Source organism: Rhipicephalus microplus, chromosome 4, assembly GCF_043290135.1.
Source record: "Rhipicephalus microplus isolate Deutch F79 chromosome 4, USDA_Rmic, whole genome shotgun sequence".
Lineage (NCBI taxonomy): Eukaryota > Metazoa > Arthropoda > Arachnida > Ixodida > Ixodidae > Rhipicephalus > Rhipicephalus microplus.
This window is the reverse complement of record NC_134703.1, coordinates 79,971,045-80,096,759: the sequence shown is the minus strand read 5'-3', so window position 1 is coordinate 80,096,759 and position 125,715 is coordinate 79,971,045. Positions and strand designations below refer to the sequence as shown.

Below are 125,715 nucleotides of genomic sequence, written 5' to 3'. Positions count from 1 at the left end.
ATGAGTTGCGATTCGTCCCTTGAGGTAATCAGCAATGGAATGTCATCGGCGAAGCGCATGTTACTAAGCTACTCTCCCTTGCCTTTTATACCAAACTCTTCCCATTCTAAGCCTCTGAAAACCTTCTGTAAGCACGCGGTAAATTGCATTAGGGAGATCGTATCCCCTTGTCTTACACCCCTTTTTATTTATATTCTTGCGGTTTATTTATGGAGAACTATGGTGGCAGTTGATCCACTGTAAATTTTTTCCAGAATGTTTATATATGCCTCGTCGACGCCCTGATGCCGCAGTGTCTGCTTGACTGCTGATATCTCTACTGAATCAACTGTCTTCTCGTAATCTACGAAAGCTAAGCATAGTAGCTGGGTGTATTCTGGACAATTCTCTATCACCTGATCGATAGTATGAGTGTGGTCGAGTGTTGAATAACCCGTACAAAATCCTGTTACGTCGCGCGAGGTCAATTGCCTGTTGGCTGATGCTAGCAGTTAGGGATAAATGTTAATGGAGAGTACCTTAGTAACCTGCGCTTCGCCGATGACATTGCATTGCTGAGTAACTCAGGGGACGAATTGCAACTCATGATTATGGAATTAGACAAGGAGAGCAGAAAGGTGGGTCTCAAAATGAATCTGCAGAAAACGAAAGTAATGTACAACAACCTCGGAATAGAGCAGCTCTTCGAGATAGGTAATAGTGCACTTCAAGTTGTAAAAGACTATGTCTACTTAGGGCAGGTAATAACCGCAGAGCCGAACCACGAGATTGAAGTAACTAGAAGAATAAGAATAGGGTGGGGCACATTTGGCAAGCAATCTCAAATTATGACAGGTAGACTGCCACTATCCCACAAGAGAAAGGTATATAACAGCTGTATCTTGCCGGTACTTAGCTACGGAGCAGAAACCTGGAGACTTACAAAGAGGGTTCAGCTTAAATTGAGGACGACGCAGCGAGAATTGGAAAGAAAAATGGTAGGTGTAACCTTAAGAGACAAGAAGAGAGCAGAGTGGATTAGGGAACAAACGGGGGTTAAGGATATCATAGCTGAAATCAAAAAGAAGAAATGGACATGGGCCGGGCATGTAGCGCGTAGACAGGATCACTGCTGGTCATTAAGGGTAACAAACTGGATTCCCAGAGAAGGGAAGCGGGTTAGGTGGAGACAGAAGGTTAGGTGGGCAGATGAGATTAACCCCCGAATGCAGAGATGTTACTTGGCTCGCGACTTCAACTTAACTTGAGCAAGTCGGCGCGAAGCAAGCAGCGGACTTCAAAACGCCCAAGTCAGCCTTCGCGTTTCATAGATGCTCAGACTGTCTTGCTTGTCAAGTCAAGAACGAGCTTGAAAGCAGAAACACGCTGCTTGCCTGCTAACGAGGGTATTAATGAAATTGTTCGCGTAAGGCATGCATTACACCAAAAAAAGACCATACGTTTTAAAATAACTATAAAAACGAAGGGCCTCAAGCATATTCTTGCCATTTTACGGCTAACGAGCGGCACGTGGTGCCTGCCAACACAGCGATGCGCAGTGTTGCTTCTGTAAAGCGTTCGTTGTCCGCTGGTTTTAGTGGCCACCCAAATGCGGTGCGTTTCTTCATGGTTGCTTGTTTGGAGGCGAAACAAGCATCGCGTTGGGTTCTTTCGTCGTTTTTTTTTTCCTCAATCGAACGCCATGGCATGTATTTGTGCTGACCTGGCTCACGAGGTGACGCGATTTTCACGGTATTTGCCTTTCTGTTCGCCTGTGTGCATGCCTATAATGGGCTAGGTCGAAGTTATGAAAAAAAAAAAACAAGTTCTGGGAACAATTGTGATTCGTATCTTTTTGTTGAGCTTGGTAAACAAGAGAAAAAGCGGGGGTCAGGACATTGCACTCAGCAAAATTCTGTCTCGCGGGGTGCAGCAATGTATCGCTGCATCATGGTGACGCGGATAAAAAAACCCGTGATAGGGGCACCTCTTTTTTTATGTGTGTGTAATTTTACGTAGCGTTGTGCTACAAGCGATGCCTTTCTGAGCGAGAAACAGCGCCCTAGACGGGACGAAAGGATAAACAGGGCACACGGACACAGCACGGTCAATTTTTTTTTTTTTACCGAAAGAGACGGAAAATGTCGTCGTGTTATAGAAAAACAGAAATAGCCTTTGCGGTTACGGACCACTTCGGGGTTGTCGACACCGGGGCTAATAATACGCACGTGTGTGTAGTCGACACAACCTGTAACGCAAAGGAACTCATCCACTTCATAACAGTCCGCCGGTTGCGGAAAGCGCACCAGCATCGCGTTACAGGTGCTTTGCGATGAGTAGCGTAACTTTTCCGACTGCACGGCACACTGTCGACTACGGAATGCGAACGAAATTTCCGGTGACTGGTTGGAATGTGCCAGCGCTGTAAAACCTGAGAGCCATCAGTAGCTGTAACACTGGATTCACTGGCTGTCTTCGGTTGTCCCCACTTTCACGGAGCGGCAACATAACGAGCAGCTGCCCCTCGGCGTTCTTCATGAGTCTGTACCTAGCGTGGAATTGCTGCTCGTCGTACAACTCCATCGGATTTCCTTGGTCACGTAAAGCGGTTCCAAGAATCTTCGGCAGGCAGTGCACCTCAAAAAAATGCTACGCTTATGGCGAGGCAAGCAAACTCAAAAGCGGCCACCTTTCACGCGACGTCCATTCGAGAGGTGGCCATGTTGGAATAACGCGCGAAGTCGCTTTCAAGCTAGCCCCGCAGCTGACTTGAAACTTGTCCCGACTTCGACCGAGCCAAGTCGCCTTCAAGTCATCCGCAAGTTCGAGAACGATTTATGGCGACCGGCAAGACTGTCTTGAGTCAAGAACGAGTCAAGTACGAGTCAAGTAACATCTCTGCATTCGGGGGTAAGAAGTTTGCGGGTATAAATTGGCAGTAGCAAGCACAGGACCGGGTTAACTGGCGGAACATGGGAGAGGCCTTTGTCCTGCAGTGGACGTAGTCAGGCTGATGATGATGATGATGACGACGACGACGATGATGATGATGATGATGATGATGATGCTAGCAGGGGAAGAGAGATAGATTCTCAATTTCGCATGTGTATATATACACTCACGAACACGAACGCACGCACGTACACGAGGTATGGGTAAACATCCCTCACCCCACCCCGAAAAAAAATCTGGCTACCTTACCTCTCTTTGGCTGCACGTCTCTCTATGTGTACGTCCTGCTGTGCCAGCCGGAAGGAATAGCACCTGTGTAGCTGTTCTCAGTAGCCAAAGCTCAGTCCGACATCGCCAGTGCGGGTCAGTGGTTATATTAAATGCGAAGCGTTTCTTAGCGAACTTCAGCGACTTTGAGCGTATCTATCTATCTATCTATCTATCTATCTATCTATCTATCTATCTATCTATCTATCTATCTATCTATCTATCTATCTATCTATCTATCTATCTATCTATCTATCTATCTATCTATCTATCTATCTATCTATCTATCTATCTATCTATCTATCTATCTATCTATCTATCTATCTATCTATCTATCTATCTATCTATCTATCTATCTATCTATCTATCTATGTATCTATCTATCTATCTATACGCATGAGATGCGTGTCATGCAACAACATGACTACATGGTACGCTCATTATGCGTTCGCGGCCGTTTCGCCAGCTCCACATATACTAAATTTGGCGTAACGTGACGTGAATAGATGACGAAGGTAAATGGCACATCCAAACATGACAATCATGACACGGAACTCATGTACGGTATAATTTACGTCCACCTCATAACGTTGAGGTGATTTGAAATCGGCATGTCAGCCTTCCTCTTTAGTGCTTCGCATATCATCCAGTCCCACTGTACGTTGGATCTGCCAATTTTTTTGAAAGTAAGCTGATTCAATTAATATGAACTTTGAAACCGTCATTTAACAAAATGATGACTGGGCTCAAATGAAGACGTTATATTATGAGGTTCTTCAAATCGAGAACTTGGCAACATTCAAGTTTTCGGTCCATCGAAATGTAAAACTGCAACCCAGCGACAACGAAAAGGTAATTCTACGTTGTATCGGCCGCTAATGCACGTCTGCGCGTGAGAAAACTCCCCTTGGGCGGCCGGAATATCGGTGGCTTCGTGTCCGGTCTACAGAGCCCAAGTAGACTGTCACATGCTGTTATTAAAGGCTGCGGATACGCAAATGAGAAGAGTACGAATGCATTGATGGCGCGAGCAGGCGGAGCAAAGAGGTTGCGAGATAGATGTGTCGTAAGTTACCCTTGGGGAAAATGGAGGGATCGTGTACGTTAACTTCATTGTGAAGAGGCAACCACTGCTATCTGTCACATAAATCAATGACAAAACGAAACAACCCGCAATGGTGTTGCTGTGGGATTACTTACCGGGACACTTAAACCACCACCACTGGCACCAACTGCACGGTATGCGTAAGAGCGCTACCCTCCGATAAGGCCTCGGCTCCGTGCATAGCCGCATCGCACGGTCTCATCTAAAGGTAAAGCTGGTGTCGTGACAAAAGCGCCTAGGTGTTATGACGCGATACCATCTCAAGTTCGAAGAAAAACTATCCTCTATGCTGGCGTGCTTGCACAGCCAAGTGGTTGCGGCGCTCGCCTTTGCATGGATCTACGTCCGCCGCTATGGTATAGCGGTTGTGCATTGGGCTCGGCTACTGACTTGACGGTCACGGTTTCTACCCTGGCGGTCGCAATCCCATGGAGGTGATATGCTACAGGCTCGTGTACTGGGCTGTGCCGGCACAGATTATAAAGAGCGCTAGATGTAGACCACCAAAATTTCCGGAATACTCTACTTCGGCGTCCCTCATAATCATATCAAGGTTTTGGAACGTGAAACCTTTACAATCATTACTTTAATTAGCGGGTTAATTTATTTCGTCAATAATTGATTGATTGATTGATTGTTTGATTGATTGATTGTTTGATTGATTGATTGATATGTGGGGTTTAACGTCCCAAAACCACCATATGATTATGAGAGACGCCGTAGTGGAGGGTTCCGGAAATTTCGACCACCTGGGGTTCTTCAACGTGCACCCAAATCTGAGCACACGGGCCTACAACATTTCTGCTTCATTGGAAATGCAGCCGCCGCAGCCGGAATTCAATTCTGCCATCTGCGGGTCAGCAGCCGAGTACTTTAGCCACTAGACCACCACGGCGGGGCTTCGCAAATAATTGAATATCTATTTCTTTCTCTGTCTTCTTTCTTCACCTCCGTTCTCGTTTTCTCACCCATAACAATCATTTCAGCATCCCACGCCGGACAGATCAGCACACGTGTTCTGAGAGCAAAGCAGAAGAGAACGAAGATGAAGTAGAGGACAAAAAGAGTGCGTACCGGCTGATGATTATGATAATTTTATATTTACAACACACATCAAACCTCGAGCATAACAGCTCTGCTGTAAAAATTGAAGGCCAGAGTCAAGGCGCAAAAAAATGCCCCTTTAGGGGCATTGAATTGCTAATTCACGACCATAGAAACAAAAGTTCAGGCTCTAAGTCCACGTGGCGGATGCTCGCTTGCAAAATGCTTTTCAACCACGTGCATGTCCATCTTCTGCTGAGTAATATCGGTGTTTACGTTTTCAGGTTTCGGTTGGCAATCCTTAGCCAAAGAACCACACCCCTTCGGATTTCTTTCTCTTTTTTTTTCCTGGCCAAGTTTAAAGATACTCCGTTTCGGCCTGTCGTTAACAAGGCGCTCGTGCTCGTTGTGCAACAACGGTTCACGAGCTCGAAATTTCGGGACAACGCCTCTGCTTCGTGCATAGCTTCCAACTGCGCACTTCGCCGCACAAGTTGCGCGTGCATTTGCGCATGCGCGTGCTGTTGCGCCGACACGCGCGTACTTTTCGTTCCCAGTTTTCAATGTCACGGACAAAGTGCTGTTTACAACCGCCGCAAATACACCCTCTGCAGAGACGGCGCAACACGAAAGCGGCGGGGCGTGGTTCCAGGCAGCCAGTGACGATCCTCTGAACACCGCTCGGCGACCGACGAAATTACCCACTCGGGTACACGAACAGCCGAGTATTGACGGTGGCGACTGAGAAATCCTCAAACAGGAAGCAATGTGTTCGTCTTCAACACACTTATAGAGTTTTGCCGTTAGACGTCGCCGGCAAGGTCATCGCAACACTACACGAGACCACGTGATATTCCGTGATCGCAACGACGATCGAAAATAATATGTTGGAAATAAAAGCGTACATAAATGGACGCAATAAAAGAGGAATATTCAGTTCGAAACGCCGCCTACTACCTTAAAGGTGCTTCCCATTCCAGAGTATACACGGATAATATGTGCATCTACCTTCTTTTCCGCCACGGCGCGGCTTTTGAGTTGGTAGTCGGAATTCGTATTGTCTGTTTCAGTTCTGTTGTATCCGCGTCTGCAACTCTTGGCAGTTGTAAATCCCCACAAGCTGGCGCAGCTTTCGTTGTCTTGTTATGATGTACATATTTGATTCGCGAATTCGTTGTTGGATGTTGCCAGAAATATGTTTATGGTCCAACATAACAAAGAAAAACTCGTAAAAGTCTTTGAAGATAACTATCAATGCAAGGTAAGTTCTTAAATTGAACACAACAAAATTTTCGCGCGCAGTACGAAGTAAACAGCGAGGAAAACGAGAGGCTACGAAAGCGTCTGGACAGCTTGAAATACTGTTTTTTTTTTTTTATGCAGCCGGTTGCACTAATTGTTCATTGTAAAATGTGTTCCTCAGGTTAGAACCCGTGTGCAAACGCAACACGGAGTCATTGAGTAGATAATTACTGGACCAACGTCATTAGGAAAAGCGAGAAAAAAAGCCACCACAAAAGGAACAATCTTTTGAACAAAGGGCAATTTTGAGATTGAAGCACTTCTGGTTCCGTTCTCTCGCCATGTCTGAAACATTTTTAATCAGTCAGTGCCAAGAAATGCACCTCGTCTAGCAATCTCTGATTTTAGTCAACAAGAGCTCGAAAATCAATTCGATCTGTTAAAAGATTTCCTATGTTCGTGACAAATCCTGCACACAGGACTTGTTTCTTTTTCTGGTGATGATGAGGCGCGTAAATTATGGCATATCATCAATATGTACCTATCAATTCAAGGTAAAGCTCATAATAACGAGCACACGACGACTTTCTTTTTATTGCGAATGCCATATAAAAAGCGTATGAGGAGAACAAAGATATTTTATACAAATACAACGACAGTGCACTTGAAACCTATCAGTGCGTTCTCGTGAGCGCTAAATACTTAAAAAAAAGTACTTGAAATAAAACAAGGAGCTTAGTTGTCTGATAACGTAGACCTCGTGGAGGTCAAGCATAGATATACATTTTGGTCATTGCAAGGTACGGCGCGAAGCCGAAATGCCTTTAGGACGACCACCAATGTTGCCATTCTGCATGCATTGCTTCCCTACGTGCACAACAGAGGGACGTGTTCAATATCTACAACAAGCTTCAATGGCTGCCTTGTAGTATCAATTAGTAGTTTAGGAAAACAGGATGTTTCCCAGCTAAAAAGGAACTGAAACACAGAGTAGAAAGTCCCACTGTCCCTTTCTGTTGCCTTCTCATTTCCGTATTTTTTGCGACATACGGAGACCCAAGCCACTTTCAGTTTTTTTTTAATCCAAGCCACACCTGTGAAGAAGGCACAGGAACAGAAAGGCTTACGCATTGAAGCTACTTTCAAGGCCCGACACTAAAGCTCTCCACTTATTAGGTGGGTTAGGTTATAGTATACTGACCCTTGTAAACACACCATTAAAAAATATGCACAGTGTAAGATACAAGAGAATGTTAGAAATACGTGCACAATGACCTAGAGTTCAATACTGTTAATAAACCTTGCTACTTACATCAAGCACAATTTCGCAGGATTCACGGTTATAGACAAATAGCTACAATCAGATTCTACAGCATACATAGTACGGTTAAAACACGGCGCACTTGTTCGTACATTCACTTTTGGTGTTCTCCAACAGGTTGAAAGGCACGTAAAAACGGCGCAGAATTTGACTGACAGTGATACACAAAACATTCTTCCTCACAGAAGGTTAGCCAACGCAGTTCCTTGCAATCGTAGGGTTTATACAAAAGCTACTTATATAAACACACATCACACACGCGGAAGCATGAAGTAAGGCGCAACCATTCTACACTCCTCAAGCACACAATAAAGGACGACAGTTTTGTGTGAAGTACGTGGTTAAAGAGTTAGTCCTTCGTAGTTCAGACATGTATAGCGTGAAAGTGGCACAACCATCGTGGCACTCAAAATTCACGGTCGAGGAAGTTGCTTCAACAACAAATTACCAAAGTAATATTTTTGCTTGGTTGCAGACGGTTGCCCGTCCACAGGGCGTTGAAATTGCCAACACCTACTTGTGCCCCCGAACTGGGGTTGTCCCGACTTACGAGTCTGGGATTCTCCACCCCATCCAATTAAAAATCCCTCTCGAGAATACGTACACCCTAAAATGCTGGTTAGTTTATTGCAACCTTCACGTCATCAAATTTCTAATTCAGTGCCCTGGAAAAATGAACCACGCCTGAACTGAGGTCGTTCACTTATTGGGCAACACTTTTTTTCGCGTGCCCTTCGCTGCAGATAGTATACAACACTGTTTGGGCAAGACACGTTATTAGGATATCGCGTCAAAAATCACAACGCCTGCACGGTAAACTATCACGGTCACTTTCTTTATTAATCACACAAACATAGTTGTCCCCCTCTTATAACTGTGAACTGTCAATTTCACCGCACCAGTCTGTATGCAAAGAAACAAGCAAGGGAAGAATTGTAGAACCTGAGTAGACGTCATGCTCGTCGAACTTGAATGAGTGAAATGATATATGTCCGCCTTAAACGCTACATACAATGAACGCCACACGGAGCACTTTCACATTTGTTCGAGTATACAATCCTCTCTCATTCCCACTTACACTCTTTCTCGGTTGTCCCCGATGCGATGAGAATGAATGAACCGTGACTGGCAGTCACGCAAAATACATAACACACGGCGAGAGGCCTTGCTGTGAGCCTTTTGGTTTGGTTTGGAGACACATGGACAGTCAAATAAACGTGGCAGAATGCATCAGTGTGAAAAGCATGGGCTGGCACAAGCACGTCCAAACACTCGAAAGCTTCTTTTTTCTTTCACATTGTCGTCTAATTTTACTTGGGTCTGCGTTACCAATGGCCCAACTGTGCCTACTTTTGTAAGGACACCGAAGCTTGGTACATGCATCCACGTCGGTCTCCTCAATAAGAGAGTACAGGGAGGCTCAACGCAACGACCTGAACCAAGGTCATGCGAGTCAGTAAACACACCCAGTTTAAAACATGACTGTCTAGAATAGACTGCACACAAGTCCACTATGAAGATTATTCTCTCTGACATAGATGGTGCCTATATATAATGAAGATGATAAGTCCCCCTTGGAACACAAAGAATCAAGGTGGCGCTTCTGGACTTGTCCTTCCATGCCTCAGTGGGATTAGATGCGTCTGCCCGCTCGAATAATGACGACCAAGTCCACTCAGAGTCTCTATGAGCAAGTCTTCTTCACTCCTTTTGCTTGAGCCTGAGTCTTAAAAGGATGAAGGCGACCGTACGAAAAACGATCTCGAAGGCGAATAGGGACAGCACGAGCACGTGGAACTTCTTGTCGGCCGTGCCGGTGAACTGGAGGAACTCTTTGGGGTCTTCGTAGAGACAGATGAAGTCGTCGCAGCTCAGTGGCGGCCTGTCGAAGCCGTAGACCGAGAGCAGCATGCCGTGGTAGGCGTAGTACATGGGCGACAAGTACGTCAGCCATCGTATGTACGGTGACACGAGATGCGACTGCACGAAGAAGCCGCTAAAGAAGAAGAACGGCGATACCACCGGTAGCGCGACGAACACCGCCGTCTGCAATGATAACGTTGAAAAGAAAGCATTCGTGAAAAAAGTGGCGCTTTGTTATTTGAGGAATGTCTACCTGACCAATGCAACTAAGGGGTTCCATAAAGCTCAGTTTATATGAATCTTGTGAAGGTGTATCGAGTTTGGTCGGGTCGCTTCAAGTTGGCATATGAGATATGAAACCCGTACATAAATTTACGTAAACGCCTGTGTATCGGGCGAGAAAACGTCGATGTGAGTTCTGTCAAACGACTTGCAAGTGGTGTATCCAATCACCAGCTTTGCTTGGCAACAATCATTTAAAAGCCTTCGTGTCGTATTACCATGCGCAACCCCGGCTCCTCCCTCTCGCGTCAAGGTGATGCGAAAAATACGAACAAAGCGGGGACTCACGATAACCATTTAGATGTGAGGCCCTCGGGTTACGTATTGTTGCAGAGAAAACAAGACAAAAAGGCAGGAGTCGATGAGTGCTCCAGAACCACAGCAGCAAAAACCTTTTTCTTCTCTCCCAAACGAGTACGTGCCCCAGTGGTTGGTTAAGGGATGATATATATCAATGTAATAAACACTGAACGCTTGGACTAATGACGTAATGGTGTAGCCAGATGACAGGAGAAGGGGTTCAGAGCATTATTTAGAGTGTACATTAATTAAATACACTAATATCGAGAATATTTATAAAATCACAATAGCGTAGACTGATTGTGTGCTGACCTTACTGGTAAAAGTAACGTTCGATTATTAAAACTACTTCGTCTAGCATTCGTTGTGTTATTGATTACAAGAAACATTATAATTTTAGAAAGTGATGCCGCCATCAGCAAATATTTATGTATGTTATGCTGTCCTATGTCACACAAAAAAGTGCGTAGATATACAACGCCCAAACCTGGATTTATGGTGCCAGGAGAAAGAGTATATTTGTCACAGCAAAGTAAACGCAACCTGACGTTTCCACTTGCTCCACAGCCCCTTCCGACACTGTGGTATGCGCTCTCGGCTGGGTCCGAAATGACTTATTGTAGTTGGGCGCAGCGAAAGAACAACTGGACAAAACCTCAAGCTCTAGTTGTTTCAGACTATGCGTTTCGTCTGCATATGTCATCTTAATTTGCATTGCTTTCTTACATAAGTACTGGCACGATAGAAAACATACTTCCGGTGCATATATTCCGTTAAAAATACTTGTCCGTCACCGACATACTTACAAGTTAGCAACAGAAACGAGTAACAAGTCATCATTTCATAAAGCTGTAAACGGGCGCTACTGGCACCACAGCATACCGATTTCTGGTCTGTTCTCGTAAAGCATTTCTCTGTAAGATAAAGTACCAGCTGTACAAGAACTTGCAGCGTATGTCGGACTTTTATTCCATCCTACCTGAAGTTTTGTGACCGCCGAAACGATGAGCCCCAGAGCCTGGATGGAGGAGCAAAGCTGAATGTTGAACAGGGCGAGGCTTGCTATTCTCCACATGTCGAGTGGTTGGGATGTGGGGTAGTAGATCAGCGCTATGAGCATAATCACAGGAATGACCTGCAAGAAAAGTGAAGCCGTTCGATGCTGTCGCCTCTTCCCATTCAAGATTCGCGCAATATTTCTTAAACGCCACTTCTTTATTACCAGATCGACTGATTTTAAAGAGGTCTAAGAGATCGTTTTTCCATCCTGTGACGTCAGTGCACCTAGCACTTACATTATTTGCGGAAGCCTGTGCACAAGATATGGAAGTGGCCGCTAGTGAATAATATTTAGCTGGCTAGCTGTTTTTTTTTATATGACCATCAGCGTAGGCATTAAGTGGCCGTCCGGATAGGTATGAAAAGAGTACTGACACAAAACGTTGAAGGCGAGATAACCTGCGGAATACATTTGAGTGCAGACACATACGCATAATTTACAAAATATCAACGAATAATAACCGGCTGAATAGATTTGAGTGCACACACACACACGCATCATTTACGAAATATTGACAAATAATGTAGCTTAGAGCATATTTAAAATCAATCTCGAAGTGCGTGTCGTAGCGCTGCAAGCGAAACGCACTTCTGGTGTACCTGTAAACGATCAACCGCTACCTGCGTCACGAGTTTTGTGTTAGCTGCCACGATGGTTGCGAGCGCTCTCTCCTAGCAGACCTGAGGTCCCTAGATCCCCTAGGAAAAATCTAGACAGCGCAAGCAGACCTTTTCGACGGAAATAAAAGGGGCAAGCTTAGCGGGAGTACGAAGGTCGGTGTCTTTGCCTCAGCAGTGCATTTTTGGCGGGTCGCGTATATTTATAACACCTTGGAGGAAACCTTCATTACAAAGGGCTGTCAGCGCGGTGCTCACGTGCAACGTTTTTGAACTTGAGGTGTCTCAGATAATTTTCAAACGTACAATTATTCTTTATTACTCATTTCAATGGAAATGAAATGCGCCTTATCGTCCTGATAACACCAAAATAAGACAAGAACATTGAAGAGACAAAGAGACCCTTACCAAAAATGGAAGCTCGACAATGTAGCGAGCCAAATAGAAGAGCTTGACGCTGTACCACCGATTTCTGTGCTCCCTCTGAAGTACCGAGATTTCGATGGGGACTGCGGGAGAAACAATGACCCACGATACAAATCAAATGAAACTACAGAGACTTATTCGCATGCCACAGCAGTAAACAAAACAAAGCACAGAGAAGGCAGTCAGTCGAAAGTTCACGCCATGCTGCAACTGCAGCGAGTTCACAAAGCCCATGACTAAGCCAGCTTGAATATGATGAAACCAAATCGTCATGCTAATGAGGTCTGCGCGGAGCACCGTGACTGGGTCCGATAAAGAACGTTTTACTTATTCGCAGTAGCATGGACTCCTCTTTTGAGAAACATATATTTTTCTTTAGTCTGAGAAGAGCACATATGAGCAAAAGCACTCACAGACGATCACCGTGGGCAGGATGGACTGGAACATGACGATGCAGCACATGCCGAAGAACATGTTCGCGTTGTTGATGACCGTAGACGCCTTTCTGCCGATGTCGTAGTAGAGCATGATCATCATGATGGCGAACGCAAGGTACGCGGCGAACCTCAAAGGAGTGGCCACCTGCAGGAAGTTTTGTGATGTCCCCTATTAAGAGAACTTCTCAAGGACTGACTCGCACTACGAGTCACCGCCATACACCATTTCTTAGCTCTACAGATGAAAAAACAAAAAAAAAACTAGGCATGTTCGATTAGTGAATTTTATGTTCGAAGTCAATTTGAAGCGAATAGTGATTTTGGCCGAATAATTTCGAATCGAATTCGAATAGAATATGTGATGTATAAAAATGGGCATATTTATTATGACTTAAATAACCTGCATTATGTTTTTTTTTTACAAAACCTCTATGCAATAGCTTTCTTCATTTTTTCATTCAAAGGAAGTCAAAAAAACTTAGAGAAGTAGCAAGATTTAATTTTCAGTAGGATGCAAGTGATAACCTGTAAAATACGTAACATTATTCATTACAGCTACAGTGTAAAGCCGGAGAAACAAGCTTTCAATCTTAACATATGATCAATCGATTTGAGGACAATATGTTCATTTAAGAGTCCCCACAACAGTTTTTCAAGTAGCCATAAAATGGATTCACTAAAGAAGCTTATTGCCTTATAAATTAACCGCCACCAAATTTTTTAGAACCTTTCCAGTATGAGCGGAGTCGCAAAGAATTGCCACATGCTGCAATTGCATTCTCTCTTCTCGTCCCGACGAAAGCGCTTGAAGCGAAGCCGGGAGCAATGGCATAGGGAAAGAAAATGTGTCATGTGCGTGTCGGGACCTTAAGCGCTGTTCCTCTTTTTTTTTTTCTTTGAATAAGCGGCTTTTCACTGCGACCACGCATGTACGCGTGGACATGTCGTGGCTACCCGCAGCGGCCCCAGTAACGAACGAGCACCCCATGCTCAGTACAGCCAATGGCTGGTACAATGACTGTGATAAACGATTTTTGACATTGTGGCGTCATTTGCCGAGAGAAGACGGCAATTTTATCTGACTTTGAGAATTGATTGTGAATTCCAAGTCACATGCTGCGCTATTAGTATTTAGCTCACGTGTTCTCGGTAGCCTCGACTACCGATCGGCAGCGTTTGCTGACGGCAGCGTTTGTTGCTCAAAAAGTGTTGCAGGGCCCCTTTAAATTGAAAGTGCGGCTTCGCGGCAAAGCAAAATTTCTTTGAACAAACGTTTTCATGGTTTAGCATTACTATACTGCAGTGAAACCACCTTTACAAGCAGTTACATGCGGTTTAGTATACATCTAATCGTTCATGTCGAATATTTCGAAATATTCGATAATTCAAACTCGAATCGAAGCGAATTCGAATACTCTACTATTCGTTCGAAGATTAGAAGCATTGTATTATTCGCACAAGCGTGAAAAAAAAACACACGCAGACTGCGACAGAAGGAATACAGATCTCGTACCTATGGTGAGAAATCACTAGTGCACCAAAACTTACATTCTTCCACTCAATTTCTGTAGATACCAGCAGCAAATGCGCAGAAAAAATTCAATTTGCGCTTTCAAGGTGACATAAACCCTCACGAAAAAGAAAATGGGACATGAAATTGTCCTATTTGGAAATCATATCTTTTTTAGGGCGGTGGAGCTACAAGAAAACCACACCAGCGCGGAACGCACGTTGCAAGCGCGCCGGAGAATGATAAGCGTGTATTTAAACAAAATATAGAGAAATAGTCGCACTAAATAAAGCGGCGACTCGACCATGGCAAGTTCCTGCGAATACACCAGATGCCTCGATTTTCGATCGATATAACGCGATACAGTGAGATGTAAGGAATGTCTACCATCGGCTTATCGGCTTTCACGAAGAAACGCATAGGGTAGGTCTCGTGAATAATGCACACCGAACACGCATAGAAGATAAGATAGAGCTAAAATAGTTGGCCAGTTTTCATTCTAAAAGACAGGGTGTGCCAACAGGCACACAACAAAAAAATGAGGACACCCCCCTCTCTCACCCCTCTCCCCGCACATAAAGGCGAAGTGGGTAGACGCTTCAGTCGGCAAATGATACAGCAAATAAGAAAATAGAGTAAGTGAGGAGAGGGGAAAGGAGGAAGAGAAACGTTATCGCATGGGCGACATTACTTTTGTAATGTTCAGGAATATCTGGATACATTGATGTACAGAGCGCGCCAGCTTTGCGCAAATACAAAGACGACGTAACCGTTTTCGCTGACCTTGTTTCTGGAAACGGAGAGCCAACAACGCCGGAGTAGGATTCCGAATTGGTGAAAGCTGGAAGTAGTGAAGGTGTAGAGTTTGTTGACCTCTGCCATGTGCTGAAAAGCGGTAAAATACCAGAAATTAGTGGTCATTCGTACTCACCGCTCTTTCAATCCTCACTGGTCAACACAGTGAAGTTTCACAACGCGTGGCCCGATTTATTCTTGTTACTAGCTACACTACACCACTCTATACGCCACCGTCAATTACTTTTGGCGCAAATTTCTTGGACACAAGGAAGAGGCAGGCACGGATGAGCGTAATCCCGTGCGTCCATCCAGGTCTCTTTCGTGCTACGTCCAAAAAACTGGCGCACGAGGTAGTTGATCATGCAGTACCAACCACTTCGAACACACACCATGCTATTGCATACGTCATACACGAACTGACATGCGTAAGATATTTCTTGTTAGTAAGGTTAATTTAGGTCACTTTAACCCACTTTAAGTATGTCTGATGTGAAATGCATAAAAAAAGTCGTAGCTTTGCCGCAAAGGCGAAGCAATGAACGCGATTGCCACAAATTGGAAAGTAACGCGTAGAATGTAGAATGGCAAGCAGATCGAAACGTGCCTCACGTTTCTCACGCACAAAGGATGCACGAAACGCACTAACAGACACTGATTAACGCGAATAAGCGTCTCAGTTGTTACTCCACTGTGTCTTAAAGGCACGCCCTCTTCGCAAACGGAGGTTGTGCAACGATTGCAGTGACCTTTGTGCGCCCGGTAACTACAACAGAATCGTTCCGATGATAATCGAAGGCTAGCCAAGACGTACAATTCACACCATTGCAAGATAAGGGCTTGTGATCGAGCGTACACTCCTTTATCCTCTACGCGGGCCAAAGTACGCGTGAGAGATGAAAGCCGCCGCGCGCTCACTGCGCCATCTTGCTGATAATGCTGAAAGCACGATAGTTCCCCTCCGAGATACCCGCTAACAGCGGTAAGTGGTAGATATGAATAGCTTGCCATATTGAAGTTGATGGAAATACCTCTCGGTGGCTCAGTGGTTAACGTCTCGCACGTTTGATTCCGTGCGCCGGGGTCTTTTTTCTAGATTTTTCTTCTTTCTTGCGTTTTCATATAGATACGTATACATATACGGGGCATGACATCGACGCCCACGTCGACGCCGGTGGCGAAATCCAGCCGAGAGTGTCCATATAATTGCTATCACAATAATATGCATTACATAAATTTTGTTATGCTGCGATGCACCAAGGGTACCATAATGGAAGAAAGGAAAGAATATACACAAACTTTTTCGGGGGGGGGGGGGCGCACCCCTTCGATTGGTCATTTTTCGCTCTTTATGCCATGGCAAAAAAAAAATATGTCTGGAAGGGGGAGGCTGAATGTCTTTCTCATAAAGCTGAATTATCTCTCACCCTCTGCCCCACGAAGAAATAGAAGCCTCCTTTAAGACGCTCGCATCTAGAATAGCAATATTCTGAAGTTAAAGGTAACTTTCTCAGTTCGAATACTAATTTTTTATGTAACGTACCGAATAGTGACAATAGTTGAGATATTAAACCTGGCAGGTATATACAAGAAATCGCTTACCCTTTCAGACATGATCTTGCCACCATATATTGTTCGCCGCGTGCGGTCTCCCGACTCCTTCTCTTCAGGAATTGGCTCCTCAAACTCCTTGGAGAGCTCCTCTGTGTAGTCTCCGTAGTCGCCAGCGGCTACTTCAGCAACTGTTGGGGTAAAAAAAAACCGCAATGATTGTGAAACGTTGGAGCAGCGAAACGGCGTCACCTGGCAGCCAGCGGCTCCATTATGGTGCCATCTGTCACGATAAGTGCGGCTGTGTCAATCATGCTCACTATGCACCTATACGTACACTTGATTTAAATCGCCAATGGTGTGTCTATATATGAAATCTTTACTAAACGTCCGCAAGCATTGGAACTTCTTTAGAACGCGGCTCTTCATCACCCGTTCTTGTGCTGAGGGGCGTCGCTGTCGGGGACGTAACTGAAGAAGTAACCGATAGACATGAAAAAAAAACAGAATTACAAAAAGAAATGCTCGGGATAGAATGGGATTTCAATATGGGCACTCTGCGGGGCAGTTGAGTGTTCTACCGCATAGCCATGCTGTCGCTTGATATATATACTCATACAAAGGTGTCATGTCGGGTGAAGAATCGCGTTAACCGATAGTATAGCGTGGCATAAGAGTAAAGTGGCTACCAGTCATCACACACTGCTAATCGCACAATGAGTGTGTGGTGTAATGCTTCCTACCCTCTGCAATGTGCTCAGTCAAAGTTCTCCATCCGCATGCACCATAAGCAAAGTCCACATACGACATTACAGATATGCAGCAAGTACCTCGCATATCCGCGGATAACGGACGTAAATATGAATGTCAATGTAGGTATGCAACTAAATGCTATCGACTATATATTTATACCTCATGTTTCAAACGGGGACGCGTGAAGGAATGTGTTGTCTTAGTTGAAAGTCCATCACTTACCGTAATCTGCAGGGTTGTGATACTGAGGGCAATTCAGGCTATGCCGTGACAGGAACTGAACCAGATCGTCCACCGGGCCATTGTATATACAGCGTCCCTTTGATACCATGTAAAGCTGTAAAGGGAAACCATGAAGCTTTCAGATATTTAAAAATTCACTCGTTCGTTTATACGCCAACAGAGTTCCAAGGCTACTCCTGAATACGAAGGTTAGTAGATACGGGAGTTTAGCAAAGCATATGTTCGCCGCTGAATGAGCGTTTATACTCCGTCTATGATTACCAGCTACCCTTTCGCGTTCTTTGCATTGCGCATGACACACCCGCATTTCCGCCTCATCCTTCCATACTCGCAGTTTTCCTTTCGGCCCTTTGCAATCCCATACACACGCACATACCACGGACGGCGACCAAGCTCAGTGAGAATTCCAATACAAATTTTGAACTTTTCTGAGAGTTTTCCGGCGAGTATTCTGCGAGTCATAGAAAATTTCATAGTCCTACTGGTAAATTACCTGGCAAAGAATACAAAATCCACTTTCAGGTACTAGAAAGGAACTGTTTATCCTTGGAGAATGTTCTCTTTTAAGCAATTTTCTTGAAGGGACACTTAAGAGCAAAGCAATTTTTGGCGTATAAGTAAAGAACAAATTTATGGTCCCAAAAACGCCATTCTTACCACTACAGAATGGTTCCTAAGTGAGAAAATACGTGAAAAGAAAATATTGGGAAAGACGCCATCTTGATATTCCCGCACCAAACACCGAGTTGTCATTGATTTCGAAGACGTTCATTGGGTTCTATAGTAGCTTCCAATCGATGAAGATGAAATAAATTGTTATCTGTGGCCGCCAAAACCATGGAATACAAAATTTCAGAAAATTTCACAAAACCAACGTCACCAAAGTACAAAAAGTACACTTTTTTCTCACGTCACACGTGGAGTTTTCGGCGTAAAACTTTAAAATAAGACAATTTAGTTTTTCTCCGCTACTAATAAACTTATGGTAGTAAAGCTAATGGCATTAGAGTGCTCTGAGTGCAGTTTGTCAGTCTATAAACCAAGTCATTGTTTCTCTCTAGTGTCCCTTCAAGAGTCAGGGAAACGATAAGGGCCGGTATATTGGTAAACTGCAAGAGGGTCTTGCAGACGGTCACTAGCACAATAGTCCAAGCTCTTGCAATGGCGTCTGGTGGCGAGGCCGGTACAGATTCTACGAAAATCTGGAGTAAAAGGTTTAGGAAAGAGACAATACATAACGACTGACGACAGGAGAAAAAATCTGTTGTTTGATCATGAACCTTTACCAACACACCCAACTGGCAGTCATCCTAAAAAATCTCCACCACTCACCAAATCAAAGTGGGAGAAAATCTTGGCGCTTGGCGTGTGTATCGAGCAGATCACGGTGTGTCCACGTTCCGCCATCTCCTTGAGGATCTGGACGCACAGAAGACTAGATACGTTGTCCAGACCACTGCGTACGGAAAGCGCACGTGTTACAGCATTTCACATCGGCCCGCTAGACAAGTAACGCGTTGACGTTCAGGTGGTCAGCTGATATTCATCTGTCAAACTGTTCATTACAGGTGCCCAATCAAGCAGCTTTAGCAATGATGGCAGCTCCTGATGCTATTGAGCCTGATGTGTCTGGTCTAGGGGAAAATGTGAAAAAGAAGTCAGGGATGCTAACCAGGCATTATAGCATCCAGCTTTTTATACTCTACGCTGTGGCTGGATGGTGGTGGTGGTTGTGGTGTTGCAAAAGGCAAGGTTCGCCGGGCCATGGCCGGCAATTCTTCCACCCGAGCATCTCCTGAATTATAGCGGTCCATCATCAAATGTAACACAGACCACTGTCTCGCAGGAAAGCCAGGGGATGAAAGCGTGACGAAGTACGATGAACAGATATTAATGCTGTCAATGTTCTCTTTGCACTTTTCGCGTTTGTACTGGTAAAATAAATATGCGGTTCATATCGCTACACTGATATCGGGCTTTATTTATTTTCATTTGCTAATGGCTCTGTTTGAGTTTGCCGCTGACTTCATGTCGAGAGTGTCGGGCCTGGTGAATTTTTCACGTAACATCATTGCTATAAATGCTGCGAGTGTGCCGGAATCAATTGTGACGAAATGAACGATTCTGTCTCTATTCCGTTCTGGTTTCTCCGTAATGCGGCAATTTCGTTACCTTGGTCACGCAGACTAAGGCTTCCGTAGACCACGGATCATGGCCAGTGGCACGACGGATAGAAAAAGGGAAAGGCTTCGGCAGCGCGATCACAAGAGAAGATGAGTAATAAGTGCGTTGTTTATCGGAAGAACTGGCAAACAGAGACATGAGAGTGTGTATAAGCGCATGCATGTGGAATTCATTACCTGGTCGGTTCGTCCAGGAAAACCACGGGCGGGTTGTTCACGAGCTCTTGGGCAATGGCCAGCCGCCGGCGCTGGCCGCCAGAAAGATCGCTCGTCTTCGTCTTGCGGCATTCGTACAGTCCCCATCCTTGGATCGAGTGGTTAACCTATAGGAAGCGAATTGCGGGGGTCAGGGCGACGGGAACGAACGGCTGCACGATATCTGAACAAGACAGGGGTGTCACAACATGGCGAGTGTTGGCACACTCAATTACGAGTTCATTAAATCACGGTAACGCGATATCGTCAAGAAGCCCGTTTCGGAGATATTCTCAGTGTCGGCGTCGGCGTAGCTGGTTGTTAGCGAAGAATCACGGGTTGTGCATGGCAGAAAAATCGAGAAATATGCAAATAAAATAAATTCACGGAAATCTTCGATTGCGATTAGCATCGCACCCTGTCCGTCTGCATGGCAGACATGTGTTTTACCATGGAGCCACGCCACTCCTTGAGACTGCTTCGGTTAAAAAAAAACAGTATATCATTGCGTACAATCGCGTCAAATGTGAAATGCGAAACGAATTAGTGTTTGTGTGCCCCATCGTTACACAGCACTTATGCATAATTATGCATCATTTATAGCAAAAGCATCAGCAAAATGAGCAGTCGCATGTTCACGTGTTGCCTTACGGACGTGCAGTAAGCCCTTCACTGGTTTCGAAAATATTCGCACACTTGTTGAGTGGGCACTTAACACTTGCAGTAGACGTTCTTGGATAGATTCCCATAGCCAATGCTATACGTGCACACACATTCATTTCCTTGCGGCACGGCTCATTCATGCACCGAAAACCGAAGCCAGGCTAATGATTTAGAAGGCGATGCGCAAAGAGCCCGTATACGCGATCACATTTCTACTCTTGAAGGCGAAGCTCAAGCATCCTCCAAATATTTCATGCTGCATATAGCACATTCACTTCTTTTGCGGGCGCCGCAGAGGCTCTGTAAGTGAGTGACGCAAGCTTGTTTGTGAATTGAAGTGGACAAGACGGGTAAGTTTGAGTGGACAAGAGTGTGATCGTAACAAAACGCAATACAAATGCATGCACTTCTTCCTCGCCACCAACAAGTTTAACGAACTATTTCATACATTTCGGACACCTGGCGTCAGTTATACTAACCACAATGTGGTGAAACAATGTGACCATCGGTTCTTGCTGAAACTATCATCTACGAGCACTTCCGCTGTTCCATTCTGATGCGTTTGTTTTGCGAACGATAGTAGTTTCTTCGCGTTGGCCACCTTCTGAACAATTGCCCCTGTATAAGATAGCGACGAAAAAGAAGCGCACGGCGATGCAGCCAGCCCTTCCGGAGCATGACTGGTGCTTGCGGTATATGGCGCGACAGATGCTGGATTAGCACGTGACACAATGTTAGGGTGAGGGCCAACCATGGCCAATCCACTGCTCTCTCACTTTACCAAAAAGCGACATTGGGAGCTATACAGCTTTGACAACCATTTGTAAACTTGCATCGTATATTCTCGGCAGTGAAGAAGCACTGGTGCATTGCGCGGAGGTATAAAATATGGTTTCAACAGTCCCGCACTATGTCGGAAACCATCCCAGTAACATCATTAAAGGCAGTGCAAACAACAAGGTCCATGAAGAAGAGCATATTCACACAGCGCCAACTATAAACCCAGATTTATTGATGGACATACAGACATATATCTACTGATGCAATGAAGCACGCGGTTTCACACAATGTGGAATACAGAGATCTAGTGATTGGCAATGAAGAAATCTTACTCGATAGGATGAAACACTATTGACGGCCTCGCGACACAAGCTTTCACGAAATCTGTCGATGAAAAAAAAAAAATCTCTCTCTCCGTTTTTTCATGAGCACCAGATTTGATGAAGCAACTGTCGCGAAAATTGATGCGTCTAATGCGCCACGTTGCATAATCTCCATTCCTTGCGGCATACGCAACACGCACTCGGGTGCACGGTCATCGCGATGTTTACTCGGCGAATATGAGAAGCGGAAGTTATAGCACCGAGGAACGGCGTTTTCCTTGACAGGCATAATTCGCCGCTGTCTCGCTGATTGTTACCTCGTTGCGTGTTTTCATTTCTTTCTTGTTTCGTCTTTTTGTGTTTCCTGAACACTTCATTGTCAGCCGACATTACCTCACGTGCATGCATGCATGACAACTTGCATAAAATGCAAGTGGTCACGCATTCAACATCGAGTGATGCACTGTTTTTGTAACCACGCTTTATTTTTCTCGTGCTGTTACTATTTGCGCACCACGTCCCAGAGCGAGAAGCTCCAATCGCCCAAAGCTAGAGAAAGCGTGAACTATTTGTCAGTGCCAAATGTACCGCGCTTCCAAAACCACGACTGCACTTGCACGCGACTACCCGCCCTGTGCTCTTTCGACACATCGACTTGTTCAGCGAATGACGACCGTCCGGCCGTTCGAAAGTTAGGAGGAAGGTCGTGCCACGCACGTGTGCCGTAATGGTTGCCTTTAGACTTTCCAGACGTTCGCTGATGGTATGCCCTGGGGCCCGCTGTTTTTCTCCAGAAGGTATACAGATCTAAATCAGCAGAGTGTCAACACGTCCTAAAGCCATAACTGCAGAAATGACAGTAATCATGCGTTATAATTACCCACCCATCTGTAATGACTACAATTGCAAAAAATATGTAGAAAGAAATCGTGGCTGACTCAGTTCGCACGGGTGTTCTTGCTTCAACCCTAAGACTTTTTTTTTGTTTTCTTAAGGCCCGCAATATATTTCTGTGATCTGGCAACACAGCACTGAAATGAAATTAATTTGTTCGGCAACGAACCGCAGCCTAAACACTCAATTCAGTGGCGCGTTTTCTTTTTTTCTTTAGACCGTGCAGCATGCGCGCGCACTAAAGTGGGACCGACTAGTCACGAAATTCCAGTCTGCACGTGACACTGATGTACAAGTCCGAGCCAAACTGCTAAATTTAAAGGCCAAGCTACTAAGGCACGCATGAAATGTGATATTACTATTGACTGTATGAGAGACACGGTATATTTACCATGCGAGCTTTCTTTTTTAGTTAGAGAGCACTTTAGGGGCTGTCGCATGTTGTGGTCGCTTGGCGTATAGCGCAGGCAACCACGTATAGCCGCGTATAGACCATTTCACGGACGGGCTTGAGTGGCACCAGGTTGGGCTCTTAATCTTTCTGTTTGGCATCTTTAACAACTAAACGAGCAGTGTTACGATAAACACATACGCGTACAAACGGTTTGGTTGGTGTTACGAAGTTTCATTTAGTAATTGATTCACGTCGCTGTATACAAAAACGAAAAAAAAAATCAGCTCAACTGCCAAACATGGCGGAGCCCAAATCTCTTAGGCTAAATAGTCTATAAAAATAGAAAAAAAGGGAGGAAGTAAGCGAGAAAAAGAAAGAGAGAAAGAAAGAGAAAAAAAATGAAAGAGAAATAGAAATGAATAAAAATAAAGGGGGAAAAGAGTAAAAACTGAAAATTCAAAAAACGAAAGAGAGGGAGAAAGAAAGAGATAGCGGAAGAAAAAGTGGAAGCACGCCACCAAGCACCGTACATTTTTCAGGCTTGGCTTCCCTAGCGCGAAGGTGCCTTTTTTTCTGTACACAGATAGTTATTACACGTGTAAAAACTCTCCTGCGCAGGTTTCACCGGGTTGTTTTGGACGTTTCCTATCATTTAAAAACTTTCAGATAAGCTTCGAGCATAACACGAACATTAAAGCTTATTATTGAACTAATGCGGCCACCAGCGATAACGCTGGTGTACCTTCGATGCCACACGTATAAATGCCGACCCTCCTTAACGCAGATTAGATTATCGACGACCGACGTCCGTGCTTGTATTTTTCGCTGCACTTCCCAAGTGTTTATTTGTTTAAAGGTTATTCCTTTACTCACAGCAGGTCCGCGCCCTTCAAAAGACCAGCGGCAGCGGCACGTCATTCGCGAACGAAACTCAATGGATCGCTATACACTGTGGCTAATCTACAATTGGTTCCGGCGCATACTCGGCCAATGGGCACAACAATCTCGTTCTTGTCGACTCAAAAAAAAAAAAACAATACAGCACAAGTGAGTGGCGCTTGAGTATTAGTGAGGGCACTTATAGAAAAGTGCCTAAGTCAGAGGCAGATGCACAGTGCACTTTTATAAACGCATTTCATATCACTGGCCCACCGAATTGTGGGTGTATCAGGAAACATTGCTGGTGCAAGGCAGTACTTTATCAACCAGAGTAGAAAAATCCCGCAATCTCCACGAAGTTAATGATGGTGAGTGGGGCGAAGCTGCAATGCTTATTGGTGAAACCGCAAAACATTCGCCCACACATCATATAAAGACTCGACACGTTGTTACAGGGGTGAATGTATCTACACTTATATACACGATGTTTATTAGTTACATATCCTTGCAATTATGTGCACCTATATATACACACGCGATGTAATAATTTACATGATAAAATGATACGCAAGGTTCACATTACAGGTTACAAAGCTGTGGGAGGCGTTTTACATCGAGGATTACAATTCTGTAGTCGATGAAGTACGCGGCGAGAGAATGTTGAATGGGAGGTTGTAGTTGAAAGTAGGAGAAGGCAATGTCGATGCAGGTGCCTCTGATGGTGGTGGGGCGCTTGTGATCGTTCGAGCTGCACGATAGACCGAACCAGGACATCATGCATGTGCGAAACTAGCCAGCAGTCCTGAACCGCCATGATGCCCACGTTGAAGTTTCCGTCGAGCGCGAATGGACCGCGCTTGAATTTGGTTCTACCGATGCATTGCAGCCTTCTACAAGCTGTTCACGCCACTGCTTTCTCTTCCAATGTTTTCATGATGAGTAGCTGCGTGAAGATGTCTACTCACTTAGCTTCCAGCGATGAGAAAAGAACCGCGAAAAGCGCTTGCCTCGAGAGCTCGTGGCCATGGCGCGACGAGAAACTTGCACCGAGCAAGAGAAGCTTCACCCCTGAAATTCCAAACCGTCAGTGGTCTAACGCAAATCCAAGCCACTACGTTTTTGCAGCAAAGCAAGATCATGCTCTGCAGTTAGTGTTCCCTTTAACAGTGAACGCGTTCATCAGCGAAATTCGGTAGCAGGGATCATACGTACAATGTACGGATTGGTACGGTGCCATGGTATACTAATGTTAATTTTGTCTGCATAGTATGAAATTTTTTTTCCGTCTTATATATCAGGTGCAAACGTTTTGGAAGTTAGCGAAACTTCTTGCAATCGGTGCGTTTACCGCAAGGAATAGTTGAATGACTTTACCAACCACAAGTCTGATTTTCCTTTTCGTTTTTAGGCAGAGTAATACGGAAAGAAGCTTTGATTGATTGATTGATTGATTGATTGATTGATTGATTGATTGATTGATATATAGGGTTTAACGTCCCAAAACCACCATATGATAGTGAGAGACGCCGTAGTGGAGAGCTCCGGAAATTTTGACCACCTGGGGTTTTTTAACGTGGACCCAAATATGAGCACACGGGCCTACAACATTTCCGCCTCCATCGGAAATGCAGCCGCCGCCGCCGGGATTCAAACCCGCGACCGGCGGGTCAGCAGCCGAGTACCTTAGCCACTAGACCACCGCGACGGGGCACTAAGGAAGCTTAGTGCCTTAGAAGTAAACTAAGCCTGTTATTTTTATAGTTGTAAAAAGTGTGTTGGTAAAAGTGTCTTAATTTTCCCACCATGGGCTCCGCGATTAGTTCCAGCCACGCGCAGCCAGCGCCAATAGCGGAGGAGGTCACGTTTGCGACGACGAAATCCAAGCGCCAGTCGCGCGGACTTATACACTTCGCTTGCCGAACTGCTTGCACATCTTGTACAGTGATGTGTGAGACAGAGTATAAGTCGTCACTCTCACCTTCTCCATCTTGCTCACTTTGTCCAGCAAGGGCATGCGCAGTTCGACGCTCATGGTGAGCGCCTCTTGAACGGTGAGCGTCGGAGAGAGCCGGTCCTGCTGCATCACGTAGCAGCTTTGTTTGGTGAACAGCCGTGGGGACCGCACGTAGCCGTTGATCTGCACTTCTCCTTCGTAGCCCGTGTCGCTGCGGGATGAAAAAAAAAAAGCATGTAGGTAAGCATTCGCGCAGTGAACTCGTCCCATCCGGATTACTAAAAGTAGACTAAGCGAAACCTGAACGCAAAGTCGCGAAGCTATGCGTCCAGAGCGGATCGGGCAGAGCGGATCGGGCAGCCGACGTTGGTTGGACTGACTAACCGTGTATTCTACAAATCGCAGGAACAAAACTACAAGCATCGGATTGCCTGGCTCGTCATTCTGTGGCAACGCAAAATCATCAAGTGGACTACGCGCAGGCGCACCTGTGCCTCTGTTCCTGCAAGTGCCGACTGCTTCGGATCACGAGGCGTCGACAGTGACACTGCAGACCGTTGGGCACGCCTCCATCGACTATATGAAGAGGCAACCCCGGATAGACATCATTCATGGCGGATCGGGCAGCCGACGTTGGTTGGACTGACTAACCGTGTATTCTACACATCGCAGGTAGGAATCTGATCATTTGTGTAACTTAGCATAAATCCTATCCACTCACGGCTACCGATCCGCCCTGAACTTGCATTTGTTTTATGGCCCTGTCATTTTGTTGTTGCTATTTGTGAACAAAGTGTGAGCCGAAAAAAGAAAAATGGATGCCCTGACGGATTTTGCCAATGCCTTGGGTGAAAAACCACCAAGTACTGTAAAGGAAATAGGGAAGGCAATGCAGGAGATGAACACGAAGCTTGTTAACGTTCTCTCTGCTATCAAAACAGACGTGAACACTACTGATTCATTGTACAATGCTATCAAGGCAGAATTGATATCCATCAGGGCATCTGTAAGCTTCGCTAGTTACAGCTTTGACGAACTAAAGACTGAAATAAAGTCTCTGCGTAAGGAACTGAATGAGGCGAGAAATCGAAGCATTGAGTGTCAGAAAGAAAACATGGAAATTAAAAAAGAATTAAGAGATAAAAGAAAACAGTTGATAGATCTACAGCAATACTCGAGACGGAACAACATTGAATTGAAAGGCATTCCCTATGTTGAGAAGGAAAACCTAATGGAGATTGTCGAAAACATTGGCGACTGTTTGCGTGTTGAGGTCAGCGCCAAAGATATTGATGTTGTTCACAGAGTACCGACGAAGGCAAACAATGTTTCAAATATTGTCGTTAAGTTCTTGTCTCGCTTCAAACGTGATCTAATAGTAAAGTCGGCAAGAAAGAACAGGCTTAACACGTCAACTCTTGGTTTCAGTACAAATCAACCTGTGTTCGTTAACGAACATCTGTGTCTTGAAAATAAGGTTCTATTAGGTAAGGCTATACAGAGAAAAAAAAAATAAGAACCGGAGATTCGTCTGGGTTTCCGAAGGAAAAATCCTTGCTAGGAAGTCTGAGAACTCGAAGGTAGTTCACGTTACATGCGAGGATGATCTCGCGAAACTAGTGTAGCTGCTCTTCTTGATCACTTGCCACAAGAATTTTCAGAGAAATGGCTGTCACGATAGCTCAAGTAGATCAGCTCATAGATAAGACACACACTAACATATTCCACTGCAATATCCGCAGTATAAGGAAAAACCTAAATTTGCTTCTTGCTTTCTTATCTAAACATACAAACCACTTTGATGTGCTAGCAACTACAGAAACATGGTTAAAAAAAGGAGAGAATGTCAACATTCTCGGATACGAAACCATATCACATCAGCGAGATTCATGTTCACGTGGTGGTGGAGTGGCGCTTTTTGTAAAAAAAGGCTGCGCGTATACAGTTATATCCTTTCTGAACCACAGCTCTACCGATATAGAAGCACTTTTTATCAGACTCCAGTGTTTTGGCATAATTGGCGTGGTTTACCGTCCACCAAATTCCAATGCAGCGTATTTCCTCGATAGAATGGAAGAAATTATTTTCTGTCGTTCAACCAAGTACCAGAACCGAGCAGTCATTGTTGGGGATATGAACATAGACACCACAAACACTAGTTACACTCATTACACACAATTGATTAGTTCATTCAATTTTCGTAATCTCATACATACCCCTACGAGAGTAACCAGCACATCGGTAACAACGATTGATCACATCTTAACTAACGTATCATCGAAAGTGAATGCTGGTGTTTATAATGAACCGATAGCAGATCACCTTTCTACCTTTGTTTCCATAAGGAAAACTCCAAACAAGAATGCTCAATTTTTCAGCAATGCAAGCAAAATAAATTACAACTTATTACGGAATCACATTCTCTTCATCGAATTTGAAACATTGTATGACGATGATGCCAACATTGAATTAGAGAACATAACAAAAGCCCTTCGCCATGCCATTGAACGCAGTCGTTCACACGTGTCCTCACGCTCATATAACACTCCGCTAACTCCTTGGATGACAACAGAGATCCTTGCATTGCTGAAAAAGAAAGAGTTCTGGTACCACAAGTGGAGACAGCACAAGGAAAATAAATATTATTTAGGTCAATTCAAACTTTTAAGAAACCAATTCGTGAATCTAATGAGGCAACAAAAAAAGGTCTATTATTCTCGACTCATTTTTCAAGCACAAGGCGATTCAAAGAAAACATTGCAAATTGTAAAAAAAGTTGTCGGTAAAGAACCTACACAGCGTGTACCACCTGATGTAGTCGATGCGCGTATACTTGATAAATTTAATCTATTCTTTACTGAAATCGGCTCTACCTTAGCCGCGAAATTCCCTAGTAGAGAAGTGAAATGTTTTTCAACCTCCTTAACAAATACGTTTGCTCTTCACTACATCAGTGAGAATAAAATTCATGACACTGTTGCCAATATAAGCACGAACAAAGTCAGTGGAATAGATGGTATTACTGCTCGTTTAGTGAAAGATAACATTGATATTTTGAGTTCCATCTTGTGCCACGTATTTAACCACTGCTTGCGTACGTTGACATACCCTTCTTGTTTAAAAAACGCCAAAGTTTTGCCGGTTTATAAAGAAGGCAATCGCTCTGATCCTTCAAGATATCGGCCCATATCTGTGTTAAGCATTATAAACACCATATTTGAAAAGATTCTGGGAAAACAAATGCGCCTATTCTTAGAAAAATATAATGTTTTTTGCCCGGAGCAGCATGGATTTAGATCACACCATTCCACATCAACAGCTGTGTTATCATTATCACGGAAGATTAACAAAGCACTGCACAACAACCTTCTTGTGGCAGTTGTCTTCATTGATTTAAAAAAAGGCATTCGATACCGTCGACCATAATATTTTGCTTATGAAATAAAACACTATGGATTCCGCGGCAAAGTTTTTAGCCTCCTTTCTAACTACAATGATGGACGTCATCAAATGGTCAACATGCAAGATCTTACGTCGTCATTATTAAACATAAAGACAGGGGTACCTCAGGGGTCCGTCCTGGGGCCTCTATTATTCTCACTATACGTAAATGATCTGCCATGCATACTCAAATCGGCCGAGTTGCTAATGTACGCTGATGACACAGCTTTAATAGTTACCGCCGATAACATAGCCGATCTAGAATGTAGAGCTAATAAAGAACTAGAAAATATTTTTAAGTGGTTTACAGTGAACAAATTAACACTCAATGCAAAGAAAACCAAATACACCATTTTTCACTCCCGTTACCGAAATCTAAAGTGTGAGGCATTTCGACTTACAATGAACAACTGCCAACTTGAGCATGTAAATGAATTTAAATATCTTGGTGTAGTGTTTGACAGCCAATTACACTAGAAAAAACAAATTAACTCTGTTTGTACTAAGCTAGCATCTGGCTGCAATATGCTAGTGGCTGCTAGAAATTATTTTAGCAGAAATATTCTCAGAGTCCTTTATTTTTCGTTTGTTCATAGTCATCTATCATACTGCTTAGACTCATGGGGATGGATCTTTAAAACTTACCTTGATTCTATCCGGATATTACAAAAGCGGGCACTTAGAATTATAGATTATGCGGCATATAATGAACCCAGTGAGTCTTTGTTTCACAAATTGGATATTCTACCTTTTGATTACATACGGCAGCATAAAACCACAGTCACCATCAACAATGTTATTGCACACAGTGTACCTTTCGATGTATCTATCTTTTCTTCCTCGCCCCACGTCACTAGATGCATGACATTGCGGAATTTCAATCTTCCACCCATTAAAAACGTGTATGGTGAACGCTTACTACAGTTCGTAGGAGCTAAAGTGTGGAATAACATACCACTTCAGATTAAAGATTCTAGGGTTTTCTCGAGCGCACTCAAAAAATATTTGCTACATGTAGATCAATAGTAATGACCATGTACTAAGCCTTACACATAGTTTGATGTTTTGTCTATACTTGATTATTTTATTATTTATGAACAAAGAGCAACAATGTGTATCTTCTTGTATTTTTGTTCGTTTGTTGAATAATCAACGTTTTTTGATGATTTGATTTTTTTCTTATACACAAATTGTATTCTGCTTGTACACTTTCTCTCGTTAGACCCCTTACTAGCCTATGGCTATGGGTCTAATCAGTGTTGTGCATTTCTTGAAATGTGGTCATAACAACCTCAATAAAATGTAAAAATGTAAAAAAAAGACACCGATTTAGTTGCATCCTTTCAGAAGTTGCACTTTTGTACCCATGTCCCCATTTCTAATGCTGAAGCAAGCAAAACTAGGTTGTCGACAATCGTTTAATTCACTCACGTGAAGAAGCTTTACTATACAGCGAAACAAAAACTTATCGTCAGGGAATACGCGTCTCGTAGTGCGCTCGCATGAAGCGTAGGTTCGGCCTTATAAAGTTATTTCTCGCTTGTACGAAAACACGGGAGCCGTGTTAGTTTCTTTGCCTTCTTATCACTAGATTCCTGATATGCGAGCTCCAAGTCTTTAGCATAACGCAGCGCTTACAGACCCTAACTGATGTTACGACCCCACGGAACGCCTATTCCCTAAACTAGGCGGATCAGCTAGTGCTGGTTTGGCTAAGCTACCTGTCCTTCTTTGTCCCCCTCTTCTCCTTCGTAGTGCTGATTTTTTTGGCGTCAAATATTTCGAAGCGAGTGCAAATCTGCCGCAATAGTCAGTAGAAGCATATTTTTGATAATTATCAACATCATCGCGCTGCCAATTCACCAAGGTTTGCAAATTAGAATTTTCACTTACGAGCCACAAGCGATAGCTTATCAAATTAATACCGGCAATCTGCATCGTTCATCCAAAAAGATACGATTGTCTATCATACACGCACGTGTACACGTGTACGCATACATGCATAGTGTACGACTGTGACGGTTCTGTTCAGAGCAGGCTGCGAGATCATTTCAGTCGTACCACAAGCAGTGGTCTTCTATTTTAGCCAGCACAATCAAGATTGAGGTTATAAAGTCCGAGAATAAGATTTGGAGCCAAATGGTCGACTTACTAGAATCCACTGAGTAGGTTGAGCAAAGTAGTCTTGCCGGCACCAGACGGACCCATGATGGCTGTTAGTGTTCCAGGCCGTGCAGCACCGCTCATGTTGTCCACGAGAGTCTTCGTGCCTGCATCACGGGTGTGAGTATAGGTGCGCGTTAGTTTGTGAGAAACAACTCTACAAATCATGTTTAAACAAACGCTGAGCGAATTCTAACGGCCTGCAGCTGCTCCGATGGTTCCTCCCATGACCCCGCCATACATGATATCGTTTACGAAGCGAGGCGGTGGCAGCTAGAAATTTTCGTTCGACTTAATTCTACATAGACTGTTTGCAACTGCAGAAGTGCGTTTTGCAGGTTAAGAACATGTGAATAAAAAAAATCATCGGGAAACAAGAAATCGTGCAAAAAAAACCGACGGGACAGGCTGGTGCCTCCTTTGTAAGCTTGTAACATCGACGTGAAGTTTCGCTTCTCTATAACCTTTGGCTGGGAGTTGCTTTCACAAAAGCATATACATCGTTGACCAGAATGACAGGCAATGCGGCACGCGATGTTTGCGGCACCAACGAAAATATCGAACGCCTGCTGTGCCACTGTCCTCGATTTGCCTCAGAGAGACAAGTACCTGCTAACGCATTGCGGCGACTGGATGATCGGCCTATTTCTGTGCAGGTGCTGTCACAGCCCCATCCACATTTCTCGACAGCCCACAAGGCAGTGAAAGCCCTCTTGTGTTTCTTGAGGAAGACAAGTTTGTGTGAACGCCTCTGACTGGAGATGGAGTTCTACACGCTGCAGTGAATTTACTGTCCGTCTCTCCCCTAACTCTTTTCCCTCTGCTCCCTCTTTCAGATTTTTCTTGTCCCTTTATTTAATTCCCCAGTGTAGGGTAGCCAACCAAACGTCTTTCTGGTTAACCTCCCTGCCTTCTCTCTTTGTCTGCTTCCTTCCTCCTTCCTTGTAACGTGGACAAATCCTCGCCCGCAAAATGATCAACCAGTAGGCGCATCTTGTTACCGACGCGTAGCACAGAATGGCACCGTAAGAAGCACTCCATGCCCTCGGCGAGGCAACTGTACCTCTTCTCTAACGAAACATTACCAGAAATAGTGCGCACTGTTGACAGAGCCTCGGCACCGCAAGACGCGGTGCTAAACAGTGTTTCCTGCTGTTTATTTTTTAAGTCCATTTTCACCATGCGCCGACTAGTCCAGCGCAGAGGCTACGAAGGACATACCGCGTAAGGACGTTTGCTGTCGGGTTACTTGGCACATGACAAAAAACAGTTTTAGGTGCGAAAAACATGACCATATCTACAAGGAAGATGCACACAAGACCGCAGGTGATTTCTCTGTTCAACTTTTGGCAGTAAGTTTGCCCTCAATTCCCGTTCAGATACGTAGTGTGTCCGTGAGAATTTTTTTCTGGTCAAGCACGCACCCACCAAAGCTTGATTCCAGCTTTCCCGCTGCGTATTTATGAACAATTAAAGGCGGCATTATTATCAGCACTCTGACTACGCCTACTGCAGGACAAAGACCTCCCACATGTTCCACCAATAAACCCGGTCTTGTACTTTATGCTGCCACGTTAAACCCACAAAACGTCTTAATCTCATCTGCCCACCTGATTTTCCGTCTCCTTCTCAAGCGTTTACCTTGTCTTGAAATCTACTGAGTTACCCTAAATGCCGAGCGGTTATCCTGCCTACCTGCTACGTGCGCGGCCCATGTGCATTCCTTCTTTTTTATTTGAACTATGACACTTGCAAGTAATTTCAATTTGTTTCCTGACCCACTCTGCTTTCTTTGTGCCTGTTAAGGTCACACTCATAATTTTAATTTCCGTGCGCTGCTCGCTGCATCGTCCTCAATTTAAGTTAAACAATCTTTGTAAGCCTCTAAGTTTTTGGAGGCGTTTATGGAACAGGCTGAGGGGGACGACAAAAAGGACAGGAAAGAAGCATGTCAACTGTGGAGGAGAAAAAAAACTTTATTAAAAAGCGCAACGAGGTCGTTCGGTTCAGCGTGTCAGTGGTGCGAAGGGTGGTGGCAGCAGGAAGCGACAACGGCGACAAATTTGATCGTGCAATGACAAGTCCTGCCTGATCAACAACCAAGCATGAAATGTCATTGTGTTCAAATCGCACATCGTAGAGTAGGCTAGCTACCACCATCGTAGCGTATCTAACCTTCTTTGACTGACTTCACGTATTGAGATTGCCTCTGCCATTGTGCGTTCACCTCCATGTAATTCTTCTCTTCAAGACCACAGCCATCGCTTTATCGTAAATATACAGCAGCTTTCAAGCCCACATCTTTTTTGTGTGGTGTGTCTATAATTCGGGTCAACAAAAACCACAATAAATTATGTGAGATTTTAGCTCGATATACTGCCGAGAAAATTGCCGATATACTGCCGTACATAAAAATAAAGTGGAACATGTCTTCATTCGGTTTTGTGAAGTTTCGACAAGTGTGATCCAAGGGTAAGAAACTGTGTATTGCAGCCGTTTAACAACTACCTGTGGATTATTCTTCATACTATCGAAAGGGGGTGAGTAATGTGAAAATAAAAACGCGTCTCTACTGTTTCTTTTATCTTGTCTGAACTTTCTTTCTGCGTCATAGTCGAAGCCATGCAACCCCCCCCCCCCCCCCTTGTTTTTTATGTAGGAATCGGATGTTGGACTCGGATGAGAACATTTGACGTATCAAGATAAAAGGATTTATTTGTTTCAGCAGAAAACCAAAATAAGGAAAGATCGCGCGAGCTGGGAACCTTTGCTTTTACGTGTCGTTCCCGCAGAGTCTAACAATATTAGCTGGGGTTTCACGTCCCAAAACCACCATATCATTACGAGAGACGCCGTATAGAGGAGGGGTCCTGTAGTTTTCACCATCTGGTGTTCTTTAACGTGTACTGAGATGACACAGTACATGGAATCGAAACCGCGACCTTCCGATCAGCAGCCGAGTACCCTAGCAACTGTCGCCCCAAGGTTTACTCTCGCGGAGATAACTACTGGTACCTACCGATTCTTATTCGTTTATAGATGCCCGCTAAGCAACTGTAATGCGGGGATATTATTCTCCCCGAGTTTTGAGCCTTTATTCATTTTCACTTCCTCACAATGGTCTGCATCAGATCATGCATAATAAACAAGCAAATATTTCCAACAAGTCGTCTTTGTGGACAAATGACTTCTAATTTAGCCCGTAGGACGCGTATAGAAGGACGAGGACTTTTCAGACCCGTCTATGACGCAATAACCATCTAATGCGCTGCAGCGGGACTGGTTTCATCAGATGTTGCTTCTTTCTCTCTCTCTCTCTATCTCTCTCTCTTTCTACAAAGTAATGGCACCGGCACGTTAAGGACAAATGTGGTGTGTTGCGATGCAGACTTTTTTCCAAGATCCGTACCTTCTTCAAAAGGAGCGGAGGTTCAACGTGGACACTCAGAAATAAACAGCTATACCCCTCGTTCCGCTACAACATATTCTAAAGCAAAAAAAAAAAGTGAATATGCATTGCCGGTATTGCTCTCCTAAGTACCCAGTTGTCATTTTTTTTCTTTTGTCACGCGGAGACACAATGTTTCATTTTTACGAAGCGAAGGACAGAGCGCGAAGGACACGATGAACAGAGGACACCGATACACCATTGATGATTCGTTTAACGACCATGTTTGTGGCGTTTGTTCTTAATATTTCTATCGTTCCACACCACCCCTCTTGCTCATTTTTTTTCTTTCTACGGCCTCATCGTTTCTCTTATATCCGCGTCTATCGTCGGGCGAGGCACCTTCTTTCTCGTCATTGCCTGTCGTTTTCAGAGTCATCAAGGGCCTACCATGCACGTGATTCGCCTGGGTGCAAGTGTACCCGGCTCACTTTGCTTGACTACGCAAATATGGGCGGACACGGACTTCCCTATATTCTTTGTAGATTTTATTGCTCTGCTCGAACGTATCTAATATAGTATGCTTGGAATTGCCAAGAAACCACCAACGCAAACAGAGGTGTTGGTACATTCTCCTATCGTTATCGGCTGCATGCGAGGTGGTTGTGTCTCCAGCGAAACAACCTTCGACGTATAGGAGGCAACCAGGTGTCACAATCACCGTAAAATCTTTCTTTCCCATAGCTTTTAAGGCCACAAAAAGTTTGTTTCAACACTTTTCTTGTAGAGGAAGTCGTATTTTATGCTCTTGCGGTAACACAAGATTTTTTTGTATTGAATTTCATTTATGACGGCTTTTAGTCTTTAATTCAGTACTCCGACAGCTCTTACGTCTGATAGAAGTGAATTCATTTTAGGATGAAGCTGACAAGCAAGGAAAGCTCGAGAAACACCTCCTATATAGAGCTGAGTATAAGACCACCGTGGAATTAATATTTGCCAAAAGCCATCCTCTGATATGTGCCGTACCAACTGCCCATAAACTTGTTGCTTGCTTTAAATACTTCGCGGTAGTTTTTTATGCTCATTTTGTATACATTACACACGGACTCCTCCTGATTTCACGTGTGAACGCTCGGAGGGCTTGCCATCGTCGCAGTTCATTATAAAGCATTTGCTTTTCTTTCTTCGCCAAAACTTTTGCACACATCTGGGAATAGTGGGAATTTGCCATATTTTCAAGCAATGTGCAAGTACGTAGAACGTCTCTGTGTTACACCGCATCTTTCATTAGCTAAATGGGAAAAATTAATAGACCGACACCGCTTATGAATGCAAGTGGCCTGTGCGTGCGTACGTAGGTAATAGGCATCTGCCATAACACAGTGATGACTTGTGAGAAGAGTTGTCTTAGGGCGTGGTTCACTCAACGTCCGCAAGGGCCTTGCCTCGAAGGTCGTGAAGCATGTGGGCGAGGCGGCTTTTTTCATGATGTCATTAGGGCGTCTTCAGTAACCGACGTTACGTCAACAAAGCTCACGAAAACACTTAAGCGAGTGAAGGGAAGGCACATCAAAGGAAGCGTCAGACAAAGTTGGGTTTGAAGTACGAGCATTATTATATCTTTAGGACGGCATGTGTTCACTCATTGTAACTGTAGCGACAAAGGCTAGTTAGCGGAACAGAGTTTGCCGAAGAAGATGTACAGGCTTTCCTATGCATGGAAACTCAGCCAAATCACGTTGTATATCATCGTAATAAACAGCTGCTCATTCAGCATTGTGTCTTGTCAGGCACAGCGTCACTGCATTACAAAACAGGCCGAAATTCCTAGAATCTTCTCGCCAGCGTCGGAAAACTAAAACGCAAATGATTAAATGCTTATCTGCGCACCTGTGGCACAGCTGTGCGATACACAATATAACGTATGTGTTCCTTGAGATTTTCTCGTACTCTAACGTATTCTGTGTGTTTTTTTATGGACAGATTGGTACTAGTGCTGCTGGTGTCACCACCTACAAGGCAGATGATGATCTGCGCGTGTCACATAGAGTATCAGCATCAACATCAGCCTCATTCAGGCGCTTAGTGTCTAAGCTTCTACAATAACAGACACAACAAAAACTGAAAGTGTACGTTTGACATATAAAGAAACATGGCTCGGCGGTAAACTTCAAGTGCACAGATAATTTCCTAATATAGTAAACGAAAGCATCTAATTAGCTCATAATTATGAGGTGTTTCCTCAAAGCTGAACAGTTGTGTTCGTTGAATGCTCATCGACGCTCGTAAGGGCTAGTGGGTCAGTGCGGAAACCCGAAGTTCGATATATCGTCTCTAACTGGCGCCATTTGCCGCGCAGTAACAGATTCAGAACACGTTAGTTCAGCCTCTGGCTTCTCACCTTTAGAAAGCATACGTCATCTTGGCCAACAAAAACCAATAGCTACACTGTAGCATACATCTAACACGAAATATGTAGAAAGCACTATTACGCAAGTAAGATATATCAGGCAAAATGGCGAAAGAGCACGAACGACAGTATAAGTGCCCTCGTATGTGTGCCGTCGTACTTAAACCAATCATAAGTTACGTAAGCCACTATAATGAATGAATGAACAACTTTATTTATCCCTTGTTAAAGGGAAGGGGGCAACAGGAAAGGGTGTGGTGGGGATGAACTACTTGAAGTAGTCCTCCTCTACCCTCTCAGCCCACTCCAGGATGGCCTCCTGGATAGCGGGCCTCGAGCTGCGCAAGGCAGCCTCCCACTGCTCCTCACTAGAAATTAGGCGTTTCAGGAATGGGGGAAGAGGGTGCTTAGGGCAGCGCCACATGATGTGGTTCAAGTCTGCTGTGGAGGAGGCACAAAATTTACATGAGGGGGAAGGATAACAGGATGGATGAATGCGGTGTAGGAGGTAAGGCGAAAGAAAGGTGCGAGTCTGCAGCTGTCGCCACAGAATTTCGCACCTGCGTGAAGATTTGCGCGTGAGTGGCGGGAAGGTTAATCGCTCTAAACGGTAGTGTGTGCAAATATCGTGGAATGAAATAAGGCGATCCCGCGCTGTAAATGGCGCCTCATTCGTAGCGAATTGCGACACATCGGATGCGTGTGCCCGGACTGTGAATCCTCGGGCACTCGCATGAGCCGCCTCGTTTCCGGCAAGGCCCGCATGCGCGGGAGTCCAGATTAGTGCTACAAGTCGATCAAGGGGATGATGCAAAAGTAGGGAAAGGGCTGGCTTAGAAACCCTGCCCGCTCCGAAATTATATATAGCTGTTTTGGAGTCACTGATTATAACGGATGAACTAGGTATTGTCAGGGCCAGGGCTATGGCCGCCTCTTCCGCTTCCTCCGAAGAAGAAGCAAGAACGGAGGCGGCCGCAGCGACCTGGCCGTGAGAGTTGATTACCGATATTGCATAATGATGCCTGTTTCCGTAATCGGCGGCGTCAACATAGAGCACATCATTGGAGGAGGAGAATTGTTTTTTGAGGGCCCTCGCGCGCTGCATCCTGCGCTGTTTCTGGTGCTCAGGGTGCATGTTTTTTGGAAGTGGTGGAATGTATAGGTTCTCGTGTATGTGGTGTGGAATGGTGTACTTGACCTTAGTGATGGATGCCGGAGTGACAGAAAGGGTTTGTAGAATGTGTCGGCCTGTCACGGTGTTAGAAAGTCTGTTATACTGAGATGCAATATGGGCTTCTCCTAGTTCAGCAAGGGTGTTGAAGGTGCCAGTACGCATAAGCCTTTCAGTGGAGGTCCGTATAGGCACCCCTAAAGCGAACTTATACGCTTTGCGTAAAAGGATGTCTATCTGGTCGGATTCTGATTTAAGAAAGTGTAGGTAAGGCGTTGTAAAAGTTATTTTACTGATAACGAAGGCTTGGACCAAGCGGAGGAGTTCGGCCTCCTTTAGTCCGCCATGTTTATTACTGACCCGACCCAAAAGTCGCAAGGTATGATCAACGGTGGTGTGAAGTGTCTTTAGTGTGTATGTGTTGAGCCGATTGCTTTGAATGTGTAAACCGAGCACGCGGATCCTATCCACTCGAGTAACTGGTACGTCATCTAGAATTACCTGTATATTGGATATGTGTTTTTCGCCCCCTCTGTGAGATGGTAGGAGAAGTAGCTGAGATTTCTGTGGGGAACATGAAAGATTCATAGACCCTGTAAGTGCCACAACCGTATTTGCCGCAGCTTGCAGGGTGTCTTGAATCTCTCCATCGGAGCCGCCAGTCATCCAAAGAGTGATGTCGTCGGCGTAGAGTGAAAACTTGAGGTCAGGGATAGATCTCAATGCTTGCGCCAACGGCATCATAGAGACATTAAAAAGAAACGGTGACAGCACAGACCCTTGGGGCGTGCCGTAACTTCCCAAAGCGTAAGACTGAGATTGATCTGCGCCTATGTGTATGGTTGCGGTACGGTTGGCTAAAAAAGTAGCTATATAGTTATATGTCTTTGCGCCAACCCCTATGAGATTAAGCTCGCGGAGGATGGCGGAATGAGCAACGTTGTTGAAAGCTCCATGGATGTCCAGACTCAAGATTGCTTGCGTATCTAGGCTGCTGTTGGGTGTAATGATATCATGCTTCAGTCGAAGCATGACATCTTGACATGACAGAGATTTTCGAAAACCCACCATTTCTGGTGGATAAACATTGTTGTCTTCCATGTATTTATTCAGACGGTTGAGTATAACGTGTTCAAGCGTTTTACCAAGACAAGAAGTTAGTGAAATAGGCCTGAGATTGGAAGTGTTCACTGGTTTGTTTTGCTTTGGAATGAAAATTACCCTGGCATCCTTCCAGGAACTTGGAAGGGTGCCAGTGTCAAAGCAGTGATTGAAATAATCTGTGATTGCCGTGACGGAGTTGTCGTCCAGATTGCGAAGTACTTTGTTGTTAATGTGGTCTGGGCCTGGTGCTGACGTTGTGCGCAGAGTGGCCATAGCATGCCGAACCTCTGCTTCCGTGATAGCGGCGCTCAATAACTCGTTGGGCTTTCCAGTGTACTTTGGTGTGTTATACTTCTGAGCAGGAGGCAGATGTTTATCGCGGAGGTCGTCGAAGAGTCCGTTTAGATCGTTTTTGTGAGCATATACAAGTTTCTTTATGCTCTGGTTTTGATGTGTGCGTGATGTGGTAGGGTCTAAGAGGTGGCGCAGTAGTTGCCATGTGCGTTTGCTGTCAAGGTTTCCTTGCATGCTGTCACACACCTGGCCCCATTGCTGGCAGGCCAGTTGTGTGGCGTACTCCTGGATCTGCAGGTCAAGCTTGGCTATTCGGAGTTTTAGCTTTCGGTTGTGCCGTCCTTTTTTCCATCTCTTCAAGAGAGACTGTTTGGCTTCCCACATATGTAAAAGCTTGGCATCAACCGTGGTGAGGGGGGTTTCGGGGGGCAAAGTTGTAGTATGCACCCCAGCATCTGAGTGAAGTTGCTTCACCCATTCTGAGATGTCTTGGATGTTTCTGGGAGCTGATATCTGGCGGGCCTCTCGAAATTTGTCCCAATTGGTGTGACTGATTGGCTTAGGTGCGAAGGGTTTGTGCTTGAAATGTACTGTAGTAGTAATGATGTAGTGATCACTACCGAGATTAACTTGCAAGTTGCTCCATGTAACGTGCTGAATTCTGCGTGTAAGGGTAAGATCGGGAGAGGTATCTCTCGATACGCTGTTTCCTAGCCTGGTTGGTGCATCGACGTCATTATGTAGCGTGAGTCTGTGGTCTTGTATGTGTATCCACAGGGCTCTGCCCTTAGGAGTAGAAACAGTGTGACCCCACAACGGGTTGGGTGCATTGAAATCACCAAGAATTAAAAGGGGATGGTCTTTGGCAGCGGAAATGGCTTGAGTAAAAAGGGAGTCAAAGCGGTGATGTTTGTCTCGAGGGCGGCTGTAGACATTCAGAAGGTAAAGAGCAGATGTGTTATTCTTATGAGGAATAATCTCCAAAAAATCATGCTCTATATCGACGCCGTCGAAGTGGGAGTGATTTGCAGTGAGGTGTTTTTGAGTAAGAATTGCCGTATCAGGCCGGGACAGCTTTTTAGTTTGGTGGACATTATAACCTGGGAAGCTGACTGGCCCGTGAGTTTCTTGGAGGGCAATGACTTCGGGTAGATTAGAACGGGAGGCAAGGAACTGTTGCAGATGTGCTTTCTTTTTTCGGAACCCCCTACAGTTCCATTGCCAAACCTGAAGCTCGGAGCGAGTCGGGTTATTGGCCATTGTTAAGCGAAGCTGGTGCTGAGGTGGAAAGTGGTGCTATGCTAGGATTATTGGCACTAACTTCAGCTATCCAACTTGTAGTTTGTTGGATATGAGCTTGCACAAGGTCCATAAATTTGGCGAGTGCTTCATGTTTGGCTGCGTAATCTGCACTGAGTTTTTCAACTGCGGTGAGTATATTATGAAATTTAGTTTCTAATGCGGTTATTCTGTCATTATAATTTAAAACTGTCTCCTCCAGGGATTCTTCTGATCGTGGAGTGCTCGGAGTTTTACGTTTGCTGGGGGGAGGGAGAAGTGGTTCGCGTTGAGCACAGGGGCTAGTGTCCATGGGCAAATGTGCAGAGGGTTCAGGTGGGGCTGATGAATGGCACATGGAAGAGGCGGAATGAGAGGGAGGGGCTTGGGTGGTTGATGCGGAAGGAGGACGAGAATCAATTTGAGTGGTAGTAGCGGATAAGTGAAAAGACTCGAGTTGTAATTTAAGCCTCTGAATTTCAGCTTTTAGGGTTGCATTTTCTTTAAAGAGGGTGGAGTCGTTGTTACTGGTGTGATTTGAGGAGCAGCTAGAAGAGGCTGACTTAGCCCAGCCTACCTGGTGTGAGTTGACCGAAGAGTTGTTGAGAGCAGGGCTTGGTGATAGGCCTGGCCAGGCGTCGTCTTGCGTCGTTGAATCGGAGCGACGACCGCGATCTTTACTTTTGCTGGCACTGGAGCGTCGCCCGCGTTCCTTGCTTTTGCTTCGACTTTTCCGCCCGCGTTCCTTGCTTTTGCTTCGACTTTTCCGCTGGCTTGAACCGTGAGTTTGTTCGCGACTAGGAGATCGGTGGATGGGTGGGTCTTGCTTTTCCATGGACCGTGTAGGGCGCGGCTTAAATCGTTGTCTACACAGCGATGAACCTGTTTCATGGTTTCCATTGCACACAACACAAACATGGTCACACTCGTGGTCCATAGGTGCATCTTTTAGTCCACATTTGGGACAAAGTGTGTCACTGGTGTTGGTGCAGACGTCTTGGCGATGACCAATCTGACGGCACCGTGTGCAGGCTTCAACCTTTTGCCTGAAGGGACGACATCGAAGTGCACAGCCGTCGTAGTGGACGTAGTAAGGAACGATTTTGCCTTGGAATATGATTAGAATGGTTTCAGTGCTGCCCAGGCGTCGTGCACCTCCGATAGTCAGCTTTGGGTTGCATCGGCGGAGGGTCGAGATGATTTCGTCTTCCGAGTAATCGGAAGGCAGGAGAACGGTTCCTCTGCAGGTATCGACGGGATCAGCGACATGGGTGGCGACTTCATGAGGGGTGCCGTTGAAGTTCAAGAGCCGTATGCCATGGTAGAGGTCGGCACGATCCAGGTCTGGTGTGCTAATCAGAACGGTATGGTTGATGGAGTTGACGCGTATTTGGTCAGAACTGGTGCGGTCAGAGATTGGGAGACCCGCCGCCTTGAGGATTATTTGTCTGAGGACGCATGGATGTATCACAGCACAGTTTAAACCTCCACGGACTCTTAATATGATTTTGTAATCACTGCGCGGCAGTGGTGGGGGCTTCGGTGCTGCTCTTGATTGGCGCTCCTGAGCCACTGCATGGCTTGGTGGTGACGAAGGATGCTGGCGTTGTCTTGAGAGGCTCTCGTGGATCGCGCGCCAGGAACGCGCACCATCGACGCCGGCTGCGTCGCGCCCTGTTCCAGCGCTCATGCTAGGGAGAGGTAGGCCTAGCAGCGATACTGCTAGCCGACAGCCCTAAAAGGGCTGCGGCTTGCGTAAAAAACGTCTTAGTATTGAAAAAGTATCACAGGAAGCGTCGGTAACACTCACATATAGGTCCAGTCAAGTATTCGGGGCGTTTGGAGTGATCAGTTAGCCACAAGAGGAAAATTTGCAGGAGCCAAAGTCACATGCGACCGCTCACCTCCGCGCAAGCCACTATAAAAATCTCGGTGCATATTAAGAAAGCTCACATAAAAAGGTACATCGTGAACGACAAGCACCTTCGGCTGAGAAGCAATAATCCTGATTATCGAATATCTGATGCATGCAATGTCACAGCCTTAAGCAATGGCGAAATGGTCTGCAAGTCTCGGCGGTCTCCCCTTGAGAAGCTAAGTGAACGTGCTTCGTGTAAGCAGCTGCCTCAAATAATTGTGAACTAAGAATGAGACATCGCATCGAGGAAAACGCGGTCAGATAGGCTTGGAAGGAGGAAAAGTCATAACTGAACCTCTAGCCACTTTTGAAGAGTACCTTTGCCACCTTTATTTTGAAAGATTGTTGTTGAATCGGAGAAAGTCGGCTACGGCAGTGCGCACTATGCACTGCGAAGCCGTGTGTGCATCTTAGAGGTTGCAATATGACGATGCTCTTTTTCACGCGAGACGGAAATAAAGGCGAGCCTTCGAATAAACGCTTTTCCTATAGGCATAATTTGTCACAACGTAAATCAAGGTATCGCGTAGCGGCCACTCGAACTTCTCAACCAGTCCTGCTGCTAAGACGAGAAGAATAAATGACCCGTCATTGTTTTCTAAACAACTTCAGCCTGCTACCGGCACGTGCGTGGAGGTGAGACGCGGCTGTTACGTTGGCAAGCGTAATGAATGTCGGAGAGAGCGAACCCGTCGAGCTAATTGTCGTTCGGTGTACGGAAAGAAGGAACCGCCCCGGGCTTCTTGCTGCACAGACAAGGACAGCCGAGCTATGAATCTCCACAGGCTGGCTGTATGGACAAGGGGACCTGTTCCAAATCGGGCAGACAACTGAAGCGTCACGAAGGAGCGCTACGGCGACTCCACGATGGATAATTGAAAGGCACGCGTTGGGGGTCACTGGTTACGTAGACATGCTACGACTGTGATTTTGTTTTTCTATACCGGAAAGAATATCATGTAGGTGTCGAGACACGTGCAAGGTCGTCGCACAAAACGATAGGACAACACGGCACTCCACGTGCTGTAGGAACCGTTCACCGTGCAAGGAAAAATAAGCAGACAGCGGAAAGTCTAACTAGGCTTCCGTCGTTTACTGCTTAAAAAGTGAGACATGAATTACCAACATACCCAAGCATACGCTCTTTAAAGTTCTTAGAAGGTTTCAAGCATACAATGTATTTTCCTAAATACAAGAATAGGCACTTTCAAGCTGTACAGCTGAAGGTACTACTGACTACTCTTTAAAAGTAGAGAAAGAGAGAGAGAGAGAGAAAATGAAAATTTGCGCCGAAGGTAGCTTAGGGGAGGCACCTGAGTCCAGGATGGCTCGAATTCTGGCAGAGCCGTAGGCCTCGTTAACCATGCCTTAGTTGATCTTTGCAGTTGGAGCTGGCCTCATCGTCAAAGCTCGTTGGTGTGGTATAGACTAATCTCGTGTTCGTAAACAGTGGTAGGTACCGTCGCATGCTGAGCGCTCGTAGCGACATCGCGGAGCGTTGACTCCGCCCATTCCTAAAGCTCTCCACTGCCCTCTATATGATCAAGCGACAACTGACACAGCAGCCGCAAAGCTTCTCCCGAGCACAGCACATAGGCAAGCCTATACAATACTTACTAGAGTTCCCATTATCTATATCGTAGAAAACTTAATGATTATGGAGACTTGTGATTTCGTCTCATGATAGTGGTTTTTGAATCGATATCGTTGACTGACATCACCGACACTAAGGTCACTCTTCGCATATAATGAGCGACCTAAGGCTTCTAAGAAAAACGCCTTATATGGCGGCTATATATATATATATATATATATATATATATATATATATATATATATATATATATATATATATATATATATATATATATATATATATATATATATATATATATATATATATATATATATATATAAGACTTCGAGAATAGTGCAGTATAGGAAACAAAACAATAAAATATTTATTTAATCTTAACAGTTTCGGCTGGTGGACCAGCCTTCTTCGGAGGATGTAAGTGAAATGGGACCATTTCACTTACATCATCCGAAGAAGGCTGGTCCACCAGCCGAAACTGTTAGGATTAAATAAATATTTTATTGTTTTGTTTCCTATACTGCGCTATTCTCGAAGTTTATAACTTTTATTACGGTAGCCGGAAGAGACTCTGATCATCTATTTCATATATATATATATATATATATATATATATATATATATATATATATATATATATATATATATATATATATATATATATATATATATATATATATATATATATATATATATATTCAAGAAGCTTTTTCGATAAGCCAAACGTACTTGGGAAGAGAAGTGACACAGCTAAGCGGTTTCAACTGATTTACCAGTCGGAAGCATTGAAAAATAAAATTAAGACAACTCCCTATGCGCTACGTACAAATAAACTGTCGTGCTGTCCTAGAAAAGCAATGGGAAGGAGTGGATCGCCGTTTCTTTACAGCGAAGGCAGTTACGAGACGACAAGGAATCGATTTTGGTGGCGTAGTTGTGCACACCACCACCTATGCCTGCCACCGGTATCGCGCAAAATGAGAAAAATTCAAATGAGAAAGAAATATTAAGGATCGGATGAAATTGGAATCCGGAACTTCTGCGCGACAGTCGAACATTTTACAATAAAGGCACGCCGGCAACTAAAACTTCTTCACAAAAACGGCCCTATAGACATAAGACTCTGCCCAGGCTGCATTGCGAAAAACGCCACCATCAGCGTTCCCATCGCAGCGCCGGCCATAAATGGGTAGTGAAAAGAGAGCCATCCACAAGTGAACGTGCATAGGCCCTTCTCTTTCGTTGGTATTGAAGCGCAATTTCATGAAAATCAAGAACCTGGCAAGCCTCTTCCTTCAATACAAGCTTGATTCAGAAAAGTATATCGGAAGCTCTTCAAAACGAACTGCGGGTACAATGCAAAACATGTTTGTTATTTGGTTGTTTTGCAAGCGAGTTGTGCATGACATTGGGTTAGACGCAAGCACTCCAACGAGCGTTCTGTGAGGCCTAAATGCGTTAAAACTGAGCATACACATGATGTCAAAGCGTTAAAGTTCATACACAAGCAATCTAACAATCAGTGGTAAGAAGCTCGCTTTTATCCGGCATAAATGGCCCTGGCGATTTTCGCCTTTGCAGTTGCAATCTCCGTCGATCTCTCGTTTCCTGTGCGTTAAACTGTTTCATTACGCATGCTGGAATACTCTGTTGACGATTGTCTTCCGTATGTATACCCTGCAAATGGGGATACATGCGTGTCCACTTTCTCGGTACACAACGAAAGGCAAAACCGAGGCCTCCGAGATATCTCCGGCAATCGCAGAGACCAACGGCAAGAAAAACCTGATTGTGGTCACGATCATTTTGCGATTTACCTGTATGACGTACGTGTTCGCATTTCCTGGTTAAAGACGGGACTTAGAGCCTTCAAACGCCTACGTGCGTAATGCTGCGTAGTAGCGACAATTTCGGATTATCGGCGATCGTGACGTGTGCGATGTTTATCGCTCGCGTCACCTGTCTGTATACTGTTGCACGGCGCGCACCGAGGTCAGAGACTCCTATTAAGCTTCATAATCAAAGCTACCACGGTTCTCCGTCAAGGCTACTGAAAAAAAAATAACAGGAGGCCAACAACATCACACTTTCTCATGCGACCGGCGGTGGAGAACGCGAGTAATTCGCTTATCCAACACGTTCGCAATGGCTCGCATCCAGCACTCACGCCGTTCTGCATGCTTCGCGAAATCTGCGGAAATCAGTGACACCAATTTACGTCCGTGGCAATCCACAACGCAACATAAGCGCCGCGTTGGGCCTTTTTTGCGTAGATCGCGGAGCAGCTGCGTCTGCTCTTGTTTTCGCCATCGTTCTTGCAAGCGAACCAGCAAGCCTTCCATGGCAATTCGGTGACGCGTCCGACTAGCGGAAAGAAATTCGCAGCTCTTTTTTCTAAATGTTCAATGCGCAAATACACCTAACATTTGGCTCAATTGGCGCTTAGTGCGCTATAGTTGCACCTGGTAGAGCAGCGAACTGTGCAAGAGAGTCGGGCTTTGCACTACTCAAAACGGCGTCGACACGTGGCGCTGCGTGTCCGCAAAACACCGGAGTATGACGCCTATACAAACATTATTTCGGGAAGGGAATCATGTCAAGATATATCATATAATGTGGTAGCAGAGTACAATAACAAGCAGGCGTCACACAATGCACATTGTGTGACACATAACTTGTTTGATTCTTCGATTGATTGATTGATATGTGGGGTTCAACGTCCCAAAACCATCACATGATTATGAGAGACGCCGTAGTGGAGGGCTTCGAAAATTTCGACCACTTGGGGTTCTTTAACGTGCACCCAAATTTGAGCACACGAGCCAACAACATTTCCGCCTCCATCGGGAATGCAGCGGCCGCCGCCGGAATTCGATCCCGCGACCTGCGGGTCAGCAGCCGAGTACCTTTGCCTCTAGACCACTACGGCGGGGTGTTTGATTCTTCTAAGGCACTACATAAGGCGCCGCCCTAATTATTCATCGTTTTATCAGACACGAAACCAAAACAGCCCACGCAATGTCTTGCACATGTGTATAGCCGGTGCACCTCGCTTCTCCGAAGAATTAATCGCACATAGTAGTTGCTTTTCTACTTCAAAAACATGATTGATGGTGTAGAGAGTACCTTGCTAGTGTATGTATTACTTGCCACACGAAAAATTACAACTGGCTCTGGAAAGGCCACTCTTCCAGCTTTCGATGTGACAGTGCTGCGCGTTCCGCGGCTGGCCTGGCGTTTTCAAATTGGGACGCGAGGGAGTGCATCGTGACAGTGACTGAGCGGATGCTTAAGATTACAAGTATTAATTATACTCCGGAGAGACGTTTCTTTTTGGAACAAGCGCCGGCATTAAAACACGCTCTTTAATTTCTGTGCTGAACCCGACGTCGTTGATCTTTCGAGGCATCCGGAGACAGCTCTAATGTGTATATCTATTGAGTGGATGACAAAAAAAAAAAGAACAAAACGCCTTGAAGGTAAAGCGTCTCGGTAGGTGTCGTGTGCTCCGAAAGTGTACGACTTAATGTGCTCGACGCATGACGAAATTCAAAAGAGATAAGACGTGAGCGAGTGAGTGAGAGAGTGAGTGAGGAGTGAAGACTTGATTTGGTGATCTGGCGCGGGCGACAATCCTAGCCCAGCGAGGGGAGGGTCATCGTGATAAGACGTGGGATCCACGGGAAAGCATCTATATACGCCAGCTTACATTAATGCTATGCTTTTTTTTTCTTTCTTCGTTGTTGTTGTTCTGGTGAGTTCTTTCTGACAAACACTAAACCATTCTATATCTCAGGAAAAAGAAGAAAGGCCGCTGGTTTGAGAAAGCATCGTGAGTGGGCCACGTGCGCAAAAAGTTTAAGATGGCGAAATCCGAACTGGCACCCCCATGGGCATGGCAGGGTGCGCAATAAACTTGAGGTAACCTATTCGCAATATTTATGCTCCGCCTTCACATTGAGAAACAGGAAACGAAGGATTGACTATCGCAATTAGCGACTGGACGTTTCAAGGAGATAACGTAAGATGAGCCAGGCACAATTAGGCACGTTCTACGAGGAAGCTCTAAAAGATTACCAGCAACTTGTGCATTCATATCTAAAATATTGCGCCCACTACGATGCTCAGGTTTCCTCAAGTGTACCTTTATGTCATGCCTCGAGGCAACAATCCTGTGTCAGACCTTTTAAACACAACAATATTGCCGCTTTGAAATTATTTCTTTTTTTTCTCCAGTTTTCCTTTAGCGATAACACCGCAGAACGTACGCGACACCTCAACGGAAAACCTGAGTGAACTGTACAAACAATAAAATCATTGAATTGTGCGAGAGTAAAGGAGCCTCAAGCAATTATTTTTTTTTCGCAACACAGAGTGTCAGTCGTCGTAGTGTATAGTGCGAATACACAAATGAAAATAATGATAAACTGCGGGGTTTTACGTCTCAAAACCGTGATATGATTCTGGGGGACGTCGTAGTAGAGGGCTCCTGAAATTTCGACCATCCTGTGTTCTTTAACGTGCACTGACGCATCACAGTGCACGGAACTCTGCCACTTCGCGTCCACCAAAATGCGGCTGCCGTGGTGGGGATCGAACCAGCGACCTTCGGGTGCGCACCGCCACACCCCGGTCTGATCCATTATGACGGGCCATTTGAAAAGAGACACGGAGACATACAACACAGCAAGCCCGCAGCCAGGAGGAGGGATGAAGACTTGGGCCTTTTCTTCGTCCAAAGTTCAATGAAAGGGGTTTTTGTTTTGCTTTTTATTTCGAAAACAATGAAAATAGGTATCTTATTTTCAATAGCCAAGAAACATACGCATGTGACTGGCGCCCCTTCGGGGGCCACAGGGCTTTACGCCCACCGGCTCCGAGTTTCTCGCGCACGAGGCCACCAAATTCCGCATTGTAAAAGATTCGCTTCAAGCTAATACAGAGCCGACAGAGACGCATTACATTGATAGACACTATTCGCATAGCGTACGCAAGCGGCTAGCGGGAGTGAGAGTGCTTATACAGGCTCCTAACGCAATCGCGCGCAAGCAATGTGCACACAAAATTGCAGCGCTCTCCTTGCCAGTGCTACAGGCATTTGGAACAATACTAGGTCACTCTCCTTGGTACCTTATGCGGTGGCTTTCTCGCGTGGTCTCGACGGGCTAAGGGCAAAAAAAAAAGGGGGGGGGGCGGGAATAGTGACGAGCGACAGCATCATGGTAGTTGCTTTAGCTGGTGTCATAAATCTTGAGCGTTTTAGCATTCCGCTCGTCTCGTCCATTGGCTAGTGTTAGCCAATATAAGTTATCGCAGTTTGTTTCATCGCCACCAAGTGGCGCGGAGATATGAGTAATGCAGTATGTAAGTACACAAGGGTCCACGGTAAGGACAAATACTTGCACCCAGGGCATGTTCTGATCTGGTTCTCTTGCAAAAACATGGTGACTTAGATTAGCATGACAGTAGTGCTAGTTAGTAGTCGCACGTCCTTTCGACCCAACAGTTCCGTGCACGGAAATTGTTTCCACATTCATTTGCAATTAGGTGGCCAGTGGTATTAGCCGTGCTCATCCGAGTGCTCCTTTAACAGTGTAGCATACTGTACTACATTCGCGGATAGGTGGCGCCAGCGACAGCCCGATCGAAGAGTAAAGTAAGGCCTTATCGATTCATCCGTCAGTTTGGGCAATGCTTTCGACGCTTAAACGCCATCTGCTTTTCAGCCGTCGCGTGCGGTGGGCTCATGCCGCGGAAGACAACGTGAACCATTACAGTACGAAGCACCCTGAATGTCGCGAAATCACATTCTTGCGTGCACTGAGCGAACGCTGTCGAATAGCCTAAGCTGTTTCACGGTCACGTGGGTTAATTTCACCGGAAGGTCCTCACTACGTAAACTTGCGGTAAACGAAAAAAAAATTAAAAAGTTGGCCGATTTCACGTAGAGTGGGGATCGATGATATGCGAACCACGAATGAGGAAGGTTGATATGTCGCTTTAATGTCAGCACAACGATACCGGGCGGACGTAAATTATGCCATACACGACTTCCATGTCATGATTATCATGTTTGCGCCTGACATTTGTGTTCGTCGTTCATTCAGGTAACGTGATAGCAAATTAGGCATATGTGAAGCTAGCGAAACAGCTGCAAGCACGCTATGGGCGTGGCATGTAGTTATGTTTCACATGACACGCACGTTTGCACCTGGAATTTGTGTTCGTCGTCCATTCAGGTCACGTAATATCATACTTGGTATATATAAAGCTAGCGAAACGGCCATGAGAGCGCTATGAGCGTAGCATGTAGTCATGTTTTACGTGACAAGCATATATCGCAATTATCATGTTTAGACGTGCCTTTTATCTTCGTCGTAAATTCACGTCACGTAATACCAAATTTGGTATATGTGAAGCTAGCGAAACGGTCGCGAGCGCATCACGAGAGTGGTATATCTTCATGTTCTTACATTACACGCATGTCATAATTATCATGTTGGCACCAGTCACATACGTTTGTCATCCATTCGTGATCCTTTGTCATATATGTGAAGCTAGCGAAACGGCCGCGAGCCTACCAACAGACAGACAGACAGACAGACAGACAGACAGACAGACAGACAGACAGACAGACAGACAGACAGACAGACAGACAGACAGACAGACAGACAGACAGACAGACAGACAGATAGATAGATAGATAGATAGACAGATAGATAGATAGATAGATAGATAGATAGATAGATAGATAGATAGATAGATAGATAGATAGATAGATAGATAGATAGATAGATAGATAGATAGATAGATAGATAGATAGATAGATAGATAGATAGATAGATAGATAGACAGATAGATAGATAGATAGATAGATAGATAGATAGATAGATAGATAGATAGATAGATAGATAGATAGATAGATAGACAGACAGATAGATAGATAGATAGATAGATAGATAGATAGATAGATAGATAGATAGATAGATAGATAGATAGATAGATAGATAGATAGATAGATAGATAGATAGATAGATAGATAGATAGATAGATAGATAGATAGATAGATAGATACGGTCAAAGTAGCCGAAGTTTGCCAAGAAATGCTTCGCATTAAAAAAAAGAGAAAGAAGACCTGTCTATTTATTGGGCCTCAGCAAAACGAGAGGAGCATTGGAAAAGATGCATTGAGTGCGCTATATAAAGTGTACAGACGTCATCGCCTGTAGTTTTTTTTTTTTAAGAGAAAGAAAGCAGTACACTAATACCTGCGCAAACGATAAGCTATACGTCTTACTGGCTATGGTAGACTGCAACACTCTACCAGTGATGTTTCTTTTTTATTTTATTTTTCTGCAACGTTCCATAAAACCTACGAGAGAATTAATGACGCGAAACGAGCGTGCGCTTCTCGACAGAAGAGAGTTGCCAGACGAAGACGGAAAGCCGATACTCCGTCAGAGGCGCGCAAGAAACGGTTTCGAGGAGCGTGCCAAGTCGAGTGCACCTGCACCGGAAGAAAATGGGCCGCGAATATCGACACCGGCCCCTGCATCCTTGACGTCCAAATGACGATAATGCGACGACGAGGCGGGCGCTCTATGAATATGTATGATTACGGAAAAAAACAACTGCAAAGAGTCGCCGGGCATGCTCTTATACACAAAAAAAAAACGAAAAAAAAAAGATGAAAAAGGAGAGAAAGCTTGACTGGAAAGACAAGCAAGATCAGACGGACGATGAGCGATACTTTATAGCGCTATCGAACGCCTCGACGAAAATCTTCGAAAGGGTCAGTCACGAACGCTGTACAGCCGAGAGTTGTGCTAACAAAACGACTCCCGAACTAAAAGCTCGGTGTCTTTTCTTTTGTTCTTGTGTTTTTTTCCTTATACATAATGCGCCCGGGATAAGCGAGGAGACATTTTGACAGCGCTGTCACGCCTACCTTCGGGGCTGTCGAGCTGTATACTTCGCCATAGTTTCCCTGTTTCCGAATGACGTCTGACCATTGCGCAAGTACGAATGCCCGACATAAGGCATCGATCCCGACATACGCGCTTCCTTGAAGCCCTTGAAGCTACACCGCGCACTATTGGAAAACTGAAGCATTATAAGTAAGCGCAACGCTATTTGGCAACTGAGCTAGTGTTCAAGTTGTATACTATTTGGCAAAACAGCTGTACAACTTTCACCCTCCACTTGCGTTTTACCGTGCACGCTCTGTACGATCATACGAGAACTGCGGCACGTGGCCCACGGTGACGGTATACGTTGGCAACAAGAGGTGGACCTTCCTCGGACTCACTCACGAAATATAGTTTACGCCTACGGCCCACTCGGTCTCAGACTGACGTTTCTAAACCGCGCTCATTTGGACTCCCCGAAATATTACTCACCTGAACTCACCAAGACTCAGACTCATGAGTTTGAGTGAGTCGACTCATCAGTGAGTCTATTGACCTGTGAACGTGACTCATACGGTGATGCCACACGGTGATGCCGACACATGGTATATTTGCATCAAGTGCCACGGATTAAAATTGAGTTCATGTTACCGAATTTCTGTCCCCTATAATTCAGCCTCATATAGACGTACCACTACATCTATATGGTTACATTACCAAATCCTCATACACAATAATTCAGCCCTATATAGACGTGCCGGTATAGGCCTGTGCTTGTTTGTCGGCTAGACTTCATCGATACCGGTAGTTTGGTCGACAGATTTTCCCAGACGACGAAATACCTGATAGAGGATAATGCGGGAAGAAGTTTGCTTTCTCAAGTGAGCGGTTACAGAATCGTCAAACATGCGAAGACGGCACCCAGTGGTGCACCGCGTTAGCGATTAGCAAAAATATGTCTATAGACTAGGCAATGTCTCAGCTCTGTGCGCGTGTCTACAGCTGATGAGACTGAGTCTGGCCGTGCATCGACTTCTCAATGGCACGCAGAAGACTGTCCATACTTTTTCTTATTCAGCTGTTTCCTTTTCGTCCGACAGTTCGTTATGTTCATTTCTCATTACAGCAGGCATTCACAGCTGTTTCACACTTACAACGCGGCACGCGAAAGCGCTTCAGTAGTGTCTCCGTTTTTATTCTCGTCCATTACACGTGGCTCGCCTTCCGTAACTTGTTTATGCAGGCAAGCGCGCTAGTCCAGACAAATGAAGGCGCAGAAGGGTGCTTCGTGAATAGCAGCTTAATTTTTTGTAAGCCAGGCGCGTGCTTGAAGGTGCACCTAATTTGTACTCGTGGAATTGCGCGAGTGCTAGCCAGCAGTTGACACCAAGCGAAAAATGACACTGTATCGGTGTTGGCAAGCTCAAACTACCGTCTTTACGAAAAACAAGAAGAAACTTACTGCTGTGCATTTACACTGCCAAACAGGCTGTTATGAAAGGGGAACTTCGGAGTATCGTAAATACGGTATATTGAGACACCTGGCAGGGCTTCAGCGCGAAGGAAGGTAAAGCACGCATCTGCACGCCTTAACCTCCTTTTTTTTTCGTAGTGTATCAGGTGTCATTAAACACGTGTGCTAGGCTTTCGGGGAAAGGTGGATAATAATAGCATCAATGTCTAGAGTTTAACGTCCCAAAGCCACGATATGATTAGGACAAACGCCGTCATGGAGGGCTCCGGAAATTTCAACCAGCTGGTGTTCTTTAGCCTGCACTGACATGAGCGACAATACACAGTACGCGGGCCTCTACCATTTTCCCTGCATCTAAATGCGACCACCGCCGCTAGGATCGAACCAGCGACCTTCCGGTTCGCAGCCTAGCACCGTATCTACTACGCCACTACGGCGGACAAGAGAAGACGGACACTTAAAGAAATATAAACGTTTTGAACACAGGGCGCCACCGCAACAAACATGTTGCGAGTGCTCCTGTATTTTTGAAGGCCAATAATAATAATAATAATAATAATAATAATAATAATAATAATAATAATAATAATAATAATAATAATAATAATAATAATAATAATAATAATAATAATAATAATTGCTAGCGTTTAACGTACAACAAGTACAATCTTATTGTGATAGACGCCGTATAGTGGAGGGCTCTGGAAAAATTTCGGCCACTTGGGGTTATTTAAGGTGCTCCTAAATCTAAGTAGACGGGCCTCGGGCGTTTTCGCATCATCTTCAAGGCTATGTTGCTGCTGGGAAAAACACAAGACGGCTTTTTAAAACGCTTGCTTTCGCGACACTCTGAGTTCAAATATTTTTTCATCTCTTGGTGCACAATTTTCAACGGAACGGTTTGAAACGAAAAAAAAAAATGCAGACCACTGGGAATCGATTATACGCGAAGCACAAATGAGGAGGGTTGACATGTCGTGCACTTCAAAATCAGTGCAACGTTACGAGGCGGACGGACGTAGCACACAGTAAACACAAGTAGAAAAGTTTCCACTTGCGTGGATAGTGTTCCACGTCATAAGACCTAGCGATAAACACGATGAGTTTCCGATTACAAACCACAAGCGCAAGTGCCGCTTTTAGCCTTGCTGGGGGGTGCACGGCGATGCATCTTTTCCAGTGTTAATTACGCTTGTTTTTTTTTTTTCGCGTTACGGGCAATGCCCACATGTTGCAACACTGTTTCTCTTTAACAATTTCTCGTTCTGTTTTTTTATCAGCTACCTTATACCACGCACCATACATCTGAGGTTGTAACTAACCAGATAAAATGGTTATTAAGTAATGCGCGGTATATGGAAAGAACGGAATCGTCCCAAGGCGTTATACCTCTAGTGTCCGCAAAACTTCGAAGATTTCCCTTCTCTTGCATTTATCCATGTTTACCAGGAAAGAGGCCTACGTAGACATCGGGAACGGTACGTGACGGCAGCAGATGCGCTCTAACCGCGCCCACGCATGCGCAGACTCCTATTGTACACGCTTTACCCGTATATGAAGAATCCTCGGTCGTTTTGTGGGTGTGTTGGCAATCGTAATCCAGGAAAGCACACTCGATTTTTTTTTTTATTTCTCGTTCTGATGCTGCGCGAGGGTTACTGACCTTATGGAGCGTGGCGCGCATTATTTATGCGGGGGTTTTACATTTCGCACGTGGGAACAACAGTCAAGCTGCTTTACCTCGGCACCCCACTCTAGTTTAGTAAAACGCACTCCGAGTTGTGTAACACCTAGGCTAATCACCTCTCAAGATCGTGTATTGCTCATTCCGAGGTACTTGGTGGGTAAATATTCGAAAAGAAATAAAGAAAGAAAGAAAGAAAGAAAGAAAGAAAGAAAGAAAGAAAGAAAGAAAGAAAGAAAGAAAGAAAGAAAGAAAGAAAGAAAGAAAGAAAGAAAGAATCGCGCGTCGGTACGTTGATTGGGTGTTGCTTTAAGAAAGGCGACGTTTTTTTTTTTTATGAAAATAGATTAGGGCAATGGTCCAAAGCCACGAGACATGGTTTTGACAATAATCCAGATGTAGAACTGTTCTGGCAAAAAAGCCCCGTGCATTTTCTTGTAAGTCAAAATAGTGATCTTACTATTTTCGCATTGCACTGAAGGCGCCTGTGTCAGTGAGCGGAGGCCATATTAAATAATGGGACAAGCTACACCTTTCCAGTTCAAGAATGCGGTTAGAACATTGGTTCTAACTTCAGAGCTTGATGCCTGTTAAATTTACATTAAGCGTACCTACGTCTAAAGCCTCTCATATGAAACAGCTTAAAAACGTTGCGCATAGATAACAAATCGTGCCATTTTTTTCGCGTAGGTCGTTGATCTGGCAAACGCCACAGTTTCTACCATTTCGCACAAGTATGTTTCTTCTAAAAAATTCGCAAGCAAAACTTATATGATCGGTAAATCTTAAGTTTTGCTCAATGATCCTGTCATTAGATTCATTTCTATCAATATACACGTTTGAATTAAAAAATTTTCAGAATTGAAGATTCTAAAGAATGCCAAGAAGCGTCTCTCGTAATCATATGGTGGTTTTGGGACGTTAAACCCCAGAAGTCAATCAATCAAGAATGCCAAGAAAAGTGTCCAAAGAATGTCAATCAACCCCAACCCCTGCTCAAATCTGACATCTCATTTGCTGGCTCGGTAACAACGAGTGGCAGACGCGACAAGATACAAGAAAATTGAGATGGTGCAAACAACGGGAATTTCCCCTGTCCTCACATTAAAAACATGTTACGTCGTTTCAGTTTCAGTTTATTTCAGTTTCAGTTTCAGTTTATTTCAGTTATTAGTACAGAAAAAAGAACAGTATACAAAATATATATACAGGAGGAGCCAAGTAAAGAGCTAAATCTACATCTTCCTTACCGTCTGACACGCATGCTTATCCTGTGTCACAGCGACAGTAAACAAGAACTATCAAGCTGTTCGCAGATATCTTCCTCAACTCCATATTAAACTGCTCTCAACACAACAAATACGGGAAGGTCTGTGCCGTGATGCCAAAACACACACAAATTTGAGGTGCGAGCAATACTTCCGGCAAGAATCCTTCTTCAAAGACGGTGCGAAAATTTACGATTAACAGAAAAAGCGCAACGCCCTCCTGACAGCTGTGATAGCCTGAAATGAGTATACCATCACAAGCACACCAGGCATGACTGAGGCTGCTGGCAGATCGTAGCCGCACAAGACGCTGAATGTGCACATCTTGCGCACACACGGAAATAATGCCTGATTGGTGCGTGAAAAAGGTACAATTTAGAGGTTCATTTACTTGTTCCACTCTTAATTTAAGTACTAAGAGTATGTCTGCGCATGCTTTTCAATTTTCTATTAATTAAATGTGTCGTATCAAAGTTTGTCTAGGCGTACGTGATGAAAGGATGGATGGAATAACTTTATTTGTAGACCCGAGAAACGTAATACCTCAGTTCATAATATAGGTGGTAGTTTGCCTACCATTGAAATGGGTGTACCAGGGTCCTGCGTAGGGACCGCATAATGTAAGGCAACAAGAACATAAATTCAGCAGCTGCATGGACGCACGAGCTTTTTTCGTTTTAAATGCGAAGCATTTCTTAGCGAACTTCGGCGACTTTGAGCGTATCTGTCTATCTATCTAGCCGCCTACGACTTTTAGCTCTCCTGGCCGTTTCGAAATCAGATTTGGGTGCACGTTAAAGAACTTCCAGTGGTCGAAATTTCCGGAGCCCTCCACTACGGCGTCTCTCATAATCAAATCGTGGTTTTGGGACGTTAAACCCCACATATCAATCAATCAATCAATGGCCGTTTCGAAAATTGTATCGATACCAAACTTGGTATGGAATAACATGACTGCATGAAGAACATATTTGACTAGTCATAACATGAAAATCATGGCATGTATATCATGAATGTCATGATTTACATTTCGTGGTCCTGCAGCTCTTGCGGTGGTTTAATTCACATGGCATGCTTCAAAAGTGGTATGGTATGGCATGATTGCATGGCATACACAAGCAACAGACAATAACATGAAAATCATCACATGCGTGACATGACTACATGCCACGCTCATGATGCACTCGCGGCCATTTCACTAGCGTTACATATACCAAATTCGGTATTACGGAACGTGAATAGATAACGAAGGTGTGTGAATGGTGCAAACATGATAAACATGTGATGCCTGTCATGTAACAACATGACTTCATGCTATACGCTCATGATGCGCTCGCGGCCATTTCGCTAGCTTCACATGTACGAAACTCGGTATTACGTGACGTCAATGGATGACGAAGGTATGTGACTGGTGCAAACGTGATAATCATACGATGCGTGTCATGTCAGAACATGACTACATGCCACAGTCAAGGCGCCAATACATTTCGACGTGATGCGGTGCGCGTGCTCACCGGCGTTCATTTCGTCGTGTCACGCCGGCGTTGCTACGCCAGGTGCGGGTCCTGCCATATACTCGAAGGCGCGCGCCGCGCTGCGTTGCTTTGACGCATGCGCGTTTCAGCGCGTCCGGCGTCCCTCCGTCACGGAAAGAGGGAGACGCAGTGTAGTCTGGGTAACGCATCGACACGAAGTGCAGCATGTCGCATTTCGCGCCGGTTGCCGCCGGGTCGCGCCGACAGACGCTGTTCGCACCGATCGCGCCTGGCGTCAGACTATAGAGTGCTCTCATTTTGCTAACGTAGCGTCGCTGTGCCCAGCGTGCTCGCGCGTCAATGCTACATTGTAGTATAATGGGTCCTTCTTGATGCACCCGCGGCCGTTTTGCTAGCTCCACATATACAAAATTTGGTGTTACGTGACGTCAATGGATGACGAAATATATGACTGGTGCAAACATGATAATCCTGACATGCGTGTCATGTAAGAACATAACACCATACCACGCTCATAGCGTGCTTGCGGTCGTTTCGCTAGCTTTACATTTACTAATTTTGGTATCACGTGACGTGAATAGAGGACAAAGGCAAACGACAGAACCAAACATGATAATCATGACACGGAAGTCATGTACGGCATCATTTACCTCCACTTCGTAACGTTGTGCTGATTTTAAAATTACATATCAACTTTTATCTTTCGTGCTTCGCATATCATCGATTTCCACTGTACGTGGGATCTGCCAATTGTTTAACTTGTACACGTATTCGAATGCCATGTATTTCGAGATCGCGAATACTAGCGCGGTCCACCTATAGGCGCATACATAATGGGGAAGCTATGAACACACGCACCAGCAACAACTATATCTCACTTTGTATCAGGGGCGACGATTTTTAAGACCTGATCCTGTATTCGGAATCAGTTGTGATCACGGAATAGAACTGTTGCTATACTCGAAACGTATGTGAGGCACACAAGAAAAAGTTTTGCAATATACTTTAAGGTAGACATAGACTGTACTTATAAGATAAGAGATTGCTGTTCCCGCTAAAATTAACCTATCGAGAAGAAGATGGATCAGTTGACCTCTGCTATAATGTGCCTAGATGTTGAGACTTCTCGGGCAAACCTGTAAAACAAAGGCACGCGTCAGGCACTATATGTGCCAACAAATTTCCCTTACTGAAATGGTGAACTATCCTTCCTAAGTTGGCCTGGTGACAGTTCCGTTTAGCTAATGCCTGATCCTCATTGGACGGCTATATGCTCTCCCACAGTAGAGTGCCGAGTACTCGAAATTGTTACCCACTTTTTCTTAACGCAGATTACCCCATGGCTGTCGCCATGTACTGCTGGTCTGAACTTTGTATAGGGACAGCTCATTGCTCCCCCATAGATGAGTACGAAGTATTCAAAACAGTAAACACTTTTTTCTAAACACTTTCAAGACATATCCTCAACTCTAGCAACTTTCTAAATGTTCCTTGAATTACCTATGGAGACTAGAAGGCGAAATAAATTTACGTTTCTATGTACCCGTTATGGCAGTCAATTTACATTATGCGAGGAAACCCTCGGGTAACCTACGGTTACGCACCGATACGATACTCAGAACTTCGTCCACTCGATACCATTCACTTCGTGCAGATCTGTGGATTTTTCGCCTTCGGCGAACCAAGGAAGTTTACGCCAAACATGTGCCACTAAATAGATAGGCGTTGTTCAAGCCCTATAATGTGCCCGATCGTTGCTTTCAACGAATACAGCAAGCGAGTTCTTGGTATATATATTTTCTGTTATCATAACACGCTTGTAACTGCTGTGTACCATGCACTGACGTCAGTGATTTGCACACAGACTACGACATGAACACAAGCAATGAGCGTGAAAACAGCGGACGTGATACGCACGCATCACACGTTCGTGCATGCCTTTCGTACACAGCACAATGACGAATAATGCGGTTATCTTGGCCCGCTACGTTTTCACAACTGCTATTCTCCATAATCCGTTCAGCTCTTGAACGAAAGAAAACACGAGCTTAATTCTTGCTGCGGTTGAGCCCAACCATGTCAAGCTGCTTCTTACTACTTATACATCATAAGCTTACAAATATTCTAAATGGAGGAGTTGAAATTTGGTATCGTGGGTGCATTAGCGCCTGTGTCATGTGTCTCCCTCTTATGCCCTCACTCAAGCAGCGCAATCTTCTTCGGCTTTCAATGCCATGCATTCGTTCAACCGCTATCCCTTCCGTCTCCATTCTCACGTAACGTCCGACGCTATAGCTTTGGGGGCAAGAGACGAAGGGACAAAAAAGTGAAAGCTGGTGGTTCGTCAACCTTGAAATGGCTTAAGATGTTGCAAGGCGGCCTGATCAGCGACTGAAACATTGGTCGAGTCCAGCCGCGCCTCGATTCAATGAGCGCAGAGGGAAGGAAGTTTTGAGTCACGCGAAGGGCACGGAGAGACACCGGCGCGGTGATTTGGCACGTAGAATTTTCGTGCGGATGCGTATTTTTCAGAAGGGGTGGTGCTTCTAACTTCGTTTTTTCACCGTACGGGCAGGAAAATCCGATCCCTTGGCGCACGTGTCATCATGGTACCCTATATCTCGTTACACCGTGACTTGGTCCATTGGTATGTCTCGACAGTTCACTCAGAATGACAAGAAACGTCCCTTGAATTTCATTCAGATATCACGTTGATTTCGTTATACTCATGAAAAAATGTCACACTTCCTTCTTTGGGATTACACTCACGTACTAGCATTTAACCCCCGACGCACGCGTTAGCGTGTGTGTGCGTTTGTTTGCGTGTCTGTGCTAGTGTTCGCGCTATTTTGGGAGAGTCCGGTCTGAAAATGTCCTGCAAAGTAGTGTATTCATTCATGATTACAAGCGACCTGTAACGATATCTTTTCTGCTTCTATATACGGCTGTACACAACTCAATCGCTGAATCACTGAACGTCCCCATTTCAATGCGCGAATGAAAGAACTGTCAAAAGTGTTAAATGGACCTGACGATCGCCAAGTGTCGGAGGAGGAGGAGGAGGAGGAAGAAACTTTATTCAGAAAAAAAAAATTTGAAATGCAGGCAGTTTGGTCGGGCCCTCAGTCCAGGGCTCCGCTGGCACGAGCGGCTCGCTGGACCTGGTCAAGCAAAGCTATTTGGCTCTGCTTGTCCTCGTCCGCAAGCCATGCCTCCCACTGCCTGTGAAGCATGTGTGGTTGCTTCGTGATGTGTGGGCTGTCGATGTGTGTGGGCCTCTGGGTGCACTCCCATGTTATGTGGCTGAGTGTTGGTACTTGTGAACACCACGGACAGGTGTCTTTATATCTTGCGGGATATATTCTACTTAGATGGTACAAATTGGGAAAGCTATTGGTTTGTATTCGTCTCCAATCCCTGCTTTGCTGGCTATCCAAGTCCTTATGTGGAAGCCCATATTCCTTTCGTTGTTTCCTTTGTTGGAGGAGGATGTCACGCGAATTGGAAAGAGGTTCAACGTCGTGGCCTGCCGTCGCTCGGTTGGTGATGCCTCGAGCTATACGGTCTGCCACGACGTTCCCCTCCAAACCTTCGTGAGCAGGACACCATACAATGTGATGGTCTCCTGTTATGGGTTTATTCAAAAATTTATACGCTATTTTAGGTAGCGTTCCTCGGAGAAACATTCGGCATGCCGCCTGTGAATCGGAGAGCACAACCACTGATTCTCCCCTGATTTCTGCGTTGGATATGGCTATGGCTATTGCTGCCGCCTCTGCCACTCGTGTGAAACAAGTTTTAACCGACGCCATTGTGGTGTGATTTTGTGCTACAATTGCCACTACATGTGACCCTCTGCTCGCTTTACTTACGTCTGTAAAGACGGCTTCTGAGCTATTCTGAAATGCTTTGCGTAAGGAGTCTGCTCTCGCTTTCCTCCTTCCTGCGTGATACGTCGGATGCATATTTCTGGGAATAGGCGCTACAGTTAAATGTGTGCGTTTTTCCGCATCTATTAGCACCGTTTCCTCGTCACAATATAACGGTCGCAATGTATATCCCATCTTTTCCAGAATTCTTCTCCCATGATAGCTTGAATTGAGCCTTTCCTTTTGAGATAAAAGCACCGCATTCGCATACTCCTCAAAGGTATTGTATATGCCCAATTTCTCTACCCTCTCGGTTTTGGCATTTTCCGGAATCCCCAATGCTGCTTTGAATGCTTTCCTTATTATTGTGTTTATTTGCTTTGTCTCCTGGTTTGTCATTGTCTGGTACGGTAGCGCGTACGTAACTCGGCTGATCACAAATGCATGAACGAGTGCAATGGTTTCTTTCTCCTCTAGTCCCATTTCGCTATTTGCTATCCGCCTGATCATCCGGGCCACATTCGCCGTGGTTCCCCGTAGCCTTTGTAGTGTGTGTGACGTTCCCGAATTTCCTTGTATCCACATGCCAAGCACGCGTATTACATCTGCCTCCCTGATTTGTCTCCCATCCAGCAGTACTGCTACCGGTATTAAGTCCTTTTTCTTTGCGTATCTTGCCCCAATTCTAACCATTTCAGTTTTTTCCGGCGAGCATTGCATTCCTGCAGCTGTCACGAAAGCTTGTATTTTATCTACTGCCTCCTGGAGGGCGTTTTCTTTGTCCGCATAAGAGCCACCCTTTGTCCATAAGGTGACATCGTCTGCGTAAAGAGCTGCTCCTAGACCTTTTATATTTTCCAGCTCACATGCGAGCTTTCTCAGGCCGACATTAAATAGTATCGGGGATAGCATGGCTCCCTGGGGGGTGCCTCTATTTGGGTAGTCGAAGGTTTCAGATGTAACCGAGCCTAAAGAAATGGTAGCTTTCCTGCTTGTCAGAAATGACCGGACATACTCATATATTCGTTGGCCGCAGTTAATCGATTCGAGGCCTTCCATTATCACCTTGTGTGATATTGTATCGAATGCTTTCTTGATATCTAGTGCTAGTACGAATTCGTCGCTTGAACCTCTGTTTGGGTTCATGACGTCATTTTGCAACAGCAGGAAAACATCCTGGGCCGATACATGTGGTCGGAAACCGAACATATTCACCGGTAGCAGACCCTCTCTCTCTACATAGTCTGTCAATCTAGTCAATATTGTTTTTTCAAAAAGCTTACCCAAGCATGAGGTAAGGGAGATTGGTCGGAGGTTCTTAATATCTCTTGGTTTCCCTGGTTTTGGTATTAACATGATGTTTGAGTCCTTCCATTCTACTGGAAGGTTTCCTCCATCTACCCATACCTTTTCATTAAAGAAATCCGTGATTCGTCGAAGGGCCGCATCACTCAAATTTCTAAGCATAGAGTTTGTTATTTTGTCTCGTCCTGGGGCGGTATTCTTTTTGAAAGACTGGGCCGCCGCATAAACCTCTTCAAATGTTATGGGAGCGTCTAACCCTGGTTGTTCTTTTCCTGCATATTTGCCATGTACCACTTCACATGCGTCTTGTCCGACATATAATTTCTTGACTTCGTAGATAAGTGCGTCATCGTTACCTTTAAATTCATTCTCCAGAATTCTTAAAGCCCTGTTCGTCATTGTTTTTGTTGCCCCTGGATCGATCATACTCCTCAGGATGTGACAGGTCTTTTTGGTTCCTAACGTCCCTCTAAGTGAGTTACTAAATTGCCTCCAGTTACTGTTATTTAGTTGACGTGCGTAGTCATTCGCTTCCTGTGACAACTGAGCTATCCTTATCTTCAATTTGCGATTAAGCTTTTGCTTCCGCCATCGCTTTGTGAGGCTTCTCCGCGCGTCCCACAAATGTAGCAGGTGCTTGTCGACTGCTGGGATTTCCACGCTTGTTTCTATTTCCTTTGTCACTTTCCTGTGTGCCTCCTTTATCTGCGTCACCCAGTTACCTAGATCTATTATTTCCCCTTGGTCTCCTACGTTCTCCCTAAATTTGTTCCAATCAGATATTGTCGCTTTCCCCATTCTTCTTGTCGTGGCGGCATTAATAGTTATTCCGAGAATGTAGTGGTCGCTTCCCAAGTTTTCTCCGAGGTGCGCCCATGAGACGTTTCCTTCAGAATTTGTAAACGTTAAGTCCGGTGACGTGTCTTTTGTTAAGCTATTCCCGACCCGTGTCGGTAGGTCTGGTTGTGTAAGTTGGCAGAGATCATACCGTTCAACAAGGTCTACAAGGAGTTTGCCCTTAGGGCTGTCCTGCTTATATCCCCAATTTCTGTGTGGCGCATTAAAATCCCCCATGATAACTAACATGTCTTTCTCTTTCAATAAACCCATCGCATGTGCTATAATGTTCTCAAAGTCGGCTCGTCTCTCCTTAGGTGGGCTATATATATTGACCCCCACTGTTTTTGGTCCTCCACGTTTTTTGGGCCACACTGTTATTATCTGGTGTTGCACTGCCTCATTGCTCACGTAGCTGACACTCAATGCGATATCTTTTTTGGTAAATGTCGCCACTTGTGGGTACTTTGGGTTAACATGTCTTATGTACCCTCTCAGATTTATCTGAAATTTGCCTACTTCCTGAAGGCAGATTATATCAGGAGGGATTGGAGATGCTCCAATAAATTGTTTGAAATTTTCAAGTTTTGTTCTCAATGAGCAGCAGTTCCACTGCCATATTTCCGTTTGCTCGGTCTTTTTATTGTTACGGTGTCTAGCCATGATTGGTATTCTCGGAATCTGTTATTCCACTTTCTTTAGGTTGTCTGGTGGGGGCACCCGGGCTCTGACAAGATCTCTTGCGAGGATTCTGCGCCTGACTCAAGTCGCTTATGGTGCGTTCCATCTGGCCTAGTTTGGCAAAAACAAGTTGAATTTGTTGAACTAGGAACGCTATCGGCGGTGTTTGTGGTGGTTGCGTTGCCACGGGCTGCGCAACGGGCTGCGAGACAACAGGTGTGCTCGCCGGGCTTTGTGTGTTGCTCGACTGGTTTAGTAGTGACTCCAGGCGCGCCATTCGAGACTTAACCTCCTGTAGTTCTGTTCTAAGTTGTCTGTTTTCAGCTACTACCCGCTTGTATTCTGGGTGTTCTGTGATCGTTGGTGTAACGGGTTTATGTTTGGTAGTGGGAGATACGGCTTGCGCATAGCTTACCGCGTCCGCCTGTGGGTTGCTATGTGCAGGACACGCCCCCGGTGGCTTGCTTCTCGGAAGGGCTTGCGCGTTCGGATTGTCCTGGGAGATTGCTCTCGGCGTCGAAGTCGACTTTGGATGCCGCTGTCCTGGTTGTCCTGTCTCCACGGCACGGTTTTTCGACGGCGTGCGGGTTCTGGAACGGCTCTTTCGGGTCCCGCCTCGTCCGTACTCCCATTCTGATTCCTCTTCCTCCGACTGAAACCAGCGAGGGGCTGGCTTGTGTGGTTTTTTGGGTGGTTTCGCTGCTTGCTTGCGAATAGGCTTGAGGCGTTTCAGACAACTGCGGTCTCCAGTGATATGGTTTCCCGTGCAAATTGCGCATGTCGGAGTGCAATTATGGTTTACTTCGGGGTTGCGCATTCCACAGGTATGGCACACGGGTGAGTCTGGCTGCGGACACACGTCGGTGCGGTGGCCAACCGCCCCACACGCCCGGCAGAATTGGACGGTGTTACGAAAAGGAATACACTCCTTCTCACCTCCTCTGTAGTAAACATATCTTGGTAGAATGTCCCCGAAGAAAGTCAAGACGGCACTCTGAGAGTCTCCCAACATCCGAGCGTCGACCAGCGTCACGCTCTGGGTGCGAAAACGGATGCTCGCTTTGATGGTCTCAGACGGGGTGTGCGGCTCTATACCGTGAATAACACCTTTTTTGGTTCCTTCACCTGCCGTAACGTAGACGTTGACCGGGTGTGGTCTTCCGTTGATATTCAAAGACGTGACGCCTCTCATCGCCATCGCGACGGTCGTGTCTGGAGTCGACGCTAGCGCAATGTTGGACCCCGGTCGGATGCGGAGAATAAACTGATCCCACCTGACTTTTCCTTGGCAAGCCTCCACTATAGCGTCGGAGATCGCTTGGGTGGTCACATTCTTCAGAGGCAGTCCCTGGTGAGGTCGGAAGACTACTTTCAGATCGTCCTTGGGTAGTGCTGGGGGCCTCCGTCTTGTAGGTCGACCCCGGCGCTTTGGCTGGTTGTCCGTCGTAGGTCTGCTGCCTGCGGAGAAGTCCCCTCCTTGTTGAAATTTCCGCTCCTTCGCCTGTTTCTTCTTCGCTCTGAGCGATTGGGATATTTGCCATCCCTCCTCTGTGCGGTCGGTCTCCGTTGGGGCGGAAAAATCTGCGGCGGCGTGCGTGGACGCCGCGTTGCAGTTCCCAGGCAGTGCTGCTTCATCCCGGTTTTGCGCGGCAAAGTCCATGACTTCTTCACCCAAACCTGGTTCGGATTGTCGTACGGACGCTGTTTGCGACTCCCCAGTCGAGTCCATAGCCGTCAGTAACCGCGGCAACGCCGTGGTTGTCGTCTTCGGGCGAGCGTCTCCCGGCGTCGCGCCGCCGCTCCTCTACTGGACGCTAGAGGTAGCGAAGGCTCCACATGGGCGAACGAAGAAGTGGCCGTAAAAACAAGAAAAATGGTCCAATTTCAGTGAAACTGGAGTCCACCGATACCGGAGCATCTCCCCTACATGCCTGTGGCAATTTCTGGACGATTCAAGGGTTGAACCATACAGAAAAGACAAGAACATACGGAGCTCGATGTGCACGCGTCTGCACTCATCGGCATCCCAGCAGCGTCTCCCGTCGGAGGAGAGAGCCTCAGAACACTGGCCGAGAATGTCCTCAGCAGAGAACGCTGTGAAAGCTATTAGTTTATTCTCTCTTTTTTTTCGGATAACTGGTCTTAGAGACAAACTCTTAAGCAGCGTCTTTTATGGTTTTCCACCCCCATCCCCCCACTTCACCATATTTTTCGTAAAATTTTTTTCTGACATCTTTTATTCGCATCATCCCCTTCTCTAAAAAGGGCAGCGATCCGGCTAGCCTTGCCGTTCTTCTGTTTTTCTTTTTTTCCCGTCATACTCAGGTTTACTTCAATCATTGCTGTGCGGATTCTTGTCAATTGTTTTCATTTCTCTTCTCCATATCAACAGCCACGTTTTCATTCTTTTTTATGGATTACGCAGGTGCAGTGCCTAATCACCTGGCAAATGGCAAACCAGATTCCTTTTTTTTTCATGAGTGTGTTGCAGGTGCGTGTGAAATCCAGTACAACTGATAACACTGTAGCTTAAAAAATGCTTGCGGCTGCTTTAGGTTGTCACGAGTGATTCCAGGCAAAGGTGGCTCATCAATCGCCTCTACTCACCCTTTCCCTCCTTAACCGTAAAGCGTAGGTTCTTCCATTCTATTTTGATGTTCTCGAAGTTCCGGCTCCCGCTTGCCCTGCTGTCGATGGAGCTTGCTATTGACCGCTGGTCGTCCACTGTTACTGCGTAAAAATCGAAGAGAAGGAAAAAAAAAAAAACAAAGCAACTTTAGCTACCTTTACTCTGCAAGACCAAAACATCTATCCCGCATTGTTTCTCAAACTATTTGTCACCTTAAGACAACCTTAGTGACCGAGAACATAATTGTGTTGATAGGAAACTAAAACCTACACGCTTCAAATACTTTTCAAAACATGGACGAGATTTCGCTATGAAACGCATTCTTCTGTAGTGCTTTTTGCACCAATCAATGGGTTCATTGTCCGAAATATAGATCTGAAGACCATATGTGCAAGTTTTTTACACGCAATGATATTTTCCATTCTGACATTACGTGGAGCCAATGCTGTGAAGTCAAATAGTGTTTTAAGTGTTAAAGCATAACAATCATATTGCGCCCAACATTCATGAAACCAATAGATAATATTTCACTAGGAATTCACCAGGAAACAGTATAAACTCACATGAAAACGCTACCATCCGATATTGGTGTTTCATGTGGCCTCGATTACACAATGGCGGTGACAGGCTCGACAACACTCTGGCTTTTGATTCACTCTGTCGCTAACTAAACGCTACGTGCGAGCTGCTGAACAAGTAGTAGTTGTTGCCATTGCCCAGCACGCTTTGAGTCACGCAACTTAAGTTGACAAATAAACATGATAAAAATTATGGGGATCTCTGCGTGGAAAAAAATTGACTACACTCGGCGACAACTTTTCTTGGCACTGAAGGGAAAACTACAGAGCCAAACCGCGTGCATCCTGCCGCCAGTGAGGGTAGTTCTAAAGTAACGCCCACATTTTCAACGTGAAATATAAATGTTCCTCCTTTTATTTTTGACGTGGATCTATTTGAGACCGGGCGCAGCTCACGCCATATATTTATCTTAATTGGTCTGTCGTAACTTCACTTTTTTGAATGCATGGGAAAGTTTCGCCTTTCTATACGTGCACCTCAAACGCTGAGCGGCGTCTGCGTCTACATGAAACACTGATGGTGCTCCCCCGTCACATTGCGCAGCATTACGAGACGCGCACCGAAACGGACTACTTCGCGTAGTGCTACATGTGTTAAAGCTCCGTCTCCGTGGCTTTCCTTTCAGTGCCAAGAAAAGTTGTCGCCGAGTATAGCTCTTACACTAAACATTTCTCAGAGCAGGCATCTTTTAAAGTGTACACAAGAATTGCTGGTAAGTGTAAAATATAATCAAGTTTCACGTCGACAGTCTGAAACTTCATCAACATTTTGGAATTTACCTTGGAAGACATCCCAAGACCAAACACATTTTTGGTCCTAAATCTTGAAGGGAACATCAAGGAAGATAGTTTAGGTGGAATCAGCGCATACTTAACCAATTGTTAGACCACTAATTGTTCGTTTGGTTCGTGCTGTATTTCTTCCACTTCATTCACTAACTGCGTTTTTCTACAACTACACCCAAATTTGCGGAAAATGATATCGTGTAGTAATACTCCACAATAATACCAGTGATAAAAAGACAGATGCCACTCTGGTTATCTTGGCCTGAGATCACAGTTCACAAATACAGCTTCGCAGTGGTAGGTACTCGGCTGCTGACCCGCAGGTCGCGGGTTCGATTTCCGGCTGCGGCGGCTGCATTTCCGATGGAGGCGGAAATGTTGTAGGCCCGTGTACTCAGATTTGGGTGCACGTTAAAGAACCCCAGGTGGTCAAAATTTCCGGAGCCCTCCACTACGGCGTCTCTCATAATCAAATGGTGGTTTTGGGACGTTAAAACCCCACAAATCAAGCTTCGCAGTGGTCATTCCCCTTCGCTAATACATCATATTCGGCTGGAAGTTACTCTTTAGAAATAATACAAAGAAGTATATTTAAGAACTATTAAAAAAATACATGCTTTCAAATCATCACGCGACAATTCCGCAATATATTTGCTGCCGCCAACAATTCATACATGTACTGCTTTCTGATATCGACATGCACACACTTTATTTTATATTAACAACCAATGGTTTCTACTAGTAAAGATTCGACCAAGGGAACTTCAAAAACGTTGCTCAAAAGAAAACGCGCAGTGCTTCACGTTATTAAGTAAAATTTTCCTTATTATGGACGCAGATTCTCACAGCGTTGGCTTCTAATGCGCTCACTAATGATAGAAAGGAGGTGGTCTTTTTCGTTTTCTAGTGCGGCGTCTCCTAAACATATTTTTAGTATTCAACAATAATGTTCTTAGTCGATCGCACCAAATCACGTCTTCTTTTAACCATGTAAGTGATACAAAGGTGCCATGTTTTTATTGTACCACACCTAAAATGGCTACACAAGCCTCAAGAAGCAAAAAAAAAAAATATGACCATTTCGCTAGCTAGCGAAACGGTCATATTTTTTCCTCTAAAGGCTTCCTCTAAAGGCCCTGTTTGAGTCTCAATTCCTCCCTGCCTCAGTGAAAAGCGTCTGCAATAGAGCCGGATTGCCACGTATTTGTGCGCATACCTGAACGACCACATACTTCGTTCAACTTTCAAGGCTCAGAGGCACGGAGATAGAAAGGCTCAGAGGCATATGCTACAGATTGGAACAGACTACGCATGGGTGAAAGAAGCGCTGGTCTATTTACGGAGCTGTGGAAACACTGCACAATGCTTTTTTCTCGTATAAAAAGATGACGCCTAACTTGTGCGAAGTTTTGGAAATAGCTAAAGAATATCTTCTTTCTAACTTGAATTACATCTTAAAGTGCCATAAATATCTTCATTTTACGACACGTAAGCATACAGAGCTTGGGTGTTATGAAGATTTACTTGTTATGACGTTGGTTTCAATAAATAAATAAATAAATAAATAAATAAATAAATAAATAAATAAATAAATAAATATAAAGCTGCCACAACTCAACTGTAGTATACAAAGCATGCATGAAAATGCAGAGCTTTATGAGCTCGATCATATTTAATTTTAATAGCTAACATGCTTGGAACGCCCGAGGTTCGCACACCATATACTTCAGTGGTCGAGGTTTAAGTGAACACGCAAATCGAAGGTTTAGAACTCGTTCGAGATTTGGGTACATTACAGCAGGAATCTAAACACACCTCCGAGACAGTGAGCCGCCGTCACTGAATGCAGTCGCGCGATTGTCGGGGCAGTGAAGGTTGAAGCGAAAGCGTTTCAGCCGTAACTGCCCCGAGGTAAGGAGGGGGGGGGGGGGAGGGGGTGCTTGAATAGTACGAAAGCTATAGCGTTTCAAACTGCAGCCTTCTTAGTATACCAAGCGCACACAGCTAATTTACGAAGGGGATCTGGAGTCGAGTTTTGAGAAACGTCGGTACTGATTTGCAGAATGATTGGAATTTGGAGGCCGACTTACGAAATAAATGTCTGGTTTTTGTCCCATGGCCATGTTTCATCACGTGGTGAGCACTAGGCCTGCCTCGTAAAAAGAATGCTAGCGGCCAGTCATGTATATACAGCTGATGGACATACTCGTTAATTTTTCTTGTTTTTTTTTTTTTAGTACTAAGGCAGTAATGTGCGGGCAGTGCCGCTAGCACAACGTGCAAGGTTCGAAACTTTTCGAACCTTGCACGTTGCAACTACCCTCAAATGCTCGAATTGTCATAGGTCACATGCAGCTTCGTCAAAATAATGCCCCAAAATCCAAAGAGAAATAGCGGTATTGAAACAAATGGTCAGAGACAATTCGTCGCATAGAGAGGCTGTCAGGACCATCCGAAAGAGGCGTCATCGTCGCCGCAGTTCATCAAAGAATGCCGCAGACGCTGCATCGAAAGCGCCGAAAGCGCCGAAAAAGTTTCGAAACGTGTTCGAAACTTCTGCTCTTCAGGCTTTCAAAGATTCTGGTGGATCGACCATTTGTGTCGGGTATCGAACAGTCGACCTTTCTTACATGCGTAGTATCGAAGCATTGACGTGAAAAGTGGACGGGAACTCACACGTTACTTAGAACTCGCATATGGGGGCACGTTAGGTTACTCGCATATGGGTGGCCGGCTCAGCTCACGTAGTTAACGGCTACGTGGACTGTGGCGACCAACCATACACGGGTGCCGACAAACTGGTCAATAAAAACGGTTTACTACAATCTCTCTGTGTCCGTGAGCTCGAAATAGACATACATGAAAAGTTCGCGCCTGTGTGCCCCATGTTTTTCTGGGTCCTAGTTATTGCACACGCTAAAAGCTACATCAATTTTTAGCAACACACATAAAAAAACAAAAAAACTACATTACTGAGTTCTTTAGATCGCTGTTCTCGTGACTGTGTAGGTCGGCAGTGACCGGTTCTTAAGTACAAGCACACTCGGCCAAACAAAATGCAGCTTTTTTCCTATATTCCTCGAACTAAGGACTCTTAATCCAATAATATACAGTAAAAAAAAAGTTGCTAAAGATGTATTGCATCGTACCTTTGACTATATATATATATATATATATATATATATATATATATATATATATATATATATATATATATATATATATATATTCATTGCAGCTACAAGCACACAAGCACGACTGTAGAGAAAAAAAGTGAACGAGGATGGTAACTTAGTAAAAATAACTTTAAGAAGAAAGAAGAAAAGACTGCGTAGAGATATTTCACTATAATTCGAAAGTGTGACTAGAATGTTGTTTGCGAATGGTGCCAAATCATCAATTAAAGAACAGTACAATTTAGTCTGACATCACGGCTGAAAACTACGAACTTGCGTAAGCTAGTTCTCAGTGTAACCCATACGAAACAACCCGAACTTTAGCCACGTGTCTGATGTATACTTGTCCTCAACACGAGAGGCCAACGCTAAAAAAAAAAAAAACACCGGAGGCTTTACGTGCCAAAACTACCATATGACAACGACGCATGACGCAATGCGAGACTCCGGAATCGTATTGAAAGGCTGATAATATTTAACACGCACCAAAAATCTAAAAGCAAATGCTTTTCTTTTCTTTTCTTTTTTAAGGGGCGAAGCTCCTTGAGGTCGAGGTTTCTCCGTTGGCGGCGTTGGCGTACGCCGTAGCCGAGACAACGCTGATGACCATTAAGATGATTACGACGATCACGGAGACAATGACTGACTTGTGCAATATATAACGTTTCGATATGCTCTACGATGCATTTCGCGTGACAGGAAACAACCAACAACCAGCAGGAGAACATGCACAGACGTCGTCTTTGCCGACTTCAGGATCGATTCGATACCACAAAGTATTACTAATGAACGCAAAATGAAATTCATAGCTCAACTCAACATGCCATTTATGATCAATGCACCTTGTATAGCTGTGCATCGCTTTGTCACTCATTCATATGCGTGAGTGGTTGCGGGATGTAATCCCAGCTGCGGCGGCTGCATTTCCGATGGAGGCGGAAATGTTGTAGGCCCGTGTGCTCAGATTTGGGTGCACGTTAAAGAACCCCAGGTGCTCCATATTTCTGGAGCCCTCCACTACGGCGTCTCTCATAATCATATGCTGGTATTGGGACGTTACACCCCACATAACAATCAATCAATGGTTGAGTGGTCAATGTCACGGGTGATTTACGGTTACACCGAACGATGCCACTGCTTCGCTCATTGATAATCATTCACTTCGTGCGTATTCCGCGTTTTTTTTTTTCGCATTTCGTCTCCGTATATTTGCGGCCGCCATGGCAGGGAATCGAACCCGCGTACACGGGCTTAGAAGCACTGAATTCGAGAGAAAGGAACTTGCGGGTGAGTTCGTCGCGTTCATTGTAATCAATGCAGTTCAGGTAAAATGGCAGGAAGGTGAGTTTATCGTAATGCATCGCATGTTTCCGACGCCTGAGGCAACAACCGACAACACCGGTTATCGCGAAATCGATTAACGTACAGTCGCAGCGGCTATCGAGCTAGGGAAGTCGGCTTCATAAAGATGGGATTGAGATCGCATTTCAATGATCGCGATGGAGACACTTGACATTCGGAACGCGTCCTGCGCCGACCACCCAGCGGTGAAGCTACTCCAAGAGCCTCCAGTTCGCTCGTGCAGGACCACGGCCGGGCTAGAGGTGCGGCATGCACGAGAGTGCGCGCGGGCCGCTCCCCGGCCGTGGCAGAACAGAATGACAAAACGTGAGTACATTGACGTGCTGTGTTCTGAACACAGGTGCGGGAGAGAACTGAACGCTGGGAAAATCGGCAGTGCCTGAGCGTCAGGTCGCGCGTCGTAAGATTGTTGAGCAAGCAAGGGTTTCACAAACATCACAGAAAACGAGCTGGATGCGTTTGACAACATGGCATCACTCGCCCCGCCGCAGTGGTCTAGTGGCTAATGTACTCGGCTGCTGACCCGCTCTTCGCGGGATTAAATCCTGGCTGCGGTGGCTCAATTTCCGATGGAGGCGGAAATGCTGTAGGCCCGTGTACTCAGATTTGGGTGCACCTTAGAGAACCCCAGTTGGTCGAAATTTCCGGAGCCCTCCGCTACGGCGTCTCTCATAATCACAAGGTGGTTTTGGGACGTTAAGCCCTACAAATCAATCAAACATCGCATCACTCGTAATTTCCCGAGAGCAGAAAGGTTTCGTCAGTATTGCGCATGCCAAAAAGTCATCGATCGTTTGATGTTTTAATGGTGTATACAATGCTAAACAACGAGGAGGGGGGGAAGAAATGAAAGGCAGGGAGGTCAACCAGACGCACGGCCGGTTTGCTACCCTGCACTGGGGGAAGGGTTGAGGGGATTAAAGGAGAAGAGAGAGAGAAGTGAAGGGCAACGTGTGTGTAGATGTGACCTTGTCCATTGCACGCTTATAAGCGGTCGCGTAGTCCGGTCGTCTTTAGAAAACTTAGCAGTGCTCGCGTCGCTTTGCTGGCCTGCGACGCGTAGAGCCATGAACCAAGGATCTTCTCTTCGGAAAAAGGTCTACTGTCTAGTGTCTCTAACGTTTCGCGTAGCAAGTTGCGTTCGCTCGAAAAACGTTCACATGAACACAGTAGATGTTCTATTGTCTCGTCAGTGTCACACCATTCACATCGGGAGCTATCCGCCATTCCTATGCGAAAGGAGTACGCCTTTGTAAAAGCTACTCCTAACCACAGGCGGCACAGTAAAGTTGCATCCTGGCGGGAGAGGTCCGATAGAACTTGAAGCTTTCTCGATGGGTCCAATTTGTGTAGGCGGCGGTTCCTGACACTGGGGTCACTCAGCCAAGTTTCCGACATGGTGTTAGCGAACGAGTGAAGGCCCCTTGCAGCGTCGGTTCTCGAAAATGGAATTGGGGTTGTCTGGGCGTTCGCGTGGGCGGATCGGGCAGCATTATCAGCAAGGTCATTACCGACAATACCACAATGTCCCGGTAACCACTGGAACACCACGTCATGTCCTTTCGATAAAACTTCGTGAATCACTTCTCTTATTTCATTAAATTATTGTTGATGCTCCCTTTGTCGTAAAGCTGATTGCAAGCTCTGAAGGGATGCCTTGGAGTCGCAGAACACAGCCTATTTTTGAGGTCGAGCTTCCGCGATATAAAGTATAGCAGCACGTAAGGCGGCAAGCTCCGCTGCTGTGGATGTTATCCTATGCGACAGTTTGAGCTTTATTGTGACCTGGTACGCCGGGATGACAACAGCACCTGTGGAGCTGTCAGCCGAGACCGATCCATCCGTGTAAATGTGGGTCCTCTGGCCGTATTTTTCGTTGAGTAGCGACAATGTCACCTGTCGTAGGACCACTGTTGAATGACGGCTCTTGTTCGTTATTCCCAGAATACTGAGGCACACCTGTGGTTGTTGTAGGCACCACGGAGGTGACGCTGGTCTTGTTGCTGAAGTGAAGCCGAAAGGAAGGCATTCTCTATGGGCAGAAATAATCTTTGAAAACATCGCTTGTGGTCTTTGAAGTGGCAACTCTGCAACATGGTGACCTGGAACTCGACAGAAGTGTTTTATGTGGGCTCTCAAATCATCAGTGGTGATGTATGTTTGAATTGGATGCTCTCTTGCGATCATAATTACCCCGTAGGTTGAAGTGCATCGCGGCAATTCTAAGCACACGCGTAGTGCTTGTCTGTGCAGACTTTCGAGGGTGCGGATGTTCGTCTTGCACGTACTTGCCAGTAACGGCAAGCTGTAGTGCAAAAATCCCAGAAACAGTGCCCTGTATAGCTGCATCATTGACCTTATCGATGTGCCCCAAGATTTTCCGCAGAGGAACCGCATTATATGGACGATGGAAGTTAGCCTTCTCTTCAGGTAATTGCAGTGGGCACTCCACGAAAGGTCCCTGTCAATAATCACACCCAGGAAGCGATGGTTCTTCTGGTATGGAATATTTTGTCCATTGATGGTAACGGGGTATTGTGTCATAGCTCTGCGGGTAAACGCAACCAATGCACATTTCTCCGTTGAGACGGAAAGACCTTGTTTGCGGAGATATGAGCATGTCAGGGTGGCAGCCTGCTGGACTCTTGCACGTACTTGTAGACGAGTTACAGCCGAAGTCCATAGACAAATATCGTCAGCATATATAGATACGAGGATAGTACTTGGCAAAATTTCACGAGGTCCTACCATCACGAGGTTAAATAAATAGGGACTTAATACGGCGCCCTGAGGGACGCCACGGGAGGTGTAGTAATTGGTGGTAGGTCCATCTGAGGTTTGTACGAAAAAGGACCTTATCGTCAAATAATCCTGGATTTATTGGAACATCCTACCACTGATTCCAACAGCTTCCGACGAGTTTAGGATGGCTTTATGTGTTACGTTATCATAAGCCACTTTGACGTCGAGGAAGAGTGCCAGTGGTATGCGCTTGAGGCTCTTCTGTTGCTGGATAAATGTTGTGAGATTGACTACGTCGTCAAGAGATGACCTACCTCGCCGAAAACCCGTCATGCAATTTGGGTATACGATGTAGCGCTCGAGGTACCATTCTAGGCGTGTAATCATCCTTTCCATGACTTTTCCTACGCAACTTGCGAGGGCAACAGGGCGAAATGATGTCAAATCAAATGGTGACTTTCCTGCTTTGAGTAGTGGCACAAGTCGACTTATCTTCCAATCCTGGGGAACAATGCCCGCCTGCCATGAGTGGTTGTAATAGCTTAACAACTGTCCCCTTGCCACCTGTTGAAGGTTGGCTAGAGCGGCGTAGGTGATGCCAGCGGGTCCTGGTGAAGATGATTGTCGGGAAGCCGCCAAAGATGCGTCAAGTTCTTCTATAGTGAAAAGATTGTCCATTTCGGAGATGCGGGGTTCCGGGATAACACTCCTAATGGTGCCAGTGGACAAGGCAGACACACCAGCGATTCGCGTACAAGACTCATTTGCCACTTCAAGTTGGGTGTGGCCTAAATGTAGGGCTAAAGCCATGAAAGGATGTCTTTGTTGGGAGCCGAGCGCAGGCCACGAATAGTGCTCCAGATGCGTGACAATGGCTTGCGGGGATCCAACGATTCGCAGAATGATTTCCAGCGTTCCTGTTCAAATTTGTTGAAACGTCGTTGGACTTTTTTCTGTATGCGTCGTGCCAGCCTCAAGTCGCATACTGCTTTCGTCCGCCTGTATCTTCTTTCCGCCCTTCGGCGAAGCGCGCACAGTTTTTCCAGTTCAACGTCGAAATCTGAACGCTTGCCGGTGAACGGGAGGAGACAGGAAGCTTCTCTCATTGCTTCTTTGATGACATCCTCCAAGTTCTGGTCAGGGTCTTCACGGCATGTATTTTCCATGAGTCACTGAAATTTGGGCCAATCAATTCTTCGTATTGTGGTCTTAGGAGAGGAGTTAGTAAGGTCCCTTATTCGCATATAAGTTAGAATGTGGTCACTCCCATGCGTTTCGATGTCTGAAAACCAGTGCACTTGCGACCGGAAGTTTCTGGATACCAGAGTCAAATCGAGGCAACTGCTGTACGTAAGGCCCCGCAGGTATGTAGGACTGCCATCATTTAAGAAACATAGGTCATGCTTGGAGGCGAATGACACGAGGTTTCTTCCTTTAGCGTTCATCGTCGAACTACCCCAGATTAAGTGATGTGCGTTGAATTCTCCAGTTATAACCCACGGGCCCGTAGTTGTTGTCAGTATGTCTCGTAGTCGGTCTTGTTCAATTCGCCCGGATGGTGATATGTAGACACCAATGAGTGTGAATGACACTTTTTCCTTTTTAACACGTAAGCAGACATATTGATTGTCATCATGCGGTTGAACTGCATGATGCACGTATGTGAAATCTGTGCGAATGTAAACAACCACCTTGCTGCGTTCCTCGCACGTTGAAGAAACGAAAGATTCATACCCTGATAGTTTAGGAGGTTGTTGCACGTTTGGTTCACATACAACTATTATAGGAATACGATTCATGAATCTGACGGAATGAAGAGATGCGGGATCTCAGGCCTTTCGCATTCCACTGCATTATCGACGCTTGTCGGACCTTGTTGCGGAAGGAGAAAATCGGTCGAGCCATGGTTGCTACTGGAGACTTGCAAATACTGGACTTAGAGCATCCAGTACTTGTAGTGCACTCTGAGCGAGTGGAGAATTCAGGCTGCTGCACAGTTTTCGCATGGCATCCAGCAGTGTTCGGAACATTCTGATGACTTCTGTGTCCTCCTCAGGCAGCTTGTCAGCGGCTGGCTGGAGTGATGTGACTGTCGATGTGCGCTTGGGATTTGCAGGTGGCTGTGATTTCGGCAATGAAGGCCAAACTGATTCATCTGCAACAGTGCTGCTCGTGGGTTTGTTGACCGCACTGGCCGCCTTCGGTCTGGGAGGCAAGGGCGGTGGAAGAGAAGGGTGGTGGAGTGGCGCTTTCGATGCAGCGTCTGCGGCATTCTTTGATCAACTGCGGCGACGATGACGCCTCTTTCGGACGGTCCTGGCAGCCTCTCGATGCGACGAATTGTCTCTGACCATTTGTTTCAATACCGCTATTTCTCTTTGGATTTTGGGGCATTCTTTTGACGAAGCTGCATGTGACCCATGACAATTCGAGCATTTGAGGGTAGTTGCTTCGCAGTCATCTGCAGAATGGGCTTCCGCGCAACGAGGACACACCGTCCTATTTTCGCATACGCTTCTCACGTGGCCCATCTTCATGCACTTATAACACTGTAAGGGCTTCGGTACGAAAGGTCGCACAGAATGCCGAAAATGGCCCACCTTTACGTGTGAAGGAAGAGAGTCACCCTTGAACATGATCTTCAAGCAGCGTGACTTTCCCAAACGGACAACCTTTGCGGTGACGCTGGCTTCATTTGCCAAAGTACAACATTGGCTGGATGATTTTATTTGGCAGCGATATCAAATTTGCATTAAGCTGCCGGTGAGTCTAACGACTGATAATTTAGTCCGTATTCCGACGCTAATTTAAGCAATACTTACATCAATAAGGAAATAAACATGTTCCGGCGATGGCATCATCCCTAACCAATAGTGCAAGAGTTTGGCACAAGTAAACAAAGCACCCTTCGGCGTGCGCAGGATTTTCCTTCAAGGGCGCGGGGGGGGGGGGGGGGAGGTGCAAAAGTTCGTCGCACGGACCCCCCCCCCCCCTTGAGTCACAGCACGGCCCCTCCCTATCATGTTAATATGTGGGGCTGACTTTGCGCTCCCCCCCCCCCCCCCCGCTTAGGTAATCAGGGGGGCGGCCGCCGCTCCCCTGTCCCTCTCGTGCGCACGCATTTGCCCGTCACTACATTCACGAGCGGCATCAAGCCAAAACATTCGTGCGTGATCCAAAAGCGTCAACGCACGTGTCTCGGAGCTCGGAGCCCTCAGAGCTTTGAGACTGTCTTCATGCATCAGGGGGTCCTTCTGCTTTGAGACTGTCTTAATGCTTCAGGGGGTGCTTCGTCACATGCGTCATATATGTAATATTTTGTCCACAGTTCTCGTTGACCGGAACCTCGATGCGTTGTAAAGGAAATGAATCTGAAAGGCTGTGTGTATACGAACGCAATACTTTACGTACACGTGCGTATCGGTATACGCTGCCGACGGCCGATAAGACAGTAGCGCAAGGTTGGCACTAACTGCTTTCGCTTCCCCGAACGAAACTTGATCATGATCGCGTCGGCTTAGCAAATCGGAAGGCGATGTTTACTTGGCTGTGCCGGAAGTTCTGAGACGACAACCCAATGTTCCTGACCGTATACGCGAAGTGCAAGGGCGTCAGCGCAAGAAGAAATACAAAACAAAGGAAGGAGTGGGAAAGGAGCAGCTTTATAGGAAACGTGGATAAGTGGGGCAATGTTTCGATGGATTGAATCTGGGCTTGAGTTGATTATCTTGCACGTTGACTTGTTGCAGCAGACATTAGACGCACGGAATTGAAACACGACGTACACAGCTGCTGACTAACCACTGACGTTTTATTGGAACCAGCTGGAGACTATATGCAGCTGCGACTGTATACCATTTAACAACTGGTCAGAAACATTAGGGAAAAAATAAAAAGCAGTTTTAGGCACGTAGGTAGTCGCACAGGGTGCTAATGAAACGTCACTTGTTAGTAAGCATTACCCTCGTGATTGTTTTCGCGCATGTAATGTTTGCTGCAACCATTCAACATTCAAAGTAATGTTTTTCCAATAACCTGACGACGACTAAGTTACTTTCCACCCTGTGACTATGTGTATGGCATAAACGTTACCTGCCTAAGGTTACAAGAAACAGTTCACATCTCCGTACATTCCTGGTTATAATAATAGGCGTGCGCTCGAAGAGATGTGCGGCTGTACGGAAATTTCCGTACATCCGGAGATCTTCGCAGAAAGGAGAACGTTTAGTCGGCCTATTCCGTCGGAAAATAGATGGAATCACACCCATTTTACCTTTTATACCCTCGAACGGACGCGTTTGCCAAGCACGCGGTCAGGCGTGAAGCTCAGGCGACATTCGAAGCAAAGCCGACTTCGATTTCGAAATCAGTGAGGCGAGCGTTGGTCGTCACGGATGGTAGGCCGTAATGTGGTGTCGTCTTTTTTTGCGGCCAAAGGACGACTGATCGTAAAGTTCGCAGGGTTATGCCTCGGGCATTACATGTAAAATGTAATATGAGCAAAGGTATACTGCCGCAAAACTTCGGCGAAAATTGTTGAATTCTGCGAGTCGTCTTTCTAGGAAGGAGTACACGATATCAAACTGTCTCATCTGTCTATGATATAGGTTCATATAAAACAAGTGCACCGAATCGTTCAGGAAGAGTTAGTTTCTTCACAGCAAGCCTCTGTATATTTGGGCACCTATACTGAAATTATGCTAAATCAAATTAGGAAAACATCTTTCTTGCAGAATTACATGCGAAATGCTTCCAAAAGTTGTGTAGAAGGCTGGTGAGTATAATATATATTTTTCAGCACAAGTTGCTGGAAAATTTTGGCCAATACTTCATTAGATTTTAATTATCCTACAGAGCATATTGTCAAACCTTATTTAGGCTGTTACTTGCCGTTTTGTTTGAAATTAGGTACCTCTGTATGCTGCACACGAAAAGTTTCATTATTTGCGTAACACTTTCTTGACATCCCCCTGTTTTTTTTTTTTTGCTGAAGACAAATTATGCGACAAATTTCAATATCATTCATTCTGCATCATGCACTACAAGTTCACAATCTTGCGTTGGTCTCGACGGGCAGCTAGATAAGGGTTAATCTTGTGCTTCACCTTCTCAGTGCCAATAAACACATGTTCTGCGTACTTTCAATGCGATATTTGCTAGCTTTCACAATGTTAATCATTATCTCCTTTAAAATACTTGCTGCATTACCCTGTGATAGTATAGTTATGTACGTAAGCATGTTCTTATTATGAGTGTACGGACTTCGCTGCGTCACCCAGCGTCTTCAACTATCCTGATAAGCCTGCTTCGTCAACATTGCAACCGGCCGATTTAGCCACTGAATATTCTTCTTTTGTTTTCATTCACCAAGCCTATAGAGTGCCATCTTCATGGCCGTCATGAAATATTCCACATTTATCAGATGCCTCGGTCACTAAGCAAAAATGCCACTTTCATACTCTCAATTCACACTCGTAAGTTTATTGGTTGATAAAAGCGAGCAATACGCTAGCAAAGCCCTAATTACATTATATTTTACTGCACAAAATATTTTGCAAAGCATCGCAGACGGTTGTCAAAGTACACGAGCAGCCATATGCATAGTAATAATAATCTCTGCAGATTTATGTCTAGCGGCAGACGCATTCTGATCGAGAGGAGGTCGCAGACCGTTTACCCCGTGGCTCGTACACTTCATGCCACATCGCTTTCTTCTTTGGACGCGTCTGCCTCAACGCTACATACACACAGCGGGGTGTTTGGCCGCAATGAAGAAGGAGAGCAAAATTGGAGCTCAGCGACGCAGAAGAGCAGCGAAGCTCAACTCATCGGATCTCGAAGTAGTTGCCTGGAAATCAGTGGTTGAGCGTAGCCAAAATGCACAGAAAAAGGCCAAACATGCTGCGCATAGACCGGAGCAAAAGGAGGAACGTCTAACAAAGCGGCATTGCCAGGAGGCTGAGCGACGTGGCCAGCCATCTCGTGATCGCGACCCTTCGCCTTTCCGGACACGCTGTCCAACGAGAACCGTTCGAATAAGGACGAAGTGTACCATGCCGATTAAGGGCAGAGTGTACTGGCGCTGTGACGCGCCTTCCGCGCGTTGGATCGAACTCTCGTGTGTCCCTTTTCTCTTACTCCCCAACTCTTTTTCGTATAGAGTGCTTATTCGTGCTCCCTTGTGAGCTGGAAAGGATACCACCTTCAAGTCACACTGTCGCTCTAGAACCGAACTGTCGGCTGTCCGTTTATGCGGAAAACCACGTTCAATTATTATAGCAGAATCCTTGCAGTGGAAGGTTCTGGAAATTCCGATCACCTCGTGTTCTTTAACGTGTACAGACATCGCATAGTAGGAGGGTCCCTTCCATTTCACCGGCACCAAAATGCGACCGCCGTGGCAGGAATCGAACCCGTGACCTTCGGGTCAGCTGTCGAGCACCCTAACTACTACAACATCGCGGTGGACAAATCGTGTCTCCAGCAGGCACCAACAAGAAACAGAGACGAGAAAAGCTTTTAATATGCGCAGGCAGCCCGTTGTGTATCAGCCTGTAACGAGTTGCAAACGTCGCATTCAAACACACGTGCGTCGACACACGTGTGGTTCGATGATCTAAAGGGCATCAACAAGAATAAGCACTGTCGGCGTCTCGGTGGCCGACCCGTTCACGAAGCCGAGGCCACCACAGTGCTAAGGCGCGCGCCAGCGGCTGCAAGGGCGAATCCACAAGCAGGCCTGCCCCCTTTCGAAAGTCCACGTGCGGCAACCGTATACAGTGTGCACCCGGAGAACCGATAAAGCACGAGCTAACAGCCTCGTGCTGTGCGTGTCTTTATTCTTTGTCTTCAATTGCCCTTCTCAGGACACGCCCGATTCTCTCCTTCGAATATCCGTCATAGAGAAAGGAAAAGACAAGAGAGGACACTCCGCGAAACCTGGCCTCAGGAAGTGTGTCACGACTACGTAACGAACTAGTGCTCTCACCAAACGTCAGAGAGCGCAGGCGCAAAAAAGAAAACAGTCATAATCAATGCAACAGAATTGTTTTTACAAAATAATAATTATACGCCCAAATCAGGTATGTTCTTTATACATAAAAACAATTTATTCAACACACCTTACGCGATTATTTTTCTTCAGCCGTGCTGTCATAAACACCATCCACCCAGCGACAAGCCCATGCATGACTGACAGCGGGAAGCTTTCGTCGCTTTCGTCAACGTCGGCTGCGTCGGCGTTTTCGTGCGTGAGATAACAGGTGAGGCACGTTTTCAAGCGAAGCTTGTTGAATGACATGTTGTTGGGCTTGTTGGGTCATTTTTTCAGAAAACGGTTACACCTGCGCAACAATCATAGAAAGATGCACACACACACGTTGCGCTTCGTGTGTGCGAGTTTGTTTCTTACGTGGCGTCTCATTCACGCAGTTGTAACCTTTTTCTGAAGCTTGTAAGGACGGGGAGGTTCGCTAAAAAGAAAGTTTGCGGCTCTATGCGGCGGCTAGACGGGAACATTGTGCAACGTATGCAGTATAGCAAAGGTGGCCCGGCGTCAAGCCGAGGCGACGCGTGCTGCGTCTGCCACGGACGCGAGCGTCTGTGCGCTGAGCATAGCTGGGCAGCTAGGTCATAGGCTCGGTGGCTCGGTGCAAAATATTGAGAAGCGTTCGCTGGGCCTCGCATGCTTCACGACGCGTTTCCCGAAGGCTCGGAACACGAATAATTCTTGGTGTGCCGGAGGCAAATCTGGACTAGCTAAGTGGCCATCGTCTTCGTTTCTTCGCTAGCCTTGTGCCACTAGTGCAAGCTGCCCACAAATTTTTTTGACGTTTTCAATATAATTTTACCGCACAAATTTCAACTACGATTTTTCCTCCCAATTTACTGCTGATACTGCGTACGCACGAAGGTGTTCTAAGGTTCCCAAGCCGCGATACCATTGCATTACAAGGGATAGCGGCCTGGAAACTTCTGAAGAACTTTGTACGTGGTCTTGACGTCTATCTTTGTAAGTCAGAGTTTTATGGGTCAGAGATGTATCACTGGTTTTGTATTTTGCATCGATTAGCTAATCATTCAAAGGGGTTTGCTGGTACACTTATGACGTGCACATATCTTTTTCGTAATTTGACAGCGAAGCATCCACTTACTAACATTTTCGGACCGCGCTGATGCCATGCCGTCCGGCGGTCCAAGCTACGGCAGCTAGTGCTGTGTATCGTGGTGCTTCAACAATGGCAGAACCCACAAGAAGCCTGGGACGAGTTTCTTCCGCATACCATGGGATGGCAGGTGTGTTAAAGGTTTTGTATGGTTTGCATGTCTTTAGGCTTACTGTACGTACTTGCTCAGTGAGGGTAACAATAAAAATACCGCCATATCCACGAAGTGAATGATGATGAGTGGGCGAAGCTCCGGAGGTAAACCTGGTAAACCATGAATCCTCCGTACATTTTGCCCACTCGATTTTATTGCAACGCTCCCCCTAGCGTACGTCGCCGCACTATATCGAACGATGACACGTGCCATATGTGGCATCATTCCTATTTTATAACACCTCGCATCTTTCATAATCAACTACACGTACCGCCGTCTAGTTTATAACATCTTGCATCTTTTGGACGGACGGACAGACGGACGGACGGATGGACGGACGGACGGACGGACGGATGGACGGACGGATGGATGGACGGATGGATGGATGGATGGATGGATGGATGGATGGATGGATGGATGGATGGATGGATGGATGGATGGATGGATGGACGGATGGACGGACGGACGGATGGACGGACGGACGGGCGGACGGACGGACGGACGGACGGATATGGCTGTACCCTTTAGATCGGGCGGTGGCTAGCGTAATACTTAGAACTGAACGAGAGGTGGCTACATACAGGGGACGCACAGCCCACGCCTTAAGGAGCTTCACTCCTAAAAATCACTATTCAAGCACTTCCCCTTTCAGCTGATAGTTCATTGCCAATGCAGGATGAAAGCATGGATGCAGTATGCTGGACGCGATGATCTCTTTAGTAAGCCGGCCAGCCTATTGTACGCAACGTACAGGTTTTGTAGCGACCATTTTACTGCTCAAAGTTTCATGGACCCTGGGCACACAAGGCTTACAAGAATGGCTGTTTCCAGTGTGCAACCAGCTGCACCATGTAAGTGATTGGCTGAAACTCAAATATGTGCAATAGCAGCCACTTGTATTGAATCAGTGGCGACAGCTAACCGCGAAGATCTTTGTAGCCGATAAAGAAACCTTACTATAGAAGTAACACTTGGAAAGTCTTAAATTTTATCAATTGTGGGCTATTACCTTCCTAACAGCAGCTTTACATTTCTGTCGTTTTTTGATGCTCTTGACCTACGCAACTTGTTTTGAAAGACTTTAAAGGGCTATTTCACGTTATCTTCAAGCCTGAGTGCACATGTACGTATACCTTTCATCAGTGAAAGCTGGCACTGTTGATAATTCCAAAAATCACAAATTACTTGTTTTCTTGTTGGTGCCTTCTCTTTTCTTTCACGTTCGACCAATTTATGCGTTTGAAAGAGCTGTTTAAGTTTCCCCATGCTACAAGCTTTGTAACTTGTACCAACTGCACATATATGCAGGTTCTCTGAGCGTCGCTTCAAGTAGTGACTGTGACATGACTGCAGAAGCTGCACTGCAAGGTGCAGATGAGCTTCAGTTTATGTTATTTTAAGCCTTTTACTGACACATTGTCGTAATTTCATTTCTTCAGGGCCTGCGGTAGAGGCTTCAAAAAGCGGCTCCTACACATTGAGGTGCCCCGATGAGCAGGGTGCGTTCAGTGTCACGATTTCTTTTTTTTTTTTTTACCCAAATTGACTGCTGACCAAACCTCTGCAGGTGGCAGCTCCCTTGTAGCTGGTGAAAGAATTTCTGTTGACTTCGTCTTGCCGCAGAAAACCTTAAACAGTCGTTCAGCTGTCACAAAAGGAACTTGTGTGACCGGTAAGTTGTATGTTCACTTCAACACCAAGAGTGGATTGATATAGAGACTTCCGCAGGCCGCTCGCAATAATGTTCCGACAGCACTGTCTGAGGCACTAAACAAGCTTCACAAGACCCTCCAGAAGACGTCTCCACCATCAGCTCCACGTCTGAGTGCCCTAGAGAAAATGGTGACTATGCTTTTATTGCAGTTGTTTTAATGTGCTATTTTGTGTTTAGGACATTCTGAGGAAACTATCCTCAAAAGGACACTACGTGTGCACTTACAAAATGTAAGGGTGGGCTCTCAGTGATTTTTTTTTGTGCATTGTCAACATTGTGAATGGTTTGTTTTTAGGTAGTGGAATCGAAAACTTTGCACCGCAGAAAGTTGTGCACCTTGGGTCTGAAAGAGCGAGGAAAGTGCTCGTATGGGATTAGTTGTTCTTCGCTTTTACATCCATTTTTTTGTTTATTGCAGTGCGTTCCTGTGTGCCAGCGACAATGTCTCCATCAATGAAGTACCAGCAAACCATTAAACATCTGCAAGCCAAAGTAGCAGCACAGCGGAAAACTATCAAAAGACTGCGGAGACAGCCTCACCAAGCACCGTCATCGACTTCAAAGGCCCTTGGAGTTATCCGACCGCACGTCACCGAGGAGGTTTTTAAACTTTTTTCTGCACGTGTCCGCTTGAGGCCCAAACGCAAGGGCAAGCGCTTTCCCGTGTGGTTCAAGAAATTCGCTCTTTACTTAAACTTCCGAGGTCCGCGAGCATACCGATTTCTGGCTCCGTATTTTTCTTTGCCCTCCCGGCGTTCATTAAGGAGGTGGCTAGCTAATGTAAAGATGACTCCAGACATAATTCCAGGAATCCTTTCTTCCATTGCAACAAATACTCGAGCTTGGAATGAACGGCACCGAGTGTGCGCTTTAGTTTTCGACGAAATAGCACTCAAAAAGAATTTGTACTATGATGCTGCAAGAGGCGTTGTCCAGGGCTTTACAGATGATGGAACTCATCGCACTTCAACCATCGCTGATCGAGCACTGGTTTTTCTTCTTGTTGGTGTTTCGAGAAAGTGGGTTGAACCGGTTGCCTTTACTATAGGGCACACATCAACACCATCATCTGTTATGCACAACTTGCTGGTGTAACTCATTTTGGAGCTTAGGAGCATTAATATTTCAGTGAAAGCAGTCATTTGTGACCAGGGCAGTTCAAATGTAAGTCTCGCTAACCAACTAAGAGTGACTGTAGCAAAGCCTTTTTTTGAAGTTAATGGGTTGCGGGTGTATTACAGTTTTGATGTTCTGCATTTATTTAAAACAACGCGCAATAATGTCCAAGCACACAAGTTGTACATTGGGGATGACATCGTTAACTGGTCGCACATTGTAAGCCTTTACCAATCCTCACATGAGTTGCGGTTGCGATTGGCTCCAAAGTTGACTGAACGGCACGTTCATCAGAAACCTTTTTTATAATATGAAGGTCAGCAGAGCAACTGAGGTCCTCAGTGCATCAGTTTCGATTGCTATCACGGCAATGGTGTATGCGAAGGTGCTGCCTGCCTCGGCCATCACTACAGCTCAATTTTGTGATCGTATGGACAGGATTTTGGATGCCTTGAACAGCTAGAGTAAAGAAAAGAACTTCGTCAAAGCTGCGGCATGCAATCATGAAAAATGATTCAGAGCTGATTGACTTGCTCCGAGGCCAGCTTCCCTGGATTGCATCGTGGCAGTTTGTTGGCAGACTTCAACCACAAACCATCATAGGTTGGCAAATTACAATTCAGGCAATTTGTCAACTATGGGACGACCTCTCCAAAAATTACAATTTTGAATACCTGTTAACACGCAGGCTTCAACAGGATCCTCTGGAGAACATATTTGGCCACATTAGGCAAAAACAGGGTTGCAACACCAACCCCAATGTAGCTTAATTTATTTGTGGCCTGAAGCACATCTGCATAAGAAAACTCTTCAATCTGTCAGAATACGGAAGTGTCGAGGATGATGAATGTGACCTCCTCCAGGAGCAGCTCTCGCCGTTCTCCCTCACCAGTGCGTCTCTTGTGGATAATGAGGAGTGTGCACAGCCACAGCCTGACGACTTTCCCGCTCTAGACGATCTCTCTGAACTTGCGACCAACATTCACTCCCATATTATCGATGTCTCCGCTGCATATTATGTAGCTGGTTTTTCTCATCAAACACTTCCTTCGGAATGCATGTGACGGTTGCAGTTGCCCACAGTTACTGAAAGACGACAGTGAGACGCTTAAGGGTACCCACCAGTATTTCACAATGCTCAAAGCATACCACGTCCCCAGCAAACTTTTCGGGAATCTCACTGTGCCATCAGAAGCAGCTTTTGCATACGTACAACAACTTGAATCTCACTTTCTTGCCATATTTGAGGCCACTGCACATCACCTGAAAGTGTGTGATGTTTTGTATCACCATCTGTCAAGTGTTGGCGATTTTCATTTCTGCTCTGCTGGGTGTCGCGCGAAGTTTCTGAAAATGTTTTGCCGGGTTCGTTTATGTTGGCATGTGCGTTTTGTGAACCGAAACTTAGATAGGGTTAGGTTCCAGTCTTCAATCTCAGGCATACAGCTTGACAAGTTCAAAGGTTAGCAATTAGCGGCGGGTTTACACTAAAGTATTCGAGTTGAGCCGAATCCTGCAATAGCTTTGTTATGTTATTACTTCGTTACAGCCGACTTCATTATGGTCTTATATGCTTATATTCAGTTCAACTGGACTAACCACTCTTTCGTTGCATACATTGTTTTGGTTACCCGCTATGAGGAGTAGGGACACTGTGTATTCGCTCGAAGTGATTTGCATAACCTTAAAAAGAATGTTGGGTATCCTGTCTGTATTTTTGTAGCGAATGCGGGCGAACTGTACACTTTACTGTGGGTCGCTTGGTCACTGTGTATGCTTTATCTCTCCAGCTCAAGTAATATATTGATAACAAAACCGCTTGTTGAAATGTCTTCGAGCGGGTAAGGAACACAGTATGAAGTGGGCACGGTTCACGTTATCACGCTTTTCGTATTTTAGCTTCTCATCAACCTCCTCATCTCGCCCATCAAAGTTTTCAAAAGAATACCCAAACTTGTAGCGTTTGATGGGGCTGCGGACGCTGCCATTTTATTTTTATATAGCTTGTGAGTGATAACGTACGATGTAGAGCCTTTGTGAAAAATAATGAGCCAAAGTGGTTTCCTTCTGCTATTTATTAGCCCTGTAATACCGCTCTCGTAGCACCAATTAAGGTCCACAATTCTGGATAAGTGATGACTACAAGCTATTTTAAGCGTCACAGCAACACCCAGACGCAAATCACTTGGGATCTTAAGTTTTTGATGAAGGCGATGCATAAGAAGAGCCACAAGACCTGCCAGTATTGTAGCATAAAGTTGGTCTTTCACGTAGTGAGCAAGCTGCAAAGCCCTACCTTTCTGAGGACAAGCAGGCATCAAGTCTGCTTTTTTAAATTTTGGGCTAGCTGTTCTTAAGCAGAGCCAGCACACTGCACCTTTGCCTTTTTGCTGTATTGTGTCGTGTGGTTTCTGTTTCTGTGCGCTCTTTTTTTCTATGCATTATTTCGGTTAACCCCAGGCGTGATTCGCGACTTCATTGCTGTGTATATGTCACTTCTTCCTTCTTCATCAGCATTGTGCGCTGTGTTTTTGCCATAGATCCTTACTTGTCCACTGGCCCAGTGTGTCATACTTCACCAGCTTCTTGGCTTCTGCCAACTCTAGCGATGTGTGCGTTGTCTGTGTTCTCTCTGTATTTCTTACAATATTTGTTACAATTTATTTGTAAGGCGAGATGCATTTGTTGTCTACCTTTGTCATATTGTGCTTTTTATATTCTCAGACTCTACCTTGCCTTTGAATAAAACATTGCGGATACTCTGTCTCTTTGACTGATACATACATTGATCACTTGTTCCAAAAGAAAAACACAAGCGCGATGAATAAAACCGTAGTGAATTATCATTACCTGCGTCTCTTTTTATTAAAACTTAATCGAAATAAAAATTACGTCATGACCAATTCGCACGAACCACTGAACAAAACAAGACAGGGAATCGCTAAATAAAATCGCTAAAACGACCTACAAAAACTACCCATTTCGGCGATGAAAAGTGGTCTGAAATCATGAACTTTCGTCATAGCCAAACGTCGGTTACGCAAAGTAATTCAAAATTTGCGCCAGTGAAACCGAAACAGGAAGCGCACGCCACTTGCTCTCACCAACCACCAGGTGTGCCAGGGTCGATTGGGCCGCTGGGGTCTACGGGAGTGTCCACTCTTAACCTTTTTTTTATTTCTCTATGTATCCGTGGTCCGCTGAAGCACGTGAAGTTGTTACATTCACACAGGCGTTGTATGCCTGCTTATACGTCACGCCACGAACAACGTGCGACTCTTGAGGCCACCTAGCACGCAACCGACGCATTCCTCTCTTTGACCTCACTGGAACTCTAAAGGGAGAAGGGCGAAAGAAAACGAGATCTCAAATCCGAAAAGATCTCGCAATGTGACGGCAAGAAAAAATTAGCCGCACGTGTATATTCGAGGCTCGTATGTGTGCAAGGTCCACGGTGCCGAGGACTCTAAAGCGACAGCCCCCGACACAACGATGTGTATTTTTTTTAATGTGCGGTAATTATGAATGCAGAGCTGAATGCAGAGCTACGCAAACTGCAATGCCTTCGTAGACGTCAAAATTCTAATCCGAGTTACCACGTGACTGCGTGCGTGCCGCTATGCAAAAGACGCAAACTGGATTGGAACACCGTACCGTCACGGCTCTCTGTTTTTGAAGATGCAAGTGACCTTCACGATGACGTTTACGACTGAGTTTGACTCGGTAAGCAGTTTTCGCAGTTTCTTATGTCATGGTCTCGCCACAAGCCTTGTTGAAAGAGAGAGAGAGAGAGAGAGCGAAGTAAATGTTACTAAAACCCAAGTGGTCATGTTTGCCTTGCAGCTCTCCAAGAATGTTGCTCACTGTAAGCAAACTCGATGATAAATGAAGTGGTAAATATGCGGACCACTAATACTCCCACGCATAAGATAACGCGTACAAGAAGTATATCTCAGTGAGACAAGTTGCTTGTGATCAAGTAGAAAATGGCCTTTTAGTATGCAGAACGTACGATTAGCACTGGTCGTGCAATCATTTATTCTTTCTTTCTTTTTTGCCTAATTTTAAAAAAACGCAACACAAGTCACGAATACAAATGCAGCTAAATATTATCAAATTAATCATAGCTAAGGTTTTACGTCCCCAAGCAACGATATGATTATGAGAGACGCCGTAGTGAAGGGCTCCAGAAATTTGAGTCATCTGGTATGTTTCTCAAGTTCTATGACATTGCAGAGAACAACAGCCTTCACAGCGTTTCGCCTCCACCAAAGTGCGCACCACCATGACAGGGGTCGAACCCATGACCTTAGTGTCAACAACTGAGCACCGTAACCGCTACATGCACCAGTGCGGTGGAAAGCTTTTCTAAAATTGTAAGTATCAGAACCACCGCTATCCGTAAGTAAACCAACAGCAACCACAAGCTGTAACAAAGCTGTGAAGCACTGTGAGATGTCTGTGTAAAAAAAAAAAAAAAACAGGCAAAACATTCCTCACCGACAACCCGACCCCCCTTTTCGGAATTAAGCCGTCTTCCGGTCGCACCCTTAGTTCCACTGTAAGGAAGCTTCGAACAGCCTCTCTCGCAACCTAGAAGCCAGCGGTACAGATATACCTGAATTTATCACCAGAGCGTTTCCAATGCAGCGATCGTCGCGTACATACATCAATTGCAATTGACGAAAACCCCCAAAACGCGCTGGTTCTTTGGCCCGACGACATGTGCCACGCTATGCTGTGTTTTCCAGGATGTCGATGAGTCTCGGTTTTTCCCAAATCTCTCAGACATCCATGTTTCTTCACTATGTTTTGTCGAGCACTTTTTGAAGCTAGTTTTTTTTTTGTTCATTTTTTTTGTCGTTGATGCGAATCAAAAGAGCAGAAAAGCCCACATCAATATGTGAACTTTTCAGTGTCCCCACCACATGTTTATGCATACACCGAGTATTCTAGGCTTTCCCGAAAGCAAAAAAAAAAATAATAATAAATAAATAAACACGCCTTATACGCTCGCCCGCACAATCATTCTAAAAGATAGCGTATATCTGGCGATATCGTTGTAAGGAGAACAGAATAAAGAAATTGCAGGAGCAGCCGAACACGCGCAGAAAACATTAACAACAATAACAGCTAGCTCCAGGCTGAGAGCCGTTCAAGGGATGCACAGTGCAGGCAGAGTTTGTACCCTTCCGAAGAGATGCACTCACGTCTGTATAGCCTGCGGCTAAGTTGCGCGACGGAATGTATCTTTCGAGGAATCGAACCCGAAGCACGTCAGCGACCGAAGGACGCCGCCCTTACTCAGCTGGGCGTCAGGCGATGCGGGACAATCAATCGCGCTCTTCGATATCTTGTCCCGGGATTAATACGATTCGCGGTCGCCGACTGTCGCGAATACAGATTCGATGTTCAGAGTGTTCCTATACATACGTGGCGGCGGGTACAAACTGTCTCTGCCACTCGGTTGCCTGCCGCCTGAGAAATAACGCGTGGGCCTTCTGGCGTATTACCTTGAAACACAAACCCCATGGCCCGTTTCTTTCGCCGTTGAGCGTGTGAAAGTGCGGTGCGTGAGTAATAATGATAACAATACGAATAACATAGCTGGCTGCCCTGAATTTCGCGCTTGTAAAGATCAAATTTGAACGTTCGAACTTTCAAGAAGTCGTACGGGTAACATATTTTTAGGTAGCAATCGGTTCTTTCACCAGAACGCCTATTAATTAGTCACAGCCTCAGCGGGAAGTTAGATGCGAGACGCAAGCTATGCACATTCCGTGTGTTAATTAGTGAGGTGGCGCTAATACCAAGCGTCGACGAGTGCATGGACACACTTGCCCCCACGACCCGAGATCGAGCCAGCGACATCGAGATGAGCAGTGCACCGCCAGGTATATATTGAGCTGCAGCGGTATCTCAGGGCAAGTTCTACGAGGTAATTTCCACTCCAGCTTTACTCAATGCATATAATTCCCCAATACTGAACTGATGAGGAATGCTATATCAGCCCTAGCGGTACACAGGAATGCTACATAACTGGCTTTCTTTGTTTTCTCTATCCTAATATTATGCACGGTCTCTTTTAGGGGCGAAGCTCCTTATACTGGCACCCGTTCGTCCCTCATAGCCGTTGGAGTGTGTAACAAGTATGACATTTTGACCTCCAAGGTGGTGCCGGTGAGAGATTTCTTATGTGCGTTGTTGAACAATAAAAATAGTGCTCAATGCACATGGACAGGAGCATTCGGCTTTTAGTTAACGCGCACGCTGCAATCCCCATTAGCAGCCATTGGCATGTACGTTGAGCACTATCTGACAAGAAAGGGTTGCTACGTTATAGTCGCTTGGCGTAACCTCCTTGGTTTTAGAAAGGTTTAGTGACCGTTGGGCCGCAGTGCCATGAATACAGTGAACTTGTATATACCATGAGCTCGAAGTGGTTAAAGGTGGGAAGTAGACCCGAAGCGCAAGCCGTAAGAAAGTGTGCGTGTACCACCTCTCGTTTAGTCCTTGGAATGTCCGCTGGATGGCGGTGCTTCTATATGGGGAATATATGATGAAAATATGCGAGATGGTGGTACTTGAGTGTTGACTATAGATGGACGAACGGACACACAGAGTTATGCATGGAGGGACGCATGAACGGACACAGGGGCGGATGCATGGACGAACTCAGGGACGCACGCACGACAGACGCACGCACGGATGGGCGGATGGATGCATGGACGGTCACACAGATGGACGAATGGACAGACGGAAGCAAGAACGAATGTACGGACGAATGCTTCGCCCCATTCTTCATCATTCACTCCGTGGATATGCTGCCATATTTTATTTTTATTTTTTTATGAGGGCATTTCTACGAAATGCTCACGAAGAGAGAAAAGGGGAGTGTCTCTCCTGATTTGGCTCACTCTTTGTGAGGTACTTCGCGCAACTACAGCGAAACAGTACATATAAATATTCAATAACATACATACAAATATAAATATAAACGAGGAAGACTACAACGATCCGAAAAGATGCCAGTTAAATATTAAAAAACAGTGCTGTTCTTTAGCGATAAATACAAAAGGCATTATCATATCGACTATAAACGTATATTGAAATCCATACAAATGTAAATGTAATATGAAAAAAACAATGATGGAAAACAATGATTGCAATAAATATATCACATACATTATACGCTTTCAGCACATGCACCCTATGTGTAAATTATTATTTGCGTGATTCGTTTCCTAATATGTCTAATGTTATAGTGTCCCTAGCGTATTCAACTACTTCAGGAATGTTTTTGCACAGTAGAACAATATAGGTGTCAGTTGACTGTACGCCATAATTAGCTCGACACATTGGCCCCACCAACGCAATAATGTGCAGACTAAATGTAAGATATCTGCTTAAGTATGCGTCAGAAGAACACCAACAGTTATTTTAAATAATTTTATATGTTAACATGGCTAGTTGTACCCTATATAGCACTCTCGTAATGACAGAACGTTATACACGAGAAAGAAAAAAAAATGTCAGGCCTACGCAAATTGCGCAGCACAGTCACAGGGATAGCTAGAAGAGCAGCCTTTCAGAGCCTTTTCTAAACCCTTTTTTGGGTAACTGCGACAAGCACAATGCTGGATACCCACTGCGCCATAATTAATCATGATTTATGTGTGGTAGGGCAGCATTCACTGTGCTATCATTCATCATTCTTTGGAGAAGGGTGATATCCACTGCACACTTGTTAGAAATTTCGTGCATTTTTTTTATGCAGTGGCTGACGACGATCAAGAATGGTGCCCGAAGCGGGTATGCGCCACCATTTCTAGGATAATTTTAACCCCCTTTTTTTTCTCTCTCTCTCTCCCTTTTGTTATTGCTTTATTTCGTTTCACAAATTCTACTGTTGCACGCATCGTCGCCGATCCCCCGCGGTGGGCTGTGCCATTTTTTCAGGAATCATCATCATCATCATTAAGTTTTACCAAACACACGCGTCGTGTATACATGCTTCACAACAAAACATCAAACATAGCAGCAACAATGCGTTGTAAAGGCGCCCATTGCCTGTGGGCGTCAGAACAAGTGATTATTATGACTTCGTCGTTTGAAGCCGCTCACCCACTACAAAAGGCACACGCGATACTGCACGTAGTGGCTGCATAGCAAGTTCGAAAATATTTCATGCACTAAGTGTTTGAAGTATGCAGTAAGAACAGTACGTTGCTATCGCGTTTAACTCTTATAAGGCAAAGATTAAAGGTTGGCTAGTTTTTTTTCACTGCAACTGGAAAAGTGATGAGCTTTACTGCAGCAATGCTTTCATGCATAGTAGTCTTCCATAGAGCCCCGCCGCGGTGGTATAGTGGCTAAGGTACTCGGCTGCTGTCCCGCAGGGCACGGGTTCAAATCCCGGCTGCAGCGGTGCATTTCCGATGGAGGCGGAAATGTTGTAGGCCTGTGTGCTCAGATTTGGGTGCACGTTAAAGAACCCCAGGTGGTCTAAATTTCCGGAGCCCTACACTACGGCGTCTCTCATAATCATATAGTGGTTTTGGGACGTTAAACCCCACATATCAATCATTAGTCTTCCATAGATCATGTAAAACTCAAGACCGAATGTGTGTGTTTAGAAAAAATGGTTAACGATTCAGAGTACTATGTACTCTACTATGGGAGAGCATAAAGCCGTCCCATTCGTGCTAGGCCTGGTTACAAAACCACCACGCGAAAGTTCGACGATAATACCTCTCCATATATAGGTACAAGAAAGGGAATAGATGAACGGTTCGTTTCTTTGCTAGACACGACCTAATGAAACCAATGAAGGTATACAAGACACCAGCTGAAATTTGACTGTAGCCTAGTAATTACGTCATAAAAATAAAAAAGCAGACAATGTAGCGTGATCCTTTGTAAGCAACGCGGCCACTTATACATATCGTGTTCCGCTCTCTGTTATGTGTGGAAAGGGGGAAGGCTAAACTTGTTCATATTGTCATCCAAAATACGTCATTTTCGCACACGGTACGATTGATATGTTGTCAAGCTTCTACTACGGATACAAGTATGCCGCAAGTAAACATGGTGAAAAGTTCATTATTATTGCGAAAGATAGAAAATAATAATAGAAGAAGTCGTTCAATGGGCGGCGACTTAAAGACGATTGGTATCAATGTAACTGAAAGAGGGAACAGAGCGGACCCAGCACTAAACTTGTAGCTCTTTGTCTATGAAAAAAAAAAGAACGCCAAAAGCTCTACGACGCGACATTGTATAGAGCTGACAGTGATGAAAATAATATCTGGGGTTTTACATGCCAAAACCACGATAACATTATGAGGCATGTCGTCTTGCGGAGGACTCCGGAAATTTCGTTGATTGATGATTTGATGATTGATATGTGGGGTTTAACGTCCCAAAACCACCATATGATTGTGTGAGACGCCGTAGTGGAGGGCTCCGGAAATTTCGACCACCTTTGGTTCTTTAACGGGCACCCAAATCTGAGCACAAAGACCTACAACATTTCCGCCTCCGTCGTAAATGCAGCCGCCGCAGGCGGGATTCGATCCCGTGACCTGCGGGTCAGCAACCGACTACCTTAGCCACTAGACCACTACGGCGGGATGACTCCTGAAATTTGAGGTGTGCCGTAGTGGAGGACTATAGAACGTCGCCTTCTTAAACGTGCACTGCCTTCCTACATTTCATCAGCATTTTATGCCAATCGAAAAGCTATCGCCGCGGCCAGGATCGAATTGGCGACTTTCAGATAAGGAGCCGAGAACAGTTCCTGCAAAGTTCCGTGCGTTACGGGTGAGTGTGAAGCGTTGAGCAGGCTGGCATGTTGAGCAGACTGCCACGTCTTTTATTGCTCTTCTTAACATATACACCCCAAAAAAAGGGGACAAAATAAAGGGGAAAAGGCACTACTCGTGCCATGCATAAACGATGACGTGCACTGCAATATCAGTGCAAGATACCATTGTACCGCCCCCGCAGGGATCTCACAGCAAGGCGCTGAATTCCAGGGGAATGCGCGATGCTACAAGGGTTAGTGCGGACAGACGGCGTAATGAGTATAGACCAGGTAAATCGCAACGTCCGCTCGATTTGCGCAAACGCCCGCGTCACATGACGTGCGAGCGAGCGCCGAGCAAACTTTCGAAAGCCGCGCACGTAGACGATACCAGGGCCGGAATGACGTCATTACCGAGTGCACGGCACTAACTACAAGGCAATAAAAAGAAATGACCTCGTGTAACAACTGTGAGCACACTTGTGTGGTTTCGCAGAAGCGTGCTGCACGGATGCCAACGAGAGTTCGAGAAATGTGAAGCTGTAAAATTATGCACGCGACGAATGCATTGGCGACTGGACGACCTCGAGAATGCGAACGGTAATGACGGTTTCGATTGCTGATGAGGTGTTGCTGTGTCATTTAGGAGCGGAGAACCTGTAACAGACTTTCGGAAAAACAATAAGAAAAAAATGGCAGCATATCCACGGAGTAAATGATAGATAGTGGGGCGAAGCATCCGTCCGTTCATTCGTTCTTGCTTCCATCCGTCCATGCGTCCGTAGGTGTGACCATCCGTGCGTCCATTCGCCAGTCCGTGCGTCCGCACGTCCATCTGTGCGTCCGTCCCTGCTTTCGTCGATGCATCCACTCCTGCGTCCGTTTATGCGTCCGTCCGTCTGTGCAGCCATCCATGCATCCGTCCATGCATCTGTCTGTGTGTCCGTTCGTACACCTATTCAACACTCCAAGAACCACCATCTCGCAAATTTTCATCATATATTCCTCATCTAGAAGCACCGCTATCCAGCGGACATTCCAAGGACTGAACGAGATGAGGCACACGCACACGTCCTTACGGCTTGCGCTTCGTGTCTACTTCCCTCTTTTCACCGTCTCAAGTTCATGCTATATACTAGTTCACTGTATTCATGACCCTGCGGCTCAACGCTCGCTAAACCTTTCTAAAACAAAGGAGGTTACGGCCAGCGAGTATAACGAAGCAACCCTTTCTTGTCAGATACTGCTCAATGTACATGCCAATGGTTGCTAAGGGGGAATGAGAGACAGGAGAATCCGGCTTTTAGTTAACGCGCACGCTGTGAATTTTTCATTGTTCAACAACGCACAGAAAAAATCTCTCACCGGCACCACCTTGGAGGTCAAAATGTAAGACTGGTTACACACTACGACTACTACTACTACTACGAGGAACGAACGAGTGCCGCTTCAAGGAGCTTCGCCCCTAAAAGAAGCCACAATATGTGCGCTTCTTACGTCGCACAAGCACGGACCGATCACTCGGCGAGTACGATGCCCGTCCGCGAACACACATCTCACAGAAGACACATGGAGTATATAGCGTTGGTAAGTATGCACTCCACGACTGAATGGTGCCCCGCGTTGTAAAGTTTCGCCCGCGTAAGAAATTTGTGTAGCTCGTGCGCACGTGTAGAATGCTAACAACGTACACTGGATTTTACGTGCCCGAACAGCGAATACGGTCAAATTGAAACGGCCATTCAATAAAAGCGGTTAAAGTCATGAGTCACCCCGTCGCGGTGGTCTAGTGGCTAAGGTACTCCACTGCTAACCCGCAGGTCGAGGGATCAAATCCCGGCTGCGGCGGCTGCATTTTCGATGGAGGCGAAAATGCTGTAGGCCTGTGTGCTCAGATTTGGGTGCACGTTAAAGAACACTAAATGATCGAAATTTCCGGAGCAATCCACTGCGGCGTCTCTCACAATCATATGGTGGTTTTGGGGCGTTACACCCCACATATATCCACATACAAATCAATCCATTCGGTCATGAGCCATTTCTGACTCACTCTCTCTGCAGTCTATATAATGCAAATAATGATCACATACTTTCCAATCTGGGCACAAGTATAGCCTTCGTATTCATCAGTACAAACATAACTGAGCTGATCATACATATGACCGGTCCGCAGTATTGTGTCTATTGTCTTGCGAGACGACTCCCTATTAAAAAATAAAATGACATCTCCGAGAATCTCACACAATTTCACAAGAGTACATACTATTCATAGGGGTCCAAACAATAGTATTAGATAATTGGCATATTTGTCGCATCAGATTTTTTTACAGAACCATTTCTGCATCCCCAGACATCGTAAATCGAAGTGCCGATTATTATATACGACACCCGTATCACCATTCACTGATTCTTTTGCGAAAGCGGTAACGGTTGCGAATAAATTAAACGCCGTCGGTTTTGGTAAAATGAGGTCATGCATAGTACAAAATCAACCCGTGGAGCATGATTTTCAAGCATTCGTAGCGACGCTTCAGCGGTACTCAAACAAGTACGTGTCAGCGTGAAGCGGCTGTTCACGGTAGTTCAATCATGCAGCTGTAATCATTGCGATCCGGACTTTCTTTTCAATGTACATTCCAACATCACGATCTTGAAAAGAACACTGCATATCAATTCACATCGATTAACCAGTACGTGCGTACATAGAAGCTTCAACTTGCGTGAAAGCTCTAAAGAAAGAAAGAAAGAAAGAAAGAAAGAAAGAAAGAAAGAAAGAAAGAAAGAAAGACGGGATCTTAACGAGCTGGCATCCTTGTTCATTACTTCTTTAGTAATATTATGTAACACAAAAAACGAGCCCCTAAACTTACATTTCTATCCTTTATTCATATAGCAAGCGTCGAGTTGTGGAAGACTTGATACATTCAGGTATAGTATGCCAGAGATTACGGGTCAGCTGCCAGCTCCTTGTAAGATCACGTGCGTGACGCCAATAGACAAAAGAAAAAGAGTTTCACACTATAGTGGCTACTAGTCGCGCTGACTGGCCCTTCCACGTTTAAAAGAGAGTAAGGGATAAAGACAGGGACATATATATACCCTACCAAGTGTACAGAGCTATGATTGCCGCCGTTGCTAAGTTGGTTGATCATCGGACGCTTTATTCGAAGGCCGCAGGTTTTCTCCCTCTCGCAGGCTAATTGCGTTTTCGTTCACATTCCTTTCACATTTACAACATCCGCTATAGATTTTTTTTGGCATCCTCGTATATTAAATCTCACTAATGTTCTGTCTAAAAAAATGAGTCTATAAATTTACACTTCTCGTGTTCGAGGTTAGCAACACAATGCTTCAGCCGTCATGGGATAAGATACAAAATGTCTTCTAGACACATGTAATAGTCGGTAAGTAAGTATCACTGGCCCGACTGTATCTTGAGAAGTCAGTATGGAAATATTTGTCACATGCCACCTCTCTCGACCTTAATATGCTACCTCTCTTGACCTGAAGGACAACAAACGTCTCAAACGGTCTAGCAGCCTGGCTCGAAGGCACGCAGTTTTACCAATCAGCTGTTTACAATAATTGCAAAAACCTACTTGCCGCGGCTGCAGCAAAAATGGCACAAGTGCAAGAAAACTTCCGCGAGACGATCCATTTCGACTTCGCGCTATTAACAGCGCGGGAGTGCGAGCTTATCGGCAATCTGCCAGAGAACGTGCTTATCAGGAATCGACGCCAGAGCATGCATGCTTATCAGCAGTCCGCACGCGTTTCGATTCGTTTCACTTTCGCGCACTCGCGCCGAGCCGATGCCTGCAATTAGAGCGACGCGCGATTTTGCTTCTTGCTTTGGGAATTTCCTTCCTTTTTCTTTCTTTTTTTTCAGCAGTACTTCTGGGTGTGCAGCGTTCGCATCCAAGTACACAGATTCCGACCAGCCCGTGCACAAAACGCCGCACACGCCAACGCCAAAGTTGCATTCGGTCAAGGCGATCCGGGTGCAGCCTTGTTTGTTTGTAAATCCCCAACCGACAAACATGGCCAGCTCGCCAAGCCTGCACGTTGCTATTCGGTATCGACGGGCGCCGCGCCGCAATAAGTTCCCTAGATAATTGTTTTATCTGTAGGGACCTTACGCTGGAACAGCGCGACACGCTCCCTCTGGTCGCTTGCCATGCTCTTGCTGTAAGAACGCCAACATGCCTCACGGCGGTCGCATCTTCATTGATCTTCGACAACGAAGAAAAAATCGCAGCCGTGAGTTTCACGACCATCGTTCAAACGCTGTACATGCCAGCGGCCGCATAGAATACCAATGTATAGGTATAGGTACATAGGAATGGGCAACAGCGCACTCTCTCTCTTTCCTTTGTGCAGCGAAATATGGAAGACGAATGGCCGTCAGTCTGTGTGTTATATCTTAACGGGGACTGCAGCCACATGCCACTACTGAATTAATTCTACTTATTAGCTGGGCATCCAGGTTTACTGAATTAATTACGCCTTTCAGCTGCGCGCCAAGTTTACTGAATTAATTACACCTTTGAGCTTCGCGTCCAAGTTTCCTGAATTAATTGTACCTTAACTGGGCGTCCAAGTTTACTGAATTAATTATTCCTTAGCTGGACGTCCACGTTGATGAAGCAACATATTGGTCGACTTTGCGAGTGAAGTTAAGTTGATGCGGGTGGTAATGTGCACCTTGTTGCATTTTAGCTTGGATGTAGCACGCGCTAAAATAAAAGGTACACTAGAGCGTTGTGTGGTGTCGAGTCTATTTCTGTTTTTTTCTGTCCCCGGCCCCTCTGCGAGTCCGCTGACGAGATATTATTGTAGGCAAGTCCTCACGAGCAAGTCCGTCAGCCACAGTCAAAAAGCCAGCCTGTAGTTCATACAAAGCAGAAAGGCAGAAACATGCGGCCCGTTGGAACGGAGATAGATGTACACGATAGTGTAGCCAAGTTTGTCAAAAAACTAACCTAATTCATTTGTGGCACCGGTATACTTTCAAGTTCAGACCAAAGGAAATTTCGTTTTAACGCAGACACTGCCTCTCTGAAGACCCAGAAATATTAGTTTTCTTCGCAAGTGGCATTCAACTGGGCGTGCGTCTTGTGATTTGTGAATTCGCATGTAGCCTGTGAGTTTCAACAGAACTACTTTAGTTATCTTTCGGGCATATGATTGAGGGCGAAAAACGAAAAAAAAAACAGACAAATCAATATCGGAGAGATGTACAGTCGGCCACATCTTGAATTAACGTTTATGAGTGGCAGTTTTTTTATATTTGCCTTGCGACTGAATTAATCCTCAGTTGAATTAGAAACAAGAGTACTACCCCCCCAAAACACATGTCCACAAAGCAACAATTTTTGTAACTTCGTTCCATGATATGGTATAACAGGCACAAAAAAAAGCGGCCGCTGCGCACAGTAGCTAAAGTTTTGGCCCACTGTACATCGCCGCCAGCCACTTTCGTATATCGGAAGAAATCGGCTTGGTTTAGAGGAAAAGCGACGCAGGGTTCTCTAGCGAAGAAACAGTCAGGAGCACCTTCTGTCGTGATTCGCTGGCTGTCTGCTTTCTTTCCCGACTTTCTTAGTGTTTTGTATACTCCCTTTTGATTTTGTCTCGCTGGGTGCATCCTAGCGTCAAGTGCACCATGGCGTTCGATTGTTTCCTCCAGAAGAAACGCGCGGCACTGAAAGTTTTGTTTTGTCGCTTATAAGGAAAGCTGGCTGATACCCTCAAAGGGGGATTGGTCAAACTGTCTATTATTAAGGGAAATTAAAGACCATGCAACATCGAATGTTTCATCCATCTAGATTTTTTTTTTTCTCGCAATTTTCAAAACTTCAAAACGTTCTTTCTTTCAGATGCGAAGCTCCTTAGGGTGTGGGTTTGTCCATTTTCTAATGGTGTATGTGGCCACCGGTGGCACACGCCCGAAAGAGTGGTCCTTAGAATGTCCGCTGGATGGCAGCACTTGTATATGATGAATACATGATGATAAGATGTGAGATAGCTGTGCTTGGAGTCTTCACTATACGGACGGGCGGACATACATATAGACGGACGGACTGACTGACGCATATACAGACAGAGGAACGGACGCACAGACGTACGGATGGAAGGATGCACGGAAGGATGGATGCACCGAAGTTGACACGGACGGACGGACACACGGGACAGACGCACGCACGGACGGAAGCAACAACGAATGGGCGGACGAAAGCACGGACGGACTGACGAACGCTTCACCCCACCAGTCATCATTTACTCCGTGGATATGCTGTGATTTTTTTATATACCGACGTAAACTAAAACGTTTATGGAACACCAACACGCATATATCTCGATTCAGGTGTAATGTCCGAGCTATACGTTCGCGCAGTTAATATATGGGGTTTTTATCGTGCCAAAGCCAAGCTATATTGCTGTAGTGGTGGGCTGCAGTAAATTTCGACCTGCTGTTGTTCTTTACTATGCCCCAACACCACGCACCAACATGGCACAGTGCACGTGTCTCTGCCATTTCGCCTCCATCAAAATTCACCTGCCACGTGCGAAATCGAACCGTGACCTTCGAGTCAGCAGCAGCCGAGCACCGTATAATCACTAATTCTCCATGGCGGGCTACGTTCACCTACTTAGTAATCAGTGATGGGTATACAGCCTTAGAAGCTTGAATGCGAAGCGCCGCGCTTCTGGGATTCAGCCTTCTGATATTGCGGGGATGTTACCGAATTGCGAAGGGTGCTAATGATAGCTGGGGTTTTACGCGCCAAAAGCCCCGTATAATTACGAGGGGCGTCATATAGCACCGGGCTTCGGAAATTTCGACCATCTGGTGTTCTTTAACGTCTTCCGATATCGCACACTACCCGGGCCTCTCGCATTCGGGCTCTATCGATATACGACCGACTATCGATATACGAGATCAAACGCATAGCCTCCGGGTTAGTAACCGAGCACTGCAACCACACGATGATCGGCATGAGCAGAGAGCTCTCGACCTCTCTCGCCTATCTCGCAAAAGTCACGGGGCGAACCGGAGTTTCGTCAGGAGAGGCCCGTGCATAAATTCTAGCTTGGACGTCATTCGTGCTAAATATTTCTAAATAATGTCACTCAACATTTTTATTGAAAAGGGCGCTTATACGAAATATCAAGAGTCGATACCCTTCTTATTCGGGGTTAAATGACAATCTTCACCCGGCTGATTTAAATACTCAAGAGATAAGGTCTCCCAAGCCGTGCGACTCTCGTTAGAGGACGAGTAGCTGACAGAGCGAAGAAGTGCCTCGGCAAACTCCATGCTGCCCGCTGTACAGCATTAGCTCGATGGCGCGCGAAGCGTAGGCTTTGATGAAGTGCATCGACATATGACAGCATGTGACATAGCAGCGACAAGTCGTCGCTACGCACATTGAAGGTGAGCCAGAAATACGTTACACGTGTTCGACGTCATACCCCTCGTACACCTCGAAACTTTGCAGTCGTCAACAAGCTCAACACGAACGCTCCTACGCGTTACCTGAACTACCGCGACTGATACCAGCAGAGATTGATTGATTGATTGATTGATTGATTGATTGATTGATATGTAGGGTTTAACGTCTTAAAACCAGCGTATGATTATGACAGACGCCGTAGTGGAGGGCTCCGGAGATTTCAACCATCTGTGGTTCTTCGACGTGCACCCAAATCTGAGCACACGCGCCTACAGCATTTCCGCCCCCATCAGAAATGCAGCCGCCGCAGTCGGGATTCGATCCCGCGACCTGCGAGTCAGCAGCCGAGTACCTTAGCCACTAGACCATCGCGGCGGGGCTGATGCCAGCAGAGAAGCGCTGTTGCCAAGGTTCAAGACACGCTGCGGAGCATTCGCGTTATGTTTGTTGACGGCTTTACATTGCTGTGCCATAAGCAACAAATGCACAGGTCGTATTAGAGAACACGCTTTCCCTGCATCAAACGTTTCTTCCGGCGTCACAGTAAGGTGGAATATGTCATCCAATCAAACACGTAAACCCACCAAGATCGACTTCATTTGCCAAACTCGTTTCCGTTCTATACCGTTAGCTTACGTAACGTGACCCCCAAAAATCGCTACAAGGCGCCCACCCAGGAAGCTGCGACCACACTTTAAGAACAGTCAGAAAAAGGAGGAAAGAGCGAGCGAGGGCTCTCTAAAGGTAACTCACATTTGGGGGCCTCCAAAAAATTCTTGCCATTTTCGGGTAACACGTTGACGGGCTTCTCGAAGCCGTTGTTGCAGTAGACAGCTTCCAGCTTGCCATTCTCCAGTGGCTGGATGGTGAGGAGCACGGGCTCCTTATCCATGACCGTTCCGCTTTAACGGCTGCTTCCCGTCTGGACGAGCCGCTCGAAGAGGAAAACAGCGTTCAGGCAAACGTGCTCGATACCCGCTTACCCCCGAAACGACGATCGACGCTTGGCCAAACACCTCACTTCACTGCCTGACACGGACAACCGCTGTTAGCAGCGTTTTCTTTTTTTTTTCTCTCAACCACACGCAGAACAGAACGACGAAGACAAGATCAAAGCGTAGCGCCGCGCTAAACGTGCGTGGGTGATAACACAATAACCAGAGTAGCCACGCAAGCTTCTCGCGCCGATGGCGGGAAGCGCAGGAGCACGGAAGGTGCGCTGACGGCGATCGCGATGGACGGCGCGCGAAACTGTGCGCTCGACTAGCTCGGTGTGTAAGCAACGGAGTGAGAGAGAGGGGCTAGTGACGCCCGCGATGGAGCTACCACCGCCGCAGTCCCGCTTCTGATTACTCGGATGACACTTTTCTTTCCTTGCCTAGGAAAGATACTACCCCTGAGGAGGGAGGTGAAAGGGGGGGGGGGGGGGCGACAGGGTTCGGCCACCGATAGAAGAGAACGAAAGTGAGGACGCCGATGCTATGACGTTGATGCTATCCCCAGGAAACTGGTTTCCTCTCCCCGGTGAGAGCAACCGGCGAGCGACGACCGTTCGCAACAAGCAAATAGCAGGAAACAAATGCGCGCCTTTTTGAAAGAAAGAGAAAGGTGCGCGCGATGGCCGGCGTCTTACGTCTCTTAAGTGCCCGCTAGGATGGACACGCCTGTATCTACCTTTCTCTTCCCCCCCCCCCCCAGAGGCTTTACTACCCGTCTTGGCGCGTGCTGTACACGCTGCACCCCGAGGCGGTGTCGAGGCGATAGCGCGCGGCGTCGGGCCGCGTCGACCTTGGTGGATCACTCGCTCGCGCGCGCGGTTGCAAGGTTAACGTGGAAGCCAGGGGGAACGATTAAGGAGTGCGGCGATTCCTGCGTCATACCCTGCAGTGTACCTGCGTACTACCTTAGCGAGATGGCTAACGGCAGCGCTGGTGCCGTTTTCGTTTTTTTTTGTATTTTTGTCAATGCACCACACTGGTACAAATGCTAGGCGTGTGGCGTCGCCGTGGCCGTGAAGATATATACGGAGGAAGTGCTCCTTCCGGATAAGACCAGCTGCCGTCGTTGAATGTAACTCGTAACTACGCCGAAAAAAATGACCTTTGTATTGGCCTCCCCAAAATACGTCAGTCGTGATTTTTTCTTTGTATTTTTCACCGACGTTTTATGAGCTGATTGCGCTACGTGACGGTGACGAGGCCTGCATGAAGCGAGAGGATTCTCTCTCTCTCTCTTAACGCCACATAAAGACACCGCAAAAGAAAAGAAACCACCCGAAGGTAGCACAATGCTACAATAAAGCCGATACGGGTTTCCCAGAGAGAGACCTTAGTTGATAAATTGTTCCTGGTCTTCAGTGATTGAACACAGTTGAAGAATTGTTCCAGGTCTTCAGTGATTGAACACAGTTGAAGAATTGTTCACGGTCTTCAGTGATTAAACACAATTGAAGAATTGTTCCTGGTCTTCAGTGACTTAACACAATTAAAGAATCGTTTCTGGTCTTCAATGATTGAACACAGTTGAAGAATTGTTCCTGGTCTTCAGTGATTAAACACAGTTGAAGAATTCCTCCTGATCTTCAGTGATTTAAAACAGTTGAAGAATTCTTCCTGGTCTTCAGTGATTGAACACAGTTGAAGAATTGTTCCTGGTCTTCAGTGATTGAACACAGTTGAAGAATTGCTCCTGGTCTTCAGTGATTGAACACAGTTAAAGAATCGTTTCTGGTCTTCAATGATTAAACACAGTTGAAGAATTGTTCCTGGTCTTCAGTGATTGAACACAGTTGAAGAATTGTTCCAGGTCTTCAGTGATTGAACACAGTTGAAGAATTGTTCCTGGTCTTCAGAGATTGAACACAGTTGAAGAATTCCTCCTGGTCTTCAGTGATTGAACACAGTTGAAGAATTGTTCCAGGTCTTCAATGATTGAACAAAGTTGAAGAATTGTTCCTGGTCTTCAGTGATTAAACACAGTTGAAGAATTCCTCCTGATCTTCAGAGATTTAACACAGTTGAAGAATTCTTCCTGGTCTTCAGTGATTGAACACAGTTAAAGAATCGTTACTGGTCTTCAATGATTGAACATAGTTGAAGAATTGCTCCTGGTCTTCAGTGACTTAACACAGTTAAACAATCGTTTCGGGTCTTCAATGATTGAACACAGTTGAAGAATTGTTCCTGGTCTTCAGTGATTAAACACAGTTGAAGAATTGTTCCTCGTCTTCAGTGATTGAACACAGTTGAAGAATTCCTCCTGGTCTTCGATGATTGAACACAGTTGAAGAATTGTTCCTGGTCTTCAGTGATTGTACACAGTTGAAGAATTGCTCCTGGTCTTCAGTGATTGAACACAGTTAAAGAATCGTTTCTGGTCTTTAATGATTGAACACAGTTGAAGAATTGTTCCTGGTCTTCAGTGATTGAACCCAGTTGAAGAATTGTTCCTGGTCTTCAGTGATTGAACACAGTTGAAGAATTGTTCCTGGTCTTCAGTGATTGAACACGTGCCCGAATCTGTCGTTCCACCAAAAAAGCTGCTATAGTGAGGAGTTTTACGTCCCAGCACCACCATGTGATTAGGAGGTATGCCATAGTGGAGGGCTCAAGGAAATTTTGACCACCTGGTGTTCTTTACCGTGCACTAAAATCGCACAGTATACGGGTCCCTACCGATTCGTCTCTTTCAAAATGTGACCACCATGGCCGGGATCAAACCCGTGACTTTAGGTTGAGCAGCCGAGCAGCCTGGCCACTGACCAACCGAGGCGGATATACCAATAAAGCTAATCAGGATTCTATAACAATTGACGGTGCGAGGGTGAATTCATCAACATTTCGAAGCATAAGCTCACTTGACATTACTTATCGGTTCTGCTGCACCCAACCAAACGGCGGAAGGACTAAGAAAAAGAAATCTGCCAACACCCGTTTGCGGCACAAAGCCACAAACCAGGAGAATTTTTTCATAAACTCAGAAGCTGAATTCCCGAAAAAATGCGACCATATGTGTAAGGATTTTCTCGCACACACAACAATTCTTGCACAACAATGCGCAAGGATTTTGTTGTTACTTTGTGCTATAGACAAGTGAATATGAATTCCCCTTTTATAAAACTTCCGCCAACAACCGGGATTCTTAGGTGATTCTTATGTGATTCTTGAAGAGAAAAGAAGAGAAAAGTGAGCCCCGTAACTGTCTGCATCAGAGTGTGACACTTCAACAGTAGCTCACGAGGGATGGGGGTAAGGAGAGATTTAAAGGATAGGAATAAAGGTAGAGAGATAGAGAGGGGGAAGGAGAGATCGAGGCGCAGGGACAGCAAACGACAGAAAACGACGGAAGTAAAGATGAGATAGGAAAGATGGACACATTCGCAGGAGTCCGAAGACGGGGCAACACTCAGCGAGAGCTCTTGTCGGCGGCAGGAGATGGCGTAGGGCGAGCCAGTCGGCCAGAGCTGCGCTGTCGTCGGAGATCGCGGGGGCACAACCGGCCGCCACGAAATCCAGAAAGCGAGTCCTGCCGGGATTCTGCGGTACTGATTCGCAATCATTACATGGCGTTCAAATGTTTCCTTAAGTGAATTTATAGACCCATCACATACAGACACTGGATGAAGCGCCATGGAATCTAAGGTAGAACACGAAGAAACATTTCCTCAAACTCGCGAGGGCCATGTCACTAATATGGTCACTAAGAATGGCAGAAATTGTTATCAATGCATAATGGACATGATCACGTCGAGACGGCGCAAAGCTTTCGCGAAAAAAAAGCTATGCGCATTAAGTACGTACTTAAAGCTAAACTACCACCCTTAATTGCAGTACATAGTGTACATAAGCAAAACGACGCAAGGTGAACCGAGTCACGATTCAATTACCCAGCTCGCAGATTTGTTGTCCTTCAAGCTTTAACGCCATTACAGTCACATGAGGAAAAGTGAAAGCACTGATTACCACGCTGAAATACCTTTTACACAGATGCGCATAAAAACAACCGGATTATTCTTTTTTTTTTTTCAGGTACAGTGTTGGACGCAACGTCAACGTGTCGTCAATGTTTTGATATTTTATTGCGCCTTAAGTCACTTTCTTTACGCGGCACTGTCCAGTAAAGGAAAGCGAACAGCGACAAATTTTCACGTCAACTCTGCCCTGCCCTGAGCAGATGCATTCCTCGAGTGCGAGTCTGCATTGCAACAGTCCTTAAAGGTCGTTTGGAAAACGTATATGACAGCTCCGTACATAGTATTTTTTAGCAATGCAAGGTGAAAAACCTCAGAAATTAATGCGGCGGACAAGCACGCCTCCATCCGCAGTAGCCGCTCGTGCGTGTACGCCTATCCCGTAGCAGTTGCGCTTCGTCATAATGGAGTGCGCAAAGTAATGGAGAGACGCTGAAAACGAGTAGGAGGAAAAAGAAAGTATTGCAATGTAAACGAACTCCCCCTTCTTTCACCAATTCATCACTATAGCGGTAATATCGGTTTATTTCAAACTTGATCGAATATCCATCACAGAACAACTTGAGTAAGCATTATATATAAATGTATTACGTCATAACCTCATAAAGATCAGAATATACCACTGAGCTACGTGAAATTGTATGTGTTTACAATATGCATCTGTAGTTGTATAGCTTGTCAACTGCTGTATGATTTATTCATTCGCAAAAAAAAAGCCTACGGGCTACCAAGGAACCCAGAGATTTGTGTAAAATTCCTAAACTGAATTTTCACTTTATTGACACATACACAACCATCAATTAAGATCTCCCATCATATTTACAAACAATGGGCACAATGACAAAATGTTCTAGTTACGATTAATAAGAAAAAGTCCACTACTAAATGCCCAAATTCACGTTGGGTCATATTATATATAAACTACAGAATTATTTTAAAATTGTCCTGCGCAAGCGTCCTCCTTTCTTGAAACACGAAGTGCGCCCTTCTTTCGAGACCGACTGGTTGTGATCCTCCTTATCGGTCCATGCATTCGTCCCGCAGGTTCGAAGCCTTGTTTAAGAGGAAGCGTTGCGTTCTGGGAGAATACGGTTCCCTGAAGTCCAAACGTTTAAATAATCTGGAAGTGAGCGACATTAAGTTAGTCAATGCAATTCGAAAGCGTGCGAAGCTTTCCGTAATCGAGTACGATTTATGTAATAGTGTGCGAAGCTTTATACTATCAACATCATCCTGACTGCGCCCACTGCAGGCCAAGGGCCTCTCCAATGTCCCGTCAATCAACCCTGTTCTGCAGTATGCTTGCTGCGGCCACGTTGTTGACGCAACTTCCTTTATCTCAGATGTCCACCAAACTTTCTACCTCGCCGTATCACGCTCACTTTTCCTTGGACGTTAAACAAGCATGAAAGCTTAACGATCCCGAGTCAATTTTTATTCATATGCACGATTTGAACCGTATTTCGCTGAGCGAAAAGCAGAAAATGGTACTGAAAATTACCTCCTTTATTAATTTTAGTTAATCACAACGTCCAAGAGAGTAATAAATGAACACAGTTAACAGTCAGCAATTGAAAAATAAGCTTAGCCCCGCCGTGATGGTCTGTCTAGTGGCTAAGGTACTCGGCTGCTGACCCGCAGGTCGATGGATCGAATCCCGGCGGCGGTGGCTGCATTTTTGATGGAGGCGAAAGTAATGTAGGCTTGTGTGCTCAGATTTGGGTGCACGTTAAAGAACCCCAGGTAGTCAAAACTTCCGGAGCCCTCCACTACGGCGTCTCTGATAATGATATGGTGGTACTGGGATGTTAGACCCCACGTATAATACCAAAACAAGCGTATACATAATCAATCGTGATGACAATATGACACAATTTCTATCCCTAACATAGCAAAAGCAATATATTGGACAACTTCACGAACTCTACTTATATCCTTAGCCCGATTCCGCAAGTCTTATAGGGCGCCTTCACTGCCAGCATAGTTGGCTACTTCAAGCTTCCAAATCATCTTATGCAACATCCCGTTGACCACCGGTTTTCCTTCCACGACATGTAAGCTGGCGTTAGAATATTTTTGCGCTGACAGTTGCTTATACGTAGACAGGAGCTATTATAGCAACTTACAGTGCAATATCGGGGCGTTCGTGCATTCGAAGACCTCGGTGATTTTTCAGCATCCGTAATGTACGTAGGGAATCCCAGCAGAGTCGTGTCTGTGCCTGGGACGAAGCCTCCGATGATTTCCTCGGCTATGGGTGATCCTCGCTCGTTCGTGATGGTCTTGAAGCTCTCGTAATATATCGGCTCCTCAATCACACTCCACGTGGTCGCTTCGAGGTCGACGGTCGGGGGCCCGCAGGTCGCATCTGTACCAGCACTTTGTTGTTGGTCAGTGCTTCCCACAGTACCGTCCACTGTGGTGTCAGACTTGACAACATTCGCTTCCTCTTGCTGACGTAGTGAGGAGGGAACGGCTTGGGGCAGGTGCCGCAGATTTCTCTCGTGGCATTTGTCAACGGTACCTAATGGAGCATCTTCCCTTACAGCCGTGTTCTGGTCACGCGGGGTCGGCACAGTTGAAGCTTCATCTTTGGTTTCCTTGGCTGCGTTCGATCTCTGTTCGATACTGCGACCAGTTTTCTTGGGGTGTTTCGAGCTTCTCGTCTTCTCACGGTGCTTCGATGGTTTGGCACTTCTTTTGTTGGTCTGGGCGCTTTTCTTCTCGCCGCTAGACGGATCCGACGTTCCAGGAACGTTGCTGGGCGGAACGTGGCACGCATCTTCGAACTGCGCGTGTTCTTCACCGCCTACTTGGTCCCAGCGTGCTTTCTCGTCGTTTCGTTGCCTCGTTACGTCTCTCTCGGGGTTTAAACTCGGGGAACAGGACACGTCATCGGTGGAAACTCCTAGTTTGTCTTGGCTTAATCCACATTCTGTCGGCATCGTTGGCCAGGCTCTGGACGGAATCACCCATCCATCTGGTGCTTTTGAAGCGGCACGTTGTGGTTGAGCTCTTTCGGCCTGGTAGTAAGCTGGAGATGGTGACTCTGATCCCGGGCTGAGCGGGCCGTTGGGCTGCGCCTGTAGGGCTGTAGATGAGACGCCACCATCGGCTCCTCTTCGCGCTCCTCTTTCTCGTTCTTTATGCTTCGCCTTTTTCTGCTTGCTCTTCTTTGACTTGGCAGACTTCGCAACTGCTGACGGAGAGTCCATGACAGTTCTTCTTCTTCTTCGCGTAGATATGCGGGCGTGTTCCTGAACTTACCACCGACGATTAAACATACAGGTAAACGGACGGTGTTCGTCTGAGGTGTAATTTAAATTCTCAGGAAGCCAGTAGAGCATACAGATTTGCGAAGACAGCATCAATGTCAAAACCGATACACGTTACATTGCTGTCCAGGCAAAATGTTGGTGGAGCAGCAGGCCCAATATTTCACCGATTAAGCCACCTGCTTAGAGGAAAACGTCACCGTGGTTTCTAGTCTGCCGATGGTGAATTGTGTTGCATTTTTTACATGTGGCAATATGAAAAGAAGCTCACAACGCAGTGGTTTTATGGACTTCGTAGCTTTCTCTTGCCAACGCGATGTGGACTCACTTCCCATGCATGTATTCGCTTTACTGAGGGTCGAAGCTGCTTATGCAGGTTACATTCAAATGGGAAGTCCACCTCCATGGCATCGAACGAGTTCAGTCCCTAAATGCTTCTTCGTCGACCCTACGCCACCAGTTTCAGAAGAACGGTTACCAGTATCGGACCATCGGCAGTGCCTACGAAGTTCAGCATAGTACGAGCCCTTGCAGGAGATAGAAGCTAGCCAATGTAAGTGTCACAAGTAGCGGAGATGAAGTAGATGAAGCTGTATATGTAGACTCTCTGCGACACTGGATATAGCTGGAATGCTTCTTTCGTCGCCTGTTCCTCAAATAATGGCCTACCATCATCTCCAATCACGAATTTTAAAGAAAATTCACATCATAAATGCGTGCTCTCGGTTATATTCTTGTGAAACATAAAGCTTTATTGTTTATAACATCACGCCAATGCTCAGCAAGCTAAATATACCACAATTATTAATATGCGTAAAAAAGCTACATAAGAAAAAGCTCAGGCAAAGTAAAGCTACTATTAACTGCTTAGTTGGTAGCTCCTGGAATCACTGGTACTTACCCGCTCAGAGGGATCAGCCAAGCGTCAGGCGGATCATATAGTACGAGCTTTTTTTAAAGTGCTACAGAGATTAAAGTGACAAATAAAATGACAAGTCATTTCACCACAGGTTGTCTTTATTTGTTCCTTGTTCTCTTTGCGGTTAACTTGTGTCGATGCGTTTGCTTATTTATTCGCTATTTTTTTGCAGTTAACGTACAAGATTAGTCATCTCAGTGATTCATCCGGAAAAGGGTCGTTGGGGCTGATCGCAAAAAAAAAAAAAAGATGCAGGTAGATGCGCACCAGGAAGGGGCTCTCGGAGGGGAAAAAACTACAACTAAAATAAATAATTAGCGCATCCGTGATTTCACAACTCGGAAGCAGCTTTCCTTGCGAAGTCGCATGCGCAAACAACAGGTCTATCGAAGCCACCGCAGCGTTCAGTTTCGCAAACCCACACGGATGCTCTGTGCCAAAGCATATAAGACTGGTAGAAAGAAAACATGAAGAAAAAGATAGCAAACTAAGAAGTAATTTAAGTGGAGTCCCACTTTCAAAGGCATGAAAAGACCCTAGTTTAAACATGAGCACAGTCCGGCGATGCCTCAAGAAGGATGCCGAAGAAGAAAAAAAAATGAGAGAAAAAAATACGCTACAGAAGCAGTCTCTACGCACAATAGTGAGGTCCTAGTCTACAAATCAGGAATTGAGCCTTGTTTAAACACGAGACTACCCCGGTAGTAAGCAAACCTCCGAGTCAATATTTACCCAAGAGAAAGAGAAACGGCGACGAAGGCGCCAAACGCGACATTCCCCAGAAAGATTCCGGTCAGAGCTGTCCGTGCCCGATACTTGCATCATTCTTTTGCAATTTTCTTTAAAAAAGGGCTAAGTCACCATTTCATTCGAATTCACACATCCACCATCGTTTTGCTATGAACTTCGAGCACGAAACATTCGCGGAAGTTAAACAGAAAATGAAGGCTTAAAGAGCGGATTATTCTCGAAACACGGAGTTTCGCTGGATCTTGCATTTTCATTCTTCGTCGACAGTCTTTTCGTTTTGTTGAGACGCACAACTCACTTGTCGAAACGTTGTCTATGTAGCGACGCACCGTGTTTAGAAATATTCATTGGTAAGTGTTACTCAATATGCTCCACTTTTTAGTTCCATTGAACTTGTGTACTTTGTCTGGATATATCCTGAACATGTGTACGTATGCTAATTCTGAAATTACATCTGCCATGTGGAGGGCCGTCAGGCACATTCAGTGTCTATGATGAAGCTTTTCCGCGTAAGGACCCCCAACAATTTTATTGGAGAACAAAAACGTCATGTTCTTTTTATTTCTACGATAGTATGAGGTATCTGGTACTCACCTGATTTTATAACGTTCAAGTCAAATAGCCGCCAGTGCTTTTGAGCGGGCTTCGCCACAAATTTTTGCAAGCGGTAGGGGGCCCATTATCCAATGGCGAGATGTACAACCGAGGCAAACATACTCTTAGCGCGAAAACAACACATCGTCTGCAGTTTTCCGAGATTGTGATTATAATTTTGATATGTATATCAGTTCAAAGGCACGGGCTACAAATAAAAAACACCACATATTGTCAATATATACGATAAAGTACTATTGAACCTATAGCACACCAATTGTTTTTCATATTTTGTTTAATCAATCCTTCTTTATTGACATTTAACTGCCTCAGTGGACAAAAGGAAATAGGGAGATATAAAAAACATGTCTAAAAGAAAGCGCAGAGTTACGTCTCGATTGTGGCGTGCGCCACGGGTTTAGCGGGCGTGTCCGCCGCCCGTGTATTCCCCTATTTTTAGTGGACAGGTGTTGCGTATAGTATAGGGTGTGAGCCAATTTCCGTAGCACATACGTTTTTTTTTTTCTCGCCAATGATGAAGATTTCCAACGGACAAGCGCTATCATACATAGCTCCCGTGTTGGCAAATAAAGAGCCATATCATTAGTTTCCTCACGTAACAATCCACTATTATAACGGTGATCACTAAACTTTTTAGTGCTAGCTAATAATATAACACACACATGTACTTCCATACGCGTTTCAGAATGAGCTGGCAGAATTTGACCACATTCGACGTGGCAGAAAAGGTGTAATTTTTTGTTTTTGGCATAACGCCATAACTTCAAAATACAGCAATGTGGCCAATGAATACTGACGGTATGAACCTATGCAATACTAAAAGCTACACCTACCGGTAGCGTATTCCAATCTCAGATGTCATGTCGTTGTATACTATACTTAAATAGAGAGCGTCCCCAGCAAAAATTAACCAGCTGATGTTTATATTGGATAATCTTGGTCTGTTGATTCATCCGCATCAATTCCGTAATGATATTTTATTGTTCTTATTCTGGTAATTGTTTCCGACATCGAGATAGTCTCGAGAAATTGCGTCATGTTCACGTGTAAATTGGATTGCGCAGCATTCCCAGTACCGACTTGAAGAACACTGTCGTGTAACTAGTTCTTCGGTACTTACCCGTCCTATGTTTGCATTTACTACGAGGTTACAGAACAAACAGTGAGAAATTTCGAGACACGCGATATGGAGCTTGTGGCCGTGGCGTAAACGAACAGGCGCGGGAAACATCGGGTGCGCGGGAAACGACATTGTATTCCATATCACAGTGTCTATAGTGAAAGTTACGCATATCACATCGTGTCGCAGTGACTAACCGGGTTCATAGCCTTGCCCGCGCCACATTCAAACGCCTGCGCAAACTCCGGCATGTTGAGTAAGGGCACGTTGCAGCGAAGGCGAGGTGGCGAGTATCGGCCGGTGTTCTGCTTCTCCTCGCCGGCGCACCACTTGAAGCAGCTGCTCACGAAGAACAGCTGCTCATCGCTGAATTTGGAGAGTCCCGGTGGCACAGCTGCGCGCTCGCGGGCGCTCGCCCGGTAGGCCTTGTAAGCCTTGATCATGCCTCCACTGTCGGCGAAGTTCTCGGACAGAGCGTGCTCCCCGAAGTTGGCGCCTCCGGACCAGGGTCTCTCGTTGTAGAGGCGCCGTAGGCACCTCAGCTTGCCCGCGAACCTCTCCTGGGAGGCGGGCGTCCACCAGTTGTGCCGGAGGCCGTCGCGCCCGTACAGTCCCAGGTCCGGGTCGAACGCGTGAGTCATCTCGTGGCCCACGACGTGGCCCAGGCTGCCGTAGTTGTAGGACGCCGGGTAGCCCGCCACGTAGAACGGCGGATACAGTATGGCTGCCGGGATCACCATCACGTGGTACACGGGCAAGTAGAACGCGTTGACGAGCGTCAACGGCACGCTGACTTCGTATGAGGACGACGGCGCCGAGGACTCGTTGACCCGCAAGAACCTCTTGGCGTGGCGCAGCTCCGCCGAGCGAAACGCGAGCGCCATGTCCAGGTACGAGCCGCTAAGTTCGGGTACGTACGGATAGAGGCATCGCAGAGAGTCTTCTTCGGAATCGCGCTCCAGGTTGCCCACGATGGCGCGCAGGGTGGCCAGCTTTTCGAGCGCTCCGCTCTTGGTTTCCTCGTCCATCCAGGTCAGCGAGGCCATGGACTTGTTGGCCACAGTGTGAATGTTGTCCAACACGCTTCTCGCGTGGCCCACGGAGTCCGCGGGAAGCCAGCGTTGGTTGAAGACGTGCGCGAAGGCGAACGGCATCGCCGTGTCGGCGTCCATGTAGCAGCGACCCATCATGTAGCCCAGCGTGTTCGCGTCGGCGCTGGGCCCGTCTGCGAACTGGGCGCGCGATAGCGGATACGAAGTGACGCTCGCGAGATGCCGCGTCACGTGCCAAGTGACGTAAGCGAGCAGATTATTGGTGTCCTCTAGGTTGCCGACAAGTACCCCAAGTAGTCGCAGTAGCCGCTTGTTCATGACGAAAATCTCGTCTTTGGGCCCCAGTTCCACGGGCAAGTGCTTGTTTAGGACCTACAAGTAAGGAAGATGCGCGCGTCCATTTTGAGGAACAGCTTCATTCGCCTATGCGAGAGGCCGCCAAAAAGAAATGTTTAACTAACGCACTTCAAAAATGCCAGCGCAGAAACCTCTTAGTCAGTTTAATATGATGATTTTTGTTGTTAGATTGCCGAATTTGTTGCAGGCCTCATCCGCTCATAGTGATATGCTTAGCCCTATGACACACGCCGCGCCTTACGACAAGTACCATCTGCAGAGCGGGTCAGAATTTTCCAGCCAGCGCTGCCTTAGGATTTCATGAGATAGCAGCCTGGAAAGTTACAGAAACCCTCAACTCCCCTCGGACGTTCCTTCGTACATCCCCAAGGGCACGAGATGTACTTTCTTTGAGCAAAGCGAAGATATAGAGGCGCTAAGCTACGGAAGCACACATTTGGATGCTTCCTACAAACGTTTAGCAAACATGCACATTAAGAACAAACACTTGGCAAAATGCGCGCATTTTCTGTCAAAGTGCAGCGAAGTTTGACAACTACTTCAAGTACTTATTGTTACGACCATTTATCATCGTCGTCGGCACCGTTATAATCATAATACTAATCATCACCAATAGCCTGACTATGCCCACCACGGGAACAAGGCCTCTCCCCTGTAGAAACGTCAGTCAGTCATAGAGACATTAGGGTATTCAGATATAGCTGAAACTTATACAAAAAATACTAGAATATATCAACAGCTGTTCCGCAGCCATCCCGGTTATAAATAAGGTCCTTAAAATATCCTTAAACAAAGGTCATTCTAGCTTGAGCTGCACTTACTAGAAGCCACTCAGATGTGGATAGGTAAGGCCCCGTGATGTAGTCCAGCTGCTCCATGACCACGTACACTAGGTCGGTGTCCGGTCGCGGATCCACCAGAGAGGGCACCATTGTCATGAGCACGTGGTTGTCCAGTTGGAGTACCTGCATGCGATATTCACGTGAGAAATATTGAAACAGGTATCTAAGACATGCTGGCCATTGGAAGAATACCTAACTAGAGCATTCCTCAAGTGTTACGAAATATCCCTCTGTGCTATGGCATTCATTATCGGGTCTGTCAAAGATCACATACGCAATAGTTTTTTTTGTATCCAAAGCAAGATACGTTTACGAAAATAAGCCCACGAGTGCGGATTGCTCGCACACAAGGTTCTGCAGCTGTCGCCTTTGTTTAGTCGATGATAGCTATCATCGACATTTCGTAACTTGAGGCAAAAGCGAGTTGTACTGAGCTCGAGTCGCAGAAAGGCTTGCAGAATGCCAATATAGAACGTTAAAAAATTACCGGCGTACGAAAATTATATTGCAACACATGTTTGGCTCCTCGTGTGGTGAGGTGGAAAATAGAACTTACTTGTGTTTAGAAGAGATGTTCCACGATTTAGAGTACGACGTACCTCACAACGGGAGAGCACTAGGATATCCCCGCACACGACGCAATGAAGATCACGGACTTGATAGCGCATGCTTACGCATTGTTTTACAGAATACAGTGAGTCATATACAAAAGTCAGCCTTATCCTTATCTCAGGTTTTTCCTTAACACTTTTGCGCCCTCAGCGATGCTCATCAAAAATGTGTAGTCAATATTCGCAAGTAAACGCCTACTTTCTTCACCTTTGCTTAATGTTTTTATGCACCCAACACACTTGGGAGGCACAAATCTGATGCAGAATGAGAACAATATTTGGGATTTTAAGTCCCAAAATGTTGCATCTGGTGTTTTTTTAAGTGTACTGACATCGCACAGTACACGGGCCTCTTACCATTACACCTCCATCTAGACGCCACCACCGAGGCTTGAACCGAACCCGCGACCATCAGGTCAGCAGTTGAGCACTGCAACCACTACACCACCATGGCGGACAACACCGATAAGGAAAACGACAGGTGATGGTGAGGTTGGTTTGTGAATACGGCTCCACCTCTTTCTCTACGCCTGGGACTGTTGTACGACCAGGTCACAAGAGATCCACAGTCGCAGATCCACAAACAGTTATTTTCAATGGATCCTCTAAAGTTTCGGGTGAAGCTTTGTATTACCACAATGCATTCAGGAGCCGCAGAAAACATGCGTAACTAACCATGGTTTTCTCCAATCAGAGTGACTCTTTGCGTCACAGAAGGCAATTAGCATTGCTTTTCAGCTGCAATAAAAAAAAGGCATTCAGACTGTTTTCACAAAGACAGAGCTTCACTTGACCATCCCCCTTGTCTTCGAGTGGCTGTAAACATTGGTTTTTCTGACATCTCCCCCCTTCTTGGTATTTTCTGCATGTTGACACAGACCCCGCTACTGGCTTGTTTATTTATTTCACCGTGTTTAAAATAAATGTTCAGCGATTAAGGACACTACTACGCTATGGAATATATGGATGCACCTGTAACCATGGGCGTGCATAGGGGGCACTTAATTGTCCCCCTCAAACCAAACGAGCCCCCCCCCCCCCGGCCCATATACCAGTGCTCTTGCCTCCAGCCATGATGCATAATGCAATGCAGCGTTGAACCCCCCTCCCCCTGTACGACATATTACATTGTATGTTACGTATATACTATCTTTAGAAGTGTTTAAAAGCGAGCTCCTTCGTAAAAATCCATCTTGAAAAAAACAGCGATACTTTGGACACGGACAATAAAATGCACAAAAACAGACGGGTGTCCATCCTTGCACGTTCCCTTGTCCGTCTCTAATCTAGCGCTTTCTTTAGATGTATATACGACTCCTCGTGGCCGACTATTTTCAACTTGTTTTTTGTTTTTGTTTTTGTTTTTTCTACTACCTTATAAAACTCCTTGTTGGCTTCCGTTCACGGTGTAACGGTCATGACCTTTTTCCCGAGCTGCCAGATTTCTTAATAAAGGAAGCCAAGTACTGCTACATCTAGACACATTGTAATAATATACCGAGGACGAATAATTGTTCATTGTGCGATAAAAGAGAGCCTGCGTCCACACTTGCCTCGTCGACGACGCGCTTCGACGCGCTCGAGCCGTTCATAATGAGCGAAACGCGGTCGAAGTAGGCGAGGAGGACGCCCCTCTCCTGGAGCGCGTTGCGCGTCATGAACCACTCGAGCAAGTACGGGTTGCCGGAGAAGTGAAGAGTGCGGAAGCCTGGACGCTTGAAGTAGCGGTCCACGCTCAACTGGAAGAACACCGGTATGCCCCAGTCCAGGGACAAGGACACCATCACGTCCAGAGTTTCCAGCTTGGACCTGTACGCCACGAGAGAGGCGTTTTTCGTGAGTGCACGAGTGGTATCAAAGTTCTGCAGAACGTTGTTCTGTGCGTAATATTGCAAGTACAAATCCTGCTTCGCTCTTCGCGATGCATTAGGTCATAGAACCATGCATCAGACCTATCACAAAACATGACCTGCCACAGTGTGAAAAACACATTAATTTACAATGACGTCTTTCATCGATCGAATTACACCCCCCTTCCCCTCTTCACTCCACGCGATCGGCCCCGCTTTCACTAAGCAACGATGTCATCTGACAAAGTCACATGTGGGTGTCACACATCACATATATGAAACATCTGCGAGGTGATGATAGAGTCACATGGTGACACCTCAGTATGACGTCATTGGGGACGTGGGCAACGCGGATTTCAGTACCAGTTCATTAGTCTGCGATGTCTCGCTCAAGAGGCCCACACGAAAACAAGCTTAAGACATTCGTCCTGTAAATGGCGCTCCTTGAGTGCGATGAGTTTTCTTTGCTTCGTTTGGTAATTATATTATACTGGTTCCGAAGCTATCACGCCTACTCCGGTGACATATCTTACACTCGACGCAGCTGCGCGCAAACGTGAGTTGACGATTCTTGGCGCTGCATGTGAACGCGCGGCATAAAATCACGAGCACCGGCATGATCACACTTTTTGTTGTGACGACGCGTGTAGCTCCTGCTTGTCACGTAAACTAAAGTGCGAGACGAGCAACATTGCAGGTCTGTAGTATTACATCGGCGAGACACAGTACGCTACGCTGCCGAAGATGCGCATGACATCGTCGTTGCTCATTAACAGAAAAAATAAACTGTTCTATTTAGTTCCCCTAGAAAACTGAATCGAAGCATATCTCCAGAGGAAAGAATAAAAAAAAAATAAATCCACGTAAAATGCTTTCAGCTGTCTACAAAAAAAAAACGATGCATAAGCAGGCTGGTTTAGCGTAAGAAATTGCGTTTCTTCGAAACTTCTGTTCCAGTGACATCGGGACGGTGTTTTTTTTTTTCGCAGTGTTTGTCAGTCTGAGACGTCCGAACGAAAGGCACAGTTCAAGACCTTCAAAACTCGCTGTTCGTCATTAAATTTTTTCGCGATGTCGGAACATTCTGCCACCCATTCTATATATATATATATATATATATATATATATATATATATATATATATATATATATATATATATATATATATATATATATATATTTCTGAAATACTTAGATATAACAAGTTGGGATGTGGTGAGGCATGAATATCTCTCCTTGATACGCAGCCAATGTACATACAGTACATCTGTACAATGTATTTCAGGTGGTCACCTCGAAGGCGGCGTCGGCCAGCTGAGGTTGAAGCGGTCGAGGAAGGCGTGCAGCTCGTCGATCCTGTGCTGCCCGTTGAAGGCCACCTGTCCGCAGCGTTGGAAAAGGCGCGCCACCTGGTGCGAGGGAAGTGCACCCTCACCATCATCCAGCACGAGGCTAATGATCGCCGCCGTGGCGACGCGCTGCTGCAGAGTCTGAATTTGAAAGAAAAAAGAATCGTTTAAGAGGCTAGCTTTAACTTCGAGTCACATAGTGGATTGATAGAGAAGGCAAGCCCGCGATGGAGAGGCAGAATGTTTGGTGGGTAGATGAGACTAAGAAGTTTGCGAGAATAACGTGACCGCACCAAGTGCAGGACCAGGTTAATTGGATGAACATGGGAGAATCCTTTAACTTGCAGTGGGCGCCAGGACACAGCCGGAATATTTTTGGGGGGTGTTCAGCCATATTTTGTGTAATTTCGTGCATGCGCTTCTATGTGCGTGTGTATATACGGAAAAAAATTTGAAACTTCTCGAGGGCTTTAACCCTTTTCCCTCCTCCTCCAGCGCCCTAGTGGGCGTAGTCAGGCTGATGAACTAGTACATTACTCTAGGGGTGTGTATAGGGTGCGGAAGACTCCTTTGCACGCTCAGTCAAGCTTCAATGGTGCAAGATAATGCCGTAAAAAGTCAAAATTTGGGATTTACGTAACTAAAACCGGGATACGGTTATGAGGCACACCATTCTGGGACACTCGCGATTAGCGGCTAAGTTTATTCTGACTACCGATGATTCAACGTGCACATGAAAGTGCAGGGACATTTTTTTTTTGCATGGATCCCTCGCAATTGGACTGCCATGTCCACGCGCACATGTTTAACAGTGGCACGCTATAACCCTAAATACATTCATAATCATCATCATCAGCCTCACTACGTCCACTGCAGGACAAAGGCCTCTCCCACGTTCCGCCAGTCAACTCAGTCCTGTGCTTGCTGCTGCCAAGTTATACCCGCAAACATCTGCTCACATAACTTTCTCTCTTTCCCTGACCCGCTTGCCTTCTCTGGGAATCCAGTCAGTTACCCTTAATGACCAACGGTTACCCTGCCTACGCGCTACGTGCCCGGCCCATGCCTATTTCTTCTTCGCGATTTCAACTATTATATCTTTAACTCCGACTTTTTGCCTGCCCCACTCTGCTCTCTTCTCGTTTCTTATGGTTACACCTGTCACTTTCCTATCCGTCACTCGCTGCGTCATCCTCAATTTAGGCTGTACCCTCTATGCAAGCCTCCAGATTTCTGCTCCGTAGATAAGCAGCGGCAAAATGCAGCTGTTATATACCTTCCTCTTCATGGCTAAAGGTAGGTATCATGATTTGAGAATGCTTGCCGAATGTGTTCCACCCCATTCTTATTCTTCTAGCTGCTTCAATCTCGTAGTTCGGCTCCGCGGTTACTACCTGTTTTAAGCAGAGATTTTTTTTTTTTACAACTTCAAGTGCGCTGCTACCGATCTCGAAGCGCTGTTCTCTTCCGCAGCTGTTGTATATTATTTCCGTTTCCAGCAGATAATTTTAAGAGCTACCTTTCTGCTCTCCTTGTCCGACTCGGTAATCATTAATTGCAATTCATCGTGCCTTGAGTTACTCAGTATACAGCGATGGCATAGTAGTTAGAGTATCAGCCTCACGCGCAAAAGGTACGTGGTTCGTATCCTGTCCAGCGATTCCCCACCGCACTTATAAAAAATTATCCGCGTGATGATGTAATTGCATCGAGAGGCCTAGAGTGCGGGCTCGCCGGTGACCACCGCTGGCACGCACTCCCTTAATTGCAAGAGAAGGATTGCCACCTTGGTGGAGCATCTGCCCACTACTTCCCCATGGATACGCCATTTAACCCAAATACATCACTGTGTGCTAGAGTATTCTAGTAAGCTCCGGAACTTTTACTGCTACATAGATTTGCCTACAGTTTCGCCTTTCTGCAAGCTGGTCAGCCTTGGTAAGAAATATCTCGCTATAATTTAGACAGTAGGCACGTATTGGGCAAGGGCGTTGAATAATGATGTCTTTTGAGATACAGTCTATAAAAATAAATCCAGCAGTAGTGTCAAAAAATGAAGTAAGAATTTTTCAAGCTGCAAAAACGATGATCAGACAAATTTGATGATAAGCCACACTGAATGATTTCAGCACCATATACAGTTACTGTTAGGTTGGGGTAAGTTAGGTGTATACCCAAATCTCACAAAATATGTTACACCATTCGTTCTCGCGCTGATATTATCACCAGATGTGTGTCAATATATTCCAGGAGATTGCGCCTATTGCATGGAAATCTGTATGCGTTTTCTGCGTCTAGTCTCCACTATTACATAGTCAGCCTGTCTCTCTTGCGTTACGCTTTCTCCACACCAGTGTACGAAGGCTGGCTGTTTCTAGGCTAGCTGCGCAAGTGCTAGAATCCTAATTTAGGTGGGTTGCAATCGATTGTACATAATGAAATGTCGTACAACGAACGTGAAATCATTTATTTGCTTTGTTATTATATTGCTTTAAAACTCTTCCGCTAATATACCTACACCACGACGCTGACAACCAAGTGACAGCGAACTTAAAAATGGTGGAAGTTAAGAATCAACCTTTCGTCATCCCGAAATTTACGCGGTATAGCCGTCTAAATTATGGCCCTGAGCCGTGGGCATCATTGGCTTCGTTGCGCTAAAAATGGCTACGTGGCAAGCGCAAAGAGGAAAAGGGTCTGATGAGAGGAGGTTATGGAAAGCGGGTAACCTGTGAAACGGGCAACGGTCACGTCTTTAAGCTTAGATAAGGCGGTCAATACATGTGGTGGATTGAGAAAGGAACTCTCGCCCCTGGAATGCAGAAGGTAGGCTATAGGAGTGGTCGGAAGAGGGCTTGCCAGAAAGAGAGGTTTCGGTTATAGGTCAGGTTAAGTTAGGTTGGGTTAGGTCTACAGTAACCTACGACGACCACAGCCGAAGATAGAACTGAAAACCTCACTTAGGAGAAATAACGAAGAAGCCAGATTTCACTAGAACTAACTGAGCAAAACGAAAGAATAGACC

The 125,715-nt window shown here is 45.7% G+C and overlaps 4 protein-coding genes across 5 annotated transcripts in view; all 4 read right to left on the bottom strand.

The window, feature by feature from the left end:
* Positions 1 to 9,207: 9,207 nt before the first annotated feature.
* Positions 9,208 to 106,005, bottom strand: LOC119172140 (ATP-binding cassette sub-family G member 1-like). 2 transcript variants are annotated; one of them, XM_037423154.2, is made up of 13 exons: positions 105,735 to 106,005; positions 67,905 to 68,027; positions 31,606 to 31,723; positions 26,037 to 26,223; positions 20,108 to 20,253; positions 19,080 to 19,203; positions 17,727 to 17,841; positions 16,803 to 16,942; positions 15,189 to 15,290; positions 12,872 to 13,040; positions 12,441 to 12,541; positions 11,335 to 11,490; positions 9,208 to 9,956 (listed from the first exon to the last, which is right to left on the bottom strand). In XM_037423154.2, exons 1-13 carry the CDS (start codon positions 105,871 to 105,873, stop codon positions 9,612 to 9,614), a joined length of 1,965 nt encoding a protein of 654 aa, XP_037279051.2. In that variant the 5' UTR covers positions 105,874 to 106,005; the 3' UTR covers positions 9,208 to 9,611. The 2 variants fall into 2 exon arrangements, with proteins under 2 accessions (XP_037279051.2, XP_075749151.1); XM_075893036.1 differs by having other exon boundaries at positions 67,905 to 68,021.
* A 4,810-nt stretch (positions 106,006 to 110,815) lies between these two features.
* On the bottom strand, positions 110,816 to 113,069 carry LOC142813944 (uncharacterized). The gene is made up of 2 exons (XM_075891897.1): positions 112,077 to 113,069; positions 110,816 to 111,070 (listed from the first exon to the last, which is right to left on the bottom strand). Exons 1-2 carry the CDS (start codon positions 112,893 to 112,895, stop codon positions 111,062 to 111,064), a joined length of 828 nt encoding a protein of 275 aa, XP_075748012.1. The 5' UTR covers positions 112,896 to 113,069; the 3' UTR covers positions 110,816 to 111,061.
* A 2,202-nt stretch (positions 113,070 to 115,271) lies between these two features.
* Positions 115,272 to 119,042, bottom strand: LOC142814345 (endothelin-converting enzyme 1-like). The gene is made up of 2 exons (XM_075893033.1): positions 118,860 to 119,042; positions 115,272 to 118,053 (listed from the first exon to the last, which is right to left on the bottom strand). The coding sequence occupies exons 1-2, from the start codon at positions 119,007 to 119,009 to the stop codon at positions 116,803 to 116,805; spliced, it is 1,401 nt and encodes a 466-aa protein (XP_075749148.1). The 5' UTR covers positions 119,010 to 119,042; the 3' UTR covers positions 115,272 to 116,802.
* A 1,157-nt stretch (positions 119,043 to 120,199) lies between these two features.
* LOC119172742 (uncharacterized) overlaps positions 120,200 to 125,715 on the bottom strand; it is a 176,298-nt gene continuing 170,782 nt past the window's right edge. The window contains exons 2-4 of the mRNA XM_075893106.1: positions 122,635 to 122,831; positions 121,045 to 121,300; positions 120,200 to 120,229 (exon numbers count right to left, since the gene is read on the bottom strand). Of these exons, the coding sequence (XP_075749221.1) occupies positions 120,200 to 120,229; positions 121,045 to 121,300; positions 122,635 to 122,831 (483 nt within the window). The remainder of the gene's footprint in view (positions 120,230 to 121,044; positions 121,301 to 122,634; positions 122,832 to 125,715) is intronic.

Excerpts from the sequence above, each read along its gene's own strand:
- LOC142814345 (XM_075893033.1), bottom strand. The coding sequence starts at position 119,009 with ATGCAGGTACTCCAACTGGACAACCACGTGCTCATGACAATGGTGCCC. Across the intron at positions 118,054-118,859 it reads CCACATCTGAGTGGCTTCTA|GTCCTAAACAAGCACTTGCC; the intron begins GTAAGTGCAGCT and ends CCTTACTTGTAG.
- LOC119172140 (XM_037423154.2), bottom strand. The coding sequence starts at position 105,873 with ATGGATAAGGAGCCCGTGCTCCTCACCATCCAGCCACTGGAGAATGGC. Across the intron at positions 16,943-17,726 it reads TCACAACCCTGCAGATTACG|TTGCTGAAGTAGCCGCTGGC; the intron begins GTAAGTGATGGA and ends TTACCCCAACAG. Across the intron at positions 13,041-15,188 it reads TCTCCGTTTCCAGAAACAAG|GTGGCCACTCCTTTGAGGTT; the intron begins GTCAGCGAAAAC and ends AACTTCCTGCAG.
- LOC142813944 (XM_075891897.1), bottom strand. The coding sequence starts at position 112,895 with ATGCCGACAGAATGTGGATTAAGCCAAGACAAACTAGGAGTTTCCACC.